Here is a 115,011-nt window from a genome sequence, read left to right as displayed (position 1 = left end):
CATACATACATACATACATACACACACATACATACATACATACATACATACATACATACATACATACATACATACATACATACATACATACATATATACATACATACATACATACATACCTACCTACATATCTACCTACCTACCTATCTACCTACCTACCTACCTATTTACCTACCTACATATATGCGCACTTAAATCTGAACCATTTGGTGAGAGAGCATGTACTCTGTATATTAACATCTCATATAAATTCCAGCATTTCTTTCATTTTCTCTGTTTTAAAGGAAGATGAAAGGCACATTATCACGTCGAAAAGAGGAATTAGCACACTCGCGATTGCACATCTGACTCTCACTGATCAAGGAACTTAGCAATGCATGGTAAAGACTAACTGCAGTAATATCACAAGTGATAAATTCACACTAAATCTTCCAGGTAATGTCATGTTTACCTTGTTTACCTCTTTATTGTCTGGAAGAGTTCGTTTCTCCACACATAACCCTTCTCGTCCCTTAACCATAAAGATTGAAAGAATAGCGCTCTTGAGGATCGATAATCGACAGCAAAAACCAGTTCTTATCTGAATAATTTTCAAATGACGACAACAAGCATAGCATCAGTAGAAAACCTTTGACAACGACGCTACGTCGTACGATGAAATATCCCGACAGTTGAGAGAAATGACCCATGCACGCGCGGTACAAAAAGCACCTCTCATTGCGTTCGGAATAGGTTTGGGTTACATGGAGTCGGTCCTCGTTCAAACAAACAAACTTTGTGAGTGCGCTATGATGGACTTGAGTCGGCCATGAGCTTACCTTGCTTGCATCCCCACCTGACTTTCCTCATCTATTCTCGGCTTTGCAGCTGCTCGTAATTAAACACACAGACCAGTATATAATGATAAATAAATTACAAACAATGTTTAGCTTCAAACTACCCGTGTATTTCGTCTTTGATGCATCTCACGATAACGTATCAAATCAACTGATAACGTATTGGATCAGGTGATTCATGGGAATAGATTATGAGAATAGATTTATCCTCAATCTATTGATCAATCGATGCATTGATCTATCAATCGATCGATCTTTCTATCAATTGAATGAATTGATCGATTGGTAGAACGATATATATATATATATATATATATATATATATATATATATATATATATATATATATATATATATATATATCACATACATAAACCCAGTTATCCCTATAGTATGACGTCACACTATAGGAATATGACTACGATGAATCCATATTCCACATGTGGTGGATATGGGACCCGGACTACTTTCAAAACGTTAATAAAAAATCAGCTGTTCAGAATTTATTTTCAAATCCCTGAAATGCAAAAGTGGGAGGGTGATGAAGCATAAGGAAATACGGATTAGGCCTATAAAAATACATTATGTAAAATACCATCGTCTCGATACTAGAATATTTATGAATGTGTTTCTTTGTCGTTGATTTGCGATTGAAACGTTTGATTTCTACACCACTGACATTTCAATACGCTATGTTACCGACATTTTGTGTTTCTACCTCGTCAAAAGAGCCCTTGTCGATGTCCATCAAACAACATAATAAGCATAGCCGATAACCAAAGACACGTACCAATCATCCCTGCAGCAGTAAGACTGTTTTCTGAAGCAACGTTGACGGGTTTCAAGCTCAACATCACGATCGATGCTGCCGCGGCAGTCAACGAGTCGAGCCCCGTCGAGCCGAGGACGCAAAGAGCGTTCCCGACTTGAGACTCATCAGAAGAAAGGCCATTTTATTTTTCAAGAGCGACCAGTTCACAAGGTTATCAGTGCATTTAAAGGTACAAGCTATTGTTTTGTCCATGCATATTGTGCACCATGTACGTTTCTTGCATTGTACCTTATTGTTGAACTTCCGTCGTCTCGATCTCGCGTCTGAGCTAAGAAAGACTCGTTGCTTGTAGGCTTACCGATTGAGTCAGAGCCGAACACTGTTCTTCATTATATTTAAACAAGCTCATTTTATTGATAATTTCGTAAAACATAATAATTGGTAATTTTGAAAATTTCATACAAACTATACAAATCAGAATTCTTTGAATGATGTTCGAATATTGACAAAATAACCCGTTCTCGGTAGCCGCGGCTGAGTGTCGCGACGTCCCGCTTGCACGTCTGTTAAGACCTCTAAGTGGTCCCCGACTTCAAAGTGGTCTCCGAAGTTGTAATTGAACTAATTTTTTACGCAGTCCAGGGATTTTTTCATTCATATATTTGCATAAAGTTGTTGAACTTTGTAACATTGCAAATACTATTCTGTTATTCTGGTCCTTTTTGATATATGCGCTCACTTTTATTACTTTTTCAAAATTCCGATGTATTTTACAATGCGAAACAGCCAAAACTGCAAGTCATATTTTTTCACCTGGTTAGGGTGTCTCATATTAGCATCATGGGAGTTTGCGCTGCACACGGCGGCCATCTTGCCACATGGAGCCATTACCCCATTACCATTAAGACCTGGCGACCTACCGATCACTGTACGAATCTCCATGGTTAAACCCCATCAGGATATGAGTGAGTACCACCTCAAACAGTCATATAGTTTCAAGCTTGTTGCTCGAAGTTATATTTCATGCGAGTACTGATTGCCCAGCGTTACACGGCCTGGTGGATACCGTGTAAGACCTGTACGCAGGGCTAAATGATGGCCCTGCGTTAGCTCTGCATGGCAGGGCTGTGTGTTACCGGCGTTATATGGCCTCCCACCACGCCGTATAATGCCGGTAACATACAGCCCTACGGTGCAGAGCTAGCCCTTCGTTAGCTATGCATGGCAAGGCCGGCTGGGCTGTGTGTTACCGGCCACCGTCCCTCCACCCGCGGGGAGGTTTACCGGCGTTATACGGCTTCCCACAAACATACACTGATCGCATATGGTGCATGCAAAGCCAGCCCTGCGTACATGTTCCGTTGTTATATAAAGCAGAGGCTCATCATAAAAGTGAGAGAGCTCATATTAAGCTGCTGTACCTCTCTTTGCCAACTTAGATTAGTTTTACCTGTCCGGGTTATTTTTGGGAAAAGTGTTTTAAACACAATTTGTCAGGAATTTCCATATAGAATATACTCCAACACCAGAACCTAGCCCAATAAGCCCCAGGGCTGTATTGTGCACGCATAGGAAAGCAAATTTAGCTGCACAGAGTAGCCCACGGGCCGCAGCCGGCTTTTTTGGTCGTTTTGATTTTTAGCTACTATAGACTGTAGTCTATAGGGATGGGTATCCGTCCGTCGTCAGTCTGTATATATCTATGTGTGTCCGTTTGTGAGGCGTCCGTCCACTCAAATCATAGGGAATTCAGTCTCCGATGATGATGATCAGATGGTGACGATGATGATGATTAAACATAAAAATGGTCAAAGCACATTAGTCCTTCTCAATCATACTCAGACATTTTTACCTCTTGCCGATGAAAAGTCGACAACGCACATTTTCCTTCATTTTTAATGTTTAATCATCATCATCGTCACCATCTGATCATCATCATCGGAGACTGAATTCCCTATGCTCAAATATGTTGAGAACCGCAGTACTTTCTGATTTGATATTTATTGCGTAGATGCAACATATGATTCTGAGAAACTTTTTTTGTTAGTTTTTTGATATTGTTGAAAATATGCAAATTTGCACCAAAAAAGGTGATTTTGGTAAAATATCTTCTTCATAACCACTGGTCAGACAGCTTTGTTATTTGGTATACAGTCCCCTAGGGATAACCCAACTTAGATTTGTTCAAGTTGTGATGAAATATGAAAATCTGTATTTTTAAGGAATTTTTTTGGTCAAAACTTTATTTATCACAGTCTGCTAAAAAACTTTATTTCATCAGAACCACTCATCTGACAGCTTTGATATTTGGTATACAGGTTCCGACAGATGAACTAAATATGATATATTGAATATATGATGAAACCACAGAACAATTATATTTTCAACAATAACAATACTTTTTATACATTATATGGTTTGTGTCAATAAACCAATCAAGGGATATATCATCAGGCTTCAGGGAGTAGAACAACAGACTGACATAGCTACACTACATAAAACAAGATTTCTGAAACAATAGCCAAAGGTTTAGCTTACACATCTTTAATTACAGTATATAATGTTTTCTGATGTAACTTCAGTATTAAAGGGATATAGTCGTCAGAACTGCGCCTGTGCGAGTTTCTTGTTTACAATCAATGTACTTCATGCACGATATTAAGATGCACCTCATCATAGCTGCAACATTTAAATTATACAATGATAGATTATGACAGACATGTTTTAACTTTCATCAATCACCATTGTGTCTTGGATACATTGTTGCCATGGGTGGTATGGGTCCCATATGATCTTTGAGCGTAGTTCTGACGACTATATCCCTTGAAGTTAAATGATTATTTTAGCCAAGATAAAAATGATATGGATAGACAGGTTTAATTTACATATTTTTCGCAATTGTATTGTAACAAACACCTGAACAACAGGAAATAATGACATTTTTCATCATGTCTTTTTTATTAGATTGCACAATCGGTGGTTAACGTGGTGTCAGTTTATGAAGTAAGGTACAGTTCCAATTGATGATGGATGTCCTGAGCAACAAAGTGAAGATTAAAGAATGTAAAGGAAAATGAGGGCAACTTCATACATTAGCTCTACCAAGTTTGTTTAATATAACGATATTGTGAATAAAAGGATCATTGCAGTTATTAGTCCCCACGGACACCGTCCGGGGGACTTATAGGTTTGGTCATGTCCGTGCGTGCATGCGTGTGTGCGTCCGTACGTCCGTACGTTCACGCAGATATCTCAGACATGCCCTGGTCAATTTCTTTCAAACTTTGCACAAGGATAGTACCCTACCCCATAAATATGCATGTCGATTTTTTTCACAGTGCAATCAAATTTGGCCTTGTTAGAGGACTTTGTAGTTTACACCTCCATAGACTCCCATGTATAAGTCAGTTCTCCATAGACTCCAATGTATAAGGCCAAGAAAAATAAAAATTTAGTTTCTCATCGTATTCATATTGCAAAAAGGATGCAGTGATACAGTTTTTAGTCCCCTAGGATGAAGTCCAGGGGGCTTATAGATTGGGTCATGTCCGTCCGTTCGTCCATCCGTTCACGCAGATATTTTGACATGTCAAGTGACCTCGGTGACCTTTGACCTCAAATATACATATTTGTCCATAACTCAGTAACCACAAGTGCTACACCCTTCATATATGGTATGATGGGACACCTTATGACGCCACATACTCTACCTCATTAATTATGCACATATCTAATTTTGAGCGAGCCAATAGAGCATAGGGATAACTAAGGGATACAATTTTTTTGACAAAATGTCATGTGACCTCGATGACCTTTGACCTCAAATATACGTAATTGTCCATTACTGATTAACCACAAGAGCTATACCCTTCATATTCGGCATGATGGGACACCTAAAGATGACACATCCTGTACCTCATTAATTATGCACATATCTAATTCTGAACCAGCGAATAGAGCTAGAGGTCTGATTTTTGTTATATAGGGATAACTAAGGTTCCCAATTTTTTTTTACAAAATGTCATGTGACCTCGATGACCTTTGACCCCAAATATACATTTATGTTCACAACTCAGTATCGACAAGTGCTACACCCTTCATATTTGGTATGAAGGGACACCTTATGACGACATATCCTCTACCTCATTAATTATGTACATATCTAATTTTGGGCAAGCCAATAGAGCTAGAGGTCTGATTTTTGTTATATAGGGATAACTATGGGATTCAATTCTTTTAACAAAATGTAAAATCACCTCGATGACCTTTGACGTCGATTTCACAAATACTACCATAGCCTTCCATGTTTTTGCATATGTACTGTATTTGTCTATTGCCCCTGTGCACGAGATGTCTCGAAACCCGGTTATCGCTGCTTTGCAGCTATATTTGAGAGTAGTTATTTTACTTTATAGAGAAAAACTGTTCTTGTGCTTTATTAACTCTCCTGTTAAAATTTATGTACAGTCAAATATTTTTTTCTCGATAAATAATGCTTAATATCTATTTGTATGTGTGTATAAGATTGAGTTTATAAGTCAGAGTTACTTGTAGGATTATTCGACATTTCTACTGATTTATCAAACATTTTGTATGGTATTGAAAAATTTACGACTCCTAAATGTCCCTAAAGGTGTCCTCAGAAAATCTGCTTGCTTATTTGCTTCTTCTGCTTTGTTCAGCTTCTTTAAAGTTAAACAAAAGAATGTGATGACTTGAAAAATGTAACATGCCAGCTGTGAAGTATCAGGTATAAAGTACTATAGTACACTTCCTTGGATTTTTGTCAACTTTAAGTATTGAGTAAAGAGAAACAGTTTGAGTCCAAAAGTGTCCTTTTGACTTCAAAGTGGTCCCCATGCAATTCGAATGATTGTACACTCTGTCTGCTTTATTAAACTTCTTTTTTTGTAATTGAAGAAATGTTCTAACTTGAAAAATGCAACATGCGAACTGTGAAGTATCAGGTATTAATAGGACTATAGTTCACTTCCTTTGATTTTTGTCAACTTTAGGTATTGGGTAAAGAGAAACAGTTTGACTCCAAAAGTGTCCTGTTGACTTCAAAGTGGTCCCCATGCAATTCGAATGATTGTACACTCTGTCTGCTTTATTAAACTTCTTTTTTTGTAATTGAAGAAATGTTCTAACTTGAAAAATGTAACATGCGACCTGTGAAGTATCAGGTATTAATAGGACTATAGTTCACTTCCTTTGATTTTTGTCAACTTTAGGTATTGGGTAAAGAGAAACAGTTTGACTCCAAAAGTGTCCTTTTGACTTCAAAGTGGTCCCCGAGAAATTCGAATGATTGTACACTGTCTTTACTGAATTCAACATAGTTTATGTTATAGAAAGAATGGGTTGACTTGAAAAATGTAACATGCGACCTGTGAACTATCAGGTATTAATAGGACTATAGTACACATCCTTCGAGTTTTGTAAACTTTTAGTATTGAATAAAGAAAATCAGTTTGACTCCAAAAGTGTCCTTTTGACTTCAAAGTGGTCCCCGAAAACGGGATGATTTTACGCTCTCTCTTCCTGTATTCAACATTGTTTATGTTATTAAAAGAATGTGTTGACTTAAAAATGTAACGTGCGACCTGTGAAGTATCAGGTATTAATAGGACTATAGTACTTCAAAGTGGTCCCCGAAGACTTTGGATGATATTAATAATAATAATAATATTAGCGGCCGTATCCCACCTCGCCTTCGGCTCGGAGGGATACGGACGCTACACGGGGAATCACTCGTCCGCGACGCAGCCATGCAGGAATTTGTAGCTATTGATGCTAAAAAACAGAAAGAGAAGTAAATTAAGCTCGACGCAATGTGATAACAGATCGATCTATCGATCGATCTATCAATCGACCAATTTATCGAATCGATCGATCGATCGATTGATAGATCTTTTATTCTATCGAATTGATAAATACATCGTTCTATCGATCGATATACTCATCAATTTATCAATCGATTGATAGATAAATCAGTCAATCTATAGATCTATCTATCGATAGATATATTTATCTATCGATCGATCGATTGATCTATCGACCATCTATCAAACATCGTAAGACAGATTGAGTTAGGATCGAGCTATCTATCCATAGATCGTTCGACCTATCTCTATCTATCTAAAAATCGATCAATCGATCGCTCCCTATCACTCACTTGATCAGATACGTTATCAGTAAATTGATACTTTGTCGGTTGTTTTTATGCGGCATTGGATGAATTTTCTACGTTATCAGTTGATTTGATTGGTTATCGGTACATTGATACTTTATCGGTAAATTTATTGATACGTTATCGGTTAGGAAAAATTACTACGTTATCATTTTGAAAAAATACTACGTTGTCGGTTTGTTACTACGTCATCGCTTAATTATTACTACGTTATCCGGTTTGATACGTGATTGGTTAGTTATTACGTTATCGGTTGTAACAGACCCGTCTTCTTTGTTGGTCATTTCTTCAAAGCTTCGTATTTGTTAACACCTAATTTATTTTTGTTAGGATGGCACTACTCACTCATAGCCAAGTAGAATTCAATTTACTTGGTTTGCAAGGTTGACATGGAAGATGCAAGGCGTCACGCCAAAATATCGAGTCAACTAGGGGGTTGTTGATTATTCGTACATGACAAATTGCGGTACTCAAACTTTGAAATGCCCCAGACAATTTTCTTACCCCAAACCATAAATAATACCAGTTCGTTCATAAAGGCAAGGTAATGCCCCGGGTTGATTCTATCGTAACTTGTGCTGGTATGTTCTTTAGTATTTAGTCTAGCGAACTCCCTCCCCCGCTTAAACGTATATCTTGATGCCTCTTGTCCCGCTCGCGTTATGATCATCAAACTGCATACTGATTATTATTGATTAGCGAAAGATGTGTCGTAGAAATACGTATTAAAACTACTATTGTCACAGTATAACTGCATTCTGGAAAGGAATCATACAAATTGAAATGTTCTTAGCGAATGTCACAGAATAGCGAAAATCTTTTCAAATATGAAAGATTTGAAATTAGATATTGGATATTGTTTGCATCAATTTAAAATATTTGTAGTCAGGCTAGTGGGCTTTTTACATTTAACACTGTAATTTGCTTAATTTGCAATGCCATTGTGTTGATATATTTGCAGAGTACCTCCTTTGGAAAGTTTCATTAAAGGCCTCCTTTGGAAATTTTCATTAAAGGCCATACTTCGGTACTCCGGACACGATCCAAACATATATTAAGGTTTTACGAATTTTTCTTAAAAATTGCGGAGTTTTCCTGTATGCTAACTTTTTAATCGTGGAAACGGGGTCACGTCGACAGTCAAAATTCACGACATATAAAAATAACTATGTTGACTTTACAAGTTACTATAGGAAATCGATTGCAAAGGACTCGACATAACCTACAGGCAAATAATGGTATGACAAAAAATTTGTTTAATCTTGCTGATGTTTAGTATGACAGTTTCAGAAACGTCATAAACACGTTTCTATATGCAGATTCAGTTACGGATAAGCTTCCTGACGAGGACACAACTATATCAGAAAAAGAACAATGGAACGTCACTGACTTTCCTTGTGTGACTTATACGACTTCACCAATTAATGTCGAGAACGGTAGGAAAACCTTAGAATAATTGGCTTTCGAATAAAATGCAGATCATCAAAATGTGTTTTCTGACAAAAAGTAAATATCATGGCATTGCTTTTCTAGTGCAAATGCCGAATCCCTCCTCTATGAGTAAAATTTCGTTCATTTAATCAATTTTGCTCTTATTAGTTCATGGTGAATTTTGTGACTTCACATTCTTGGATTTGACAAAAAAGGTAATACCTTTTGATCATAAAAAATTTACTTATCTTACTAGACTGCAGCTGTACGACTTCTAGTGTATTGACAGGCCTCATCTTCTTCCTTGTAAATAATTTAATTGTTGGAATGATACTCTGTGTAAAGCGTTGGAATAATATCAAGCAGCGTCGTAATGACGGAAGGAACCAGGTAAATCTATACACAATTCTTTTGTACTTTAGTACTAGACGCTTGATGAATAATCTCATTTAAACAAAGTTACTGACCAGTGATATAATCTAATAATATTGGTCGAACACCAATGAATAATTTATAACACGTAATAGATTAGACACAAAACATTTGGTGAAACCTGTCACTGTTTCTATCAGTGCTGAGACATTCAAATTCGATGAACGCTTATTTAGTATAGTTGTATTGTTTACCATACGCATAATATGCAAAGTAAACTAGAAATCATCAACCTGACAGTCGAAGTAATAATGTTTTATGGTTTTCAGTGTTCTCGCCGGCCTAGTGACAACGGAATCCCAGAACGTCAACCTCTGGCTAATGTGAGATAGTTTATTTTATGTTTTTAAATAATCAGTCATAAGAATGTAACTTGCTTACATTTAACATTGTTTTGATCGATAAAGAAGATTTACTTTCCTGGCGCTGTGAATATTTTCGGACATTGTGCCAGATACAAAAATGAAATTTACAATCGCCTGTCCTTGTTGCATTGAATCAAATGCTCATTAAAAAGTTATTAGGTAGAGATAAAGAGTGATTCTTTACGGATTGCTTATTCAATATTGGAATGAATAGATGAAACTTTTGAGCTTCCTACAATATTATTGTGGGTCTCATCTTATACTTTCCTTTTATTTTCCAATTTAAAACCCGACATTTTAATAGTTGTCTTTACTTTGCGACTCTTCTGATATAGGGAATCGTTTCATCAACAGGTAAACCAAAGGGTTGATGAAAATGAACAAGGTATCAATACTACTGCTGTATAAATGAAGTGCCTTACAATCGCTGTATCTAATCATGGCGAAAATACATCATGAAGCACCGAACCTGTCTAAAGTACATTTCTGTAGTACATAAAGTATCACTAAATTCAAGTTTTACTATCCTACAGTATCTACTCTATTAAGATTCCAATAGTTTTTTACCGTGAAAGTTGTCGTCCGTCCCAAACTATGTACACATTTTGGCGTCACACTTCAGAACCCTATAGTCTTGAACAGCGAGTATCTTCATTTTGGCGGAAAAGATATGAAACATTATCTACGATCCATTTGTTTGACTGACAGCAAAGATGTGGACACGCTAGCGTTCAGAACTAACAGATCTTATATTTGTATTATCCCAAGAAGAATCGTTATCTCTCTATTCTGCTTGTGATAAGAAAGTGAAAGCATAAAACTTTCATTGCTATGAAATATCATACACGTGCAACTCAATAAATTACTATGAAAATGAATAGAAGGAGAGTTATTTATGTTTTCATAAACTCTCCAAACCCGCTACTGTTCTATGGAAATTAGATGAAATATATGATATCTAGTCAGCTTTTTGATCCCGAAAGATACGGAGTCTCGTGTTCTATTAAACATTTAATGAATCATCATTACTTTCATCAATAGCTGTAATTGTATTATGTGTCATCTGTCAGCCCATAGAGTGCATGATGTGTATTTTAGCGCACAGTACTGGTATTGTATGCAGCGAATGCGGTTCATCGTATACTGTATGTGAGGTATTCCTACCTGGTCACAGGCTCATGATGTCTCGGGTATAGAAAGTAACTTTGAATGTAACATTGGTTACTAATTAGTAATTCATCCTCATGATACCGGTTTTGACGAGTTCGTTTGTCTTTACTTTTGCCGAAATTTGCAATTCTAAAGGAGAAATCGGTTGACAGGTCATATTTTATGTATAAAGTATCTGCTTTTGTAGAGTACGGTAAAGATTTGAGTCAATAATTTTGAAGAAGTTGACACTGATTATATTTAGTAAAATCACCTTTGTCTTCATGATCAGGTGATTGGTTGTCAAGACGTTCAATCACTGGCAACCAGAGCTGGAGTGTTACTTTTGCGCTTGTTTATTTTGGGGGACGAGAGAAGTCAATCTGGTGTTCTCGACATTCACAAACGTAAATGTTGTCCTTTGGCCTTGCGATCATCCTTTGGCCTTGCGATCAAACAGTTTTACATATTCACTGAAAACATTAAAACTTATCAAACATTTTTTACACATTTGAATTGGCTAAAACAAGCAATCCATCTGTATGTAGTATCGTAGCGTTATGGTGAATTTTTCACTCGAGGTATCATAAACACGATTGGAACTGATTTAGGGAAAATTGGATAAGAGTAATTATTAGGGAAATGTAACGAAATCGAAATTTTACAGCTGAAATTTTACAAAATCATTGAATAGTGTAAAATTTGAAATATTGTTCTCATCGAACAAAACAACGAAAACAAAGATTATTGCATAACTCTTTCATCAGACTAATTTTCATGAAAAAAGTTCATTTTTGTGTAAATGTACTAAAGAAATGAGACAAAATGCTTAAAATTTCACTACTTGACGACTTTTGAGTCAGGGCACTTTTGAAATGCCCCTGACTTTTTCCTGAATTTAAGGCTTCATAAACATTAAATTGAGTCAGGGCACATTTTAAATGACCTCGACTGACTTAACTGTAAATCAATCGAAAAGCTTCATTTTGGTCGAGGAAAAGTGACAAACTGAGATTATTACTATTGTTTCAGTAATGAAGAAACTACAGACAAACTCTCATATTTTCATTCAAATATGAATATTGTTCATATGTTTTGAACAATTTTGCATTAGACACTATCATGCACTAATTCTTACTCATAACATTTCAACAGCATCATAAATTTGGAATAAAATCTTAAAGATGGTTAGCAAATATGGTGTAATATTAGACAATTTTCTAAAATTCTTGAGAAATGTTGCCAATCCAATTATCCCAAATTAGTTCCAATCGTGTTCATAACAAATAATAAAGTGGCTTTATCTAAGCCTATATGTAAGTTAATTACTGAATAAACGATAATGTTGATAGATGCCTTGATGTATACATTCGATTTACCGCAATTTTTGTTATTTAGGTTTCGCTGCCATCAAAGACACGGCCTAATCAGTTGCGAAAAAGTGCCACATTTCAGTGCTTTGTGGCAAAGTGTAACGGAGTTAGTGTGCTCACAGTATTAGGTAACGAGGGGATTACTGACTAGAAATTTTCAGGGCATCATTATGGCAATACGCTACATGATATCTTGACCACAGTTTCGTATTTGGTTGAGGGACTGTCATAGTGAAGAATCGATACCAGAAGGCCCTGCATTACAAGACTACATCGGCACTTGATCGTATGTACCTAGACTTGTGTATATATTATAAACGGCATATACAGTGGCACAACGTGTAAAATTGCTACTATTTTAGACTGACTGCACTAGCGATGATTTGCATCAAATAGTACTCAGGAGAGCATTTACACATCATATTTCCTTGGCCTTTTTAAATCATAGTATTCCTGCACTTATCGTGAGGGCGCACGTTTGAATTGAAAAAAAAACTAAAAGCCAGGTTTTCATCTCAGTAACGTTGACTGGCGGCAATTTCATTGAGTGTCGATCGAAGCTGTTCTGTTGTGATAGCTAAAACACTTCTCCGAGCGTTGCATCAGTAGCTCACAATACAGTACAGTAACATCCCCTGAAGATCTTACCTTCTGATATTTGGACGCTGCATAACCTGTGCTTTGAAATACTTTAATATCGGCCTGCCCTCCTAGACATAAAGATCCGTCATTCGAGGGCGTTCTCTACGCTCCCCTGTTACGGGAGTGTCTTGAGCGACGGAAGTTTCCGTCTAACACAGTCAGAGATTTTCCATTCCTGCATATTGATTTGTCTTCAACATATGGCAAACTGAGAACTGTTTTTTCACAAATTATGATGTTTTGTCATCGTTTGGCTGTTGAATATTGTGACTCAAACACTGATCATGTAAAAAATTGAATGAATATCAGTGTTCAATGTGATTTTCAAACAGTGTTACTGAGTGCAAAATAAATTGAAACACCTTTCAGGCTGCACATTTATACACATCCATTTCTCACAATCTTCGATTTCTTGCCCTCCCCTCGGGGTACTCTAACAGTTTTACTTAAAAACAAATTAAAAACACCTCTCAGATTGCATCAAACTGCACCATTGTACACATCAATATGTCCAAATATTCCATGCACGAAAAGGGACAGCCCTCTCCGACACTGTCCCTCTTCACCTCTCGCGTGTTCTCAACCTGGACTTTCAAATTCTACCCAGTCTGATACCCCTGTGAAAACTCTGTTATAATACCTATGCAAATTAAACAATATTATATGGTTAGATACGTGTTATAGCGGGAGCTTTTATATCTGTATTTTATTGTGACTTTAAAACTTCATTTTGATGGATTCACCTTTTTGAACCGTCATGAGATACATGATGATAATCTACCAGGGTACATCAGCATTTAAAAGTCGCTTTGACATTCAGAAGTGTACACTGTAAAAAAAAAAATTAAACTAATTTTGGATAATTGAATGGTGAAGTAATGTTGGTTTAATCTGCAAATGTAAGTTCATCTATTTTCATTTCTAATTTATGTACCAATTGTGTGAGTAAATTATAATATTGCGACATTTAGCTCGAGGGCACGTAAAGATTTTGAGAAATTTGAAAAATATGAAGATCCAATTATCCCAAATTAGATCCAATCGTGCTCACAGTATCTGGACCTGGAGCGTCAGAATTTACTTCGGCGTGTTGCATTTGACGTACTTTTCCAAGACAATGACAAGCTACTAACAAAATGTGACATCACAGTCCATTTGCCCGAAGCGGTAGAGTTGAACCGCTTTGTTCTTAGAGCCATTGTCACAATAAGATGCGTAAATGACTGTTTTCTTTCTGAAAGCATCCAAAAAGGTTATAAACATAAAAGTACGATACATGTGTATTTTAATGTATCCAATTCTTGCAAAGGTGTCATGGGTAAAGCAAAAAGCCAGTGGTAATGGTTATTCAATCGTTTAAAAATGTCACCCGATTGCTGCCTGACTTTGGCAAAGATACTCGTGGAATCGTCATAAAAAGCGATAACCTAATTCAAAAAATCACGATAGAAACACGGCAAACAGAAGATCTGGAGAACAGTAAGAGCGTATAAGTTAGTGCAATGCTGAGCGTATTGTTAATCTCACCAATCATTTCATAGAACAACTTTAAAAAATCATGTCACACCGACTACACAATCACAGACAAAGCAACATTCAGCCAAGATAATGTATCACAATTGAAGAGTCAAATGTCATGGCAAAGAAGATTAAAAGAATCTGGTCACGAGAAGATTAAAAGAATCTGGTCTGTGTTTGTCATGGCAATAATTCCAGAAAATTCCGAACTATTTCATTCGCAGAACAATAAACCTGCTTCAGAAAGTTCTTAGCAGACATGACATGCCAATGGGTGATGGTAGAAAGATTTATCGCATGCACACAAATAAATTGAGTTCGACACGAAAGATATGTTTGGTGAGCAGTTGATTGCATTTACAGGTAATGAGAAGATACGATGTAGGCATTAACGAATGTGAATCTTTAAATGATATTATCAGCACACCAAAGCCGGCAAAGAGAAGAGAATTTAAGAACACTTTGTGCCTCATCACTTGTTCTTCGCTCTTTACCCCTGGACATAAAAACCTCTCCTAATGCCAACATTTTTAAAAGACGCTTAAAAACTTACATCTTCCAGGTTGTTACAATAGCTTAAATCACGATATCATGAATAAGCTTATTATGAAATGTTATGAATATGTAATCTATACAAATTGTTACATCAATTGTTTTCATAAATTGTTTTTAGCAAAAGCTAGGGAGGAATATATATTAACAAACTGAAAGTTGCAAACTGCTCTATCTGCAATTAGTTCTAAATTGATTTTTATTATTTTTTGTTGTCTTTTGCCATGTTTTTCTTGGGTGTAAATGTTTAGTACGCTAATCGATACCACTAACATGACAGGTAATTACAGATGATACAAGGTTATATAATGTTTAAGATATATAACTAGAAAAAATTTTATTTCATGCAAGGCCCTAATGACGATGCTCCCATAAAAAATATATGTCGTACAGACTTATAACGTAAAAAATGCATCACGTTCAAAGTTTGACGAACTCAAAACGATGTGTCATCGTTCCGGCCGACAAAGTCCCGAGCTTACAGTATATTGGTGCAGTAGGTGGTAAAACGTTTTAAAAATGCAACAAAAATGTGCATTTTTTAAAGCCCTCACGACGATGTTTTCATACAATAAAATGTTGTGCAGACCTTACATGTAAAAATATTTGTTCAAATCTAAGAAAAGCCAAACATTGTCCCATCGGTCCTGGGGAAAAGTCTGGAACGTAAAATATATTTTGTGTCGTGGCAAAGTGTAGGTATTTCGTGCAGATTTCTTGACTTATTACCATCGATGTGAAAGTCTAGTACAAAATCCAGATACATAATTCTAAACGATTCTTACATTAACAATGACCTGGCAAAATTTTGTTTAAAGAGCTTGAGCTGAAAAAGATCGTGTGTTTAAAGATAAGCTCGAATCTACTAAAGCCCAGGACTCATAGATTGATTCTCTAACTATCACAGCAAAGAAATACAAATCGATTCCTTTAGCCAAGTGCTTTTTATTTCATGCCTCCATATGATTCAATGGTAACCTCTTGGACGTTTTCGCGGGGCGCATGGTCATCGTTAGGCTGAAAATAAACCTTAACATTTTTCAACTTGATAAATTAGGGATTGAAAAATGAGAGCAATACATGTTTAACACAGGAACTATTGTTGGTAACAAAATTATCCATACAAAAATTCTATTAACCCCGTAACAGTGATTTAGATTTATCAATGTGCCGCTTGATGGTGATAATCGTTCCATTTTTCAACAAATTTCCATGTAACATGGAAAAAAAGCTCATGATTATCATTTTGGTTTATATTTACTTCCATTAATTTCACTTAAATTTAAACTAAATATGTCCATAGCATTGCCCGTACAATAATAAAATTATGGTTTGTGTGTAAAACCAAAAATGTTGACTAAAAAGTATGCTAGAGAAATTAACACTGAAATCATTTTTAACCACTGGCGCGACTCAAAAAGATGAGCTCTTTATGATTGTAACTAAGTTTAGGGGAAATTACCAACAATGTTACAAAAACAATGCAATGGTCCTTGTACTTAACCTACCTTGGACGGCATAAAAACTCCCCCTTAAATTATTTCAAGTGAATTGAGTTCATATCGACACAGTTGTCAAAGAACATAAATCCGTTTCTAGCTAATAGCTTGATTGAAACTCACTTGAACATAATATGAAGTTAATAAAATACAAATCAAGTAGGGTGTACAAAACGAAATCTCAAAAGTCTTCCAAGTGAAAGTCTTTAAGTTGACATAAGATAAAAACCCAAAAAATCTGACGAATGAACTTCTGGTTGTAAAATGTGTACTTAACGACGAGATGGTGACATAAAAACGCACCTAACAAGAACATAATACTGTTTCTGTTGTTTATTAACGAACCGACACAAACACAACCTATATATAGCATCTGATGTTTGATACCTAACTAATAGAGACCATACCCAACGTAACCATGTATTGTAGGCAGCCGCTGACATGACGTTAGGGCCAGTATGTACAGAAGCCAGTCTTTCATTACAAAAATAGGATTGCAAATTCATGATTAAGCGGTCTTACTTTACGTTTTTATGTGGTGCTACAAAACAGTCAAGGTAAACAGTAGTTTTGTGTGTTTGGGGTAACTTATGTCGAGCGTCACATGAATTCACGCAATAACAAGGTTTCGATTGAGGCTGCTACAGTTGTATACTTTGACCTCATGTGACCCATTCAATTTCAGGAATCAACAAAAATAGTGACTAGACGTCAGCGCTCTGACTTTTTATGGTCACGAAGAGGGCAAAGTAGCACATTTACTCAAAATACCCGATATTCCCCCTTGCTCACCGTAGGAATCGATTAATAGGGAATAACCTCCAAGACTGTCCATTACCAAATAAGCCTTGCAATAATGTCCATGTTTACGGTTTGCTTCATCTCTCTAGGAATATTTGGTGAGTACAATGAACAGAATGTCAATTATTCAATTTCAGGCCATCCCTGAAGGAACGCGAGATATTACTTACGTATTTCGACTTACTTTGTTCAACTTTATGTTACTTACATAATTGAGTTTTCCTCAATGCTGTAGTTATCCGACTTTGGGAGGTTGACTGTGGGCTTTTGAACGTGCATGCAATGAAATTACCGTAGCAAAGGCGGCCATTTTTTCTGTCCCTCGCATTATCTACATGGACTATGAGAAGTGGTTAACAACACCTGTGTCATAAAGTTCGGATGGACATATTTCACCCCAATAATCATGTTTCACAGCAGCTCAGTATTCTATTAGTGGTCACGTAAACACAGAGAGGGTGACATTGCCTTAAAAGTTGAATTGAAGTTCAACCTTGTCACAACTAAGCTCAATTTATTACTAATCCTGCAAATATAGTAAAGATTACTGAAACGTCTAGACCCAGTCATCCCTACAATATGACGTCACACTTTCAAACGTAAGCAAAAAATCAGCTGTTTAGAATTTACTTTCAAATTCCTGAAACGCAACATACGAAAATCTTATTAAAATATATGTGTAAAATACAAAATACCGTTGATACTAGAACTGTTATGAACTTGCTTTTGTCATTGATTTACGATTAATTTTTTGACTTCTTCACCACTGCTGTTTTAATGCGCTATGTTACCCATATTTTGTGTTGGGGGGTTCTGAGCTTATTAATCACCAAACAATTGTTAGATTAAAAAGGTCAATTTCTTGTCTTGGAACCTTAAGTCATATGACCTATCCATGAATGGATGATACAATTTCATGAGTTTTTTTTTTTCAAATAGTCCCAATCATTCGTTCCCAGCATTAACATGAAATATCATGCCCGAATGTTTTATGGAAGGAAAACTTGGTCTATGCATGTGATTTATAATTCCTGTATTCCGAATGAGTGTGGCTGCGTCGCGGACTCATGATACCTCATGCAGCGGCCGTATTCCCCTCGCCTGCGGTTCGGAGGGATATGGCCGCTACATGGGGAATCACTCGTCCGCGACGAAGCCACGCTCTTTCGGATTACCGGGCTTATACAAGTGTTTGGTAAGGGTGTGTATATATGCACGTTACTACATATATCTGTGCATAGATGTGTATGGATAGACAATATTCTTGCATCATAAATATGGACGGATACTATCGACTGATATTTTTGTAAAACTTATATAACATACTTTAAGTGATCTAATTAGAATTATAACTTTATTCGATGATTCAGTTTCGAATTTTATGTCTTGTTTCTTTCTCTAAATTTACGGAAAACTCACGTGAAATGTACCATATCTTTACCAAGGAGGTATCACGGAATGTCTTTGTGAAAGCATCCTTGTCAACGAAGGCAGCTCAGCATTGCTCTCCTGTATCAATAAGCCGATCAATGGTAAATTAGTGACAGTGAGGTGGGGAAAGGATGATCGTATCTTTATCGCTCAAAAAAATGTATCAAGGGTGGAACATTACGTCATGGAAGGCAAATACTCCATCGATGATGAGATGAAGTACCTGAAGATTGATAATATTGAACCATCGGACCAGGGAGAGTATACTTGTACGGCTGAAATCGATGGAGAGGAGCTTGATAAAAGCAACATTTTGCAACATACAATTACATTACAGGTGAACACAAGTAAGTACTGTTCGATATGAGTCATTTGAAATTAATATTAAACATTGTATTGACTGCCGCAGAACTTGTTTTTTAATTATTAGCCATGGGATCAAAAAGGCCCCTGACCCTTGCCAGTGCGGAACAAGCAACAACAGCATTTTTACGAGAAATGACTCATTGCGCAAATAAGTACGGATTAATAACACATCCTATAGAAACCACCCTACTTGACATCAGCAGCAACGCAGAATAAAATGCCTCGTAATATGTAAAAATATACCTCGTCTTATTTTTGGTCCTCTTGGAATTATATATGTATTATGAAAATGAACAAAATGAGTGCGCTTACCGAAAAAGATATTGAAAAAGATTCCACACTGGGAATCTTGCGAGATAAAACAACGTCTTCTATTACGCATTCGCATTATTAACATGGATACGTACATATTGTAAAGGTTGTAGCTTCTTTGTTTTGTCCCAGTTTTGTTTTCATAATTATTATGTGAGGCAGATTTCAGGGAGTAATATCAACATTGTAAAGATATTGCAACAAAAGTATTGGTAGTGTTGAAATAAACCAGATTTTATTCAACTTTTCAAAGATTACGATTTGTGGCGCCAGTTCAAAACTTGGCTTATTGTTACACCCGTGGCCACTTTAGTGTTGATTAAGCCTGTCTGCAGCAAGCAGAAGTTCTGTTTGTATAAACAAAACAAAGTGGTGATCGGTGTAATAAATGTAAGGCTCACTATCGGCACCCCACTGTTAGGATTGAGATAACGTTCTACTAAAATATCTCGCCTGCCCAATTCAAATCGATCAAATCCGACAATGAACATCAATAACAACGGTCGCTAATATCATAGGGGCAAATACTTCAGTGAGGACGTAGCAAGCTTGATTGTTCAAAATATAAGAGATTGTGGTGGCAATTCGGCACCTAGCGAGGTATCACGAGGAGCTTACAAAGAAACAAGCAAGCGTTTTAATATAAGCGTGGAGGGAGCCAGAAAAGTTTGGAAGAGATGAACATGTATCAGGACAAGTTCCCTTCAACCGGGATGAGAAAAGTGTCGTTCATATGGTTACACACATGTGAATACATGTAAAATGCTACCTTGACTGTACTTTACTCTTACCTTTCCGTACCAAGTGAAATTGGAGTAAGTTTACGGTTTGTAGGAAAGAAACATGGCTTAGTGCAAGTGAATGTTTATTTCGAAAGTTTTGCAGTCAAGACGGGCAATGTTTGTAATTTAATCGCTAACATTTTCAAAGTGGCATTTCCTCAATTCCCGCGTCTGAACAAAGTCTGAACGCGACACTTGCGATACACACTATAGTATCGTTGGTATTCATTCACTGCAATATTGAAATCGGCACAAAATGTGTGATGTTCTCTAACACTGACTACATTTGAAACACATGAATTTTAGCAGATACTGAGTACTGATTCGGCAAATGCTGTGGTCAACATTATTTGTATACAGTGTATTTTATAATCACTCCCTAATTTCAGGCTAATCGGCGTGTCCACGGGGTACCGATAGTAGGATCATTATCACCACTGATACAGGGTAAAGTAACGTTTTATCACCCTTCTGCAGACAGAAATTCTGCTTGTACCAGACAGGCTCAATCAACACTAAAGTGGCCACGGGTGTAACTTCATCCTCGTGACGGGTAAGGTACTGTGATTGGTATAACAACCCAATTCATAAAACGATGAGTGATTTAAAAGTAAAATGACAACTTTGTGCGTCGAAACTAGTCCAATATTGTTTTAAGATAGTTAGGGGCCGAGCGCCCTCATGGGCGAGGCCCCTATTGGTATTGCTCAAATTCTACTTTCTTCTTCTTCTTCTGCCGTTTTTTTGTCAGTCCTAATCTCTGAAACTGCTCAATGAAATTTTTTGAAACTTGGTACAATGTTTAAGGTCAATGAGAGGTAGTGCATGTTAGTCTTGAATTTTTAATTAGTCATGTGACCTGGCTACAATTTTGAAATGAAAATGTTTTTTACTGTCCCATTTCCATAAAATTTGACCGATCCAAAATCTTTTCGCAAACTTTATAGGCAATAATACCTAGTTGCTATATAATAAATTTCAAGGAAATTGACCTGGTAGTTTTTGAGAAGAAGATTTTTAAAGTATTATTTTTCTGATTTTTCAATGACCTTTGACCTCCCTATACCTCTGCAGCTAAGCTATACCAATGGCTTATTCTGGCCTATGTAAGAGTCCTGGGGGCCGGGGCTAGTGACTACTGAACAATGACCAACAGGGATCAAACTGCAAATCATATTTGAGGATGAACTTGACCTATGACCCTAGCATGTTTCTATACCTCATTGATGATGCACATATCTAATTCCAGCCTTCAAACTAGAGCTAGAGTTCTGATTTTTGGTACACAAGGACATGTATCAGTGTTAAGATTTTTTAACAAAATGTCACATGACCAGCACATCCCATACCTCATTGATTATGCGCATATCTAATTCTGGGCAAGCCAATAGAACTGGAGGTCTGATATTTGGTATATAGGGATAACTATTGAAAACAATTTTTTTCACAAAATGTCACATGACCTTGATGACCCTTGACCCCAAATATACATATCTCTCCATAACTCAGTAACCACAAGGGCTACACCCTTCATATTTGGTATGATGGGATACCGTATGGTACCATATGTCATGCCTCATTAAATATGCACATATCTAATTTTGGGCAAGCCAACAGAGCTAGAGGTCTGATTTTTGGTATATAGGGATAACTATGGGATACAATTTTTTTGACAAAATGTCACGTGACCTTGATGACCTTTGACCTCATATATACATATATGTCCATAACTCAGTAACCACAAGGGCTACACCCTTCATACTTGGTATGATGGGAGACCTTATGCTACTATAGGTCATGCCTCATTTAATATGCACATATCTAATTCTGGGCAAGCCAATAGAGTTAGAGGTCTGGTTTTTGGTATATAGGGATAACTATGGGATACAATTTTTTGACAAAATGTCACGTGGCCTTGATGACCTTTGACCTCAAATATACATATCTGTCCATAACTTAGTAACCACAAGGGCTACACCCTTCATATTTGGTATGATGGGAGACCTTATGGTACCATAGGTCATGCCTCATTAAATATGCACATATCTAATTTTGGGCAAGCCAACAGAGCTAGAGGTCTGATTTTTGGTATATAGGGATAACTATGGGATACAATTTTTTTGACAAAATGTCACGTGACCTTGATGACCTTTGACCTCAAATATACATATCTGTCCATAACTCAGTAACCAACAGTGCTACACCCTTATACTTCAAATATACGTATGTACCTAAACGTGAACAACAATTAGTACAAAAACCTTCATGTTTGGTATGATTGCAGATCCCAAGGTGATGTCTTATGTTTCTCATCAACTATGCGAGCTGCTCGGCCCCTACAACGCTGCTTGCAGCTTTAATTTACCCTTTTTGTTTAAATAGGTCATCAAGTTGAAAGGGGAAACGCGACAAATGGTATGTAGACATTCTTATTATAACCCTTGTAGATTGAATCATTCTTAGCAAACACACCATAAAATGCCACAATATATGTATGTTACAATAATTTTTTTTGTAATATTATGAAACAGCTATTGCTGGAACAACACGAATATAGATTCATCTATCGCGCTCTATATTTTAAGGTAATAGCTACATAATATCAACATTTATATTCAACAAGAGAACGACTACAACTTTGTCTTGAACTGTCCATCTTATAGTTCTTTTACCGGCTCCATGGTCCAGTGCGCGAATATGTACATTTGTAATATAACTTTTCAGCCGTAGGTTGTACGCAGGGTATGGTACCCACAGAACACTATGGTAGGGTACGCACTTACCTATATTTTCGTCGCCGGTGAATATAAAATACGCGAGGTTTTTTTTGATAGTGCATATGTGTGTCATTTTGTAGAACAATCCATCATACAACACAAATCAGTATGTTTTTGTTATTTTCAGTGTGTTATTTGACACTGAAATAGCAATGCATTGTGGGTTACCGGAAAAGGTATATTGTATCCATTCGCCCCTAAGCTGAATGATCCACAAATTATCTGCAAGTGTTAATGCATTCAACCTTTTGCCGCTTCGTTTGGTCCCATTACTTGCGAAAATCTTATATTAATGAAATTGTATTAGTTCAATTAACGTATCATTAACAATTCTTCTTATTCGAAATACTTGTTTATTGTAGGCGGGGAGAAGGAAACTCGAGGTTCATTCGAATGGTATATAATTATCGTTGTGATTATCATTGTAGCGCTTATTATCATATTCATCGTTCTGACAGTGGTTCTAATTCGTAGACGAAAGGTAAGTATGTAGACATGACGTCCGCAAAACACTGCCCTAATTTAGTGAGAACTTCCATTGTACGCCGATAGAAATAATCTTGCCGAAGCATTATTACGAAGTCCCTAGTTTTGTCTTAATTATCCAAAGTGTCTTATTTATCCGCTATTCATCATCCTATGCAGCGATTACATTATATTGATACATTGATATTGTGAAAACGCCGATCTGATTGGTACCAGATGAGCAATAACAGTGTCATATTGGTCAAACCACAGTCGAAGTCTTGAGTTGGAATTACTTTTATTACAGATAAATACAGAGTCATTAAAGTTTGACAAGATATTATCAGGAATTTTGAATTATCCACTGAATAATTTATTTTAAAACAAGCTACAACAATTACAGTAATGCGCTTTTTCGGCAATAGCTGCGACAATAAAACTCATTGCGTTTGATCACAAACTCCCTCCTCTGAAAGCCGACGACACAATTAATATTTGGACATCCACTGAACACGACAAATTGCTGACAGAGGTTGCTTGATTGACGTTTTCTCTCCCGGCATGTCTTTAACATTTCAAAATAGAATTTTTAAGGTGATTAAGTATTTTACAATAACCTGTTACCAAGGTGTTCCCGTTACAACTTAGTTTGTGCGAATTTGCTCAAACAGAGCAAAACCGATTCTCCCTAGAACACAATTAGTTTTGTTTGAATTGCGCGTGTATTATACAAAGCCCGTTTCCGTGGATGACTGACGGTCTGTCTGTTTTTCCCCTTGTCTGTATGTCATAAAACTTTTATTGATCTCTACTTCTAATTTTAATCCCAGGCTACACAGAGAGTAAGAAGACGAAGTTCACGTAAAACTGATCAGATATACAAGCCCGTCACGTCGAATCAACCCCCATCGAAACGTGGACGGAAAGCCAGAAATAAAGATGCTCGGGAAGGCTACGCAGTTTAATTCCGAAAAGGGTGCTTTTAGGACTTCAATTAAGCCATATGACGTGTATGTATGTCTAAAGAGGTTGATTCAGTTACAGCAACATTTCACTATGTGTCTTCAGTCTCTTCCTAATATTCCGTCGGAGAATGGAACTTCCCTAGTTACCAGTTAATTTTTGAGAAAACAACAAACAAAGAAAATTCAACTAATATCAGAACATCGACAATCAAGTTAATTAAATACATCGATGAATATTGGATGGAACATGGCTCAATCGTGATTGACGAGAGCGGAGCAGTATACACATATTAGCTGCTCATGAGGGTAATGGCATAGGTTTGTAGTCCGAGCACCTGAGAGTCGCCCCTAAACAGTCTGTTCCACTAGGCGGTAGGCCGAGGGAAACAAACCGCATTTGGCAATTCTCAGACCCGAGGGAACACAAACATATGCTATTGACCGAATATTATCAGACATTATGTGTTTTGTAACACACCTCATCCAATTGTCTCGCCGAAAATTCAAGAAGTTACTCAGCTATCATCGCTCGTCTCGGTAGCATTCATTGTTTCTACTCGTTCAAGAATTTGCGCATGCGTTGACGTTAGTTTTTAATTTCCCCAGTCAACTAGTAACTTGCTCTTTGCATGCATGTATAATCGTCAAAATGACGCTTACCACGTGATCGCAAATTAACGAATCGTAACAAACAGTTTGAACGAGGTGTGTTACAATCTACTCTATCTCTCTTTGTTTTGGAAATTCATATAATTTAACAAGCATATTTTACTCTGTTTCAGTTTATACCATATGATCAGAGCATGATCATTTTGCTGTGAGACTCAAGTAATCTTTGTAACACACCTCTCCAAATTCTCTGTTGTGATTCGTTCATTTACCGTTAAGTAGACAATGTTAACATTCTGGAAAAACTTGTGACAGTCACTGGAGAAGTTTGAAAGTGCCGTCTACGCATGCACCCAATGAGAAGGCAAAGAGAAAATGGCCATGTCGTATGCGAATATCACGAGTGATGATAGCTTAGGAATTTCTCGACTTTTGTCAGAAAATGAGATAAGGTGTCGTTACAAAACACATAATGACTGGCCGTTTTCGGATAACAGCATACGTTTCTTTTCCTTCGGGCCCGAGAGTCACCCAAAACGAGTCTGTTTTCCTCGGACTATGACCTCTTTAAACAGACAGTGTTTAGGCATCTCTCGGGACCTCAGGCAAAAAACGTTTCCTGCTACTCTCATGTCCAGTCAATATGTGTATACTGTATGTGTAAGACCTAGAAAAGTCTTCGTTTTATGATTATGATTTGATAAATCTTTCATCTGTAAAGCATGACTATTGTAAGATTTAAGCCATGCCTACAAAATGTTGTTTTAAAATAATCATGCATCGGCAATATTTATCTCTCGCGCTCTCCTATCTGGATATACATCATCGGAGCACAGAAGCATCGGCGCATAGGAGTGTAGTCTTAGGCACGGAGTGTGTAGGTGGCCTGTGATAAATAAAATCTAGCAAGTTACATGATTTTATTATATTCTTACAACCACGAAATCGTCCGTTAAACTTTGTACCTTTCTTATGTATGGCATTCATTCAAGATGGGTCAGGGGGTCGACACCGGCAGACGCTGTTACCGTGTACCTCAATGATACTACGAGTGTTCTACTGATGGACATGTCTCAAATTAGGGTCATTAGTGTAGACAATAGCACAAGGAAAAGCATGAAATTCAAATATAGAATTGATGAGATATGTGATTATTTTCAATAAAGAGCTGTATTTTCTAAACACTGTCTCCCTTGACTTCACACCATAATTTCGACCTCTGATCACTTGACCCCACACTGCTTTCAGGTAATAAATCGTGGGTAGTGAGCTAACCTGTTAACCCTGTCAGCGGATCGAATCCGTCAGTCAACATTTCGCGATACAGTACTGCCGGCTCTCTTTCACATGTTTAAGTTTTAAGTACAGAGAGGTGAGACTGTTGATAGAAAATACAATTATATATGGGAAACATCACATTTCATCAAAGGATATGTGGATTTCTTGTTTGTCGCTGTGATAATACCACGCTTTGATTTTGTGATCGCTTCCAAATAGTTGTGGTGCTCACGCTCGACCGCCTGTTGGAAACCACAGGCAGGAGCCAGGGCCAGGCTACTGTAGATTGGAAACATGTGGTTACACGCCTGTATGTATATTTTTAGCCAGAATTATTGTCACTAAAGACTTTCTGCTGCGGCATTTCTTTTGCCTGATTTAATAATGGTCATTTTACTTCCTCGTTGGCAGCCTAATTTCATTGCCGACTAATTAACAGTTAATGAGCTTATTTGAAATAAGAGGTTGTATTGGTAGGAATTTTTATGCAATTACTTTATTGCTTATATGAGCCTCACAGAGCTTATGCATATACATACACATACTATTGGTAGATACAAGTTGATTATTTTATAACATATTACATATCTTACAAACTGCATTATTTAAATGTTGACAATTGTCCTGGTACAAACTCCATGATAAAATGAAATACATAACACCTCCAGGGTAAACAAACATGCCACGTTTTGACATGTACACTACAATTACATCAAAGCATGTCATAATTGATTTAGTATCGCCTATACTAAAATATGAAAAACAATTTCGAAGATTTTTATAAAAACAACACAATTCAAAATGACACATTTCAGACAGCAATTTACAGATTACCATTTACCAAATTAAAATTAAATAAGTTATACTGTGATATGAAATGTGACGAGCTGAGTTTAGTATTTACTAAATATAAAAGCTCATAGTTCTGCTCACATATTCTTTGGAAACTAAAAAATTAAAAGATGTTGTTAATATTTCCATTATAATAAAATGAACTGAAGGAGCCATCAACACTTAGGAGTCAAATATTTTTATACGAAGTTGTACGTTGGTAGATTACAAGGGGAAATTCGGGATATTGTTGATAGTGAAGGCAACCATATGGGCTATAATAACATGACCAAATGTTAATATAAGTCTTTCATAAACTCAATAGCCATTCTTATAAGTTTTATTAAATGTGATATATCATCTATTCAATTAAAATTAGTATTCTAAACATGATAATACTGTAACATGACATTTTATCGCTGGTTCTGTATTCATTGCATGTTTTTGGTGCCTTGTGCAGAATCTGTTTTTCAAAAGATTCTAGCGAATTTCAAATCAAAACACTAAATTTAAGGATGTACGATCGGAAAAAGTAAAAGTAATGTCAATTTTTTCAAAAGGGGATTTTTGAATACCTACATATGTGAATAGTCTAAAACTGGGAAAAAATATGGGGTCACCGCGCTTATTTGTTTACAAAATGACATTAAAAATTCACGGTTTTTCACAAAATCACTAAAAATCGATAAAACAGGTCATCATTTTCATATTTGTATCATGATCGCATTTTTCACGTTAACACTGTAAAAGAATAAAGAAATTATAAACCTAAGCTACTTTGAAGATTTTACTTACATTAAAATTGAGTTAAAAAGTCATCATATTTATTTTTTAACCAAAATTGCAACAAATGTGCCCCAATTTTTAGGAATGGGAGAGGGTAATTTATTAATTATTGATAGTTTCTACGAATGTCAATTTTTTCAAACTTTGCCAAATAATAGCTCTTTTTGTTAATTTTTCAAAACCTCATTTTGTTTAGTAGGTCACCGAGCTCGATTTTTCACAATTTTGCAAAATCTAACTAGGATTTACAGGTTCTGGCGATAAACCATGCTCTCCCGGGTTCGTCGCGTGAGGGCGCTCTTCAAATGCTGCTGACCTGCAGTGGCTACCCAGTACCTGCAGTGGCCTTGTCCAGGCATGGCCATGATTCAAGCCTACCTGTAAATTTTAACGAGAGGGAAATGTCAGAACAAGCAAAGACTTTTAGGTTCTTCCACTTTTTAGAGTCTATGTATAAATACAGCATACAAAAACCCACGTAATTTACTACCGTGACGCTTATCGGTGGGGATTAGGTTGACTTCGCTGCAGGCTAAGTTAGTTGTCACACACTACGTGGAGTCAGGAGCCGAGGCCGTGAACTTTGCGTTTCTCCAATACATGATGACAATCGTAAAGGCAAGCCCGCAACTGACACAAGTGTCAAGATTTTCGGCTAGTTCACTCAAATCGACAATGCGACGGGCCATTCTTCCATTCTCCGGTAGGTCTACTAGCGGACACTATCATTGAAATTATAACCATGACCTGTATACCTCCTCTTGTATAGCGAATCAGACGTCACACTTCTGACTTACGCTGTACAGGCTACGGTCATGTTGCATTTTTTATCTCTTTGCTGAATTCTCGTACTTTCCAGCGTGTTTTGAGGGCACGCTGAACATTTTCTCGGCGCGATTTTCCTTTACCTGCAGACGACATTTTGTACGACGCAAAAACGTTCGGAACGTCACTATGCGCGCGTGGTTACTATGGATACATTTCTGCGCGGAAATCGGCGCTACCGATCGTACATCCTTAACTGTGTACTAAGGACACCTTCAATTTCATACAAAAATGTCATATTGAAAAATATTAAAACAGTAACGTGAAAACATTTACACAGAGCTGAAACATAATACAATTGGACATAAAGACCGTCACTAGACGTGTTCTTGACGTTTTAGCCGTGTTGCTCTCCAATACAGTATAATCTAGGGCTTAATAGTACGCTATGATCAACTAGAGTTACTAGAACATAAGCTTTCAAAGACGTGTAGTCTCCTTCTAATTACACAGTCTAGAGCTCAAAAAACAAATGCCCGGGAGGTGTCTTATCCTTTAGAATATGCTGACCCAGAAGAGGAATGCTTGTGCGTTTGAATACTCTCAAAGGCAAGATCCTGACTAAATTACTGCCAAATATAATATTTGCTCTCAATGAAGTATTTTCCAAAGTTTTACAACTTAAATTTCAAAATATTCTAATGCCTGAAGTCTGTTTTTTTTTAAAAAAAAATTCCATTTGTAATATTTTAGCTATACTGTTAAAGGGTTGATGTTGTCATTCACGTCTGTTAATATGATATTGCTATTCAAGATTCAATAAAAAAATTATTATAAAAAGAAAAAATTGAATGCCCTCGTCCAAAGAAAACAAAATAATGTTCATTGCGGTAGACACTCCAAATAAACATTGAAAGTCAAAATATATTACTAGAGATCTTATGCATATTTTCGGAGCTCTTACAAAAGTTCCTAATTTTACAGATAAAAAGAGGGGATTTCAATGTCCGGCTTGCCGACCAAGCAATTACGTTCAGTGTCAAATGTTATTGTTTTTAATTAATTCAGTTTTAGTTAGACTGAGATCGATCTATGAACATTGATATCGCTTGTCAGTATGATCTTGGCTTTCACTACATGATGCACATTTAACTAAAATCCCGTTTATTCCTTTCTGCAAGTAAGTTTGAGGTTGTTGTTTAAATCCAATTCGAGATGAAGTAGACAGTTACAAGATTTTTCGATATCTTCTTCTTTAAATGTTTACTTCTTTGCCTTTTCGTATCTCCTCCGTGTCTTTGGCGAGACTTTCTAGTACCATCATAGACCTAGTAGAATTTCGGGATTTCTGTCTGCTCCGGTTTTTCTATTCGACTCACAACAGGCAACTTGGAATCTACTTATTTTCACTGATCTTTGACTATCGGCTACTTATCTATTGATGATCTAATTTTTGTACCCTTCCTGGTAGTTCATTTGACTATAATATTTGCAAACTGTTAGAGAATGTATGGGTTCTGATATTATGTTCTTCTTAGTCGGGTTTCGTCACGATGATGACAACAAATCAATGTCTTTCAGGCCTATGTTTTCAATCGAGTTTGAACTCACAAAATACGGTATCCAGTCACCCAGCAGACAACTAACATACAGAACCACTCGGCCAAATCTTAAGTAAGGAATATTTAGTAGTCACTAATGATTCTAGAGCTATGGAGTTTTGTGAAATGAACTTAGTTTCCGTTGCACGTCGGCTCTGCCTCATTTGAACATCACACTTTCCAAAATATCCGTGTCGTTGACTGTATTAATACACCGTTTTCCATTTTCTCAAAGAGTTTAGAGAGTTCCTTGGGTTTCCCTAGATCTGCCTTAGGTATGCTACTGCGAAGTAAGTTGTTGATATCATTTAATTCACCTGTACCACAGCCAGTGAGCGACACCACCACCTGGCTGGCTCAATGGATCTCGACTCATGTAATTGAACCCCCTTGCGCGGCACCTGTTTTCACTACCATCTCTTACTTCATAAATGTGTTGCCCCGTATAGGTTACAGGTGAGTACATTTGTTGTCGGTCACCGACAACATACGAAAGGTGGCTGCTCTTTTGGTGGTTTAAAATGTTTAATATGTGTAAAATCTTTTGGAACTGCCTGAAAGTGACCACGACAGTGTCACATAAAATGAAACATTTAAGTAAGTCAGAGGTTTTGTGCAAACATAATAAATTTACTAACCGACTCTTTATCTGCTTCATTCAAAGTTAAAAAGAGCACAAGCCACCTTCTCTACAATTGGTAATCGATACAGTTGCTATAAGCTTATTTGGCATGACTAGATTTATATAATTTCCATCCGCGTGTAATGCATGCGAAATGAATCTTGTACAGTACCTAATCAGAAACATTCGTTGTAATCACAGATCTTGGTCTTCTTTTTGAAAGTATATGTTTTCTGTCCTTGTTTTTCAGTTGTGACGAAAGTTTACATGTGTTACATTTCATGAAGCCGAACTTCAACACAATAAAATAATCATTCCTTTACATTGGTGAATATGAATTATGTTAGAAGTTCTTTATGATACGTATCAGTAGTGTGGTTCCCTCGTCAAGACAACAAGAAATATCTCTACAATATAGAGTACGTTCAAGTACAATTTGTAAAGTGTATTTAGTTCGTCCTTTCGACCGAGATATGAGGCGTGCTGCTAGGATTAATCTGCCGCCTCCTGCATTAAAGACGACGTTTTATACATGTAAAATTATACGCAGATCAATTAACAAAACATTACTTTTGCAAAAATGGTTTCTCTGGTGATTTAAATGTTGCACAGAGAACTACGAGTGTTTGTTTTGCTTTTAGACTTTACATCAACAAATTTCACATTTTAAAACATTCTACAATACAGAGATGTACGGTCACGTTGAATGACTTGTGTGCTTTTTCTGATATCTCAATCAATATCAAGAATCCTTACGAACCTTCCAGGTGCCTTATTAGACGAACTTGTCGAAAATCTTAATGTACACGATCTAGTCTTCTTCCAACTTATGGACGTTTATATTACAAGGGGGTGATATTACATGATTGACACGCCGTTCTTCTTTCGTTACGTTCTAGCTTAAAAGGTGGGAGAAATTCTCGAATTTTTCAGATTTAATTTGATAAAACTGTATATCGAACATATGCCACCATCTTTCCCTTCTGAGAGTCTAATATTTGAACACTGTTTTTTTTGACATACCTGACGTGGCAACTTTTATTTGAAGTACTGTTGCATTCTACTAAAATTATCATGGAATGATAGATAATCAATTTAAAATTGTCTTTAAAAGCGGGCAGTTGTAGTCAATAACGAGAGTAACTTCTTTGTTATTTTTTTCTAAAGTATTAACTACAATTTCTTGCACTCTCTAAGCTTTTTCACTTCAATTTTTCACCGTGATGGTGAAAGGGTGTAAGGCATGTTGCAATGCCAAGTTTTAAGCACAGGTATGAGCAGCTTGTTCTATTTTAGTCCTGACTATAATTCGTCTGTTGGAAATATCTAAACACTTTGTACATGTGAACGCCATGTATCAGGACATGTCTACGATTCAATACAGAGTAAAAATCATGAAAAAAATTGTCAAAAGATGCAGCTACTGACTAACCCATTAATATTAAGCTTCACTGACAAATGGAAAACAGACCAGCAAAGCGTGGGGTCATTGACACTCAACTAGACTGCTGCTTACAGTCTAGTTAACCACATCACTTTTTGATTTACTGCTGTTCTCTCCGCATAGTGATATACAACAATTCATGTACAGCAGTTCTTCTCATCTGGCAATGCACAAAGCATTATGTACATTCCTGACTCATTCAAAATAGTCCATTCACACTTTTTACCATATTTAAATTCATGTGCTTTCAACTGATGCGACAAAAACAGGAAAACAGAATGTTTAGTACATTATTATTCAAAAGTATATCATTAAACATTCATCGCTTTGTATCCTCTTTGCCAGTAGTATCAGCTGTAGCGTCACATATGTTAAAAGTACCTACACTTAAAGTACTAAATACTGTCACCTCTGCTAGGGGTCTCCTTCATTTTGTCTGCGTTCATCCTATGAGTCATCTACTCCCAAAATGAAAAACGGTACCATTGGGAGACCATATTATACTCAGTCATCTGCAGAATTCATTTTATTGATAAAACCTTTTTTTAATTTTATTTACGGAATGTTTTATCGATATACCTTGACTGAGTAGAAGATTGAAACAATTTCAGACTTCTACTCAATGTATATTGTTAAAACACTCCATTTCTACATTACGTAAATGACATCCAAAGATTTGTAAATGAGATGAAGTATGACATTTCAAGTGTGCTGACTTAATTTCATGTCTGTCTGCATGAATCGACTGTGCTTACTGTACCCATTTGACATTGATATACACACAAATACATACATACTGACAAACATACAAACATTCATATATACATAGAGACATAACATAATATCAAAGTAAAATGAAGATTCGTCAATGATACAATTTCAATGAATATCAAAAGTGATTTTTGAAACAAAAATAAAAATGAAATTTAAACAAATATCAAAATGAAACATGAAAAATGAAACGAGAGTGACATTAATTTTTAAAATACAAATCAAAATATAAACCGGTACGAAACTTAGCAGCGCAAAATCAAAGTGAAAAAAGAAACAAAAATGAATGTCATTTCGCAATAGTACATTACAAATCAAAATCAAACTGAAAAATAAAAGCGAAATTGATATTTATTCGAGAGTGAAAAATCAAAACCAAAATCAAACTCAAAATGAAAATGAATTTCATTTTCAAGAATGAAAATGATTCGAAGTTTAAAACGAAAATCAAAATGAAAGGGAAATCTAAAGTCAATTTTCATTCGGAATAAAAAATCAAAATCAAAATCATCGATATGAAAATGAATTTAACGATCAAGAATGAAAATGATTCTAACTTTAAAGCAAACATCAAAAGGTAAAGAAACTCCAAAGTCAAAATCGCAGTTGAAATAAAACTATTGAAAGTGTTTTCATGAGCCTCATCCGAGTCGGTTGCCGTACATCAGACTGCACCATTGCATACATCAATTCCTTTTTACAGGATCTAGGACAAAACTGAACTGCTGCGAATTCATCCTTTATTATCACAGAAACATATTTTCATTGACTTCATTTAAATAACCATTTGACATTTAACCATACCCGTATTAAGGCTTTTCATTAAAAGCTGGCAGCTGGAGACATGACACAAGAAGGTCACAATTTTCCATTCCTGCATATTCTATGGTCGTCAATTTCTAACAAACTTTTTTTTTACAAAATGTATTGTCATTGTTTGGTTGTTCACTATTGTGAATCAAGCGCTGATCATGCAAACAACTATAATAAAAATATCAGTGTTGAATTCTCAAATAATTTTACCGCGTGCTAAATAAATTGAAACAGCTCTCAGATTGCATCTTTAAACATAATAAATTTCTCAAAATTTTCGATACGAGAGGGGAACCCCCTCTCATGCTTTTTCCCTGTGTGTTCTAACAGTTTTACTTGTTAAAAGAAGTTACACTGTAAGAAATTTTATCTGTGCAATTATCACCATACAGCACCATCTGTGACAGAGATCACACATCTCCAAGTGCCTTGGTTCTCTTTCTCACCAGGACGTCTTCCAGTTGCAAGGGTGAGTGGCCTGGGCAAAAACTCTTAACGCATTTGCAAGGGACAAAAAAATTAGAAATACCTCCCAGATTGCACTAGACTGCACCAGTGCACACATCAATTTCTCAAAATTTTCCACCCAAGATAGTGGACAGCCCCCTCTGACACTTTCCCTCTCAGCTTCTTGCGTATTCTCCCCTGTACTTTCAACGTCTGCCCCGTCAGATATCCGCACTATCGCGATTTAGATCACCTTTCTTATGAATTGAAACAATGACTCAAACTGTCTACGCATACGGAAATTCCCGCAATAAAGAAATCATTGTAATTTTACACACCAGTTTTCTGAAAAATTGAATATTCCTTGAAACTATTCAGTGGGATTGGCAAGTTTTCTTCATTATTTCCTACAAAATCAGCAAAATTTCTGCAAAATTAAGTCTTGCTTTGCCATACATTTTGTAGATGTACAAATGGTTGAAGGACACTTTAGCTATGAGACGACAGACTTGATCAAAATACCATGTTTCATATAACTTGCTTTGAAGACATTGTTCCTTCCTTCTGTACAGGAGAAGAATTTACTAATCCCATCAACGCCTACATCTATACGATATTTGGGCCATCGTCTATTAAGTCTTACCGACGAGGCCGCAGGCCGAGTGACTTTTGATGACCAAAAGTGTCGTGATAACAACCGAAAACGTACCGTTAAGAGTTGTGATAACCGACTTATACCACGACAAACACACAAATTTGGCTAGAATTGCGATGGTTGCCTTTGCCATCATTTCGAATGTGTCACTTGAATGACGACCGTTCATTTACATGTGAATTAGAACCAAGTACTGAACAGAGCATCTGTGTGGGAGGAAACGATTTTCTGATAGGTTCGTGTATACACGCTCCCTTCCGATCTTTTCTAATTGTCCCTGGCAAGCGCAGGTGGTGCTGAATTGGCTACTTTTTTATTGGCTTATTTGAATTTCGTATGCTAAGAAATCCATGGGATTGGCTCAAATCAATTAATTGTTCATAAAGTTCTCCCAACGTGTATTGCCTTAGCCAAAGTTCTGAGTTTTTACTTAGCTCCTGGAGTGTAGACATGGACGCTGCTCAATATCCCGATATTTCCTACTATGACGGCGATATTGGACTTTTTGTGTCCCAGTATGATAAAGTAGATACTAAACCAACAAGGAAATAGCGGAGGAGGCAGCATTCACCCTCACAAAAAACAAGAGCGGTCACGTTTTGCAGCTCCAGTCGGCACGGAAGATGTTGCTAACATTCAACGTTCACGTCTGCCGGACACGAGGAAAGCGACCAACTGGGGTGTTACAGTCTGTGATACCTGGGGTCAATTGGGGAATGGACATATCAGTAAATCAGGCGGTGGAAGTAGTGAAGTGTTCACATTTGTGCCTGCACTATCCTATGGAAGCGAGGTAACTCAATTCTGGCTTTGTCGTTTCGTGGTTGAAGTTCGGCGAGTGGATGGAACAGAATATCCATCACAATGTTTGAGAGCTTTGTGTCGTAGCATTCAGCGGTATTTGCCTGACGAATGTCGTCGGCGAAACCTGAATTTTATGAACAACAATACGCACATTTTCAGGTTTTCCACTATACAATTGACGGAATTGTGAAAAATATTGATAGACGTGGTATCGGGGATGACAAAAAAGCACAGCCGTTAACACGAGAAGAATAATGTAAGTTGTGGGAGAGTTTTTCTTAGTCAAGTTGCGCTGTATATTTCTACGTGTTTAAAGTAATCTACAAGTTGTTATACTGGTTCACATTGGACATGGCTCGAAAAAGATGAATTTCCATTTTTAGACAGTGCTTGTCAATTATATGCCTTTCAAAAATTACATGGCTTTTTGTGTTAATTGTGCGTATGAATGGTTGGAATCCTGAATTTTCAGGTGGTTTCTGCTTGTATGCACATTTTGATATCAGCCACCATTTCTTTCATATGTTGTTAAGTTATTAACACTCTTTTTTAATATGTCTATTCATAAAAATGTAGTGATATCATATCAGCAAATGAAAAATGTGGCCGATAATATAATCCGCATAAAAACAATAGGAACTGTGTGAGTTTACGAGAATAAATGCACGGCAAGAACAATAGGTCACATGACCTAGGGTGGTATAAATAACCATTTTGACATTTAACCATTCCGTATTCAGGTTTTCCATTAGAAGCTGGCAGCTGGTGAAATAACACAAACAGGTCACAGCTTTTCCAATTCTGCATATTCTTTGGTCTTCAATCTCTTGAAAACTGAACCATTTTTACAAAATGCATTGCAATCGCTTGATTGCTGAATATTATGACAGTCACTTAAACACTGTACTGAAAATGTAGCAAAATATCAGTGTTTAATATCATTTTCAAACAATTTTACCGAGTGAAAAATAAATCGAAACATCTCTCAGATTGAACCATTATACACATCAATTTCTCATTTCCTGTTGGGGGGAGAACCCCTCTCAAGTTCTCCCCTTGGGCTGTTCTAACAGATTTACCTAGTAAAAAAGCAAATGAAAAACACCTCTCAGATTGCACCATACTGCAACATAGCACACATCGACTTCTCGAAATTTTTCAGGTAAGATGAGGGACACCCCCCTCTGACACTTTCCCTCTCAGCCTCTTGCGTTTTCTCCCCCATGAACTTTAAAATTCTGCCAAGTCAGATATTCTAGTGAAATTAAACAATACTATATGGTTGGTACTCGTTATAGCGTTAGGTTTTTTTATCTACATTTTTTCACTTGAATGTCACTTTGTTTCACCTTTTTTCAACCGTCATGAGATAACCGATGATAATCTAGGAGTGTACATCAGGATTTGAAAGTCTTTACCATTGTTGTATTTTTGTAATTTTTCCAGTTCATGTATTGGTATTTAACTTTTCTAAGTGTGGGGGGGAGGATCGGTCAAAAATTCTTAGAGTTAGAGAGGTGGTACTCAAATTCATCATGGCTGGCAGGGGGCGCGGTTTAGTCGAAATTTCAGAGTTTGCGGTGAAACTCCTCCGGACCCCCTCCCCCTATGGCTTCATTAGGCTCTCTTTAGGCTAGATTACTTATGACATGAACCGGATACGATGAGACGGTCGTTTGAAATAGAACTTGGACGACCTACGAGATAAGTAAGTTAATGGCGCTTTCACGGGCGAAGCAAGAAATATATCTTAGTCATCAAATGTACCATAAAACTAATTTAATGAAAAAATTCACCCAACATGCAAGTGCCACTGCTCCTGGTATTTGTCAATACACCGAGTCTGAAAAATAACAACCTATAAATAGTATCTGATAAAACATTAGTACTTAGCAACACAAGTATGTACTCTGGGTGGCCGCCAATATGACATTTGGGTCAATGTTTCAACCTGCGTGCCATAGGGAAAAGGTAAGTGTGCCAGTATGTTATTAAAAATTGTGTTGCGATCTTGAAGTATAACTGTTTTACCAATTTTTAATTGTAAATGTGATCCTTCAAAAATTACAAATTGAATAATTAATTTTGTTTAAAGTTGGGTTAATTATTCAGCTGCCTAGGGGGTTTCAGAGATCACAAGGTTTCGATTGTGGCTGGTCTTATACTTTGACCTAATTTGACCGTTTCCTTTCAGCAATCAATAAAAAGCAGAGAAAAACAACTACAGACTTTTTATGGTTATGTACAGGTTATGTTAGCACGTCAACTGAAATAACCCAATTTCTATTTCTGTTGTTGAAGACCAGGATAGATAATACATAATAGCGTCCAAGACTGTCAATTGTCAGACGAGTCTCGCAATAATGGCGAACGTAAGACTTTGCCTGATATCTCTTGGAATAATCGGTAAGTAATATTATATAAATATTTACAATCCACGTTTTGTGCTAGGGCCATCCTTTAGGAAATGCGATTTATTGCTTATCTTAGCTAACTTTCCTCACCTATGTGATTATTGATTGAATTTCCTCTAAACCATAATAAACAATATAGGGAAGTTAGACTTTAAACTGTGACCGATGTGTGCGATATGAATAAACAGTGGCAAAGGCCGCCATTTTGTTTCTGTTCAGACGTTGTAACACTTCAGAAGAGAATTATTAGTAAGCATTTATATTTCGTAATGGTGAAATGACTCTAGTACAAATTTAACAGCCGCTGAATCTGCTGCATGGTCATTTAGGCACATCAGGTTTAGCATTGTATTAACGGTGAAGTTCAACCTTGCCATCGTATTTACGATTAAGCTAAAGTCACAGCTCATTCTGCCAAAAACATGAAGATTACTAAAACGTCTCGGTCATATCTTGTGATAATGTAGGTGTTTGGGAGCAATGTGTTAAGTCACATGTTTGTACCTGTATATAGATGTACACTGATTTTACATCATTCTTGCATTACACAAGGAAAGGGATAATATTGACCGACAATATTATTCAAATGTAGAATGAAATACTTCAGACGATCATTCAATTCCCAATTTCATATGTTGTTTGTTCTCTGAATTGATGAGAAAATCCTTCGAAAATGTACCATATCTTTCCTCAGGAGGTATCACGGAATGTCTTTGCGAAAGCATCCTTGTCAACGAAGGCAGCTCAGCATTGCTATCCTGTATCAACAAGCCGATCGATGGAAAATTGGTGACGGTGAGATGGGGAAAGGATGATGGTATCGTCATCGCTCAGAAAAATGTATCAAGGGTGGAGCATTACGTCATTGAAGGCAAATACTTCATCGATGACGAAATGAAGTACCTGAAGATTGATAATATCGAACCATCAGACCAGGGAGAGTATACTTGTACGGCTGAAATCGATGGAGAGAAGGTTGATAAAAACAACATTTTGCAACATACAATTACATTACAGGTGAACACAAGTAAGTACTTTTCGATATGAGTCATTTGAAATTAATATTAAACATTATATTGACTGCCTCAGAACTTGTTTTTTAATTATTAGCCATGGGATCAAATAGGCCCCTGACCCTTGCCAGTGCGGAACAAGCAACAACAGCATTTTTTACGAGAAATGACTCATTGCGCAAATAAATTACAAAAATTACGATTTGTGGATTTTAGTGGTGGCGCTAGTTCAAAACTTGCTTATTGTTAACTCCATCCTCGTGAGGGGCTAGTACTGTGATTGGTATAACAACCCAATTTATAAAACGATGGGTGATTAAGAAGTCAAATTACAACTTTGTGCGTCGAAACTAGTCCAATATTGTTTCATGATAGTTTACCCTTTTTGTTGAAATAGGTCATCAAGTTATTATGGGAAACGCGACAAATGGTATGTAGACATTTTTATTATAAGACTTGTTGATCGAATCATTCTCAGCAAATACACCGTAATATGTGGATGTTATAATAGTTTTTTTGTAATATTTTGAAACAGCTTTTCCTGGAACAACACGAACATAGATTCAACTATCGCGCTGTATATTTAAATGTAATATCAACATAATATCAACATTTATATTCAACAAGAGAACGGCTACAACTTTGTCTTGAACTGTCTATCTTATAGGTCTTTTACCGGTTCCATGATTCAGTGCGCACATTTGTACATTTGTAATATAACTTTTCAGCCGCAGGTTGTACGCAGGGTACGATAACCACAGAACACTATGATAGGGTACACACTGACCTATATTTTCGTCGCCGGTGAATATAAAATACGCGAGGTTTTTTTGATAGTGCATGTATGTGTCATTTTGTAGAACAATCCATCATACCACACAAATCAGTATGTTTTTGTTATTTTCAGTGTGTTATTTGACACTGAAATAGCAATGCATTGTGGGTAACCGGGAAAGGTCTATTGTATCCATTCGCCCCTAAGCTGAATGATCCGCAAATTATCTGCAAGTGTTAATGCATTCAACGTTTTGCCGCTTCGTTTGTTCCCGTTACTTGCGAAAAAATCTTATATCATGAAATTGTGTTAGTTCAATTAAGGTATCATTAACAATTCTTCTTATTCGAAATACTTGTTTATTGTAGGAGAGGAGAAGGAAACTGGAGGTTCATTCCAATGGTATATTATTATCGTTGTGATTGTCATCGTAGCGCTTGTTATCATCTTCATCGTTGTGACAGTGGTTCTAATTCGTAGACGAAAGGTAAGTATGTAGACATGACGTCCGCAAAACACTGCCCTATTAAGTGACAACTTCCACTGTACTCCGATAGAATTAATCTTGCCGAAGCATTAATATGGAGTCCCTAGTTTTTCTTAATTATCTAAGGTGTCTTATTTATCCGCTATTCATCATCTTATGCAGCGATTACATTATATTAATACGATGACATTGTAAAAACGTCAATCTGATTGGTCCAGATGAGCAATAACAGTGTCATATTGGTCACACCACAGTCGAAGTCTTGGTTGGAATTACTTTTATTACAGATAAATACAGAGTCATTAAATTTTGACAAGACATCAGGAATTTTGAATTATCCACTGAATATTTTATTTTAAAACAGGCTACAGCAATTACAGTAATGCGGTTTTTTCCGGAATAGGTGCGAATTATTGAAATTCGAGCACGACAATAAAACTCATTGCATTTGATCACAAACACCCTCCTCTAAAAGCCGACGACACAATTAATATTTGGACATCCGCTGAACACGACAAATTGCTGACAGAGGTTGCTCGATAGACGTTTTCTCTCCCGACATCTGTCACATTTCAAAATAGAATTTTTTACGGTGATTAAGTATTTTACAATAACCTGTTTCCAAGGCGTTCCCGTTGTAGTTTGTGCGAATTTGCTCAAACAGAGCAAAACCGATTCTCCCTAGAACACAATTAGTTTTGTTTGAATTGCGCGTGTATTATACAAAGCCCGTTTCCATGGATCAGGTGCAGCCAACGGAGCTATTCATCGAAAAAGCTATTCCGGAAGCAATTTTTGAGGACAGGGGAAATTTTAATTTTGCTAGGGCAGGGGACATATTTTTAGGTGGCAGGGGAGCAAATTTTAGTTTTTTTGTCGGGCAGGGCAGATATTGGTTGATTGTCTTGGGGACAGGGCTTGGCGAAAAACGAGGAGAGGGGAAGCTACTTTTAAAACGGGGACAGGGAAATTTCAGCCATCGTGTTTCCGGGGATGGGGACACAAGGCAAGTACTTATACCTTTTAAAGGTTACCCAGACTGCTTAGCCTATCGATTGACCCCAAATCTCGCTCTATGTACTGCGAGATGGAAACCAAATAGCAGGCCACTGCAGTATGTTTCTGCATGGGAATGTTAATTTTCAGGGGATTTTTTCTCAGGGCAGTGGAAAATCGACAGTTTTTTTTCATCACAGGGTAGGGTAGCTTCATGTCTGCAGGAAAAATGGAATGACAAAATTTCGAGGGGTGCTTTTTTCCAGGGCAGGGGAAACCGGCAAGTTTTTTTTTCGCCACAGGGCAGGGGAGCTTCAACCATTCACAGTGGGGAGGGGAAACAGGCAAAAATATGTTGGGAGCGGGTAAAAATGAAGTTTGAGTGCGGCAGGGTACTCGAAAAATTTCCAGTGGAAGGGCAAATTATGAACAGCTAATTAATTACCCTCTTGACTTAAAATTAGTCAGTTCACATTACTTGTCACTGTACAATACATCTTCTCATAGTAAGGACCCCTTTAAAAGTACATCGTTCATTCGCTGCACCTGATGGATGACTGACGGTCTGTCTGTTTTTTCCGTTGTCTGTATGTCATAAAAGTTTTATTGATCTCTACTTCTAATTTTAATCCCAGGCTACACAGAGAGTAAGAAGACGAAGTTCACGTAAAACTGATCAGATATACAAGCCCGTCACGTCGAATCAACCCCCATCGAAACGTGGACGGAAAGCTAGAAATAAAGATGCTCGGGAAGGCTACGCAGTTTAATTCAAAAACGGGTGCTTTTAGGACTTCAATTAAGCCATATGGCGTGTATGTATGTTTAAAGAGGTTGATTCAGTTACAGCAACATTTCACTATGTGTCTTCAGTCTCTTCCTAATATTCCGTCGGAGAATGGAACTTCCCTAGTTACCAGTTAATTTTTGAGAAAACAACAAACAAAGAAAATTCAACTAATATCAGAACATCGACAATCAAGTTAATTAAATACATCGATGAATATTGGATGGAACATGGCTCAATCTTGATCGACGAGAATGGAGCAGTATACACATATTAGCAGGTCATGAGGGTAATGGCATAGGTTTGTTGTCCGAGCACCTGAGAGTCGCCCCTAAACAGTCTGTTTCACTAGGCGGTAGGCCGAGGGAAACAAATCGCATTTGGCGATTCTCAGACCCGAGGGAACACAAACATATGCTATTGACCGAATATTGTCAGGCATTACCTTTTTTTTAAAACACCTTATCCGATTGTCTCGCCGAAAATTCAAGAAGTTACTCAGCTATCATCGCTCGTCTCGGTAGCATTCATTGTTTCTACACGTTCAAGAATGTGCGCATGCGTAGACGTTTGTTTTTAATTTCCCCAGTCAACTAGTAGTAGTAAGGATAACTTTATTTCTGGGACACTTACCTAAAAAAGTTACAAAATCTCCTCACACCTCCCCAGAACACTACTCACCATCCATGTAGCTCAGTGACCCTGACCTAGTTAACTAACTTTCATATCCATTTAATCCATAATGTCTTAGGTATCTTTCCAGAGGCGGACTAAATCCTTCTTGTTTTTGAATTTCTAGCGCCTGATGAAATATGTTCTGAATAAGTTCTGACCCCGGAGCCTCTGTTGTTGCAGCTTTTTCTTGTATTTGTGTAAGCAGCTGTTTATATTGAACGTAATAATGTTTATACTTCTCTCGTCTCTTTGCTACACCCGTTTTCCCTTGTATTACATCAATAACAACACCAGGTATAGGAGTTAAGGCTAACAGTACCGGAACTGTTGGAATTGCTGCTATTACAGCAGAGCTTACAAGAATTCCTTTAGTAATATTAAGAGCCATATCAATTCGACCCATTAATTTATAACTTCGTCGATATGCAGCACTTGTTCTTTCTATGTAATCAGCCAATTGTTCAACGCTTTCAACAACTGAGATGTGCATTTTTTTTTACTGTATATGTAAGGGGGGATAAAAAATAATTGTAGTAATATAGAAAGACAATATGGCAGAAGGAGGAGAAGAAAATATACCACTCCAGGAATTCGATGAAGCATATTTGAATGATGTTACTGCTGCTGAAACATCTTTTACCGATGATAAAGCCCTTGCAGAAGCCGATCCTTCCCAGGCTAGCTCACGAGATAGTCCGTATGTAGATCGTGCGACTAAACAGAGAGTAGAAATTACAAAGCAAATTGCTGAACGACTCTTAGACAAATATAATATTACTAATTCGTATGCACGAAACGAATTGAAATTAAATGCTGAGATTATTAATGATGAACTGTATTATAAAGAAATCAGAGTTACAACAGATAAAGGAAGTAGATTTTTAGAGAAATCCACATTAAAAAAGAAGGCAGGAGGTTCTGAATTCGTAAATAAAGTATACTCATGGAGTGGAGTCAAATATCACTCTAGCGCAGAGCCCGAATTTGTTAGTTCAACATTGTATTCTGAAGATGTGAAAAACGATAAAATACCGGCTGAGAAGATGACGCCAGAAGACATGGGTGTATACAAAGATGAACTGACATTCTTACGGCAAGATGCTTCTGGTAATGCACACAAAATACAAGCTTTTGAAAATAAAATCGAACAATGGAACAATCTAAACCCTGAATATAGAGCTATTAATGATGAATTAAGGATTGCGAATATGCGTATTAGCGACCTTAACAATGAAAAAGTTAAAATAAGGCTAGAGAAAAGAGAAGTTGAAAAACAGTTAGAGGAAATTCCTAAAGATCACACCCAAGGAAAAGAAAAAGCCGAGAAACTACTAGCTGAACTCATAACAAGAGAAGCTAAAATTGACAATCGAATTGAATACGAAAATGGCAAGATTAGCGGGGCACGTGAAAGTCTGGCTACGACTAGGTCTCTTTGTGATGTAATTTCCGATCCCGAATTGTCACTCAGGCTGAAGCTGACAGAGTTATTTAAACGAAATGGTATTACAATTGCTGCGTTACTTACTGCCCTTGGAATGACAATATCAACAATTGCCCTACCTGTGACTAGAGGAGGGGGAGGAACTGGAGCAAACACAGGTGGTTCAGGTCCGCCCAAAGTATATACAAAAGCGAAAGAAATTGTAAAGCAATTTGGTGAATGGTTAAAAACCTTGGCCGCAAAAAGTGCTGCTGCAATACCAGGTTTAATCGGCTCCCTTGTCAGTTTTCTATTAAAAACAGCAGGATCGGTGGTTGGATTTGTTGGAGAACAGCTATGGATATTTTTAACTGGATTAACATTAGTCATTATAAATAAAATTATGTATTAATACGACATCGACATGTTTGGTGAAAAGAATATTGCAAAGTTTCTTTCTAAAAATAAAGACCTGTTTGGTTTCTCTGTCGAATTGGAATGGTGCAAACTTCGGCGGGTAAATCGACATATACTTCGAGCAAATCCAGGTGTCCGACTCAAAGATGATAATCTATATCATAACATATTAGCTTTCATTAAGGAATGTCAAAAGACTAACTTCTTTAAGCGACTAGAATTCATAGCTGTATTCCAGGATACTGAGGATGACCAAAAGGCTCATCATCTCCAAGAATATTGGGTTCTTCGATTGATTCGCGACACAGGCAATCGATTTATCTTTCAGTCAGACGGAAATATTTATGTAAAGATGTGATTTATTTTTTCTTTTCTTCTTCACTACTATATACATTACACGAAAAATGGGGTACGATAGAACATTATTACCGAATTTCACCAACCGAATACCGCAGGGAACGAAGTCAGAAAGAACTCATCATGTGATTGCTAATAATCCAAGTGAGGCAGATCCAGGCATGATACTTGACATACGATGTCCAAAGTTAGAAAGCGGAGTAGTACTAGTTCCAGATACTTTCGACCTGGTTTTTGATCTCGAAGTAATGGGACATGAAGATAACCGAGTAGTAAAAATGTTGCAAAAAATTTGGTGGAGCATATGGAACTCAAATTTGAGGGTCAGACACTTTTCAATTTGAATAGATATAACCTTCTTGAATGTTATCGCGATCTCTTCAAACATAAAAAGGAGAGAACTAACATGACACTGTACGGAATTCAGAACGAAAATCTAAGAAAATTAAGAAGCGGCGCAGCCGATGCAAATGCCGACAGGCTTTCAAAATGGGACGATCTTTTACTTTTCGACACATATAAAACAAAATATGCTATTCGTCTCACTCACCCCCTCATAACAGGTCATGGAGTTGCATATCCAAAAGCGTTAGGGAGTCATATCGAATGGGAAATTACGTTGGCACCCGCCTCCCAATTACTTGTCACTAATAATGTTGTTACACCCAATTATAAATTAAAAAACATTCAAATGGAATACGAAACAATAACTGACCCCGAACTCGCGGGGTCAACTGCTGGTTATTACAACGGTGGAAAAAGTTACCTTTACGAGTATATACATCATTCTAAAATAATCCCATTCAAAGAATCAACCACGGTTATCAATGAAAATATAAATGCACCACGACGTAGCATTAGAGGTATCGCTATACTCTTCACTAAAAATCAGAATCAGTCAGAACTTAATAGCGAACTTTTCTTTAACCCATCCATTGAATCTGTGTCTGTAATGATTGAAGGCATTGCAAATAAAGTGTACGCTCAGAAGATGATACCAAGACAATTTTGGCGAGAGGTGCGACGGTATTTTGCTGAAGATAAAGATTGGTGTGAAATTGATATAGATGAAGTCGATTATTTGAAGAATAAATTCTGTCTGTTTATCGATCTGCGTAGTTTTAAAGATATTGAGTTTCATGGAAATGGTCTTAAAGTAATGAACACAAAGGACGGAATTCAACTTGAAATTCTGAAGAAAGACACCTCAGTTAAGGGTACCGACGACGCTCGCGATGATAATATATTTGCCCACGTTTATGTTATCAGTGATGCCCTGGTCTCTGTTGAAAATAGTAGATTAAAGTCTTTACAATATTAAACCGTAACGTAGGTCATTCCTATCGGATCTGTTTCTGCCAACCATTCGCCCGTGTCCAGATCGCATAACTGCACACGTTTGATATCATTTGGTGCCATCATAATTTTACTACGCTTTTCACTACGGATTTCTCCAGCCTTTTTCCGTACAAACTGTACAAATTGTGCCTGCTCGGGCTCCTTCCTAGTTTTAAACAGATCCTTATAATCTTCAAAGTTCAAATGTTTTCTAACACAAACATCTTTCACCCCTTTATTTTTTTTCGTCTCGGAAGTTGGAGTTCGAAAAGCATACACTTTCGAGCGTATGCCAACAAAATCAAGAATAGGTACACCATTCAACTCATCTTTAAATTTACCTATCACTTTTTTATTAATCTTCGGAAAGTTGGGCCCGGGCATCCCACTAGTATCATATATAGACTTCTCACCATTCTTTTCCACATCTTCCCGAACTATATCATTGAAAGTTACGTCCGGGGAGGGTATCGGCACACTGTAAACAAAACTATCAGTATCTATGTAGGCTAATCGTATTCCAGGGAACCGTACACGAAAGTAATTGTAATGTGTATCATACATAAGCAGCTTAGAAAGTTCAAGCACTGCCGCGCCAATGAAAACTGGCTTTTTATATTCATATTTATCCCTTTTCAGTTCCATGAGAACACTGTCGCAGGAGTCTCCATCCTCTTCGGAAGTTATGGTAGTTATATGTTTCAACTTTGGATTATACTTCTGAATCTTTTTATGGTCGGAACCGTTCCTACCCGAAACAAATCTAAAATCTCTGTACTTTCGAACGTCTTCTATTGTCTTGCCGAACATCGCGTTATTCATCAACTTATAGAAATTCTTTTCAAAATCTGTCTTTCCCTTTGTCCTCATTTCAGTGTTAAAGGCAATATATTGTTTGAGACACGCCCTCTCTTCGAAGGCAAGCGCCCGATACACCTTTTTCAGTCGCATTCCCATCTGAAGATAGAATTCAAGTAACCTGTAATGTAAGACGTAGGACTTTCTGTCCAACAGACTTGTAATCAGTCGAGTACCCTGCCTCTCAGGAAATTCGAAGTGATGCGGCGCAAGTGGTAGATCGCTGTGTTCTTCATGTAATTCGACCGGATATTCTAAGTCTACTTCTAGAAAACTTGGTGGAAATCTAGCGCCGGGTCCCCAATCAAATCCTGCTCCGTCATTCTGAGCTGACCATTCCTCCCACTCTTCCATCGTCATCCAATGAAGTCCGCCCGTGGGCATTGCCTCACTCATTGCCCAGCCGTAGAGATTGTTTGCATCGAGATATTTTATTTCGGACAATGGTTTATCCGGATTCCAGTTCCCACCAGCGGCCCCAGCTCCGCCAGCTCCGCCAGGCTCGTCTGTAGCGTAAGCCGGATGATTTGTCTGTAAATAATGAATATTACACTGGCTGATACCACCTCTAATTCCCCGTTATACGAAATCCATCTGTTCGGCATCTTGAATGAGCCCAAATTTATTACCCGTATAAAGTAACATAGCATCCCATGTCAAGCCGGGCGCTGACATGTAGTGGGCTGGGTCTAATTTGTATGCTTTTAAACATGTGTCACGGAAATTTTCGAATATATTTGCAAGAAGGAGAACGTCAGTCTCACAATAGAATTCCATATAATCACGAATTGTCTTACATCCAACTTCACCCCATACTCGCAAAGCATGTTCATAATCAGACTCTGAAATCCCCTCTTCCGTCAATTCGCTATAAAATTTGTGTCTCGGTGGTAGCTCCTCTTCTTCCAATCGCTCTGGAGAATCTAAATATTCATACGGAAAGAAACCTTTCGTTCTTTGAATGTCTGGGTACGAAAGTGGTACCGTCCACCCATCCTCCGGCACAGTCTTTGCCAACTTCGCTAGCGACCCCATCATCAACTGAGCACTGTCCATAAACTATATAGAAAAGAAACATTTCTTTATCTCCCTCCCCCCTCCGGCAACAACAATTGAGGCGTGAAAAATAAATGTTTTCGAGAGACCCATAATTCCACCATTGCCCGTCTTAGCTATGATTTTAGTCTCTGGTCCGGAACCCCCTCCATCTATTTCATGTAATTCTTTCAAAATAAAAGAACCATCGTATCCCTTGAGGTTGTGAAAGTAGATAGGAATGGTTCTCGACGGACGGCACTTTTCACAATAAAAAGTCGTTCCGTCTTGGTATCCTGCAGGCTCTCCACATGCAATACAGACTGGATTGCCGTAATTAGAAGGATCTTTCATTGGTTTTATTTTCAAATAATACGATTTCGAATAATTCTCAGCCCTCCGCTTCATATCTTTTAGAAAGTCTGTAACACAGGAGAGACCTGTGAATGTTCTTTTACCATAAACGGTGGGCCGGCCTTCGGAACGGGGGTCCGCCCACCGTTCCACCATAACATACGAAAGACAAATTGGAATGTGTCGGCCGGTCCCCTTCTCAATAATTGCCTCAGTATCTGCATAGACGACGTAGGGGGCGGGGACCTTCTTCCGATGTCCTTCAAATTGACATACTTCCTTAGGAAAAACTGCCAAGCCAGTGTCTGTTCCACAATACATCTCATGTTCTTCCAACTCCCCTGTTGACGCAAATCCTTTTCCACAAACCGTACAAATACACTTCCGTCTGTGCACATTCTTATGATTTTTATTAGAATTAAGAAGGCGATTTTCCGCAGTAATTGGTACGAAGTGGGCCCCGCCGTCTTCGCCGACTATTAGTAAAATTTTCGCTGTCTGGACGGTTCCGGGACGGGTTCCCGGAACCGTTCCGTGAGGGGTTCTGTTAGGAGCTCCGCTACTATAAAACACAGTTATACCGGACGGATCGGGATCGGACTCGTAGATCTGAAATACTTTCAGTCTGATGCTCGGATTTTGTCGCTCAAAACGCTCGAATGTTTCTACCTCATCGGCGGGTGTCGGAAATGGAATGCCGTCCCAACAGTAATCGGTCATAAATGGAGTGTACGTATTCCAGTGCTTTCTGGTATTACCAGCCTTCTTTTTACGAAACTGGGGGTCGGCCAACTTTAAACTTGCCACGACGGCATACTGGAAGCAATTCTCGGCGCCTCTGAGTAGCACAAGATCGCTCACACATTTCTTATTTTTCAACCATTCCGGCAGTTGGACTGTGCCAGCCCCGAGTAGTACTTCTACCAGTCTTACTTTAAATTTAAGTATCTCCTCGAGAACTAGACCAGAGCCCTCAACAGCTTCAGCTTTATCAAGCCATTTTTTGTAGTCTTTTACTAATTGTTCTTTCACTGCCGCCCCTCCCTAATCTTTTGTGTATATACCCCCCTTATAGTTAACATAGTGTGTGCGATTTTGAACACTTTGATCTTTTGGATTTGAAAATTTGACTTCCATTTCTGTAAAAACACGGTACATCTTTCTTTCTTTGGCCATACCTTCGATATCGATCTTGACGATATCCTTGACTCGCTTGACTTCGTAGGAAAAATCTTTTTCTATAACTACACCTTTGAATGTCCTCCGTAAGCGACGTTTTTTTATGCTGTAATGCACAGTAAGTCTCCTTGGAATAAACTGCGGCGGCACCTTCTCCCATTTCTTCACCAATTCTTCTCTAAGATCATTGAAATCTATCCATGGTTTTTACCGAAGGGATTTTCTAGAGTAAAACCTTGACCTGAAGAATCTGTTAAATCTGTGTGAGTCATGGTATACAGGTAATTCTGAGTGTCTAGCCCTCTATTTAAATCGAGGTTAAGTATATCGACCAATTGGTTTATCTTATATTCATTCACGATTGGATCCATTGTACTGACCTATATATATCATAAATATTTTCTTAAAAGAAATATCTATTCTAATTCATCAAAATCCACTATAATATTTTTGTCAGCATTTATTTGTTTATATATCTCACCTAATCTTTCTAAGTCGACTAGTTCTTCCGCATCTTGAATTTCTGGTTTATTAGGCGCAGCACAAAATAACCTCTCAACAGTGAAAGAAAGGCCACGCTTACTTAATCGTGGTTTAAATGCTAAGAATTCTATCTTACTACCTTTCCTGATATTGTGAGGTACAATAGCAGGATTTTCTCGGACTGGCAATGGGCTCACTGCTTTAAAACCACAGTCAATTTCTTGAACCATATCAATACATGTAGCGAAATCGGCTCCTCTTTTAAACCGAAATTTAAAATACGCCACTGGCTGTGCCTCGCTCCTGATACACTTTAGATGGATTGTAAAATCTGCAGGAATTCCCTTCGGTGACGGTTCCGATAGGATTCTTGGAGTGAGCGGCCAGGCTTGCAGCATAACTTTTAGCAGTGCTTGCATCGAAACTTTCACCTAGGGTACGGAATATTATTAAATCAGTAAACTTTTGAAGACTCGGTTGCCAACGGACACACATTTCATCGCATGTAGCAGGATCTCCTCCCGAACCGTACTTAGGTCCGATGGGGAAAACTACTTCTAGCTCACTGTCTACGTATATGAAAGGATCTACCAAAGATTCCTCAAATATGAGTTTGCCGTCACTGATTTGAATATTCTCTTCTCCGGTTTCAAGTATTTTTATTGCATCTGAAATAGAAAGGATTGTCATTGTATTATCGTATATATCTTAATAAAAATAATTTAAAAAATTTTTTTCTATGATATAGTATCCCCAAAATGTCATACATATTCATAAATGGACCAACTGGAAGTGGTAAGAGTTACGATGCAGTAAATTTGGCGGAGACTCACGTACCAGAATTTGACACTAGTTTTTCCAGCAACATTGCTGACTTTTATAATGGGCGCCACGTTTCGATTGCCGATTTTCAGAACCAGTTTATAGAACATACGCTTAGTTTACAATGTCAGGCTGGGGAGGGGGGCTCCCCTTCGGAACGCTACATTATTTGTGACTCTTCCATAATTCAACATCTAACTTTTTCTCGAATCCGGGGCGTGGCAGCGGAAGAAAAAAAGATTGTTTCTAGAGCATTTGACCATTTACACAGTTTCATTATCATATTCAAAGATATGCCCTGGGATTATTGCAGGCGGAATGTGTTGACTCGAGCCAGGTCGTACGAAATAGCCGCCTTAGAAGAACTAGAAGAGATTCATAACAAGTTCAAACAGACTTTCTTAGAAATTTGCCACGACTTCAGGCTTCCATGTTTGGTAATTCGGAACGCTCTTACGCCCCTCCTTCTCAAGAATATACTTAATCCAACAATTGATACTGAGACAGTCGGACCAGTAGAATATCCACGAGCTTTTGACTTTGGAATTGCATGGAGCGGCGGCAGCCAGGGATTTTTAATAGACGGTTTCAGCAAGGAGGAACTTGAAAAAGCGTACTTCCCACCTTGTGAAGAACAACTAGAACAACCTCAAGTCTCACTAAAGAACCTACACAAACTTCTTAACGCTTGTGAATCTGTGTGTGCTTATAATGATCCGTTTGACCTACGAGCACTTGACATTATGAAAAGGGGGGACTTTGAAGTTACTTGTCTATGGCTCATGTCAGTTGTGTACATTATACTTCAACCAGAACTTATAGATAAAGCTGAAAAAGGGGGACTCGAAAGAACGGACTGTGGCAACATGAGAAGTCGCTTTGAAGATCTTGCAAACTTAATATGTTCAGGAACTGAGATACCACCTCATCCACATACTGCCGAAAAAGATGCAGTAAGTGAACATTACTTACGACAGTACATGATAAATACTTGGCCAGGTGGTTGGAAGAATAATGGTAAGCTGTCACTTTCTTCTTTCAAGAAATTAAGACTTTTTCCATGGTACTTATTGAGTAACTTTCGTAAATACTTGCGTTAGTACTTACGTAGTACTTGACAAGTACCAGCACAGGAACTTACGAAGTACTCCTTCGGAACATTACGAAGTTCTAATAACATTTTCCTCTGGCTCCCAACTATTGAAACTTTCCGGATAACCTTTCCATTTTATCAGATAATATTTCTTTCCTCTAATTTTTTTCGTCTTCAAAATTCGTTCTACTCTGTACAGCTCGTCGGCTCCCCGTTCCGAAAGGGCGCTCTGAAGTTCATCGGAGTAGAAAGTGCCAAGTATTTCCTCTCCATTCAGATCTTTTATTTTGTAAACTGGCGGCGTTCCTAGTCCAGCTGCATACACCACTTTTGAAACTACGAAAATCTCCTCTGTCCAATTTGGTAAATATCCTTTCTTAAAAGTGGTCTTGTATTTTGTAATTCGGACCCGTTCTCCCGGCTTGAATTCAGGGTTAACTCCCCCGGCTGCCAACTCAGGACCGAATAGTGTATAAAATGCCTGCCAATCGTTGTCTTCTGTTACGTCCCTGGGTTTCATTTTGATACTTCCGTGTACGGTGTTATTGTAATTCTCAAGAAGTTCTGGTAGAATGGGGAGCCAGGAACGTGTCTGTTTATATGTAAAGTATTTCCACATCATCGTCTTAAGAGTCCGATTAAAACGTTCAACGACGCTAGCTTTTTTGTCACTGTAGGTGTGAAACCAGTGAATTCCCACCTCCTGGAGCCACCCCTGCATTTTTCGATTAGTAAATTCCCGCCCCTCATCTGTCTGAAGTTTGTCGGGCCTTCTCCCAGATTTCTTAATCACGTCTTGTAGCGCCTGTAACGTATCATCAGCCGTTTTTGACTGTATCGGTCTGGCCCATGCGTATTTGCTTAGCACATCGATTACTGTTAGCATGTATCGAATGTTACGGTTCTCTTTTGCGAACGGGGGAGGGAATTCCACGAGGTCAGCCTGCCAAAACTCGTCCACCGATGTTACAAAAACGCGCCTCCCCCTCCGGAAGGCACCACCTCGAGTACGAGGTACCGGTTTATGTAGATTATAAGTTAGCTGAGTTTTTAACCAGTCATGTACCTCTTTCTTAGTAACGTGGAGTCCGCTGGCGCGTGCTGCGTCATATAATTTTTGTACACCTCCAAATCCAGTTTTCGGGTTGTAATATAATTCTCTAAGAGTGCCTTCGGTAGTGCCCTCTTCGGGATTCCTATTGATGAAACCTTCAGCTTCCATAATTGCTATATTATACGAATAATTTTATGCCGTACGGATGCTGAAAATTAAATACTAGTTTACTGAATTGTATCCTTTTCAATTGCTTGATTAGGTCCACGGCTTCCCGTTCTGACATCTCCATTCCATGTTCTTTTATAATAGTTGTGTTGTCTATCTTGTTAGGTGTGTAAAATAGTACTAACATCTTTATGTTTGCCCTGAATGGTTTACTAATACTAGTATATTGCTGAGTCAGAACCCAGACAGATAGTCCGTAGTGTCTTGCGTTGAAACCAAGTTGGACTAAAACATCACTGCGCTTCTTCATATCTTTGGACCAGGCGCAGTCGTCGAGTACTATTAAAGTGTTCGTGCCGGCCCATTCGTCCCGTACGTAGGTTAGTGTATCATTCACAGCATCGGGTCCGACCGGAAACACGAATACGTTGTCATCGGCGAAAATGAATCTTTTATTATACGTTTTATTAATCATGAATGTTGGGCAAATGAATATCACATATTCGAATTTCCTTAAGTACGGACCAGTGAGGAGATCCATTACATATTCTGTTTTGCCAGAATCTGTCGGTCCATTTATAATCATGTTGAATGGCGGGGTAGCGTATATTGACATTTCCTCTGGATCTATATATTTAGTGACTTTATTCCAGTACCTACAATAGTAATGAATATTGCTAAAGATAACATACCAATTTTGCCGAATTCGTGAATAGGGTCTGCAGATGCTGCCCGTTTCCGTTCCGAAGGCGGGGGGAGGGGAGGGGAGGGGAGGGGAGGGGGATCCCGACTCGTATCAGTCGCTCCCCTTCGGAACGCTCCGGGCATGTCCTGCCACTTCACAGGATCCGGACCCCACCCTTCCATCTCATGTATAGCACTTTCTCGAACTTCCGTGTTTATATCACCATTCACCCCGAAGGACATAGATTCTGTAGCGTATTGCAATTCATTATTATAACCTGAGATTGCCGGGCCCGAAAGGATGACCATCTCAGACGGTAAGAGAAGTAAGTTGGGCGAAACTGCCATATCAAGTTTGACACCAGTATTCATTATTGTGTCTTGGTATCGCCGATAACTGATTACTTTGTCGGTATTGCGAATTTCATCTTCGAGGAGAACGCCGAATTCTTTTCTTACTTGCTCTGCGCTACCAGTATCGCCCACTATAGTACTACGAATATTCGCTTGTGCACCGAGTATGCAATATACGTAGGCTTCAAGGCTTTCATTGAGGCGGGCTAGGCCAGCCTTTGTCAATCCTGAGTCTCCCTTCAGAGGAATGAAACTATTGTATTGTCCCTCCGATCCATCATTTCTAAAGAAATAATAGTGTGGTCGGTCTTTGTCGGACAGTACATGTTTTTTCTTTCCAAAAATTGTATGTGTATAGAAAACGCCTCCATCGGAGGAGAGGAAAAAGTCCCGACCGTTGTATATCGCTTTTGGCTGTCGAACAGGTCCACGATTAGTGTAATATTCATATCCATAACCAAGACCCTTATTTTGACCTTTTCGATAACGAAAGTCGGACTTCGTTGGATTTCCAAATTCTGTACAGAGAAGTTCATATTGGACGAGATTGTATGGATTGTCGCCAGCTTTGAAGGTGGGGTCGTCTGGAAGTGCAACACCCATTTCATGAAGGATCCTACGTATTGTAAAATATACATGAAAACGGCAGAATGATCGTATTTGCAGAGGAAATTTCTTATCAAAGAGATGGGCGAATGATATACCACAACCAGTAGTGCTGCACCATACGGCGAAATTCAGTTGCTGGTCCCAATATTTCATATGCGGGCTGCCCAGCCAGACATTACTTTCTTTAGCTGATCGATGAGTGATTACGTTATCTTTAAATATATCCCGTGGATGAAAAGTAAATTTTTCTGTCGGCGTTACATATATTTCTAAGTCCATGAGAATAGGTTTTATTCCCCCGTCCGGTTTGGAAGGGGGGGTATCAGCATGCTGTACTGTCGGTACGCTCGTCTTATTCAATTGAAAAGCAACTGGGAATAGGTCTGTACTCATTATTCGTGTTTCTATATACATATAGATTTAAATGGAGGAGAATTTTCCCGGAATCCCTGTCGGAATCGTACTAACATTCCAGACTATGTTAATACTTTATTTCGGATTCAGGTTTAAACGAATTTTTTATTTTTTACTAAGAATAGATAACATACTGCAAACAATGGAGAATTTAATAAAGTCATCGGCATCGGCAAATACGACAGCGCCCTACCGGAACGGTTCCGAAGGACCAACCGCAGCGTCGGACGCTCGATCCATAATAGAGACAAAACGTGAAAAAATACTCTGTGTCATCGCAAGTGGTCAAAGTAAGTTATTTTTTGGTAAGGAGATTTCAGTTGCTGACGTAGAAAAATGGAAAGATGAAACGGTGGATAAAGCCTTCAAAATGTACGAAGCGAAATACAGTTCTCTTATAAGTGATACCATCACTCAAAGTTTCATAGATCTAGGAGCCCGTGCAATAAGTCAGGTAGTTCCAATCGATGACCGAGATAACTATGCCACTGATCTTAAAAAGGATTTTATTCTAAACAGTGAAATAAAACGATTATCAGGACGGATAGGGTACACATGGGGGCCCCTGATTGCTCTAGTTTCCACCGGTTTAATTACGGGTAAACATTTAAATTTTAAAAAAATCGGGTTTAATATAGTACCTGAAATAAATGGATTCAACTTCGCCGACTCAGCAAACGGAAACGACGACGGGGCCCGGACCGCAAACGGAAACGACTACGCCACAGCGCAACATAGAGAAAGTGACGTTACCGCCGAAGCATCCAGGGAGAGTTGCTTCAGGGAAGCGACTAGCGGAATGGAACAGGCAAAACAAGGAGAAGAAACGCCAAGCAATGGAGAGGAGCGATGCGGTAGCAAACTGTATAGACCTACCGCCTACAATGAAAGAACAGTGTGATAGCTCACGCGATAATAAATGGTATAATAAATGTTATCTTGTTTTAGGAATTGTGGGAGTTTCATTGACTGCATTAGGGCTATATTGGGGGCGTGCTCGGCATATTTGTCCCCCAGGAAAGATGAACCACTTCAGAAAGCGAAAAAAACAGAGCACGTAGCGGCTCCGGGGGGACCCAGCTCCTCTACATTGTATGAGATGGATTAACTCCCCATATTTTTTATTTTTATTTTTCTATTTTATATACTAGTCAGCAATCATGGATACTAAAACAGTTGTAAACACAATGTACGATGGTATTGTAATCGCAGGACTTGCGATGGGGTATCTTATGATCTCCAGCAAATTTCTGAAAATAGATATGGGCGATCCAAGTCGTCCAAATTTAACTCGCTTGGCAAAATTAGGCGGTGCGACTGCTGCCGCGGTTGCGACTAAAGATCTCCTTGAACAGAAAAATATTATTCCTGCAGAACCTTATACTTTGTAATGGGCACCTTCGGAATATTATTCATCAAAAAAATTATACTTAGTAATATATACAACGTACAACGATGATCATTTGGATTGTAAGCAAAACAGGTGGACCAGTTACTGTTAATTTTAACCCTTGCATTGAGATGGCACAGTTTACGAAGATACGACTGCTAGAGTGCGGACTATATAATTCATGGCATAACATAACGAGGGCGAATAATGTACTAAAATATCAAGAAGGGGGCGACCCAAAAAATAAGACAACAAAATCAATACGTCCGGGTAACTACAATATTGATACGTTAAACAAGGCAATCGGGTTGAAGCAAAAAATTAATTTTGAAAAACATCTACCGACAAACCACGTTTATCTAACTTTGGCTGAAGATGTTAAAGTTTATTTCAATGCTACAGGTAGCTTTGCCAACGTAGTTGGTTTTTCAGATAAACCTGAGGACAACCCAGTTATAAAAAGTACTATTAGTCCGAAGAGAGTGGATTTCTTAACAGTCACTAAATATATAGTTCATTCAGATGTAGTCGATGTTACTGGAAATTATGTTTCAATTGGTTCGGATGAATACATACAGGGGAAAGTATCGAACTATTTACAAATACTTCCCATCCGGGATACGAGAGAAATAAGTGAAAAGGTTACTTACGATTTTAAAGACGGAGCAATTTCTATGCCATTGAAAAAAGGGGGATATTACATGAATTCAATGCGTATCTGGATAACGGATCAGGATGGAAACATGATCGATTTCAATAACTGGCCAATTAGCTTTTGTATTGAATTATTGTAGTCGTTCCGCCTACCGGTGTAACCCTATCGGAAGATAAACCATCCCACGACCAATCCTCCAGCAATATAGATCATCTCATATTTTTTTTGCTCTTGACTTGGCTGATAATAATCTGAGAATTGAACTGGACTTGACGTAGAGTTGCTTTGCACCGCTTCTGCTTCTTCCAGGATTTCTGCATCTGTATCTCTTAATTCAGCTGCAGCATGTGCGTCCTTTGCTTGATTTTCTCTTTCCCAGTCAGCCTGTAGTAATCTTTTTTCTGACCAGACGTTGCGATCATGTTCAAATTTTTCTAATGCTTTATCATGTCGGACTTTCTCTTCAATAAGAGCGTCACCATTCCCGGAAAGCTTTTGTCCGATAATATTTCCTCCTGTGAATGCCGTTGCATTTAATACAGCACCGAGAACTGTCATTCCTATAGCTGAAGCCATGGTTGTGTATATTACAAGGTATTATTTTAATTTTCACTGTATATAGGTCCCTACGGAGTATGTCTGATCCAAGTGGCTTCGGTATAGGTACAATTCGTGTACAAAATCTTGAGCTTGAAGATTTAAGTGATGTTAAAGTTAACAATAATACTAAGATAGCAGGTAATCATAATAAGGATTATGTCCTTCGTTATAAAGACCGCGAGAAACAATTCGTGTTATCGCCAGCGACAGCACAGAAACATATACATGCTGTAGAATTTTCTGAACTTAAAGACGTCGATGAAACTGTAATTGACGCCACAAAGGCTTCAAACGATCCTACTCCTTTTGCTCTGACGTGGGATGGGGATAGTCAGAAATTCATGCCTTATAATGTACCACGTAACATCTCAGATATATTGGATAGTGAAATTAGAGGTGGAGTTGATGAACCGCCAGGAACTCCAAATGTAATTTATTTTGATAGCAATGTAAACAAATATAAATTGTCTGATTTTCGTCTTTATCTTAAGCCTAATAATCCTTACATTACACTACTCGGTATACCGATTCATCTTAAAATTAGTCCTCTTAATACAATAATGTCTTCAGATAATACTCTAAGAAGGTGGATAAATAATGGTGAGAATTATTGTTCATATACAGCTAGCAGGGTTCCAGTAAGATTATTTTGGGACACCACTTTAAAGAAACTGGGTCTTAAAAGTGTGGGGGAGGAGGTGGCTGAATTAAATTTACAGACTGCAATTCAACAGATGACTGATAGTATGAAAATAATTGAGCATGGTACAGTTGTTATCAAATGTATAAAATTAGGTACAGGAGACGAGTTTGATGATTTAATAGGAAATATTGCTTTAAAAACAGATTCAAGAACGAGTTGCACTATTTTCATAACTATTGATAAAGATCGAAAAGATTTAGATATTTTTACTCATACCGTTCCGACAGGGGAAGAAAGTAGTTCCGACAACATTTCATTTGTTAAAAAAGATACAACTACTTACACTTTAGATATCAGTACCATTTATCTAAAACGTCTCATATTGTTTGAAGTAATGGTCTTCCGACATATTTTAAGTTCAGAGGAAAATTCTAAAATTTTATCTATCGGGTGAACAAGTTCGTACCGATAGGAACTAGAGTCATTCAGAAAAAATTCGCCTCTGGAAAGATACCTAAGACATTATGGATTAAATGGATATGAAAGTTAGTTAACTAGGTCAGGGTCACTGAGCTACATGGATGGTGAGTAGTGTTCTGGGGAGGTGTGAGGAGATTTTGTAACTTTTTTAGGTAAGTGTCCCAGAAATAAAGTTATCCTTACTACTACTAGTAACTTGCTCTTTGCATGCATGTTTAATCGTCAAAGTGACGCTTACCACGTGATCGTAAATTAACGAAAGTTTGAACGAGGAGTGTTACAATCTACTCTATCTCTAGCTGTTTTGGAAATTCATATAATTTAACAAGCATGTTTTATTCTGTTTCAGTTTATACCATATGATCAGAGCATGATCATTTTGCTGTGATACTCAAGTACACGCCTCGTCCAAATTCTCTGTTGTTATTCGTTCATTTACCGTTAACTAGACAATGTTAACAGTCTGGAAAAACTTTTGACAGTCGCTGGAGAAGTTTGAAAGCGCCGTCTACGCATGCACCCGTTGAGAAGGTAAAGAGAAAATGGCAATGTCGTTGCGAATATCACGAGTGATGATAGCGTCGGAATTTCTCGACTTTTATCAGAAAATAAGATGAGGTGTCGTTACAAAGCACATAATGACTGGCCGTTTTCGGATAACAGCATACGTTTCTTTTCCTTCGGGCCTGAGAGTCACCAAAAAACAGTCTGTTTTCCTCGGACTATGACCTCTTTAAACAGACAGTGTTTAGGCATCTCTCGGGACCTCAGGCAAAAAACGTTTCCTGCTACTCTCATGTCCAGTCAATATGTGTATACTGTATGTGTAAGACCTAGAAAAGTCTTCGTTTTATGATTATGATTGGATAATTCTTTCATCTGTAAAGCATGACTATTGTAAGATTTAAGCCATGCCTACAAAATGTTGTTTTAAAATAATCATGCATCGGCAATATTTATCTCTCGCGCTCTCCTATCTGGATATACATCATCGGAGCACAGAAGCATCGGCGCATAGGAGTGTAGTCTTAGGCACGGAGTGTGTAGGTGGCCTGTGATAAATAAAATCTAGCAAGTTATTTTTACAAACACGAAATCGTCCGTTAAACTTTGTACCTTTCTTATCGTTTACAATGTATGGCATTCATTCAAGATGGGTCAGGGGGTCGACACGGGTGGACGCTGTTACCCTGTACCTCAGTGATACTACCGGTGTTCTACTGATGGACATGTCTCAAATTAGGGTCATTAGCGTAGATAATAGCACAAGGAAAAGCATGAAATTCAAATATAGAATTGATGAGATATGTGATTATTTTCAATAAAGAGCTGTATTTTCTAAACAATGTCTCCCTTGACTTCACACCATAACTTCAACCTATGATCACTTGACCCCACACTGCTTTCAGGTAATAAATCGTAGGTAGTAAGCTAACCTGTTAACCCTGTCAGCGGATCGAATCCGTAAGTCAACATTTCGCGATACAGTACTGCCGGCTCTCTTTCACATGTTAAGTTTTAAGTACATAGAGGTGAAACCGTTGATAGAAAATACAATCATATATCGGAAACATCACATTTCACCAAAGGATATGTGAATTTCTTGTTTGTCGCTGTGATAATACCACGCTTTGATTTTGTGATCGCTTCCACATAGATGTGGTACTCACGCTCGACCGCCTGTTGGAAACCACAGGCAGGAGCCAGGGCCAGGCTACTGTAGATTGGAAACATGTGGTTACACGCCTGTATGTATATTTTTTAGCCAGAATTATTGACACTAAAGATTTCCTGCTGCGGAATTTCTTTTGCCTGATTGAATAATGGTCATTTTACTTCCTCATTGGCAGCCTAATTTCATTGCCGACTAATTAACAGTTAATGAGCTTATTTGAAATAAGAGGTTGAATTGGTAGGAATTTTTATGCAATTACTTTATTGCTTATATGAGCCTCACAGAGCTTATGCATATACATACACATACTATTAGTAGATACAAGTTGATTATTTTATAAAATATTACATATCTTACAAACTGCATTATTTAAATGTTGGCAATATTCCCGGTACAAACTTCATGATAAAATGAAGTACACAACACCTCCAGGGTAAACAAACATGCCACGTATTGACATGTACACTACAATTACATCAAAACATGTCATAATTGATTTAGTATCGCCTATGCTAAAATATGAAAAACAATCTTGAAGATTTTCATTAAAAAACAATGTTATTCAAAATGACATATTTCGGACAGCAAATTTACAGATTACCATTCATCTCTAAATTAGATTTAATAAGTTATACTGTGATAGTGTATTCATAGTAATAAAAATGAAATATGACGAGCTAAGTTCAGTATTTACTAAATGTGAAAGCTCATAGTTCTGCTCACATATATTCTTTGGAAACTACAAACAAGATTTTGTTGATATTTCCATTATAATAAAATGTACTGGAGGAGCCACCAAGACTTAGGAGTCAGATATTTTTATAGAAAATTGTAAGTTGGTAGATTACAAGGCGAAATTCGGGATATTGTTGATAGTGGAGGCAACCATATCGGCTATAACCACATGTCCAAATGTTGATGTAAGTCTTCCATAAACTCAATAGCCATTCTCATAAGTTATATTTAATGTGATATATCATATCCATTCATTTCAAATTAGTATTCTAAACATGATAATACTGCAACATGACATTTTATCGCTGGTTCTGTATTCATTGCATGTTTATGGTGCCTTGTGTAGAATCTGTTTTTCAAATTCTAGCGGATTTTAAATGAAAATACTAAATTTACCTGTGCGCTAAGGACACTTTCAATCTTATACAGAAATGTCATATGGAAACATATTAAAACAGGAACGTGAAAACATTTACACAGAGCTGAAACATGATATATTTGTTAATAAAGACCGTCACTAGACGTGTTATTGACGTTTTAGCCGTGTTGCTCTCCCTTACAATATAATCTAGGGTTTAATAGCACGCTATGATCAACTGGTATTACTGGAACATGAGCTTTCCCAGACATGTCGTCTCCTTCTAATTACACTAGTAATTTCAACATTTTTGAGCTAAAGGAACAAATGCGTTGGAGGAGTCCTATCGTCGAGAATATGCTGACCCAGAAGAGGAATGCTTATTCTTCTGAATACTCTCAAAGGCAAGATCCTGACTAAATTACTGCCAAATATAATATTTGCTCTTAATGAAGTATTTTCCAAAGTTTTACATTTTAAATTTCAAAATTTGCTAATGCTTGAAGTTTGTTTTTAATAAAAAAATTATATTTCTAATGTTTTAGCTATACTGTTAAAGTGTGGGTGTAGTCATTCACTTCTGTTGATATGATATTGCTATTCAAGATTTAATAACGATTTTATTATGAAAAGAAAAAAATGACTGCCCTCGTCTAAAGAAAAAATAATGTTCATTGCGGTGGACGCTCAAAATAAACATTTCAACTCAAAATACATTACTAGAGATCTTATGCATATTTCGGGGCTCTTACAAAAGTTCCTAATTTTACTGATAAAAAGAGGGGATTTTAATGCCAAGCTTACAATCAAGCCAGTATGTTCAGTGTCAAATGTTATTGTTTACAATTATTTCAGTTTTTGATTGACTGAGATCGATGTATGAGGTGTGACAAATAGTTGACAAGAGCCATCTGCTACTATACAATAGATGTTTATTCTTCCTAACGTTTCGGACGTACACGGACGACCTTCATCAGAGGCTGTACAGACAAGTACCCACTACAAACTTCACATATTGACTGTGGTTGGACTGACCCACTTGATATTCACCACTATGAGATCGACCTCTGAACATTAATATCGCTTTTCACTATGATTTTGACAAGAGGCTTTTGAGATTATGTTGTCCTTAGTCGGGTCTCGTCCGTATCATGGAAACAAGTCCATTTCTTTCGGGCCTAATGCGGTGCTTTCAATCGACATACCCGACATGGAAAGTTTTATTTAAAATACAGTTGCATTCTACTAAAATTATCATGAAAAGATAGATAACCAATTTGAAATTGTCTTTATAGGCGGGTAGCTGTAATTAATAACTACTTCTTTGTTATTTTTATTTTAAAGTATCAACTACAATTTCTTGCACTCTCTAAGCTTTTTCAGTTCAACATTCCTCTTTAGAGTGACCATGATGGTGAAAGGGTGTAAGGCATGTTGCAATGCCAACTTTTAAGCTTTTCGAAATAACCTGCACAGGTATGAGCATGCAGCTTGTTCTGTTTTAGTCCAGACTACAATTCTTCTGTTGGAAATAATTGAACACTTTGTACATGTGAACGCCATGTTGCCAAAGCGAACTCAGGGCATGTGTAAGATTCAATACAGAGTAAAAATCATGAAAAAAATGTCAAAAGATGCAGCTACTGACTGACACATGCATATTAAGCTTCACTGACAAATGAAAAAACAGACTTGATCAAAGCGCGGGGTCACTGACACTCAACTAGACTGCTGCTTACAATCTAGTTAACCACATTACTTTTTGATCCACTCCTGTTCTCTCCGCAGTATTGATAAACAACAATTTATGTACAGCAGTTCTTGTCTTCTGGCAGTGGACAAAGTGTTATGTACATTCCTAACTCATCCAAAAAAGTACATTCGCAATTTTCCCATATTGAAATTTATGTGCTTACAACTGATACGACAAAAAACCCAGCAAAACAGAATGTTTAGAATATTATTATTCAAAAGTATATCCATTAAGCCATTCACCGTTTTGTATTTTCTTTGCCAGTAATATCAGATGTTGGGTCTCATATGTTAAAAGTACCTACACTTAAATTACTTACTACTGTCACCACTGCTAGGGGGTCTCCTTCATTTGGTCTGCGTTCATCCTTTGAGTCATCTACTCCCAAAATGAAAAACGGTACCAATGGAAGAGCATATTATACGCAGTCATCTGTAAAATTATATTGTTTTAACGATATACCTTGATTGAGTAGAAGCCTGTAACAATTTCAGGCTTCTAATCAATCAAGGTATATCGTGAAAACTCTCCGTTTCTACATTACGTAAACGACAACCAAAGATTTGTAAATGAGATGAAGTATGATATTTCAAGTGTGCTGACTTGATTTCATGTCTGTCTGTATGAATCGACAGTGCTTATTGTATCCATCTTAAACGTGAGTAAATGGTTTTCTTATATTATTCAATGTACGTCATTACCCACTCATTGAACAACATGATGTAAATGACTTTGATTGGAAACAGAGTATTTACCCTATGGGCACTATCGCGATTCAAATCGTCATTCTAATGAATTTAAGTAATGACGTACACACAAAATGCACCGGAAAATTCCCACAAGCAATTTAGGATAACGTTTTACAGTTACACATCGCTTCCCTGAAAAAGTGACCATTTCCTGGAAACCGTCAGAACAATCGAACATCGTTTCCGGGATTTTTGTTTTAATTTTAACACTTGATAAAATAAAATGGTTTTGTACTTCATTTGGACGCTATCTGAATTCAGTGTATCCAGCCCATAAGCTGATTTTTGCCTTTTTTCAAAGTCGTCTACAACACGACTAACTTCAGCATAAATTTCTTTTAAACTTAACATTTTTTCATACCGCCAGTATTTAGAAATTTTCGAACAGCTGAAGCAAATGTTAAATATCATAAGAAAGACTTGGTCTATGTAAGCTTATCAATATATATATATATTTTTAATTTTTATCAATAAATTTTTGGAGTGGGAAGTTCACCAATATGAACGATTTCTTCAATACCTACAATGCATTTGGGATACAGTCTCTCTGAAATCTTATGGACTGTAAGTGTCGATATTCATGGAATATTTTCATCCACGAACATTTTCCTAGCAAGTCAGAGACTTAAGCGTTTCTATTGCAATATTAAAGAAAGCAGTGAATCTGCCCGGTGTGAGAATAATACTTGCATTGATACGATGCTGTATATGGTGTCCTTTTACGTTTCGAAGCCATAATTGGAAATACACATTTTCATTTTACATTCCCAATTGTAAACTATTGCAGTATGTCGTCTGCCAAATTATTATTTACAGTCTTATGTGAACTCTGTTTCGATTCGATTTATCAAGAATTTGGGCGCAGCTGTTTTATGAGAAAATATTTAAAAATAGCTATCGAAACAAGTGTCTTAGATACACTAGTCAGGCATGCATGCATAACGTCCCGTCCGACAACAGCCAAGTCAAACGCTCATAATACAAACATTTTCTGCCCATGGAAAGCATACATTTGGAAATTAATTACAACCAGCCGGCCAATATATTAAACATACAAGTACTTCTTTTGTTACATGAAAGCCTGGATTACGACGTGAAATGTCTTAGTTTGTTACGAAATTGTGACGTTACGACATGTAATGACAGTCAGACGACAGAGAACCTGAACTTCTCGGCGAAATGACTTAGGCTAATATTACCTTCTCAAAGCAAGAAAAAATCCTTCAGTTATGGAATGTACTCTAAAACGATCAGAAAGGTGACATAAACACGCAACTGTCAGGCACGTAATACTACTTTTGTTGTTTATTAATGAACCGACACAACATCAACGTATAAATAGTATCTGATGTTTATTTTAACCAATACATACCGTAGCAACCTACCCAGGTGGTCGCTAAGATGGCTTTAGCGTCAATATGCACAGCAGCTACTGTTTTATTAGGAAAAAGTAAATCATTAATTAAAAGTGATATTAATGTCTAAAGTTAAATATTTTCTTAATAATGTGTACGTATTTGTGTCATGTGGTTTCAACACAAATGAGTACTTAGGTGTATTTCGGGGCTTATTATGTCGTGTCCCATGAATTTACTAGATAGCGAGGTTTCGATTGAGGCTGCTACAGTTACGTACTGTGATCTCACATGGTCGTGATCATCGTGTCCTTTTAAGGAGTCAGCAAAAGCAGCGACAAAACAACTTTGTTGGGATTTCTGTGGTCACGATAAGCGCATAGGATCAATTTAACTAAAATTACCCGGCATTTCCCCCTTGCTTAACAAAATGATTTATTAATACGCTATAATGTCCGAGACTGTCAATTGTCCTATTAGCCTTGCAATAATGTCCACGTTAACGGTTTGCTTGATCTCTCTAGGAATAATTGGTGAGTACAATGAATAGCATTTCCATGTTTCAATTAAATGCCATACCCGAAGGAAAGCAAAATATTACTTACGTATTTGAACTTACTTTGTTCAACTTATGTTACAAAATGGACTTTTCTTTGAGGTGTGTAGCTAGCAATATTAGGAGATTGACTATAGGCTATGAAAAAACGTTGGCAAGGGTGGCCATTTTTACTCCCACTATGTATCGGAACTATGAGAAGTAGTTGACAGCGATTCTTGTCATGAAGTAATCGCCTCTTTCACAGAAACTTATTCCATACAATGGTCATGTCGGCACAGCGGACTTGGCATTGCTTCAAAAATTGAATTGAAGTTAAACCTTGTCATTGTATGTGCAACCAAGCTGAATTAATTGCTCTTCCTAAGAAATATGTAAGGCTTACTGAAACTATTTGGTCATCTATTGCGATAACGTAGGTGTTTGGCAACGGTGTGTAAAATCACATGTTTGTATCTGTGTCTCACATGCACTATGCGGACTGGGTAATTTTATTAGCATAGTGTAGAGTCTATACTACGTCCCGACGTTATACGTAGATAGTCCACGATCAGAACGTCGGAACATAGCATAAACTGTACTCTATTCATGCTGTTAAAACTACCCAGTCCACATCGTCCACGTGTGTTGTGTCTATATGCATGCAATTACCTGTGTACATGGGTGTTTCAATATGCTTTTTCATACATATGAATGGGTAATATTGACCGATATCGTGATTAAAACTTGGAATAATATATATGAAGTGATCATAATTTGAATTTCTTAATTCGATGATTCAACTCCAATTTCAACCGTTGTTTGCTTTTCTGTAATAAACAGACATTCCGGTGAAAATATGTCATATTTTTCCCCCAGGAGGTATCACGGAATGTTTTTGCAAAAGCATCCTTGTCAACGAAGGCAGCTCGGCACTGCTATCCTGTATCAATATGCCGATCAATGGTAAATTGGTGACAGTTAGGTGGGGAAAGGGTAGAGGTATCTTCATCGCACAAAAATTTGTATCAGGAGTTGATCATTACGTCATGGAAGGCAAATACTCAATCGATGATGAGATGAAGTATCTGAAGATTGATAATATCGAACCATCAGATGGGGGAGAGTATACGTGTACGGCTGAAATCGATGGAGAGAAGATTTATAAAAACAACAACATTTTGCAACATACAATTAAATTACAGGTGAACACAAGTAAGTACTGTTCGATGTGAGTCACTTGAAATTAATATTAAAATATTTCATTGATTACCGCATGACGGTTTTCTTCAATCGATTGTTCCGCCATGGGATTCAAATATTAACCCTGGCCCTCACCAAAGCGGAACAAGCAACAAACAATTACGACAAATGGCTCACCTCTTGCGCAAATAAGTATCGAAAATCACCCTATTTGACTTCAGCAGCAACGCAGGGTAAAAAGTATCTTTGGAGATTACAACATCTACATCATTTTGTTTAGGCTCCTTCAGGAAGTATGAATTTACTATTAAAAAGTACAAACTGAACGCACTTACCAAACATTTGATTCCACATAACGATTTCCACATAGGAAATCTTGTGAGATACAATTATTTAAAGACAATGGCCAACTAACGTTGATATGAGAAAAACATCATCTATTACGCTTTCGCATAAGTCACATGTATACGTACAAATAATAAGGGTTGCAGCTTCTTTATTTCATCCCAATTTTATTTTGATTAGTGTGAGGCAGAGCTGAGGGAGTTGTAACAGAAGATATTACACCAAACGTGTTGGTAGTGTTGAAATAATATCCAGATCTTATTTAGCATTTTAAAATTACGAATTTTGATTGTGGATTTTAGCGGTGGCGCTAGTTTAAAAGTTGCTTATTGTTAGTTATCCCCGTGAGAGGTGATGCACAATGGTTGGTAGATAAACCTATTTTCAAAACTATGAGTCATTTAGAGGTCAAATTACCGCTTCAAGTGCGTGGGCTGCTAGATATGGACGAAACCAGTCTAAGATTGTTTCATGGTAGTTCCCCTTTTGTTTAAATATAGGTCATCGAGTTGAAATGGGAAACGCGACAAACGGTATGTATGCATTTCTATGATTGGCATAGTAGATCGAATCATTCTTAGCAAATACACCATTAATTGCCACAAGACATGAATGTTACAATCGAAATTTTTGTAGTGTTTAGAAACATCGATCGCCAGATTAACACAGATACAGAATCAACTATCGCTCAACGTATTTGATTAAATGTATTATCTACGTGATATCAACATTTATTTTTAACAAGGCATCGACTAGGTCCTCGCTGATCTGTCCGTCTTGCTATTGTTATCTGCGACTCGTCTACAACTCGGCTATATGAATTATCTTCGAAAAATTAATTCATTTAACGTTCTGCTGCTTCGTTTTTGTCCCGTTACTTGCGAATAAATCCTAAATCATGAAATTTCATGGGTTCTAATAAAGTTGTTGGTAACATTTCTTTGAATTTTCTATCCTATTCAATGTGTTTATTCTAGGAATGGAAAAGCAGACTGGAGGTTCATTTCAGTGGTATATCATTATAGGAGTGGCTATCGTTGTAGTGCTTGTTATCATCTTTATTTTTCTGATAGTGGTTCTAAGCCGTAGGAGAAGGGTGAGTGTGAATCAATGACGTCCAAAAAACAGTGTTGATAACTTCCACTGTGCACAAACAATTAGAATACCACAATGAAAATAATCTTGACCGAGCATCACAACGAAGTCCCTAGTTTTGTTCTAATTACGATAAGTGTCTTTTTATCCGCTGTTCATCATTCTATGCTGCAATTACATTATACTAGTTCATTGGTAGTGCAAATACGCCGATCCCATTGGTGAAAACAAGCAAAAACAGTGTTGTATTTGTCATACCACAGTTGAAGCCTTGAGTGTGCATTATTTTCCTAAAACACAGGTTCATTAGATTTTGACAGGACCTTATCCAGAAATTGCTAAATTATGCACTAACATAATTTGTTTTTAAAATGAGCTACAATGATTACAGTCATGCTCTTTTTCCAAAATGACTACTAGAAATGTATGGTTAATTAGTCAATGGAGTCGTGTGATTGACTTATTGGTTTTTTTTTGTTATATTTTTGGTATTCAATCAAAAAGAGTAAACTGTGAATATCCTCTATAAATTATGCATTCCCGTATTCTGACTATATAGTCAGAAAAATAATCTTTATTTACAAGCACTCATGTAAGCCTATCAATGTGTCCTTAACGGATGAATAAGCTCTGCGTGACAATAATGTAACACATTTCCTTATGTCTTTTCATTCTCAACGACCGGGGATAATTAAAATACTCGCACGGCAAAGGAAACTCGTTGCGTTTGATCTTAAACCCTCCTCTGTCCTAAACTAAGGTTTTCAGGTGTCAGCGGCCGCCGACGAAATTTAGATTTTGGACATCTCCTTAACAACATAAGTTGCCGGCATAGGTTGCTTCATGGAAGTTTTATCTCTTTAGACAATCATTTAAAATGCTTGATCATTCCAAAATAATATGTTTCCAAGGCATTCCCGTTACACTTAGTTTGTACAAATTTGCTGACGATTATGAAGAAGTAAAATCGCCTCCCAATGAACACGGCGAGTTTTTATTGTTTTTGTTTTTGTTTTTTGCAATGCACGCGGTCTATTTATACAAAGCCAATTTTCGTAGCTGACTGACAACCGTCTGTCTTTTTGTCGTTTATGTGTCATCTAATATTATCTTTCGCTGTCTTGTAGTTTATCGATATCCACTTTCAATTTTATTCGCAGCGTGCACAGAGAGTAAGAAGACAACGTTCTCATAAAACTGATCAGATGTACAAACCTGTCACGTCGAACCAACCGAAATGTGAACGGAAACCTAGAAATGAAGGTGATCTGAAGGGCTACACGGTTTAATTTTGCTTTTCCCACGAGTTCAATTTGTTTTCCAGGTTTAAGCATTTTAGATTCTATATTTCTTTTTTTGTGCGCTCAGTTTTCGTTACGTTTTCCCCTTGGGTAGTTTTTTCTTTTTGTCGTATTTCTGTCAAAGTTAATTTTTATATTGTTATTGACATTGTATTTGGAAATAGTAGTCAATCATCTAGTCAATCCCATCACAATCACAGTTTAATGTTGACTACTGTAGATTTTTTTCTATATCGAAAGTAATCTATCAGTCTAAATTCGAATATTATTTCTTTAAGTGTACGTGGTTTGCGTGACACGTAAAACAAAAGGACGTAGTGAATTGGTTAGGTAAGGAAGCTGTCTCAATATTTTGTCCGCAAGAAGCCCCGTTGTCCAGTGAGCGATTTTACTGAATGGTCTCTCCGTTACCTCGTGTGTCTAAGAATTATTTAACTTCTTTGCCAAATGTTTCTTCAATTCTATTTGGAATTTACAACAAGTTAAAGTAAATATGTGAAGCCTTTGGCATGACAATGGTGGGCTATAAATGGCACATTTCCCGTATTTTATCCAAGCGGTCCAGGCCACAGTTTCATGACCAATCATGATTCCAAATAGGCTAAACTTGCCTTGTATATTTTTCGGTTGAACAAACAATAGGACCGGCAAAGAAGCGATTCATCAGACCGCATGTTTTTGGTTCTTAGTTTTACTTATTTGGTCTAAAACACACACCAAGAAATCTATTCATTGCGACGATATCTTTTAAGTGTATCTTGTGTAATTTTTATGTGAATTTGGATAATGATAACAGGTTTTTTTCCAACTTGGTATTACAAAGGAAGTCAAGTATCTGTCAAACCTTGTTGATGAGACTGAAGCTTTTTTGACATGTCATAATTTTAGTAACAAACACTATTTCACACCCAACTGTTTCAAATATTTCGGATTTATGAGTGCGATTAAGAAACTTTGGCTCAGAAAAGTACGCGAGCCACATTCTGAAATTGTAAAGGGCATTTTTCCTAGTATTAATCTGTGTCGCAAATGTCATCTGAAAACTTTATATTGTACTATATGAGTCGTTTATCAAGAGACACTTAAAGAAATGGGGTGTAAGAAGAAGAAGAAGAAAGATTAAATAAGCTATTTGGCCTACATGCATTTCTACCGAGGTTGATTCAGTTACAGCAAAATTTCACAATGTGCAATCAGCTGCTTTCCTGAATACCTACTTATGGTTCCACAACATGAAATCATATGTGTATTCTGTTTTTGTAAGACCTGGAAGAGTTGTCTTTTCTTGATTATAATTTGATAAATCTTTTATCTGTGACATATCGCTACTGTACGACTTATGCCATTCCTCCAAAATATTTCAAAAACCTGCCTCGGCAATATTAATTCTCTCGCGCTTTACTACTCTTGCCCTATTTATCAACACAGAAGCACAGAGTTCTCGGCTCATCAGAGTGTGGTTTTGGTCATGGCGTGTGAAGGTAGCTTCTGCTTCCATGGACTTTCGCTAAGTCCTTACAGTAAAATACTGTTCTTTGTTAGCCAAAGATTATTACTCAAGGATAGGTAAAGCAGCAGCATCCAACCTGTAGTATATGCAAGGCGAATTTCAAGAACTTTGTCATAGACATTTATATTAATTTTTGTACTTACGATTTTACATATCATTTGAGCAGCTCATATATATTTTGGTAGGCAGTCGTACATTCTTGTCTAACAGTGTAACACCTGTACAAAATAATCTTCAATCCCTCGTTTCTTTGTCCGGTATGAGCTCATATCAAAACGATCTGTTTTAATGGTTTTTCTCTCCATTTTATGCTCGATGAATTTCTGGTACTGAGTCAATCCCTAAATTTTATGTCTAGCAAACCCGATTTCGCAGCATTCAGTCTTTTCATGTTCCTACTGACAGTCGAGGTGCACAACCACTTGGAAATTAAATCGATATAGTTGTCATCAAAATGATAGATCAATGTTCATATTGATACAATAAAGGTCAATAAACATTGTAACGCTGCACGAATGGAATTCCATAAATCTTTTTGTGCATCGTAAATTACTGTTAAATTTACAAATACTAGTGATCTTTTGAAAATGTGTATTGTAATCGGGCTGTTACATAAAACTTGGTCAACCATTTACATGAGAAAACCACTAATCCCTTATTTAACATGTCTTTTAACATGGAAGTACAAATAAAATCGTTTATTTGAATCCTAATTTGTGAAATAATTATATCATATTAATAAGAACAGAATATTAATTATCTATGCATATGTGTTCCTCCTTCATGGAAAAGTATGAATGCGTCTGAAAGCCTTAAACGCCCACAAAGGCTTCATAAACTCCGATATCCTTGCCAAAACCACTCACTTTCTGTTTTTGCAAGATCGCTTTGGATACACTGGTAAAATAAAGTCAATGATAAATTTACACCGGAAGGTACAATCTCTGCAATAATTTGTACTATGTGGGTGATGTTCCTGAATGTGACGCGAGAGCAAAGAACCGCCTTTACGTAAGTCATGACCTTTCATCCCTGAGTATTGTTTTTACTCACTTTATCATGTATATTTACTTCACTAGAAATTGAAAAGAGAATACCATTTCACACATATTAAACAGACAGACACTAGCTCATCAAGGAGGATATGAACAAAAATGACAACTTAATGACGAATTTATATATATGTATTTGTTTCATACACTATAGGCCACCGGCCCGTAAGTAAACATATCACAAAATATAGTTACATCTCTGAAGACGCTGTAAATAGACTGCTCTACAAAAATTCATTTCAGTTACAGAGAACAAAAAAAATTCAAATTGGCTTGCCATTCTTGGATGTAAATATCCTTAAAACGGTGTTTAAATATATTAATAACAAATATTTATATTCCCAACCCCTTGATTTATCCCAGCTTCTCCCATCCCAGTGAGAAAAGCAGCTGTTTCACCAAAAGATACCAACAGTTTTTATTCTTTTCCACTTCACCAAATTCAAACTTGCAACAGGTGTACGAGAGACGGTGTTGAGGAAGAGACAACAATCTAAGCCAGAAATTTTCAACTCTGACCAGTCTGAAGGTGCGAACTGAGAAACGCCCCAATTCACCCTTAAAGCCCCAGTGCTGCTAACTTTTGATGATAATTTCACCATTTCTATTTTGAATGTAAACCATAATTCCTTGTTCTTCTCCCCCAAGAATGTTAATATACACAGTATCCAGCTTGTTAACTCAGCCCCTATGGTTGTAAGGTGCATTGTTGTTGTTGAAAACTGACTTCTGGTCTGGACTAGAATTCAAATGTAAACAATATTCATGCATTTTACGCATATAGACGCTAAGTTGACAAGCTAAATAGTGGGTGTTTCAACATTCTTTGAGGAGTAGAATAAGAAGTTGCAATTGATTTATAAAATAAAAATAATGAAAAAATCCGTCGAAAGTTAGCAGCACTGGGGCTTTAAAGGTCAAATTTGGTACGTTATCATACAATTTCAAGATATAGCGACAAAACTTATTTTGAACTACTTGTTCCCAAGCATGAAATCCCGACACTTCACTCCCATACATCATGATTGATAATATTTAACAATCAAATATCTTAATCGATAAGCTGATGTCAATTGAACTGAATTTACAAAGCGCTTTTTTTAACATCAAATAAAGATTTTGTTGCTGGAATTGCTAAGTGTCTTTGAGCTTTGAACCACAAACCAGAGCTTGAAAGTAACACACCAAGGTAATTATATTGGGACCACCTCAATTTTGTTACCATCTATGAACCATTTTTCAGAAGATTTCAGCCTCCCTGATTTTCTAAACACGACAGTTTTTGATTTTGAAGCATTAACTTTCAGCTTCCATTTACTAGCATAGTGTGATAATTTGTTCAATAACGTTTGAAGTCTAATTGGTGTTGAGCTAAAAAGAATAAGGTCATCAGCAAAAAGGAAATTTTAATGGTAGCGATATAGATCCCTGCAAAATCATGTTCAAGAACCTCACCCATATCGTTAATAAACAGAGTAAACAGAAGGGGAGAGAGGATACTACTGCCTCGTTGTACACCAAGCTGACATTTAAGGTAGTATGCGCCTCGAAAGTGAAAGACTTAAACTTTTGCTCAAACTTTCCTTCAGGAATCATTCAATCATTCTCTTTCAAAATCACGAATAAAAATCAGGTGTTACCGTGCAAATTTTGTACTAGATTTACCGATATTTAAAATTCAAACTTGCCACGGTCCCTGTGTTAACTCTATAGAGAAAAATAAAATTTCCGAATTTCGAAAAACTAAGCCGGTAAAAAGATTTCATACACCAAGAGCTTTAAAGTGAAGCCCCACAAGTGGTATATCGGAAAAGAAATGTAAATGTTTGAGAGTCTGAATATCTGTCCCCGAGGCGCGATCTACCTTAAACAAATCTGACAACCCTGAGGTGGTTCGAACACATGCAGTTACATTTGCATACATAGAACGCAGCACAGAAAAAAACTTTACCTTTAAGGCCAGCTTTGAACAATTTATAAAATAACAAGCAATGGTTAATACGATCAACAGCCTTCTCAAAGTCGATAAAGGTACAGTATAATCTGCCACTCAGAGCTATGTATCTATCTATAATAGTGTGTAAAATAAAAATATTGTCTACGGTTGAACATTTTGTCTGAAAACCTGCTTGCTCCTCAATAAGAGGATAGCGGTTCTCTGACCAGACAAGTAGTCTCTGATAGATAATCTCACTGAAAACTTTATTTATCGTTGGCAAAAGAGTAATTCCCCTATAGTTGTTTACCTTATCTTTTGGACCTTTCTCATGCAGTGGGACGATCAATCCTTGAGCCCACTGTTTAGGGAACTGACCTGTGTTGAGTATTTTGTTAAAGAAACACAATATCAATCTCTTAAGATGTGATGGAGCATTTTTTAAAATCTCGGGAGCAATCCAGTCATTTACAGAAGGTTTACCAGCTTTGAGACGCCCAAGAGCATTATCTAATTCTTCCACTGTAATATCTGTATCAATGTCAATAGTATCATACAAAGTGTCACTAAACTCGTCATTGAAATTTAATCGCTCCAAAAATGTTTTAACTTCCTCATAAAATCCATCATCTGCAGTATAGCCCTGGATTATTGATTCTGTGAATAAACCTGAGAAAAATCCAAACTGAGATATTTGGAGCTGGTCCACAGCTCTTGTGCTAAACAGTTTCCAGAATTCCTTTGAGTTTGACTGGCTACTGAGAATTTGGAGTTTTTGCTTTTCCAATTTATAAAATGCAGTTTTTTTGATTTTTAACAAAAGTTGATAACCTTTTTTCATGTTAACGTAACCCTGGAGTGAATCTCTAGATCTTGAATTTCTAAAGAGATTTAAGGACCTACTAACACACTTTTTCATTTGGCTGCACTCCTTATCATACCAGGCATTATGTTTGTCAAAACCTGACCTGGAATTTTTTACAGAAGTAGTTTTCATGGACTGGACTAATAACTGAATTTATTCTATAAAGATGGAGGCAGCTTTAGGTATGTCACCATCTTCCAAGGCAGACAATACATTTACTAAAAAGACATTTCCAATATCGCCTTCCCAAAAGACATTTAAAGCATCTTTATGTTTCTCATTCCAAATAAACTTTGTAGACTGGATTCGATCCTGCACACATCTATTATTTGAATTCTGAGATACTGAGGGAAAATTAATATCAAATACAATTGGGTGGTGGGGTCTGATTCAGAGCGATCTGGGACACTGAAATAGTCAAACATTGCAAAATCAACATAATTGGTTAAAATGTAGTCAACTACACTTCCACCTTGTTCTTTAACACATGTACAATAACCTTGTTCCTGATAATAAAACAATCGACCGTTTACAATTCTCATACCAGAGTTGACCATCGGAAATTACAATTTGTTCCATAGAGGATCGTTCTGGTAACTATTCATCATAAGCATATTCCTCCCCAAGTGGGAGAAAACCCACATTGTCGTTTGGAATACAATCAGGTTCTGTGGCTGTTCTTGCGTTGAAGTAACCACATTAAAATCTAGGAACTTTGCTGTAAGTGTTGCAAAATCATCTTCCAGAAGTGTGAAAGTTTGTTCATCTGCATAACTGCTGGATCCATATGGAGAAAAATAAACAATACCAAAGCACAACTTAAGAGAATCTTTGTGAAACATAACCCATACAATATCACTAGTGGCATCACTCTTGAAAATCTTGACATTATTGTAATACTGACAGCGGTAAAAATACTAACTCATCCAGAGAGTCTACCAAAATGTTTGGTCTTGCTACGACTTACATGACATTTCTCATACCCAAACAGTGAATAGTCAACTTCCGGTGCAACCCACGTTTCTGTTAAAGGGCCATTATTTGTAACTTTTGACCATTTTTTACCTCGGAAAATTCCATGTTGGAGGCTCATATTTGTTGCAAAATGTTGTTTTACGAAGAAACAAACATGATTAGTGATGTTATAGCCACATAAAACTGCTAATTTTGTTCAAACGTGTTGCCCTTCCGAGCTCGTTTGTTGACGTCTGGCATGCTCAGCGTGCTGGGGAGAACAAAGATAATGTTGACGCCGCGATCACGCGATATGTACAAGTTCACGTTTATTGCGGGATCAAAACAACATTGCGTAGTGGATTGCCAGACATCTGGCTACGCAACGTGCTCGAACAATGGACTACGACGTAAGTACCGGGCATAAGTAATGAATATTTATTTTGAAATTGCTGTAAATGGCTCGCGCAGGTGCAGAAGAATGCCTACGTTGCAATCCGCGTGTCAACAGAGTTTGTATTTCTGTCCGGACAAAAATTGAAATTTTCGTTGTAAAATCACATGTTATTTAGTTGTAGGGCACGTAATGTTTCCGAATAATATGCGATTCTCTGTTATTTGACAGGCTATTCAACATGAGCCAGTGATCATTTCAATCAAAACTAACGGAAAAATCGCAAGAAGATACAGCTAATGGAACTTTAAGAATATGAAATCAAAACTTTGAAAATTACCAGATTACCTTGTGTATATACAGCTGGCTTGATTTCACATGAACCTCGGCCAAACCCCTATCTGTTGTTGAGCTTCTTCAATTTCGGACCTTTCTCATGTGGATCTAGGATGAACACTTCACCATCTATAATCAATTTATCGTAACGCATGGTGGCTCTTTTAGTGTCCTGTCGAGCTGCAGCAAGGAACGGTCCGAGTTTTTCTTCTTTTTTCGCGCACCAACGGAGAGAGGTCTTCTGTTACTCGATACGGTGAATCACGTGGTTTCTGCTTTCTATATAAATCTTGTCTTTGTCTTTATATTTGTTGAACTTTACGACGACAGGATGGGGACTGGTTTTAGCACTGGTTAGTCTATGAGCTCGCTCTGTTTCAACATTTGCATCTTATATGTAGAGTTCTTTGTTCACGAAATTGCGTACCCTTTGTTCAGTGTCACTCCATGTTTCATTTTCGTCTTGCTCAATGCCATGAATTATCAAGTTATTTCTTCTTAACTGACCGTTCGTGTAGTCCTGTTGCGATTCCAGTTTATCCAGTTTCTTTCCGGGCAGTTCCAAGTTTTCTACTTCCAGTTTGGCAATACGACAATTTGCTTTAGCCAGTTCCCTTTCCACACCGTGGAGACCTTCCTTCAGATCTTCCAATATTGAGAATCTGTCCTCCAGTGATTGGTGTAAGGATGACATTTTCTCATTGATGAAACATTTCAGCTGGAGAACTTGCGTCCCCACTGCCGTTTGACGGTTCACTAGGCTGAGTGTTTGTCGGCGAAGGCATTTATGGGTCACAGGTGGCAGTCGAGATAGGCAGGGCTGATTTGCTGTTTACTCTGCCTGGTAATCATAGCTTTTATTTGTTGTTGTTGCTGCTATTTTTCTTTGTTGGGTTAAGGATTAGTTTCTATGTCTCCACACACCAGTACTAGTAGACTGAGAAACATGGCTAAGCGGACGAAGGCACTCAATGATACATTGTCCGTTCAAATATGGCGTCTTCCATTGTCACGGCACCTTGCTTGCCAATGGTGACAAAAACTGCCGATTCGCAACCTCCATACTTCAAGAGAGACACCCATATTAACAATATCGGCACCCATTTTACAAGTGGTATAGCCACAAACTGATGACGTCAAATCGTCATACACAATACACAGTGCCATAATTACAAGGCGTCTGTGTTTTGTGTACGGCGATTTGACGTCATCAGTTTGTGGCTATACCACTTGTAAAATGATGCCACAATATCTTGTTTACCACTACAAAGAATGTCCTCACTCAGTTCTTCAGCTTCAACAGGGTTTGTCTTTCCCACAAAATGTAATAAAGTTCGGAGACGACACACCCACACGTTGTTCTCAGAAGTGTGGTAAACAGCGCCCTCACACCTTCAATATCCAGAAAACTGTAGCAAATAGTGTTGTTTATTTCAAATAATACATTCATGAATATGCAGGCAAAATCAGTAGATGAAATTTTTTTCAATGCCATACATGTATCATTGATACAAGAAGTATCCAAGAAAGACCAAATGTACAAATATAGTGTGAAATAACTTTGGCATCTACTTGAATATTTAGGGGTGCCTAGATATAAATTATTTGATAAACGATATTAATTGCTTGGTATGCTTTTCACAAAATTGATGCAGAATGAGTGAATGAAGGTAACACAAGATGCCGGGGAATCAGAATTTGATATTTGATCAATTCTTCCCGACCTTCCTTATTTTTCATTTTCGGACAAATAATAGTATAATATGGAAGGGATTGAGAGATATCAATCCCCAACTCTTACTTATTACAAACAAAATAACTGAAAAACAATGGAGAAGCTTAATCATGTCATGATCTCCAAACAAATTCTGTAAAACAGTTTACCCTCATTGTCTTTTTGGGAATGTGCAACTTTGTAGTCAATTTGCTGTGTGTATTTCAGGCGAGATAAACACTTGCAAGTGTAAAATTGGCGTCATCCTCATACTCACTTCAGCTTCACAGGGCAGGTTGGATTTTGAGAGTGAGATGCTGCTGTGTCATTGCTTCACTAGACTGACGACGGTCAGATCTGACTATTCCCGACAGTACAATCATCATATCATGCATTTCCAGTTAGCTGTTACACAAACACTGCTGCAACATAATCGGGAACTATTTCATTCAGAAAGGTTCTGCGAAGCATCTTGTTTATAAAACATAAAGTTAATATTCCACTTCAATCAGTTTTCCACCTTCAACAAGGCATGACCTGTACGGTATGTGCCTTGTCCAACACAAGCCAACCCTAAGTTGAACTCCACATTAGAAACAGTTCTCATTCTGAATTTTATTATATTGTATTAGTGTAAGATAGTATTTCCATGAAACAAATGGCATATATTTTATAATATCATGCATCATGCTAACCAAGTTGCTTTGAGATCTTGAAAATAGGGATGTTTTCACAGTAACTATACCATTGCTTAGAATTAGCATTTAGAATTAAAAATTTGGAAAAGGGAATGAAAGCTGTATTCATCTGCGCTCCCACTACGTTTTTCACTTCCGTTTCCTATATCCATCGGCAACTGACATGCACTCTCCCCTTTAACAACTTTACTCTCAACATTGGTTACAAATTCTATTCCCCCCCTCCTTTAATCAAATACAGTAAAAAATTAAAGAAAACGTATTACTCTCTGATACAAGACAAAAAAAATGAAATGCTAGCCCACCAAGAAATCTCTTGTAACACATTTATTTTCTCCTCACACTATTTTTATGTGATTTATTTGATTAGTCATGCTTTTCTTGCATCTAACAATTGACCGAATACAACACGCCAGTATACTATATCCATTAATAACAGTCTTGGTAAAAGATGACGTTTACAGAAAACTACTAAATAAAGCATACGCACACAAGCAATGTTTTGTTTTGTACATTTATTATAAGTTAACAATAAATATTTACAGAGGCAGAACTTCCACCAGTTTCGTTTGATGGCCCAGGTTAAATGAGATTAATGGTTGCAATGTCCTTTACAAAATGGAACATTGAATGAGATGTTTTCTGCCTATCAATTGAGCAGTGAGTGTTCCAAAGAAGTGCTCTAGACGGTATAAAACTCTTGACATTTGCTAAGATGACTCAGGTGAAAATGACGGCCTTAATATTCCTTAATGACGACGTTCCTGAGTGCCCACAGACCTTCCCGTTCAATCCATGCATCCAAGGTGATGCCTGATGACACAGCGGAATCTCCCTGTCAGAAAAAAAATACACAGGAATAAAATGATAGGGAATATGCCATCAGTTATTGTTGAAGTGTATATTGCCAAAAATGAAAGAAGAACAAGTCATCGTTGATGACACAGTCCCCACTTGTTAATGGGTACTTTGATTACCTGTCCTCAGAGAGGATAGAGTCCTCTTCATTAATTAGGTCTGTGATAAAAATACTTTGTAACAGATGGTGCTCAATGGCCAAGAATGAGTTCCATGGTGATGAAAACATCAAACCAAAGTAGGCCACCATCCTAAAGTTCATAAAATGAGTCAACTAGGAATTAATCAACAGGATGTTGCAAAACATTTTTGCATACAATTCTAACACTTGACAGATTATCACTGGTACCATATTTCATAAAGTTTGATGCAGTATTTACAACACTATGAGATCAACATCTGTATCAAGTTTCATCACATTTGACGTTGTATTAATTTGTGGCTATATCACCCTAATTAGGAAAGTTCATTACTTATGCAATTACATATTAATTAAAATGACACTGATAAATGTCTTTTTCAATGTTAAAGCAATGTGAGCTTAACATCAGTTAACATCTGTATAAAGTTTCCTGAATTTGATGCAGTACGTATTTCTTGACATATCAGCCTACTTACGAAACTTCAATAATTGACATGTTAATGCTACATGACGTGAAACAAATTGACGAACATATGTATGAAATAGGTCAATGTCCTTGTACCAACTTTGAATGATACTGGTGGAAATATGTCTGAGTTATGGCTCTGTACATTTGAAAATTGTAACAAAATCACCGCCATGCAGCGATATTTGATCTTACTGTTTAAAAAATCAACATGTATATGTATGGCGTAAGTCAATGTACATGTACCAACTTTGAATAAGATCAGTTGAGACTTGTCAGAGTTATGGCTCTCGACATGAAACAACCATAACAAAATTGCTACCATGTGGCAATATTGGACCATCTCGTGAAACCAATCGACATACATATGTATAAATAAGTCAATGTCCTTGTACCAACTTTGAATAAATTTGCTTGATACATTGTCTAAGTTATGGTTCCGGACGTGAAAAAATCGGAAATAAATGGCCACACGGCGGCCATATTGGATTGTATCATAAAACAAATCAATGTGCATATGTATCAGTGTTCTCCCCAGAAATTTCTGAAACAGGGTCGGCTAATTTGCATAACAATAACTATGTAAATTTTATGTTAATTGTGCAATACACATGTCACTCCATAGCATCAGAAAAAATCCCACAATAAAAGGATAAAGTAAAATCTTTTGTGCACTTTAAGCACTTCATATATTACATCCATATTTTCATTCAAAGTCTTCCAGTTCTCTCTAGAATAACATTCAAAATCAGACGTTTTATGTGATCCTCTGTTACGACCGGTACGTGTTTGTCTGTAGCCAGATTGCTAAAACCATGGACGTCTGTTCTAAACGTCCATGGCAAAACAGAAGGTTGCAAAACAGTTAGTTACACGGACAAGTTCATACGGGACTGAATATTAGTCAGAGGAGCATGCCTGCAGAGAAATATGTTGACTTTAAAACTCAATTCATAATAAAGAGAAGCCCGAAAATATTGATACCGGGTATTTTCAAGAACAAGATTTGAAATTGCATCGACTTCTACTTCGACAAACGTACGAAACTTCGACAACTGCGCGGCGTCGGCCGTAGCCATGCATTGTGTGTGTGGAGCACGCTTGAACACACGCGACCTTTGAACCTATACTGTATATCCTAACCGTACATACATAGCTGCTGTATTCAGATGATCACACGAATGATTATTTTAACTCATGTAGTTCCTTTTTATTTCATTTCATGGTACCCTGAATATTGTAAAACGGTTCGTGGGTTTTGAAACTGGATCAAGTGAAATTGTTTCTCAAAGTCAATCGAACGAATCCATGCAAGTTACGAATGCGTGACACGAGGTGACACACATGGCTTCAACGTCATGTGGACGTACACAGATCTGGAAATGGCTAACTCGGACACGCAACGATATGAACACGCGGCAGTACCATACATTTTTGCATCTGAATTTTGTCTCAACCAATCGTACGATTTCAGCCACTTCTGATCGAAATCACTTTCCCTGACCTTCGGATTCTTACCAGAGCCAGACATGGGTGGCAACGGCAGTTCAACCAGTATTGCCTAGTATAGATGCTTTGACCATGGAGGTGACTGAGTGCCGCTGGCAAAGATGCAACACCGAGCCTTTCGTTGAGTCATGGATGTAATTTTTAATTTTTACATCCATGGTTGAGTATACTCCATGTCCGTTATGTTATATAAAATGGCCGTTGTCTGTACGATCGGCAGCGTAACACATTTCCTGCTTTTTGAATTTAAGTTTCATCCGTCTTAGCCGATGTTCATTTGCACTACACGGCCGCCCCGTTTATTCTCCTCACAGACAAGCGCGACTTGGGTGCTTTGCACCCGATAACCCTGCCTCATGTGTGTAAAACACCTAAAGCATCGACATGAGAGGAGAACAGTCTAACCATTTCACACATTTTGGCGATGGAATAAACCTTTTAATCATCTGGCACGTCGTGTTATCGCCACATTAGAACCGTTTCACACTTGAACTCGTTTCACACAAAATCGCCGCCGAGAAACAATAGGTCTTCAGCCACATTGAAAGAGAATCGGCGGACACGAAACAGGATCGGCTTGAAAAAATAAAGGATCGGGCGAAAAAATAAAGGATCGGGCGAAAAAAATAAAGGATCGGGGCCGATCCTGTTAAACGGCCTGGGGAGAACACTGTGTATGACATAGGTCAATGTCCTTGTACTAAGTTTGAATAAAATCGGTGAATAAAATTAGTTGAGACATGCCCAAGTTTTGGCTAAGGACACGAAAAAATTGTAACAAAATGGCTGCCATGCAGCCATATTGGATCATATCATGAAACAAATTGACATAAATATGTATGACATAGGTTAATGTCCTTGTACCAACTTTGAATAAAAATCGGTTGAGATATACCTGAGAGTATTATGGCTCTGTACATGAAAAAATTGTAACAAAATGGCTGCCATGCAGCCATATTGGATCGTATCACATAACAAATCGACGTACATATCTATGACATAGGTCAATGTCCTTGTACCAACTTTGAATAAAATCGGTTGAGATATGTCTGAGTTATGCCTCTGTATATGAAAAAATCGTAATAAAATGGCCACACAGAAGCCATATTGGATCGTATCACAAAACAAATTGACATGCATATCTATGACATAGGTCAATGTCCTTGTACCAACTTTGAATAAAATCGGTTGAAACATGTCTGAGTTATGGCTCTGTATATGAAAAAATTGTAATAAAATGGCCGCCTGGTGGCCATATTGGATCGTATCACAAAACAAATCGACATGCATGTCTATGAAATTGGTCAATGTCCTTGTACCAACGTTGAGTAAAATCGATTGAAACATGTCTGACTTATGGCTCTGTACATGAAAAAATTGTAATAAAATGGCCGCCTGGCGGCCATATTGGATCGTATCACAAAACAAATTGACGTGCATATCTATGATATTGGTCAATCTCCTTGTACCAACTTTGAATAAAATCGGTTGAATCATGTCTGAGTTATGGCTCTGTACATGAAAAAATTGTAATAAAATGGCCGCCTGGCGGCCATATTGGATTGTATCCCAAAACAAATTGACATGCATATCTATGACATTGGTCAATGTCTTTGTACCCACTTTGAATAAAATCAGTTGAAACATGTCTGAGTTATGGCTCTGTACATGAAAAAATCGTAATAAAATGGCTGCCTGGCAGCCATATTGGATCGTATCACAAAACAAATCGACGTACATCTGTATGACATATGAAGTAATCCTTGTACCAAGTTTGAATGAAATCGCTTCTTGCCTCTCTGAGATATCTGTGTGAACGTACGCACAGACACACGGACATGACCAACCTATAAGTCCCCCCGGACGGTGTCCGTGGGGACTAAAAACAGACTGAAGAGTTTAAATGCCAGAAAATTATCAATTATTAATATTGCAACATCAGCATAAAATCTATGAACATGGCTTAAAATTGAAAAAGTGTCAATTTCAGAAAAACATACAGACAATATTCCTACAAAGCTACAGTGCATTGTCAAAGGTGAAAAAAATATCTCTGTTCTAATTGTCACTTCTGAGATCTTATCCACGTTTTATGTGTCATGCAGGGGAGAAGAACCCTCATTTACTTGAGTATATCAATGTCATGGTGACAAAAAGCTACTAAAGTCAAGTTTCATTCAAAGCTTGATTCATAGGTTATCTTTCGACAATACAATTTTGTCCAAAATACTGTACAGTGTGTTTGCAATGTGTCAGTGATAGCAATATCTTATTTTACACATGTCAAAGCAAACATTTAATTGTAAACTATCAGTTGAACAATAACAGTAATTAAGCTGAAGGAATACATCCATTTTTTTCTTTAAAAACACTTCAAAAAAAGATTAAAACTTTTGCAAATTCAGTCACTTCACTAACAGATTAAATACAAACAATAAGGATTATGGTTTCATGATGTCTTTAGGAAAAAAGGGGAAAATAGGAATAACAATATCAGTTAGATTCTATAAATACCTGACTTTGTTCTGCCTGCTTGACTTTAGGAGTTTTGTCTGTAACAAAGAGATCAGTAAACTTAAGATTTGTAATCTGCCCAGCTTCAGCCTTCAATACAGATGGGGTACCAGTGTACGCTTCTGGAAAATATCCTTTCTGACTATCAATCTGTAAGATAAAATTATTGTAATTTATCCTAAGGTAGATGATCACTGACAATTGATTTCTCACTGAAGATAGGAGAGATTTGCTTTGGACATATACCGGTACTGCGTTTTTGATGACATATATTGACTTTTCAAAGCACATCTCTGATACACTTGGATTCAAATCAATGCAGTCATTTTCTTCGCCGTTGCTTACATTCAAGGGAACACAGACTAGACGGAATATTTTTTGAAATCCACTGACCTGTGTTGTCTTGATGTTGAATGGGAAGTTCCTGTTAGCAGCATTTGGTCTGGTCAGTATCAGGAAGAAGATGTGTCCAATACAGATGACAACTCTCTCAATTGCATTCACAACCTTAGCTCTGGAATACATAATATTACATACAGACACTGTGTTATTTGCTGATCAAATAATAACAAGAGTGTACAGTACATGGACGCTGCCATGACTGGGTATCTTTGAATGCTACTGTTCATGGCAGAGCTGATGTGACTGGTCAGGAATTTTTGACAGCAGCAAAAAAACTGATTATCATACTTAAACCAGATTCAGATTGAGTTCTCACTAAAAATTTGGAATTGTGTGAACAGCTAATATTAAGACAGAGTGTACAGTAAATGGCTCCCCAGTGGTAGTGTATGTTTAAATCATAGAAATTTTCAGGTTTAAGCAATCAGCATAGCTAAGGTCTTCAAGTACATGGAGTTTGCAGACATTTCTTTCAAGTTTACTTATCAGATTGAGCATAACAATCTTCCACTAAACAAAATAAATTTAACTTTACAAATATCCGGTGAGACCCAAGTTGCAGAATCTAGCATTGTCATTGATGAAATTGTCTCTTGATCAGGGCTACAGGGAAATATTTACCGGTACATCATACAACTCAACCATCACACTTTACAATAAGTACAACTGTTTCTCAGACAAATTTGGCCATCTTTGAAGGGAAGCAGTCTGAGAAGTTGCTGAGAACATATACTCCAGGGTGAAAGGGTAGCTCAATAAGAATGGGATTAGCATAAAGATGGGATTAGATTGATAAGAATGCAATTAGATTATGAGAATGAGATAAATGAGGATGGAATTAGATAAATGAAGATGGGTTCATTGTCAGTGTCAGACTATAGTTTCTCCATTCAGAGTAGAACAATACAATTATTCTACAATACATACAGTATCTGAGAAGCATTGTAATTGACAGCATGTCAATGCTAACAGAAAATGTGCCCATATGTACATACCTAACCCAGGCATCGATAGCATAGTTGCAGACAAGGATAGTCACAGGAGTAGCCAGCCACCAGAAAGAGAATACCACACCAAATTGAACGTAGAATTCTACCATGTCAGGGTGATGTTTGATGGAGAAGTAGATGGCATAGTGAGTCCATACAAATCCTGAACAGTGAAATGATATGCTGTGAATTGGCTATGTTCATGAACACTGAATGACCTGACTTACATAGTCATGTTTTTATTGGTGTAATGAAATCCACAAATTTACAAAACAAAGTACAATAAGCAATCTTATGCAGAGATTTCTCTCCTGAAACGCCACATTTGTAAACGAAAGTAGCTTTTTTTTCCTACTAGCAAAAGTGGTATACTTGGAAGCTTATCATATACTGGTGTCACCAAAACTACAAGAATGAAAGGTCACGTAGAGATCATGACAACGACCAATGATGATGAATGTAAGAAAATCGTATGGCACAGTCATACTAGGTCAATGTCAAGATCATGGTGAGATTTACCAGTCGTGCAGAACTGTGAGAATTGACAGTCACTGTGAAAGAATTTCTCAGAAAGGCACAAGCATCAGTGCATTTAATGTGTGCTACTATTAACAGTTTGTATCCTATGAGATGATTGTTGTAGTAGTCTGTGCTATTTCTTTCCACACACCACTGATTTGTTAGTTGTTATTTAATTCCTCATACCAGTTCCAGTACAAATCACTTACCAATGAAATACAGTCCAATCAGTCCATAGCCGGCATAAGATTCGTATTTGTAGAGAACGTCTCTTGGGTCAAACATTGTTTCCTCACAGAAGTACAGAGCACAGTACACAATGGTGTATACCGTCATGAAGACTGCCAGCTTTGTCAAACTCACTTCACTCAGTTTACCTCTGTTGAAATGAAAACACATGTGATTTTTAGTCTTTCTTTGATTCATTTACAAATCAACAAGTGAAAATAAAGAGTAAACACATTGATAGTATTTTTTAAATCACAACAAGCTTATGTAAAACAATTAAGAGTTCAATGCAGAGCACTAAAGTGAAAAAAATAAAAGTAATAGAGAGACACAAAGCAAGTAAAAGGCACTCTATGTCAACCTGACTGCATGCTTTTCAAATACCTTGTATACCGTATGTTAGGCTGGCAAGTACCGTGAATTCTTCTATAAATGTCATTTTATAATAATTTAAACATTGAAACATGGTGCTTTGCTAGCTACAACAGATATAAACTTGAATTGTGAGGATACTCAGTCAAAAGTGAAATATCACAGCAGTATCCTTTATTGAAGGAAAATAAAAAATGGTTTGATACATGGCAGGGTTTTACATGACGCGCATTTCTGCGTCCTTTACGCATAAAACCGGACGCAGGACCCCTCAAAAACTAAACTACGCGTCCCTTCGGACGCAGAAATATCTGTTGCTGGTGTATACATCGCGAAGTTGCTGAACACGTAAAACACATCCCAGTAAACCTTACCGACCCCTTACTTTAATGGAATGCTCCGTAGTGCATTGGCCTCCACTGTTTGATGACCAATGGTACCCGCGGAAACAAATTTCAATACGGTAAAAAGTGACTTTCAAAATGAAAACTGATTTTTAATTGGTCGATTTCAGGTTTGCGGCGATTAACACATATTTATGCATCATGGGGGGTCGTGTCAAACACCCAAAAAACAAGCCGATCTGCGAAAGTTTTTCGGCGGCTGCAGCAACCAGCACTATGCAGGTTTGGTCGAGGCCGAAACAGCAGCTACGCCATGCGATACTGATACATCAGGTCCCCCGACCAAGTCAGCAAAATTACGAACATTCAACAGAAGTTGGCTCGATAGATTTAAACGGCTTCGATATTCGGAAGAGCGAAACGTCATGGAATGCGATGTATGTTGAAAGCGAATGTTACATGCCCGTCCACGGAAGGTTGTTCTAATTTTCAACATTCAACTCTCACTCGTCATCAGGACTCAAAAAGTCATCTCACAAGTGTTAAAATCCTAAGCTTGAGGTCACAATTTACTACTCGCAAATCTTACTCGCAAATCTGCAGAGGACCGGCAGGTGCAGGGTTAGAGTAACGAACTCGAGGCGTACGCTGCACAATTACGTACTGTTTATCTGATCGCTAAACGTGACCTTCCATGCGATGTATTCACTGACATCATGCATCTACAGAATCTGAACGGCTTAGACATTGAATATTACAAACATCCTCAGATAGTTATGGAGTTTGTGTATTCAACGTGTGATCGAGAAGTCCCTGATGATAGCATACATGCAAGTGATTTCATCGGTATCATGTTGGATGAGACTTGTGACATAAGTTGATAACCGTTCATAAGAAACTTGCCATATATGTTCGATATATTCAGAATGGCGAGGCGAATGTTTCTTTCCTCGGTAACCAGCAAATAACAGATGCCACTGCTGCAGGGATCGAAAACGCCTTGATTGAATTTTTGACTAGGAAAGAAATCTGTGACGCGGCCGTAGACAAAACATATGGACTAGGAACAGACGGGGCGGCCGTATGACCGGTCGTTTGAACGGGTTGGGTGCAAAATTAAAAGCCAGAAATCTCAACCTTGTTCAAGTGCACTGTGTTGCACATCGATTGAATCTTGCTGCTTCTCAAGCAGGCAGAGATATTGAATATTGCAAAGAATAACATAATATAATCCATTCATTGTATAAATACTTTAATGACTCTAGTGTGAGATATGACAAACTTAGAGAAATTCAAACTCTGTTGAATGGGAAGGCAAAACAAATTACTGAGCCTACATCTGTTCGCTGGCTGTCGGTTGAATCAGCTGTAAAGATGATTTTCATCAGTTTTTAGCCAATTGCCTTGGCACTTGCAAGTGACAAAAAAGGGGGAAAGGCTGATGGGTTGTTGAAATTTGTCTCCAATTCATTGTTTCTGCTATTCACTGCCTTATTGATTGATGTCCTTACTGTGATTGGAATTTTGAGAATTACATTTCAGAAAGATTCTGTCAACCTATCCCATATCACAAAAAGTGTTCAGTCTACTAGGGACACATTGAATACAATGACTAATGATTCACACACTGTCAAAGAAGTCTTTAATGATTTGGGTGATGTTCCTGGCAATGGTCAGAAAAACACATACAAAAACATTCAAATCACTGACAATCAGCCACTCAGACAGGTTCTGTAGTGTACGAGAAAATTATATCAACAAACTGCTGCAGAATTTAGATTGCAGATTTCCAGATGATGAGATGAATATTCTGGAATGTTTTGATGTGATTCTCAACCCACACAGATATCCTGAAAATTTGGCCAACCTACCTGACTATGGGGTCAACCAGCTTGATCAACTGTTGAATCATTATAACAATACACCAGGTATTGATGCTAATAGAGCTAGGGCACACTTTTTTGTTTACAAACACTTCACAAGATCTCATAGGGACGCACTGAATTTTGATATGTATATCAAGCTGTTGCTAACTGATTTTACAGAGGAGTATCCTGATTTTGCCATTCTTGCTAAAATTGCTCTTGTCATACCAGTGTCCTCTGCCCCATGTGAGAGGGGCTTTTCAGTACAAAATGCCATCAAACAGAGGGCATGAAATAGACTCAATCCTCAAAGGCTTAATAGATTAATGTTCATCAAACTGGTTGGCCCCATCATAGATGATTTTGATTTCATGAACACTGCTAGGTTATTTGCTGAAGGAGCTGCTGGCAGTGTGTGAACTAAAACCTACTGGACTTGCTAGGTGTATGCCATTTCAGAGTATGAAATTACTTACCTTCTTGTCAATTTGACAAATTTGAATACTTTTTCAAATTTCACAATGTTGTGAACTTGTCATTAAAGTTATGAGATAATTTCAATTATGAATAGTGTTCTTTGAATTGATCAATGAGGGCCCGCAGAGTATGAACTAGAATTTTCATGTAAGAATTATTTTAAGAAATGTGCAACCATTTGCCGTGTGTTATAATACTAATTGAACACAGTGAAAACCATGGCATGGATAAACAATAAAATATTCTTTTGAAATAAATTGGGACCCCCATATTTTGATGTAGGACTCCCATTTTCTAACACCAGGGGTCCCAGGGACTCTCAAAAGTAAAAAGTGATGTAAAACCCTGCATGGTATGGATATGAGGGAAACCCAATGATAACAGACTAAGCAGTTTATTGTCAATGATCTAAACAGTCAATTGTGATTTTCGATGGATTTTGAGAAAAACTTATCTACCTTGTGATTGTAAATCCTTTGCCTAGCAAAATGATCGTCAAGATGAAGACCAGAATTCCTGCTGATTCAATCAAGTTTGCTGGGAATACATAAGAAAATAGACAAAGAAAAACAGATAAATAAATAAATAAATAAATAAAATCCATAGGTCATATATTCACTCTTTTGAATCAATATAATTTTGTTTTTCTGTCAATTGAATTATGTGAACTACGAAAATTGCAAAAATTCATAAAATATTGTCAGGGCTTGGATGATCCCCTTGTCATCATTTGACTGTAATATTCATGAAGCAAAGAAATATAGTTGAAGTAACATTCTAATTGATAAGTTTCCTTTCATTTTATTGTACTGGATTCCTGCACCAGGGGTTACTACCATGCACATCAATTTTATTTATGGGTAATCTCATGTAATATAAATTATATTGACTGAGGCATGGACACAAAAGTTACAAAGCAGTATATGGCATATCTGTCATTTTAGCTGACCTATTACTACTAACTTGTGATTCACTTACCAAACATTTCCAATCCAGGATACGGTAAACCAGTCTTTCCGTACATGCCGTATGCAATTGTCATCAGAAACAAACTGGAAAATTCTGCCAATACTGAGAAGGCAAACAACTTGTATGTAGAGTGTAGAAATCTCCGTTCTGACAGAATCTCTGTAAGAACAACACAATGAAATTACATTAAATTGCCTTTATAATACTTTGTACGATATGGTTGTACTTGTGAGCTTTATTAATTAAAAGCCACATTGAGTGATGCTGTGCTCTCTATGCTATTTAGCAATCACAAAGTATTAAACAACTAAAATTTTTATTCAGGTAAATTTTCACCCCTTTCCTGAAAAACATTCAGTGCAGTAATGCTTTCTATAACTTTGGTAAGAGTACAATAATCTTATTTATTACTTGTCAAGACCAGTACTTACTGGACAAGCAAATATTCCTAGATAAGGAAACAATTGGACAAATGCTTAGTGGAAAGTACATGGTTCATCCAATACGAACTGGTAAAGTAAATATTTTGACAGATACATTACTTACTGGAAAATCGGATGGTGATCACAGACAGGAAGAAATATAAAACCATAAACACCAAATTAGTTTCCAGAATATCTGAAAGATTGAAGATCAGAAAAAAAATTTATCATTATAGGACCAGTAACAGGAGCAGTTGACAATGCTTGCTCAAATGTACAGAAGATGTACCAGTACACTCTATGCAGCCTCTACTCAGTACACAGAGTGTCCGTCAACTGCTGTATTTTATGTGTGTTGTTCTTGTCTATTTTGTAGTCTCTTGTGCTACTCCTGATTAATGTTGAAGTACTCTGTCTTCACCCTGTCTGAGACTGTATCATATGTGTGATGTCCATTTTGTTTTAAAAGGACAAAGTCGGCCATTTTTCAAGAATTGTTTTGATACGAGATACTACTTATATTGTTTGACATGTTGAAAGATACTGAAATGAATGGGTGACCATATATATATTCGACCCCAGTCTTAGACACAATAAATGAAACCATCGTAAGAATGAATAAATAGAACATATCTCGTATCAAACAAAATTCATGAAAAATGGCCGACTTTGCCCCTTTAAAGGGTTCTCAAATCATGTTATAAGGGTTCCCCTGAGAATATCAATACAACTGTATTACAGGACAACACGGATGCTTCCAGGGGTTCCAACACAATTTGCCTATCCTCCAAAAATCTTAACAAAAACAAAGCAGATACAAAATAATGAAAATAAAAATTCTTGCTAACCATTCATTATTTCACAGAATATGATTTTTCTCAATGTACTGTTGTCATTGAGACATCAATATCATAAAATGAATCAAAGCATTATATAATCAAGTTTCAGTTAACCTTAATTTACTCAGCACTAATGAGATAGGTTTTCATAACTGGTATTACGATAACTTTCCCAATACTTACACCTTTCATCAGCTGAGAAGTGTTTATCCCATAACTTGACACCATTGGTCATAGTAATGTTATAATCAAAGTCCATAGCTACATCAGAGTAACAGTTACTCATCACCAAGTACCACCAACGTGCACGAGGTGTTTGAAAGGAGCGACCTCCAACACAGTGCATCCACTGGAAAAAAGAGTTCATACAATAATGGTGAGTACAGTCCACAAGACGTCTGACATTGCTGATGGCTGACTTTACAAAACAACCTTACCAATGTGTCGTAAAGTCATAAAAAGAAATTCAAGAATTTAACAGGGGCGCTAGAAATGTCAGTTTGTTAATACTAGATTCCAAAATCTGAATGCAAAAATTGTTCTACACAAAGAATATATTCTATTTGAATTTCAGTCAATGTGACAAGTAATTTCAGATTACTGGTATTTTCAGCAGAAGAATTACTTTTGCCAAAATGTCAGTTACCACTATCTTGCTCTGACACGACAAGTTACTATAGCTATTCCATTAGATATCAAACCACTGTATTTCAGTCTATAATATGTATTTCTGGAAGATAGTGTTGTTTTCACACATTTCATGAATGCAAAGCTTGAAATGTTTGTAACGAGGAAAAAGCAGTGGACAAAGAGTCTTTCCTCTAACTCATTGTCATTCATGATATTTCTGATCTCTTTATGTTAGCATAGGAAGGTTTAGAAAGTTCTTGCACAGTGAATACAATATACCAGTACAATGTACACATAATACATGAAATTTGCCTGTATCAAGAAGAAGTTTATTGAGCCATCCCGGCGAAGCTAACTGATGACTTAAAACTGAATTACCTCAATGCCATCGGAGTCAGTCACTTTCTTGCATCCATTATACCCATCAGTCAATGTCAACTTGGAATTGCGAGTCCCTGGAATTGCTTCCTTCTTCTCACCACAAGTCTGAAGAGAATTAATGAGTGATGTAAATAAATAAAAGGTCAAAAAGCTGTGTAGTACACTAAAACATGGCATTGGCCTAGAGGCTCATAATCTCATAAGCATACTGGTACATATCAAAGGGACATAAGCTGTCACTTGTGGCAAGTCTTTCAGTATTCTGCTTCTGTATATCAACTACTGCGTCTGACCTATCTGTTTGTCATGCTGAAATTTCGAGTATTCTTTTTGTCAACACAGCTTGTACCGGTATATATGTGTGTAGTGATCAGTGTTTATTGTTTAAAAATGAATTCTAGTCCGGACTTGAATACAATTTTCAACAATAACAATGTAGATCATACTCATATAGGTTGTATTGATATGCTAAATACTTGGCTTTAAATTACAGTTTAGGGATTCAATGCAGAAAGTGTAGGGAAACCACAAAACAAAAGTTCTGAAAAAATATTATGGCGCTCTAAGTGACCTGAAAACTTATTTCCACAAATTTTATAAAATGCTAGATATACATATATAGACATTTGAATTGAAATCGCTTAACTTTTGAAAAGGAAGCTACTTAAATATCATTTGATTCACTAAAAGCCAGCAAAACACCTACTAAGGTATCTTCATGTTGTCGGATATACGGCCATTGGTCAGGTTCATCATTAAACATCAATAACTTGTAACAACAGTTTTCCTGCAGCAATGAGAAGGTAAAGTACAGTAGATTCTAGTGGTTATGGTGACCATTTTGGTATTTCCCAATGGTCAAACTAAAAAAATTACTTTCTTGGACCATGTCCTACAGACAATTTCTTGCCCCATCCCTTTATCAAAATATCAACAAGTTGACCCCTCAGACTAAGATGTGGTGGATGTGAACAAAATCACATCAACACACCACTGCACTGCATTATCACTGGGACTGTCAGTTTACTGATAACAGCTGTGGGCACCATTCAGTTCATAGTAAGCAAAACTTAAAGGCAATTTGGTATGGCATCCCCATCACAGGACCTTTGAACCATGGACATATACTGATAAAATCTGCAGATGGATCTACCGGCATTCAGTTTATGGAATACGTTTAACATTTTGAAGTTGGCTCACAGAGACTGAAATAGCTTTGCGCCAACAAACATACCGGTAGTAACAGTTATTGAAATTAAAATGGTATTCTGTAATTGTTTGTTTGTAAGAGTAGCATATTTCCAATGAGATTTCACACTAAGCAATATTATTTAATTGGTTTAAAAATTTCATTTAGAAATTAAATGTTTGCAAGGTGTGAATTACTAGATGGCTAAACACAAAGACAACTTGGTGTACAAGGTCAGAGCATTACATTATCGGTATAATGTGATACTTACGGCTTTGTACTTAATTTCATAGTGGAGTGTTCCCTTTTCATTTGGCTGGAAACAAAACCTATCAATGAAATTGAAGTTCTGAAAAGGAGAGAAAACAGAGGAGTATACAAAGTCAGTAACGAGTTGAAGTACATATGTCATTCATACCAAAGTCCCGTTTGTGTTTTGGAGAAATTTGGAGTCGTGACCTTTTCAAAGTTCAGATCATGTTGAATGAACAATGTTGATTGGTTTTGGATGCCGGAAGTACAGTAATATGTTACCTCTATGTTATTTATTGTGGTAATATAACAACTGATATAACAACTGACTTAATCTGATAACTTGTAATTTGTGTCCCGTGCAACTGCCGAGAAATCAATGATGCTAGTTCAGGCGAAGGAAGTTTGTACAGTGATAAAATTGGACCCTCTATGTAAACGTATTATCCCGGTGGAGTTCGCCATAGACTACTCTACCACTCAGCCAGTTTACAAGTTGATGTCAGTGTTGGGACCTGTGATTAGAAATACTGACACTTGGCGCATTGACGTAAAAATGCTGAAACTTACCGAAGCCGTTTTCATATGCCCTTGGATGATTTTTGCATCACCGGGGGCGATGAGAAACATCTGAATTACTAGGATACAACCTAGCATCCAAATGCTACCAAACATCAAACTTGTCGACTTCATCATGCGATTTCGATATAGAAACACAGCATGCCGCTGACTTTAGGAAGTTTTGGTTCCATCAGAAAGAGCATACGAGAGGTACCTTCGTCTCTGAACAGTGCTGAGAGAAGAATGACTATGTTCTCCGCGTCGCGTCGCAACGTCGCAAACAAATCGTGTCGTCAGCAATGGATGGAACGAAACTTGGACGCGAACTTGTTTCGTCACACACCTCCGTCACCATTGGAACATCGAATGGAACCATCATGTGGGTAATACGCGATAAGATGACTCTGCCTGGAGATTGTGTTCGTTGATCAAGCGAAGTGTCAGGCACAGTGATCTCACAAAATCTACATGGCTTCGTTCGCTTTGCTGCCACTAGTGCCAGCCTCCGAAACTTCAGGTAATTTGGCATTTTACCCATCATCAACCAGGTCCTTCCTCAACCGCAGACTGACGATAAGTTGTTCAAGCGACGAGTTGAAGTTAGGCTCGGTTTTAGAATCGATTTCGGATTCCATAATTGTTAAAACAAGTTTGCAGGAACATTTTTCGGGTCATCTTTCTGTAGTTATTGCTTAATTTCTTTTTATTATCTCAGTGGAGTTACTTATTGTGCTAACCTCTGTATAAAACATTTTTAAAGAGACATAGCAACAGCTAACGACATACCAAAAGAGGGCGCCATTCCTATCGTACCACCACAGCCACAGCCGATTCATGTACTATTTATCTACCTCGGATTATACATTCTATTTAACCGTATGTGTAAGAACTGAGATCATTTTCTGGAGGCAGCAATGTTGTGAACATGATTTGATTTCACAAAGTGGACCCTGCTTCGGTGTTGACAGTGTGTTCAGTAAATGATTTGCATTTGTTTACAAATGACTTTGCAGGTGAAGTATTGAAATAAGCAAGAATAAATAAATTTACAACTATAATTCTGCTGAGTCATCAATAGTACTTTTGTCTATGTGCACCCGCAAAGTGGCCGCAAGTCCACATAGGCAACAGCTGTATCTCAAACTTTTCACCACTTTTGTAGTATTTTCGATTTTCTTATTCCGGAAAAGCATAATTTATTTTCAGAATTCACTTTGCTAACTTTCCTAGATATGTGATGCTCATCATATTATTGTTGATAATTGAATCCAAGTCATCCGAGCGTCAACGTATAGCTACATGTAAAGAAAGACTAATGAGCATAGTATTAGACATTTCAAAATGCTGATGCTGTGAAAGTCCAACTTCATCGTAGAAAATATTGGAGTTGAATTCAAATCAAAGCGGTCACGTAAAAGACTTGAAGTATAGTAACCGTCCCGTAAAAGCAGCATGGAAATAATACTCAACAAATTCGTCGCACTTAGCAGTTTTTATTAGGCCTACTTTGCTTAAAACGTTTCATTAGCAATTTTTTCTTGTTTGTTTATCTGTGTGTTTTCCAATATAATTTAAATTCTATGTGTTATTCATTCTGACTTCATTTATTGAGATGAACAATGGAATGAGTTAAGCTTAATTCTAATTTAATAATCTGAACGCATTTACCCAGCGCATTTACAGCAGCACTTGGTGGTCGTCGGTGCGAAAAACCAACATTTAACATCGTTTTGTATGTGTAGTGGCAACATTAGGATCACTTATTTACAGCGAAACATTTGTTTTAAAGGTTTACACGTTGAGATTCGTTTTCAGTCTCCGATGTCTTCGAGGGACTGCGCACTGTCATTGTCATAACTGCCAAAACTGCTGTCCTTGTGCTTCCATCGTCACAATGGGACCGAATCATCAATGGTTGACGCTGAATATTATCCTGAATGGTGTTTTAATCTTTTGAGTGATGTAAATTTTCCCGCCAAATTTTTTGTGCAAAGTTTTACAAATTTTTATTGAAATTTTTGTATTTTGCTTTGACAATTTTGGATCAAATTGACGTTACTTTTCATTGGATACAGTTTTTTGGTCAAAAGTTTGGAAAATAACTGAAAAAAAAATTGTAAAGTATCTTTGTTACATTTTATAGAGGCGGCAAAAATTGACTTCGGCGCTTAAAGGGTTAAACTAATCGTGAAATCGCGAAATCACAATTTGTGACTCACTATTGAGTAGAATTCCGAGACAATTTGCTTATAAACGACTACAACGACATATATCCCTTTTCTGTAACCTTAGACAGTTTTAAAAATATTGTGAAACTTTGATTTATCAGTATTTGTTAAATTTTGTATGTCTTGTCTCTGTGTTTTAACTGTGTATCTCTATACAAGTCTGCACTTCTAGAAGATTTCTTTGCAGCACAGGGTGCTGCAGAAGTCGTTTCTCGCGTGATATTTCACAGATCCAAGTAACCATCTGGTAATACATACACACTTGGCTCTGTGACAGCAAAGTGTGAAGACGCAACCAAAGGCTGCATAGAAATGTGGAGTAAACAAAGAGGAGACCTTGAAGACTTGGACAGATTGAACAGGGGGAAGTTCTAGAAGACTTTAACCCACGGTGGAGTTACCGTTACTTATCCCAAGTCCCAAGACGTATAAATATTAAAACCACAGTAACTTGCATATTGAAATAATAAACGTCGGCAGACTGTCGCTTATATCATGGAGTGAACACTATACTAAAATCAACTACGGAAATCCATCTCCCTTCTAATGTACCGGTATGTAGTACCCGTCACTTCAAATAAATACACACACACATATTTGCAGATTGTAAAGTTCATCAGGTCAGAGGTGAATCAAACAAATTAATCCAAACAAACAATCAGAAATTAAATCGTTCAGAGCCTAAATACTGACACAAATTTTCTACCACCAGGGCAATAAACTCTAACCTTACACAAGCAAAATAGCTCACACTTCAAAATTCGGGAAGTAAAGAAGTTTTCCGTGCTTGCGGCATTAACCATAAGATAAACTAGTAAAGAAGTATGTTATAGTATATATTGTTAAAATGGTAATTAATTTGTTTACGAAAAGAGATTTTTAGAATTTTATCAAGCCTTGAAGGCTCAAGGTGCGTTACCGATGAAACAGATGGCCAAGCCATGTCACAAACATTACATGGGTCACGTGCTTTTCATAAAAGGACACATATGAATGGATGGGAGAGACGCCATATTTCGGTACCGCTGTTGGTCTCAAAATAAAGACCATTTGGCCGAGGTGATTCTCAACTTTACTAAAAATAAATATCACTGTAAAAGCCTTGCTTGGTTAGTTCCACAGATGCAGGCAGATAGGATACATCACAGGGTACAAGTCCGGAGATACTGCAGTCACCAATGGTCGGTCTAAACTTAATCGTTTTGGGGAGCAAGCAAGGTATGACCTATAATCTGACATTCAAAACAGATTCAATACTTTTTTATGATTCAACTAAATTAGAGAATGGAAACAGAATAGAATATTGAGCGTAAAACCTGTGTATTTATGAAATATCCGTAGGATTCAAAGAGACGTCAAGTACGAAATGTGTAACTAACCTCGCCAGAGTTCCGAGATCATCTTCGGTACCATTCGTCAGCGGCATCAAATATATTTACAACATTTCGGCGATTATCGCGATCGTAAATGTGAGTCTTATACTTAAATTGCTGAAATAGGTTTCCTAGCGACCATTCTATAAGCTTATTCTATAACGCTTCTCTATATGGAATACCTTACAGTAAAAATGCTGTCAATAAGTGAGTGCCCCATGTTCGTCCAAATCACATAACTCAGCCTTGGTTTGCAAGAAAATATGCATTTAAGGTTGCGTTCGAACTTTTTCCGTATCATTTCTAAATAAGTCTTGCCGGGTTGATGAATTTGTGGACGCGATTTAATATATAACGAATTTTGACACGTTTGGCATGGCCATGCTTGAACTGAACGACAGCCTTCTGCTACACAGTGTGTATGTCCACTGGGAACTGAAAACCTAGTCTCAATGGCCCAAGTAAACACCAATTTTCAATGTAGAACCGCTATGGTTTAAGTATTGCTAGTGCTAGCGTTAACATGTACCAAGGTTACCGATTTCTAGACCAGTAAAACACTTAAAAAGCACAAGAAGTAGCACAATTGTTAGGAGAATTTAGATGCGCTAGCTCCAAGATTCTTGCCGCAGCTATTTTTGTTTCATCAATGCAATATGGGTCCACATCTGGATCTACAGAATCGAAATCCATTGAAAGATAAAATGTATTTTTTTTTCGATGGATGGACATTTTCCTTCATGTAAAATGATAACGGCGACTTTCAGATGTGTCAATCCATAATTAAATTTTATCCAAACATTAAAAATTTACTCAACGAAAAAAGAAATTGCTTGACTACTCGTCGAGTTGCAAAAACCCACAAATAACAAAAATGCTCGTGACACGAGTGCGCCAAAAATCAATATGTTGTTTTTGCGCATGTCCAGGGTTACAAAACAAAAAGACGCCAGAAAATTTGCGCATTTTGCACGAAAATGAATAATAAATATCTTCGTAAAGAGGATCTCATTCCTTGTTTTGAATGCTGTGCGCATTACTCAACCGGATGATGTTTTCGGGTTTCTCACTATAATTTACAAGCATGAAACGGAATATCTTCATCAGATCATGGAACTACAAACCTTTTTAGCCTCATGATCAGAATAACCTAAAAATAATTCTCTGACAATGTTGGATTTACATTTCAATACCATAATAGCATTTGTTAAATTTCCGCCTTTGCATGGGACAATGGAAAACAATAGCTTTACTTAGCACGTGGTCAAGGATACCTTTTTAAAACTAATTTCCTGAGTACATTGTCGCACATCAGGCAAAGACAATTGGGTTCATGGTAGACTGAGAGAGTCAGGGTCAGAGGTCAGCGTCGAATACAGCAGAGCACAATACACGAATGAATATTTCGGTCATGATTCAAGGTTTTGGAATCTCACTGAGGTAAAGCTGTAATGAATCCATTTTTTCGGCTACACCGTTTTAAGGCACATGCCGACAACTATATGCGCTATGCCAAAGTACACTCAGGCGAGAGCATTAATTCACAGATGGCATGCCATCAAATTTGCATTAATTAACAGTGAATAACTTTATTAATTCTCATGAGTGTAAATGCATCGCTGTCCCCGGATGATGATTTACGTTCTTTTCAGAACTCTTCAGATTTTGTTGCAACACGGTTATCTGAAGAGGGTGAATTTTTTATTACTTTGGTTCGTCTTATGCACAGTATCCAGAATGCAATACTCATATTTTACCGCGAACTATGACCTTTTTGTCTTTTGAACAAAACATCATTGTATAGCAAACCTTGTAAAGGTACAGAGCTACCGTCTAAAGACAGATTGATAAACTCAAATTTTGTACAAATCACTTCTTCAGTCTACCGCTGACGTAAACTGTTCTAGGACGTTATTGAATATTAAATTATGAACAAAGCATTGCCTACCCATGTACCGCCGGGGATTTGCAGGTGTCTGTTTAGCAGTTTCACGGAGTCTATGCATGTACACTGGACAACGACGTCACAAACATTCGTGACTAGAAATGATATAACAGGGTAAGATAGCTCACACTGTATCCTGGAAAGTCCTCATTGAAACACACATTACGGGGGTCACAAACTTTGCCAACAAGAAATATACCATTTCAACACTGCCCTATATGGCAACTGTTATTATTTATTTATTTATTTATTTATTTATTTATTTATTTATTTATTTATTTATTTATTTATTTATTTATTTATTTATTTATTTATTTATCTAACAATACATCAATGTGTATGAAGATATCATGCTTAATCACTGTTAGGAATTATCATCAACTGAAATCTTTGTACAATATTTCAAACTACCCACCAATTAAAGTACTTATAAGCCAATCACATTCTACTAAGCATCGCAGTTTCGTATAAGTAGCACGGGGCGATTTACACAATTTGAAACTTTCATAGAAAAAATGATATCAAACAACGAACGGTAACGCACCAGCAAGGGTATAACAGGGGACCCTTGCTGGTGCGTTCGTTGTTGACTTTGTCAAAGTTCATCCAGTGATAGTTTGGTGACAGCGTCCACAGATTAGCAACTTACCCTTGCTTGCTTTGCCGAATTAGGCAGTCAAACGCATTAGATAATAGACATGCATAACATAGTGATAAAATGTAGAGTAAAATTATCACAGGGCAAGTCTAGGAAACAGTGAATGAGAAAAAGGTTTCTTTACAAAACCAGTGCTAAGATGAGACCACGACACCCAAGGTTGGTAGTATCACTGTCCCTCGTCTGTGAAGGGACTGTAGTAGTATAAATTTTAATGTCACAGTCCAACGTACTTAACACCATATAACATGGAAAGAAGAAACCTGCGCTGAGACAAAGACATCCCTACCCCGACCTCCACCCGTTAGGGCGGACATTTTCGCTAAACCCTATGACCCGACGTTAAAATTCATAAATCTGTAAATGTAGCTCATTATCACGCCATCGTTACTTCTTTCCACATTGTATCTTCATAGGAACAGAGTGAGAAAGATATACTAGTATCTTTCTTACTCACTAATAACTCAATAATAATTTATCCGGAATGGTGACTGCGAGACAGTTTCTTTGACCCTATGAAATATTGTCTGCAGTAAAGTCGTAGGTGAGACATGACACTTTTTGTAATACCTTTCACACGTAAGCTAATGTCATTGCTACGAGAAGTTAGAGGAAATGAACATAAAATTTGTAAACCAAACTCCATATATATGCTATTAACATCTTCTGCAACAGGAATTATTCGACGATTGGAAGTATCATTATCTGTTATTTGAATTTTCCTAAGTGAAAACTGTGTAGAACTACACATAAACATCTACACTATCAATATCGGATAGAACATATCAGTGTGCCTTGTCGGAAATTCACTGTTGTGGATGTGTTGTCCCATTTTAATCCACATAAATATCTCCGTAGCACACAACTGTGACTGTATTCCTATAGCTCCAATGTATTCTGCCAAATTTGAATTGTATTATGTTACTTTAAACTTAAATATTACACTAAAATGATGATGATGGTAATTATGATGATGGTGATGATGATAATGTATGAACGTATTTTAGGTTATCTTTATAAGCAACATTTTTGTCTCCGAACAAATAGTAGATGTATAGTTAGTACCTGTAATTTCTTTCAGCATTACATTTTCAGTAATTGTATGTGTACATTTACTTCATAGCGGAAATACTGCGTGTGGCTTGAACACAAGAAGCAGTAAGTGTTGCAGTTAGCAAAACCAATATGATATACGTCAATCAACTTGGCTCTGTGGTATGGTGTATTCTTGCTGTTACCCAAGGTATAGCTGGCTTTGACAAAGCAGAATGGATACGAAACGCTTCCACCCACGAACCTGGTAAGTTGGAACCACTCATCTCTGAAATTCAAATCTAGTATGCCACAGTGTTAAGTTATTTTTTAATATTTCGGCGAGTCATCCGATCAGTCACGTGATCACCATTCAGAACTGGCAGTTGCTTTGCTGGTGTTTAAATGCTAAAGTCTTGTCAGATCGTTATTGCATGAAGCTTACATGACACATTGTCGTTGACCCTTGGATATCTCTTTATACTTCTGACGATAGCAGTGGTTTTCATGAAATAATACTGCAAGCGCCATGTAAGGTAGAACAGAAGGCCAAATCTATAAAAAGCCGATGCAAGGCCGTTTTTTATCATATTCACTTAGTTTAAAGTACAGATAACAGGCTAATAATACTAAAACTCAAATGTGTCACTTCAAAAATCCGCACCACACAAGTAACGCTTATATCACAGCGCCACACGTCTGCATTTTGTAACTTGAAGTTCGTTTACGGAAAGAAAACCGAACACCAAAGAACATGATATTTACATAAATTTGTAGCATGCAAATTATATTGTAATAAGAATAACCAAGAAAAAAACATTGTAAATGGCTTCCACTCACACGTAACGTTGATTTTCCATGGATCTAAAGGAAAACTATTTCTGATAATTGTGACGACATGGTATACTTATTTTAAAAATACATATGTCCGTCTTAAACTCTCCTGCCGTTATACGGTCCCATCGGCAGAAGAGCCACCTTCATACAAACACTGCCTTCCTTCGCATTTCTTTCAGTTTTCTTTTCGTGTTCTGTTCCCTTCGTATCATTCGTCTCCAACAATCAAAATTTGGTTACTCACTTTATTAAATAATGCGCATCATTTTATAGAAAACAGTCACTCATACCTAGACTGGCCGAGAATTCACTTTTCCGGAACGTTCTGGTTCGACTCACCGACCGGAAACAACCTTTGTGAGAACTACGACATCAAAACATTTGATGACCGATTTAGAGACGATCCCAGCATTCTTGGATGGAATCCAGAAGGTTCAGGATGCTTCCAGCTGCTAGACTGCAAAGTAACATCTGTCTGTTATACAAATGGTGACTGCTCCACGCATAGAAGAACGGATCGCCTGATAGGAACGCCTGTATTCAGTGAGTAGTGGATTTCCATACAGACTACTTGCACTAGAAATAGGCTTGGTTAATACAGACTAATTGCACTAGAAGGACGCTTGACTAAAGTTGACGAATAAAATAGCACCTTGTTAACCTATCTCCTTTTTTTATATGAAACACTGTTTTACTTATATAAGGTGAATATAAACTACCAGCCATTTATAGTGAACGTACCATAATGGAGTTTGCGCAGTAAGACTGAACGCCACCAAGCTATTTACTCCCGTATAGCTTCAATCATGACGCTCCCGCCCCACGCTCACTTGAGTATAATAGTTGAATCATAGCCTTGAACTTAGTCCATATTCAGCCAAAGAAAAAAGGTTACAGCAGATAAAACAGCGTTAATCCCTGCTTCAGGATTGATAGGAAACCCGTCACATAGGCACCTGTTAATAATTTCATTTCCTTGGAACAGGTCAAAGACAGACGTTGTTCTCATTGTTTGGATGTTTTATGTAAAATCCTGTCATCGAGGAAAATATTTAATTCTCATTTAAATTTCCCTTTAAAGGGTACGCTTTTCCAGGCAATGCTTGGCAACTTGGCTAGTTGTCATTGTTCTCAGTAATAATCCTTCGAACATGTAAATTTTAATAACACAACAAAAGCGATGATGATGACGATCGACAATGACGTTGGGGGTTGTGATGACAATAGTGATGATGATGAGGATAATGATGACCTAGATGATAATGTTATTGGTTAAAAGCAAAAGAAAAGAAAATAATCTTAGTTCACAAAAGTTCGTCGAACTTCTGTGAACTAAGATTATTATCGACGAACGCTTGACATTCTCACATCACAAATTCTTGGTGTCTGAAGAGCGAGCTATGCCAAAATGTTTATGTGATTTAAATAATTCATCTCGAGTTTCGTCTTTATTATTTTACTGCGTTGTTTTTATGGCATATTTTTTATATTTATGACTGTAGGTAACGTTGATCGTCCCGAAGCCAAGATTGCAGACATCGACACAGCCTACATTGCTGTACCGACAATATTTGGTCTTTCTCTACACGTACCCGGTGCTTTCTCTGGAAAATTTGTGGAGGCGCCGATGTCAAACTCTTATCATAAAACATCTAAACGTGAACACAGCGGGCACCTTGGGGCGGATTTTTATTCCCTACTCGTCGATGTCGATTGGCACGGAGAGGACGAAAGCCACTCACACTTAGTAAAGGAAATGAAGCAACTGAGTTTGCAGAACGAAGTGCAGAATGTTTTATCAGTGAAATTCAATTTGGACAATTTTGAAGCGTTTTCGAAAAGTGGAAAGTTTGGTACAGGTCGTATTGTTGGCAGCATAGGTGTCGCTGGCCCAGCAGAACCGTTGCACGGTCTACGCCATCGACAGATGCATCCACCTTCCTCAAATAAAAGATTTGGAATTGCCAATTTTCGACTTTTTACAACTCGTGGAAAGATCTTAATTGACCTTGGAAATAGTCTGCCATACAATGAACAGGGATTTCCCGATCCTGACGTCACGCAGACTTTGCAACTTGCCTACCCGTTGCATCAGCCAACTCAATTTTTGAATTGTGATACAGAAGTTGTAATATTGGATGAAATCAACTATAGCAGTAACCTATGGTACGAAGACACAGCTGGAATTATAACAGTGCCCTCAACGACCACTCTGACGTTTAACCAAATCAAAGAAGTATCTGAACGACCATTGTTTATACGGCAGCTGAATAACATATCTCGTGAATGTGAAATGATCGTGCTTTCAGAGAGACTTGACGGTTTGGCTGTCGGTTTTATGGGGGACAGAGTGTTCCGTCAGGATCCTGGAGATTCGTGGAAAGTTGATGCATTCCTGGTCAAGTTTGGACACCCATTTGAAGGGATTCCTTTAGAGATAGAAACGGCGAAATCAGTTAAAAAGAAGCACATGTACTCCAGATGCGGAAAGGGTCTCCACGTTCCTTTTAACCAACCACCAACTGCAGTTCATTTTACTGATGTAGCAAACAGTAATCAAAATGGCATAGCTGTGTTTGAATTCGTCGGCTACAATCCTGACAATCCCAGGGAAATTATAGACGGACAAATATACTTATACGAGATCAGCGTTCACGGGCAAGATACACTCACTTCTAGTCTCCCGATAGTGATATTTCTGTATAACAGCTTTGAAGTTTCACCAGGTGGGCCGACTTGGCATCGAGATATTTACCCGATATTTAAAATGTACTCCAACATGTTCCCCAGCATGAACAATATCATTAACATGGCTTCCTATGAGGATGTTTGTCGCAAGATTTGGATGCTGAAGATGACAATGGCGCTGTCGATGGATGACCCGGAATTCATGCCGGTCACAAGAGATCTGTCGAGGAGGAAACAACGAGCTATTCTGCAATGGCTCGACGACCCTAAACTTGGTGACATTCCAAAGCCTAGCTTAGAAGATCTTAAACGCGATCTACAGACAGCACTTGAACTTGAGCTGTCGACTATTCCCCATATCTGACGGCATGGCTGTCAATCAAGAAAGGATATAACAAAGCAATATCCAATATCATTCGCAGCATTGCAACCGAGGAAATGCTACATATGGCAATGGTAGCGAATATTTTACGAAGTATATGTGGAACTCCTATTCTAAACGAGAAGAAGCATGTACCAACGTACCCTGCCAGACTCCCTGGTGGAGTTCATCCTCACCTCACCGTGTCCCTCGGAAGACTCACCAAAGGTCTTATAGAAGACGTTTTCATGAAAATTGAGGAACCTGACGACACACTGCCGATCAAGTTACGTCAGAGAGTTCTGTCGTCTCTCCAAGACATCGAATTCGATACAGATTCGGAAACACCACTGAGGCATCATAATCGTACAATCGGACAATTCTACTACAAAAGAATATGGCAAGCCCTCAGTTACCACGCAAGCATTAATGCAAGTCTTTTCGCGTGTGGCGATGAAACGACACAGGTTACAGAAGAAGATTGGTACAGTAAAGCTTTGGAAAAGCCATTCGCCATCACCAGCATCGAGGACGCTAGGCGAGCCATAGAGCTGATAACGGAGCAGGGAGAGGGTAGTTCTCCAACACAGCCATATGACTCTGACGGTAACCTATCTCACTATTTCAAATTTATGGAGGTAGTGATGGGCTACAGACTTGTAGTGGATCAGAACTTGATACATTACACACACGAAGATGACACGGCTGGTATTGACAGTTGCGAAATCGCGTATTCAGAGAAATACACTCGTAGATTCTGTGACAACGGTAGCACGCCGTGTCATTTTATGCACGTGCATCGAAGATGTAATGTACCGTTTCACTTCACTGGGGAAAGAGTACCACTACACGATGACGGAATTTGGCCAATAATAGATAATCCAAGCAGTGAACGTTATCCGAAAGGTTCAAAGGTGGAACTTTTATCTGATCTTTTCAACAAGGAATACTCGAACTTGCTGCGATGTATTCACGATGCTTTTAACGGAAATCCACGAGGGATGAGAAAATGCATGTCTATCATGGCAAGAATGGAATCCCTTGGACGACAATTGGTCAGGACACCCATTGATCTTAACGGGGATCCAAATATAGGACCAAACGGTACGCCGACCTTTGAATTCAAGGAACTATCCATGCAAAAAAGCAAGATTCATAACTTTGACAAGAAAGAGGTGCCTTCCCTTAATGATGACACTTTCCATGATTAGTACGTGCTCATTAACAGCAGAGACCTAATTCAAATAATTAATTTGTGGTTGATCCACATATTATAAATCATTTGCTGCATTTTGTTTGTTGTAAATAATGTAGATGAGCGTTATTCATAGGGCAATATTTTCCTGTAAAGTACGAGCGTCTCTAGACTATTAAATACTTAAAACTGCAGAGTTGTTTATAACAGAAAAGTTGTAAAGCGAAACAAAATTAATGAGTAATTATCCACCACAAAGTGGTAACACACTGACAGAAAAAAAACCCTTGTGATAACATCGCCACACGCTCGTAAAACGCCGACTGATTCTCGTTCAAAAATTCACTATGTTGCAAAATGTATTTTACTATCAGTACACTTGACTAGTTACTATCGGGGTGAGAGAAAGACTACTAGTTTCTCTTGAGAGTTGATGTTTGGCACCAAATATAGCTTGAAGCTAGTGCGAGATATGGAGTAAGTATTTTGTGTAGTACGATAATATGTGTACTTTATCCATTTATTTCTGAGTCAGCGATTTGAATGGTTCATTTGTTCGTAAAATTGCGCATACTCTTCAGGAATAGTTTTCAAAGAAGGGAATTCATCATGTATCAGCAGAGTCTGCAACAGTTTACAAAATGAGCCGTAAAGATTTCAGAGGAAATTAAAGCACACCGCACCAAATAAAAACATGTGAAAACAATATAAGTTAAATTACATATGAATCATGACAGCCTATTAAATCGCTACGGCTACCAGAAAGGATGTATTCTTCCGCCATCGTGATGTACTGGTTGACTTTGACGTCACATTCTCTCAGAATGCATGGAAAACGACTAGTACTGTTAAATAGTTTATAGAAGCATCACCGTAAATAGTGGCCGTATGGGGGAAAACGTGCTTATATATTCGAGGATTTGTAGAATCAGACTCTGATGTCTAAAATTCACACGCTCGAATGAATTTGTTGTTGTTTCATATTCTTTGCTAACCGTCATAGTAAATCTAAGAAAAGAACGTCTGTAATCATAAAAAATATGTCTGTTAACAATTTGTTATGATCATTAACAGGATTTGCAAATATAATATTATGGGGCAAAGAGGCACTTGTAACAATTCCCAAGACATAAATTACTGTCAGGAAAAACTCTTCAAATTTGAACATGAAGATGTGTGTTTTCATCTCAGGAAATTGTTTTAATTACATCATGTAAAATATTACCTTGTTTTAACTTTTTATTATTCATTTTTGAAAGTATATTCACATTTTGGCTTATTAAAGATACCACTAGAAATAAGCCCGACTATTTTGTGAGAAATCGAAACACGCAATGTGCACAAGAGGACATTACATGGCACCGTAAACTGACAATAAAAAGATTATACCATGGTATAAGCTTTAATCTTTTGAAAATCAAAATGATAATACGTATTCTCTATTATGAACGTAATAAAGCTGTTAATTAATGGAATTAAAACTTAATATTTTTAACAATTGTTATCAAATGTATTAAATAAACGTGGTTTTAAATACTGTTCAAATATACCGCATACAACGAAACGTCGAAAATGGCGAAGGACGAACCAGGCTTTACATGGCAAATACTCACACTTACATATTGATCGAATACAGGCGAAATGTGTTTGTCCGATAGATTTTATACATAAGGAAACATCAGTTGACACAGCACTCCGGGAAAATCAAGAGAATGTGTTGCCATTGGGATCCACCCGTACTGATGTTTGTACTATAAAATTTCAGGCTGAGTAATTTCTTTCTAATTTTTAGTTTGACATTGTGCTTGAGTTGGTTGTTCAGCGGGTCCCGTTTTATTTGCTTCCAGAACGATTTCTTTGAGTCAGTTGTAGGTGGCTGTATATGTGTGCAGGGACCTACCTTGCGAATCCTATGCATGGGTGAGCGGTGCACTCCAGTCAATGCCTTGTCGATTTGTTTTTACTGCCAACGATTTTTAGAAATATTGTTTTGAACATTTTTGGCAGGTAATAAACAAACACAATCACCAGCTCCACAACAGGTAAAACCCACAACATCATCGGTAAAATCTCGTGCAACACCCGTAATCTCATTTACATTATTACCTGCCAAAAATGTTCAAAACAATACATTGGGGAGACGAAAAGGGAACTCAAAAGACGAATATACGAACACATATACACAATCCGCAGTCGTAAACCCACCCCAGTCTCAGAACATTTCAATCAACTCGACCACAGTCCATCACACTTCCAAGCTACTGGTTTACACAAAGTTCACACCACAAACACCCGAAAAAGAAGAATATGTGAACAAAAATACATTGTAGAAATTGACACACTCACACCCAAGGGCATTAACCAAAGAGAAGGATAAAGCTACTTTCCCGCGTTTCAACTTCCCCTTTTCCAACCACTTAGGGGACCCCTTAGTTCAGACCTTTTTTTTCCGTCTTAGGAGTCCCTTCACCATGAACTTGCTCATTCCGACCCTCCACTCCAGCTGGTACAGTTCCACTCTCCGTACCCAGGTCAGTTTCATCCCATTGTACCTTTGTTTCAACCACCATTCTTGTTTCAAAAGGCTCATTGATCTTTAATTTTTAGTCATAGCGCTTTTCACTGTTTTTTTATCACTACTGATTTTTAATTTCGTTCCTTACAACTGTAGTTGTGCTGTTTTCACTCACTGTAATTCCAGTTTTCACAAGTATTGTAATTCTCATTTTATTTCGTTTTTACTCTCAGTTTACTTTTTTATCAGCCCGATTTTTACTTCTGTTTGTGCTCATTTTTATTTGTCAGCTTTTGCCCTGAAGAAGGCAACTTGTGTGTTGCCGAAACGTCGGTATTTTTAAATAAAGATCATTAGAAGACAAGGAGTACTGGTTGAACTGCCTTCTTTATTAATTTATCTATGCCATGATCCTGGTGTGTTCCCGCACTCTACGTGTTGCTTCTATGGTTGTAGTTGGACTGACTCTTTTTAGAACACTCAGCATTTTAGATTATAGTACTTGCTGCCTCCAGTCTTCCTTACATCCCTTCGACATCGGAATACTAGCCTTGCCGGCCCCAATACGCTGTCAAGTGACCGACAATACAATCGTTACCCCAGTCATATCACATTTCCACAGTCCCATGTCTGCTTGCTTGCAAGACAGTAGAAAAAGTGTCTGCGTAGCGTAATTTTTACTTTAATCTTTGAGTTGTTCTACCAAGAAGTTTCTAGACATTTTGTGTTTTAGTTCCATAAGCAAGATAGAAGGCGATCTTGTGAATAAGTAGTTAGAATTGAGAACGACTGCACACAATTTGATGAGATTTGCTACAAATATTGATCACATCAAGCTATATCAGGTGGGAAGGTATAAAGGGTTAAAAAAAGATAATTCCTAATTTGCATATTTAATGAACTTTCCTAATTAGGGGCATTTATCTGCATTGACTTGACCAAAGTTGCTATGTACATTTAAGGTACTATGATATAACATTATTGAGAGTTATTGAGTATTTTTACTTCAGGCAATACCAAATTTGCATATTTTATGAACTTTCCTAGTTAGTGTTATATATCTTGACTGCCTTGACCAAACTTGACCAAACTTGTTTTGTACATGAAAGATACTATGATACAACATTGTTGAAAGTAAAAAGACAGTCTTTACTTCAGCCATTAAACAATTTGCATGTTTAATGAACTTTCCTAATGAGGGTTATATATCTTGATTGTCTCGACAAAACTTGACGAAACTTGCTATGCACATCAAAGATACTATAAAATAACATTATTGAAAGTCACTAAGCATTTTCACTTCAGTAAATCCCTAATTTGCATACTTTTCTAATTAGGGATATATATCTGACTTTACTTGACCAATTTTGACGAAACTTGGTTTGTATATTGAAGATACTATGATATAACATTATTGAAAGTCGTTAAGTACTTTTAATTCAACCAATTACTGATTTTCATATTTGATAAACTTTCGTAATTAAGCACACACACACACACACACACCCACACCCACACACACACACACACATATAATATGTGTGTGTGTGTGTGTGTGTGTGTGTGTGTGTGTGTGTGTGTGTGTACATTGACTTGATAGTGACGAGACTTAGTATGTATATTGAAGATACTATGAGATAATATTATTGAAAGTTATTAAGCATTTTCACTTCAGGCAATTTGCATATTTAATGGGCTTTCATATTTAGGGATATATAGCGAGATTTACTGGACCAAAGTTGGCAAAACATGCTATGTACATTGATGATACTGGGTTAAAACAATATTGAAAATCATTTAGCGTTTCATGTCAGCTAATTTATAATTTGTATATCTAATGAGCTTTAATATTTTGGCATATATAGCTTGATGAACCTGGCCAAAGGCAATTGCACTTGCTATATAATGTGATGATACAATGAGAACAGTCAAAGAAATTAAGTATTTTTATCTCGGCAAATGGCATATTTGTATTCTTGATGACCTTTAAAAATTAATCTATCTTGAATATTGTTCACTTTCGATGAAGTTGCAAACAAGAGGCAAAAGTTTAACTTTACTCACAACTACAATGTATAATGAAGCACGTGAGCATTTTCAGTTCATATCTGATATCATTTATATCCTGTTCGAACGAAATAAAAGACATCCCTATAGTGATGTGCCGTGCAAACTGAAGGACGAAATTTCTCATTAAATGTCGACGTACATCAATAAACTAAGATGGCATTAGATATTGCAATACTTGTATGAAGACGCATTCATCTTGATAGCAAAGTTAATTGACTGTGCAATAGCTGTGTACAATTTTCAGCTATGTTGTAGTTGTTATCTACAGTCTCAATGCTGTTACATTGTTTGAAGAGTACTGTGAAACAATAAAGTATATAACTTGCTATCAGGTGACAATTACGATAGAACATAATCAGTGGGAACCATAAAGTTATATTTTATTGGGATTATTCGATGAGTTGATGAAAATCATTACCTGTGTCTGAACAGCGTCCGAACAATTCAACCATATTGGAATCATATGAAGTTCACTTTCAGAGAATTACGCAACTTAAGTTACACACGATTGAAAGGGACGGTAGGACTATTTCTTATAAGTGCTGACCCTCCAGTAGCCTTCCCACTGTTAAACAGTTTGTTTATTGTACAACTTGGATATTTTGTTGTCCTCTTGAAAGTGTTTTTGTACTTTGTCCAATTTTGTCCAATTTTGAGATAGAAGCTGTGTGAATTTTGTCAGAGTAATTCTATTGAAAACGAGATTCACTTTCTATTGCCTTGTGGATTTTATGATGATTTATGGTCAACTTATACGAAACGTCTTACAGAAATCCAAGTTACTTTTATTTCAGACGCAGAAAAGTTGGAACTAATTTTTCCACAAAATAATATTAGAAACACAGCAAGATATATTGAAGAAGCATTTCTTCTCTATTAACAAGTCTACAAGAGTTCGAACCAATATCACTGGTAATTGCATGAGTTGCTGTATATATATGAGCTCCAAAATAAAATTTAAAGGCACGCTTTTGGACTACATTACATTTATCATGCTTTCCAAAGCCCAACACTGAAGAACAGTAATCTGGAACAGCCGTAAGACATGCATAATATAATTATGCGTAGGATTCAAACCCAAAGTTTTTCATAACTTTTGAAATCAGACACCTAATGCTCTTTTGGTAGCTTGAGACAAAGCCGCAAAAGTTACAGAAAAATCTAAAAATTTGTTTAACACAACTCCTAGATATTTGTACTTCTGAACACACTCAACTGAATCAACACAGACATGAAAACGAAATACACTTCTTATCGTGGTTTTTTTCCTGTAATAGATAACGTTTGATTTACTACAATTAATTTGAAGACGCCACTTGGAACGCCACTTACTGACATGGTCAAGCATTGTTTGCATATCAACTTCATTATCAGAAATTAAAACTACTCATCTGCATATAACAATATGAGGTTATCCCTCGATATCACCTCTTGGTGCGGTCGTATTGCTGCGAGTGCGGTTGTGGGCCGCATCACACGAGTCGAAGACGAGTGTGATGCGGCCCACAACCGCACGAGCAGCAATACGACCCTACCAAGAGGTGATATCGAGGGATAACCTCTTTATCATATACCTATGCCCACGTTATTGAATGAATAAATCTCGTATATTAAAATATGATACGTTTCACTGTGGTTTTTCTTGATGGACTACATTTATTTGCGTCATCTTGCTAAGGCGGATTGATATACTAGCGTCTGACGTAATCTATCAGTTGGCTCATTGACAATTATTTTGCTGTTGAGCAGAGAAATGCTTGAACTCTGTCATCAAACATGTAGGATATCTACCGAATCGGTACGGTACATGCAAGTGTTGTGTTTGGTATTATTTTCCAGAACGCATTTACCATGAATACATGATATTTTTGAAAGTTGTGCTTTTGAATTTGCCGGTCCTCCGACACATGTCCGATAGCACTTTTGTTTGTCGTCTGCGCGTCTGTGCTTATGCACGGACGGAACAGCTGGTCT

The 115,011-nt window shown here is 37.3% G+C and overlaps 4 protein-coding genes across 5 annotated transcripts; 3 read left to right on the top strand and 1 right to left on the bottom strand.

Annotated features, from left to right (window-relative positions):
• The first annotated feature begins 17,152 nt into the window (after nt 1–17,152).
• On the top strand, nt 17,153–26,542 carry LOC139126163 (uncharacterized). 2 transcript variants are annotated; one of them, XM_070692209.1, is made up of 6 exons: nt 17,153–17,319; nt 17,560–17,661; nt 19,009–19,341; nt 22,837–22,869; nt 23,594–23,712; nt 24,527–26,535. In XM_070692209.1, the coding sequence occupies exons 2-6, from the start codon at nt 17,619–17,621 to the stop codon at nt 24,659–24,661; spliced, it is 663 nt and encodes a 220-aa protein (XP_070548310.1). In that variant the 5' UTR covers nt 17,153–17,319; nt 17,560–17,618; the 3' UTR covers nt 24,662–26,535. The 2 variants fall into 2 exon arrangements, with proteins under 2 accessions (XP_070548310.1, XP_070548309.1); XM_070692208.1 differs by having other exon boundaries at nt 17,156–17,319; nt 17,448–17,661; nt 24,527–26,542.
• Nucleotides 26,543–38,307: 11,765 nt separating this feature from the next.
• Nucleotides 38,308–44,530, top strand: LOC139126284 (uncharacterized). Its single transcript, XM_070692325.1, has 5 exons — nt 38,308–38,493; nt 39,196–39,528; nt 39,912–39,944; nt 40,658–40,776; nt 42,408–44,530. The coding sequence occupies exons 1-5, from the start codon at nt 38,451–38,453 to the stop codon at nt 42,540–42,542; spliced, it is 663 nt and encodes a 220-aa protein (XP_070548426.1). The 5' UTR covers nt 38,308–38,450; the 3' UTR covers nt 42,543–44,530.
• A 36,177-nt stretch (nt 44,531–80,707) lies between these two features.
• Nucleotides 80,708–96,704, bottom strand: LOC139126445 (transmembrane protein 145-like). Its single transcript, XM_070692500.1, has 13 exons — nt 96,145–96,704; nt 95,594–95,671; nt 94,840–94,920; nt 94,131–94,238; nt 93,306–93,471; nt 92,408–92,479; nt 91,871–92,020; nt 91,351–91,429; nt 87,816–87,985; nt 87,094–87,250; nt 86,090–86,210; nt 85,697–85,846; nt 80,708–81,042 (listed from the first exon to the last, which is right to left on the bottom strand). The coding sequence occupies exons 1-13, from the start codon at nt 96,268–96,270 to the stop codon at nt 80,947–80,949; spliced, it is 1,554 nt and encodes a 517-aa protein (XP_070548601.1). The 5' UTR covers nt 96,271–96,704; the 3' UTR covers nt 80,708–80,946.
• A 1,976-nt stretch (nt 96,705–98,680) lies between these two features.
• On the top strand, nt 98,681–111,334 carry LOC139126444 (uncharacterized). Its single transcript, XM_070692499.1, has 4 exons — nt 98,681–99,581; nt 103,463–103,639; nt 104,482–104,751; nt 105,711–111,334. The coding sequence occupies exons 2-4, from the start codon at nt 103,525–103,527 to the stop codon at nt 107,258–107,260; spliced, it is 1,935 nt and encodes a 644-aa protein (XP_070548600.1). The 5' UTR covers nt 98,681–99,581; nt 103,463–103,524; the 3' UTR covers nt 107,261–111,334.
• The last annotated feature ends 3,677 nt before the right edge of the window (nt 111,335–115,011 follow it).

This window comes from Ptychodera flava, assembly GCF_041260155.1.
Source record: "Ptychodera flava strain L36383 chromosome 3 unlocalized genomic scaffold, AS_Pfla_20210202 Scaffold_27__1_contigs__length_13241970_pilon, whole genome shotgun sequence".
NCBI lineage: Eukaryota > Metazoa > Hemichordata > Enteropneusta > Ptychoderidae > Ptychodera > Ptychodera flava.
The sequence above is the reverse complement of the archived record's forward strand: the minus strand, read 5'-3'. Positions and strand labels throughout refer to the sequence as shown.

Excerpts from the sequence above, each read along its gene's own strand:
- LOC139126163 (XM_070692208.1), top strand. The coding sequence starts at position 17,619 with ATGTCCATGTTTACGGTTTGCTTCATCTCTCTAGGAATATTTG. Across the intron at positions 17,662-19,008 it reads CATCTCTCTAGGAATATTTG|GAGGTATCACGGAATGTCTT; the intron begins GTGAGTACAATG and ends ATCTTTACCAAG. Across the intron at positions 19,342-22,836 it reads TACATTACAGGTGAACACAA|GTCATCAAGTTGAAAGGGGA; the intron begins GTAAGTACTGTT and ends TTGTTTAAATAG.
- LOC139126284 (XM_070692325.1), top strand. The coding sequence starts at position 38,451 with ATGGCGAACGTAAGACTTTGCCTGATATCTCTTGGAATAATCG. Across the intron at positions 39,529-39,911 it reads TACATTACAGGTGAACACAA|GTCATCAAGTTATTATGGGA; the intron begins GTAAGTACTTTT and ends TTGTTGAAATAG. Across the intron at positions 40,777-42,407 it reads TTCTAATTCGTAGACGAAAG|GCTACACAGAGAGTAAGAAG; the intron begins GTAAGTATGTAG and ends TTTTAATCCCAG.
- LOC139126445 (XM_070692500.1), bottom strand. The coding sequence starts at position 96,270 with ATGATGAAGTCGACAAGTTTGATGTTTGGTAGCATTTGGATGCTAGGT. Across the intron at positions 91,430-91,870 it reads TCCTGGATTGGAAATGTTTG|CAAACTTGATTGAATCAGCA; the intron begins GTAAGTGAATCA and ends ATGTATTCCCAG. Across the intron at positions 86,211-87,093 it reads GCTATCGATGCCTGGGTTAG|AGCTAAGGTTGTGAATGCAA; the intron begins GTATGTACATAT and ends TATGTATTCCAG.
- LOC139126444 (XM_070692499.1), top strand. The coding sequence starts at position 103,525 with ATGATATACGTCAATCAACTTGGCTCTGTGGTATGGTGTATTCTTGCT. Across the intron at positions 103,640-104,481 it reads CGCTTCCACCCACGAACCTG|AAAACAGTCACTCATACCTA; the intron begins GTAAGTTGGAAC and ends ATCATTTTATAG. Across the intron at positions 104,752-105,710 it reads GATAGGAACGCCTGTATTCA|GTAACGTTGATCGTCCCGAA; the intron begins GTGAGTAGTGGA and ends TTATGACTGTAG.